The sequence below is a fragment of the Mus musculus genome, chromosome 5, assembly GCF_000001635.26.
Source record: "Mus musculus strain C57BL/6J chromosome 5, GRCm38.p6 C57BL/6J".
In the NCBI taxonomy this organism is placed as follows: Eukaryota; Metazoa; Chordata; class Mammalia; order Rodentia; family Muridae; genus Mus; species Mus musculus.
The window spans coordinates 111,416,819-111,560,233 of record NC_000071.6 but is presented as its reverse complement, the minus strand read 5'-3'; the positions used below and the strand labels follow the sequence as shown (position 1 = coordinate 111,560,233).

The window sequence follows — 143,415 nt, the reverse complement described above, 5'->3', positions numbered from 1 at the left end:
ATCACGAGGACCAATCTGAGCCTTTGTCCTCACCTCTGAACCCCAGGCAGGTCCTTATGACGTCCTAACTAATCAGGAACAGCAAAAGGTTCACCCTTCACAACACCCCGTGTTTCTGCCTTACTTCTGGGAAAACTCACTTACACTTACAACCTGGTCTCCTGCAGAGAAGAAAGATGCACGCCAGCCCAAGGCAGTGGTTAGCCCCAGCCATTGCTTAACCAGGGGGAGCTGCACCCCTGAGCCCTGTTCAAACAGTGGGTTCTTGGGGCGGGGGCTGCTGTTTTAAGTCAGGTTCTGGGAGTTTCTGGTACAGATAACTGTGTCAGTGAAATAATTATACCCAAGAAAGAAACGCAGAGCCTAGGCAGGAGAGGAAACCACAGTGGTGGTCAGGGAGGCCCAGGTGCACCCCACCCCACCCCAGTCCTGCCTACCCTATTGCTGGAGACATGGTCACTAAGCCTACAGACATGAATTTTACAGACAGCCCACTCTCAGAGTGCACTTTCCCAATACCCTCCCCACCTCCAGACCCAGACCCAGACCCCAGACCCCAGACCCCAGACCCAGACCCCAGACCCCAGACCCCAGACCCCAGACCCAGACCCCAGACCCAGACCCAGACCCAGACCCCAGATTCCCAGACCCAGACCCCAGACCCAGACCCCAGACCCCAGACCCAGACCTCAGACCCCAGACCCAGACCCAGACCCCAGACCCCAGACCCCAGACCCAGACCTCAGACCCCAGACCCAGACCCCAGATCCCAGATCCCCAGACCCCAGACCCAGACCTCAGACCCAGACCCAGACCCCAGACCCCAGACCCCAGACCCCAGACCCAGACCCCAGATACCAGATCCCAGATCCCCAGACCCAGACCCAGACCCCGACCCCAGATCCCCAGACCCAGACCCAGACCCCAGACCCCAGACCCAGACCCCAGATACCAGATCCCAGATCCCAGATCCCCAGACCCAGACCCAGACCTCGACCCCAGATCCCCAGACCCAGACCCCAGACCCCAGACCCCAGATCCAGGCCCCAGGCCCCAGGCCCCAGACCCAGACCCCAGACCCCAGACCCCAGACCCAGACCCCAGACCCCAGAGCCCAGACCCCAGACCCCAGACCCCAGAGCCCAGACCCCAGATTCCCAGACCCAGACCCCAGACCCAGACCTCAGACCCCAGACCCAGACCCCAGATCCCAGATCCCCAGACCCCAGACCCAGACTTCAGACCCAGACCCAGATCCCCAGACCCAGACCCAGACCCCAGACCCCAGATACCAGATCCCAGATCCCCAGACCCAGACCCGACCCCAGATCCCAGACCCAGACCCCAGACCTCAGACCCCAGGCCCCAGGCCCCAGACCCCAGACCCAGACCCAGACCCCAGACCCCAGAGCCCAGAGTCCAGAGCCCAGAGCCCAGAGCCCAGAGCCCGCTTCTGTTCCTTTGCCTCCTGGGATTGCATACTTTCTCCCTGCTGGGCAATTGACCTAGACTCATCAGGCTATGAGAACAAGTGCCAGGCTCTTAGAATAAGGGACAAGTGTCCACTCTCTTCCTGACCACCTCTAGTGTCTCCTCTGTTGTGGTGGTCCTCAGAGAAAGGCACCAGTCAGAGGAGCAGAGCTGAGGTGTGTCTCCATGTGGGAGCAGAGGGGACTGTGATGTTGACCCCAGAATGCATGCTGGAAGGAGCCTTCTGAGCCTGTCTCTGAAACCGAAAGGTAAATGGTGCCCACACATGCAGAATCTCTGAGGATGGACTCCAGCGGGAAGACCCCGACTTCTGTCTTCACAACCTGCAAATCTTACCCAGTTCTGGGGTGGTGAGGAAGCTCAGACTTGGAGTTTAGAAACCTTTATCTGGGTCTTGTCTCTCTCCTTCACTTGCTGTGTGACCTTGGGCAAGTTGTTGCAACAGCTTTTGTGTTAGGGATCATGGCTTTGTGTGCTGGCTTGGTTTCTCTCCCGCCCATACCTTTGAGTGTTCACCCCTCAATTAACATCATTTTAGAAACAAGTCACTGGGGAGGTGGAGACAGGGGGCTCCCAGTGCTAGCCAGTCTGGCTGAATTCAGGAACTTCAGGTCCAGTGAGACCTTGCCTCAAAAGAAAAGCAGAGAGCAACTGAGGTTGCTAATGTCTCTCTACCCCAGGCCTACACATAAGCATACAGGAGTTGTGGCTGATGTCCACCTCAGACTTGCACACAAGCATGCAGGAGTTGCCCAACAATGAGCCTTGTCACCACCACCCTGCCCAAATGTCTGAGAAGAAGCCAGTTGCCAGGGGCACCCTAAGACTCCCTGAGCTGTGCATCTGCAGCAGGCCAAGGAGGCCTCACCTCTGCCTGCCCCAGACAGTTCATAGGTATGCATATCTGATGCTGTGCACCTCCCAGCCCCCGCCCCCCCCCAGAAAGGAGCAAGCCTTGGGAAACACCAGAATTACTGCCTGCAGGGCCCCAGAGATGTGGGTGTTGGAAGCCTCCCCCCATCAGGTGCTCCTGCAGGGCCCTTTGAGGAGAAGATCTGCAGAACATTGCATACCTAAACCCTAACCCCTGGTGTCTGTTCCCCTGCAGCTGGCTTCTCAAGGACAATGGGAAGCTAATCTGAGGATGCCCGGTCCCTGAGGATATCATCTAATGGCAGGCAGCCCCAGGCCAACTTTGAGCTGCCAGGTGACCCTGGGCTTTTTGGGGGGACTCAGCACCCTGTCACACTGTGAGCCTTGTGGGCTTTAGCTCTTGTGTCCTTGAGGGGCCTGATCCCCCGGAACCTCAGCTTCCTCCTGGTGCCTCAGTTTCTCTCTGTACTAAGCTGACTCATCCCCTCTCAGAAGCCCCATTCTCTTAGGGGGTTAGAAACGATTCAATTTCCTTTGGAATCCAAAGGATTCTTTTCTAAAGCTTTTATTTTTATTTTGCACATACAGGTGTTGGGCATGCATGCATGGCTGTGCACCACATGTGTGCCTAGTACCTGTAGAGGTCAGAAGAGAGTGTTGGATCCCCTGGAACTGGAGTTGCAGATGGATGTGAGACACCATGTGGTTGCTGGGAATCAAACCCTGGTCCTCTGGAAGAGCAGCCAGTGCTCTTAACCACTGAACCATCTCTCCAGCCCAAGTAATATATTAAAACATGGTTAATTCATTTAGTGTGTATGTGTGTTTTTGCATGAGCATACCCACAGGAACACTCATTTCACGGGTCCGCCTGTGGAAATCAGGGGACAACTTTTGGGAGTTCTCTTAAGCCTGACCGCAGATGAACCATCTTGACAACCCCCCCCCTCCCCAAAGAACCTTTATCTTAAAAGTTTAAAATGTTATTTTTAGGTTCGTTTATTTTTATCTTGTGTGTATGAGCATTTTGCCTGCAAGTACATGTGTGTACCATGTGTGTGGCTGGTGCCTACGGAGGCCAGAAGAGGGCATCGGGTCCCTCGGAACTGGAATTATAGAGGGTTGTGAGCGGTCATGCAGATAGATGCTGGGGACAGGTATTCTACAAGCACTCTTAACTGCTGAGACATCTCTCCAGCCCCCCCCCAACAAACTTTTAGAAGAATTCCATAGACACATAAAATCCAGATTCCCACCTCGGTGCTGTGGGGTCAGACAAGAGCCCAGGAGAGCTGCCTGCACTGAAGACCTCCTTGAGTGCACAGGGAAGGTACTAGGTACATGGAGTTCCCACCCCACCATATCCAGCTAGTACTAGTTAGTGCTGAGCTTTTGGAGATGGGTGTGAGCTAGGCTCAGTTTCCTAAGGTGCCCCCCCACGCCTCCATTTTTTCCTGAAGTACGGTCTCTGGTCTCTTTGAGATCTGTAAGCCTAGCACCCCCAACAGAGAGAAGGCCCCTCTACTACTGAAGTCAGAGTTACAGGTTCAGACAATCACCCTCTCCCTCCCTCCCCAGTCTCTCTCTCTCTCTCTCTCTCTCTCTCTTTCTCTCTCTCGCTCACTCGCTCTCGCTTGCTCTCGCTCTCTTTCTCCCATGTTTATTTTTTTAATTCCAGGATGTTTGGTTTGGCCTGGCTCCAACTCACGGTGTTTTCACTAGGCCATCTCAGATTCCTCCAGCCTGGTCCCAGTTTTTCCTGTAGTGGGTGGGGTGGGGGGAGGAATGAGACCTCTGTCTTGGGGTTGAAGAAGAACCTGGGTCTTGGAGCCAGACTGCTCTGGGTGCAAATGCGGCTCCAACTCCAGGCTGCGCATTCTGTGCCTGGTGCTGTTCCAGCCTCTGAGAAGCTACATCTGAGAGCTTACTGGGCTCCTCACAGGGAATATAGAGCTGCTGAGACAGGACACAGGAGAAAACAGAGGAGGGGCCAGAAATCTCTAGAAAAGTAAGTTCTGCCGAGCCAGCAAGGTCCCCACAGGACTAGAACAGGACACAGTGCCTGTTTCACCAGGCTGAGGTCTCTGCATCCATCTCCAGCACTGCAAATGTTTCACTAAAACCCAGGCAAGGTACAGCCCTATGAAGGCTGAAGAAGCAAGATTACTGTGTGTTAGAGGATGCCTTCACCCTACATATGGGGAAACTGAGGCCCAGAGAGGCCATCAAGCTGCTAAGTAACCCTGATGTAACTTGAGCCCACCCTTGTTCCAGATCCTAGGCTGTACCCCCTCCTCCCTCTCCTCCCTTTTCCCCTACCTTCCTCTCCTTCCCTAGCTTCCAGGGAGGAGTGACCTACAATACCCAGGTCACCTGCTGAGCTTCATCACGTGTGTAAAAGTAGCAGCCAGCATGTCAAACTGCTTTCAGAGCTGGGGCTGCCCCCATAATGGCTTTCTGCAAGGAGGACGGGGGGGGGGGGGGGCTGGGGGGGCTGGGGGGGCGGCTCGGGCCTCAGGACCCAGGGGGAAAAAATGAGGCTCTTTGCCCAAGGTTGCCCAGACCAGGGAGAGACGCTACAGAGGCTGAGCCCCAGCAGCCCTGTCTGGGGCTGGACCCCTCTGCAGCCCCATTCTGGGCCCCAACCCTGCCCGCTCTTCCTCTGGACAATGTAGCCTTTCAGGGCCAGACAAAGGCGAGTTTAAAAGGCGAGAATTGTGTTTCCATGGCTGAGGGGCGGGGGGGCCGCCGGCGGGGAGGGCCCAGCAGCGCAAACCGTGGTGTATTTATGCCCGTCTGACACAACACAATTTGATTTTCCACATAAAAGATCAAATAATATTTCGGTTACAGTTAATTACGCAGCCCAAAAGCCCATCAAAGGCCCCTCTGCATCCACCCAGCCCTTGCTCTGTGGCTCCGCGTGCGCCCAGATTTCACGGATTGCTTCTCAGAGTCTGCACCCCTGCAGCTCCCCGTTCACAGGGGCCAAGGGGGCCGCTCCAGAGACTACCCAGAGAGTCCCCATCTCTGCACACGAGGCCTGATCTCCCCACCAAAATAACAGCCAAAACATCTTACAAGGCAGCAAGCCTTCCCGTGCCCCACAAGCCCCATCTCCCTGTGCTATTAGAGGAAATGGGGTCCAAGGAGGACAAGGGAGCTTATGGAGCCTGCTGCTGTGGCACAGCTACTGAAACTAGGCTGACATGCCACGTCTTAGTTGACCGACTTCTCTGTTTGAAGTGGAACTGCAAACTCCCAACCGTGTTTGTTGAGTGAACAAATAACTTGATGAAGGACTGACCAAGGGAGAGGATGACTATGAGGGAGGAAGGGAGAGAAACCGGAAGGGAGGGCGTGGGGTGGGGGAGGGGAGGGGGAGCTAGGCTCTACCCTGGTGATGGCAGCAGTGCTGAGGGCCTGCACCAGCGTAGCATCTTTTATCTTTTTCTCATGGACTTCCCTCAAGCTGACAGGAAACAGTGTTCATACCCGAGAGCCCTGAGGGCCCGGTTTAAGCAAAGGGTCCCCTCAGAACCTCAGCTCATTCTGTGCGGCATCGTGAACAATTCTCTCAGTGAACACTTGAGAAAACTCTAGAAAGACAGGAACTGAGGCGGACAGACTCTTAATCGGGATCTTCACAAGATAAATTCACCAACCCAGACAACAATGGACTCTCAGAATCAACCCAGAGCAAGAATTCGTGCTGGCATCTTGCCCAGATCTCCCAAAAAGCCCAGAGAGGGTATGCATTCGGCCAAAGATCACACAGCAGCTGGGCAGACTGGCTTTCCTGAGGTTGGATGCCCTCTGGTGTCCATCCCAGGGTAGCATCGTTCTGCCTTTTACAGGTTCTGTGTGGGGGGGCTGGGGAGCACTTAAGTTCCAAAGGTTTGTTAGAGCTGAAGACTCAGCTGGTATGTGCCCACACTCACCTTGCATCAGCCTGCGGATCCCCACACACACAGCCTACCTTGGAGATTCTCCAAGCACCCTAAGAAGGGTGCTCCTCCTGCAACAAGAAAAAGGAGTACTTAGAAACTTGGAAACTCCCCAAGAGGAAGCAACCTGCTCATACCCCAGTCTGCAGATGGAGGAAGGGTCATACAGAACAGGCCACTTCCTCTCCTGTGCAAAGCCCCCTTCATTCTCCAAGCTCAGGAGCCTACAGAGCCAAAGAAAGCTCAGACCACAAGCTAGCAGCCCGGGCCCAGCAGCTATTCTGGGCACGGAGGTTGTGTGGTGGAGACCAGCCTGAGCAGCAGCAGCAAAGGTGTTTCCTGTGTAGCTACAGCCGCTGAACCTGCCCTGCGCCCACCGCAGTCCTTCCCAAAGTCTTCACTCAGCGTCACCTGGAACACTGTCACACACACTTCAGCCCTGGTATCTGGTATTCTACACCCCAGGACTGAGATAGCTGAGGCAGCCCACCCAGAAAAGCCCACAGGGAGGTTCCAGATGGAGGTTCTTGTGGTGATGCTCTTTCTGCCACCTGTGGAACCCCAGAGAAAAGGAAACATGGAGATGATGATGTTGATGATGATGACAGTGATGACGATGACGATGATGATGATGGTGATGATGATGGCTGTGTGCTCCCATCCACAGACCCACTTCACTGGCTCTGTGAGGGTCAAGGGACACACACTCTGCTTTCCCATAACACCATCAACATATCTCTTACTGTGGGAACTGTGTGTCACTACCTTCTGCAGGATCTTTGCAAATGATCATCAAATGGGTAGATGAGTGAGATGTTGGGTGGATGGATGGATGGACAAATGGACAGTTGGGTGGTTGGATGGACAGATAGATGGATAGATGGATAATAGATGGATGGATGGGTGGGAGGATGAGTGGATGGATGGGCAGATGGACAGACAGATGGATGGACAGATGGTAGATGGATGGATGGATGGATGGATGGATGGATGGACAGATGGACAGGTGGATGAGTGGATGAGTGGATGGATGGATGGATGGATGGATAGTGGATGGGTGGGTGAATGAGTTGATGCATGGTGGGTGGGTGGAAGGACATGATAAATGAATGAATGTGATGGATAGGTAGGTGGGTAGACAGATAAGTGGATGGATGGAGTGGATGAGTAGAGAGATGGATATATGAATGGGTGGGTAAATGGGATAAATAGTGTAGATGAATGTGATGATGGATGAATCAATGAGTGGATAGGATGAGTGAGTAAGTAGATTGATGAATGGATGATAGATGGTTAAGTGAATATGATGGATGAATGGATAGGTGGATCAGTGGATGGGTGCATGTGATGAATAGATAGACAGATTGGATGGATGGATGGATGGATGGATGGATGGATGGATGGATGGATGGGTGGATGGATGGATGGATGGATGGATGGATGGATGGATGGATGGATGGGCGGGCGGATGGATGAGTGGATGAGTAGGTGGGTGGGTGGGTGGACAGATGGACAGGTGGATGGATGGATGGATGGATGGATGGATGGATGGATGGATGGATGGAAAGACGGATGGATGGACAAACAGGTGGGCAGGTGGATGGATGGATGGATAGATGGATGGATGGACAGATGGATGGGTGGATGGATGGATGGATGGACGGATGGACGGGTGGATGGGTGGGTGGGTAGATGTATGGATGGACAGATGGACAGGTGGACGAATGGATGGATGGGTGAAGGGATGCATGGGTAGATGGATGAGTTGATAGATGGAAAGATGGATGAACAGGTGGGTGGATAGAACTTGAATGGAAGAGGAATAGAAGAGAGGAAGGGTGACAGATGGGTGGATGAATGGGTTGGTGGGTGAGCAGGTAGGTAGGTAGGTGAAGGAAGTAAGTATTGATAGGTAGTAGAGGATTGATGGGTGAACTGATGGATGGACTGGTTAACAGTTGGAAGAATGAGCATCCAAGTAGATGTGAGTGGGTGGATAGATGAACACTCACATGGGAAGACAGACTGACACACAGATGCATTCACAAGTGAATGGATGGACAAACTAATAGACAGACAAATGGAGTAGACAGACAGACCTCTTTAAGAAGAATGAAAGGCTGTTTTCTATAGTACTCAAGAGACTCAGTTCCAACCTCTCTGCTTTTTGGCCTCACCCAGTGGGTCACCCTCCCTGACCTTGATTTTTCATTCACCAAATGAGCACAGTAACTGGATCCTACTGGTTTCTTGGGAAATCCAAGATATTCCAAGGCCAGCGGGAAATCCTTCCTAAGATATCCAAGGTTCTTCTCTTGGATATGGGAAATACAATTTTCAGTGACCTGGAGAGGCCAACAAAGCAGGGTGGACCCTCTGTTAGGTTGTGAAGACACAAAAGACAACCACCTGACTGCATGTTCCTCCTGCTGTCTCCAGTAGACAGCGCTTCTCACACTGTAGTCCACACTGGCCTCTCAGCAAGAGCAAGGGTGGCTTCTACTAAGATCTATAGGTGCCCTCCCTTACCCCAACCATGCCAGGCATAGCCACAGAGACCTGCCCTCACCGATGGGACATGGAATGGCTAGCTGAATTAGAGGCGCTCCATTGGAGCCTTCCTAGCCAAAGTCAGAGACCAGAAGACCCAGATGGAGTGAGTGTGTGCCTGTAAATTTCACAAGAAACTGACTGATACTGTGATGGGTGGATAGGTTAGAGTCCCTGTGGAAAACTAGGGGACAACACTGGAGTATCTCCCAGACTGTCCTTTAGCCCAAGCATTCCTGTGCCCCCTCCCACCCCAGGACCTTGGCATGTGCTGGATCCTCTGGAAGATGCAGGTTTGCATGGCTGACTAGATGGAGGTATTGACCTGATGATGATTGACTGGGGGTATGGATCAGATGAGGAGGGGGAGAAGGAGGAAGAGGAAGAGGAGGAAGGAGAAGAAGAAGAAGAAGAAGAAGAAGAAGAAGAAGAAGAAGAAGAAGAAGAAGAAGAAGAAGAAGAAGAAGAAGAAGAAGAAGAAGAAGAAGAAGAAGAAGAAGAAGCTTGGCATGTAAGTGTGTGTTCCTGGCTGGCATGGGATGGTCACATGAAGACCACAAATACAACTTCTGTCCTGGTTTGCTTCTTGTCATGATAAACACCAAAAGCAATTTAGGGACAGATGGGTTTATTTCAGCTTACACTTCCATGCCATAGCCCATCATTAAGGAAAGTCAGATTAGGAACCCAGGGCAGGAACCTGGAGGAGCTGATGTGGAGCCCATGGAGGGATGCTGCTTACTGGCTTGCTTCCCATGGCTTGCTCAGCATGCTTTGTCTATCATCCAGGACCACCTGCCCAGGGGTGGCCCCACCCATAGTGAACTGGATCTTCCAGATGCAGTCATTAATAAGTACGACTTCCCCATAGAGTTGCCCACAGGCTAATCTGATGGAGGCAACTCCTCGTTTGAGATTCTCTGATCCCAGGTTACATCTCTGTTTTTGTCAGTTTGACAAAGGCAAGCCAGCATAGCATGTAAAAGTGGAAGAGGGGAGCCAACCCCACATGCTGAACTCTACACATAAGCCCAGCACATATACATACCACACACAATAATAACAGTAAATAAATACTAATAGAATAATGGAAAATACACTGTAGTCATGTCCACAGGTCAATCTGATGGAGGCATTTTCTCAACTGAGATTCCTTTCTTCTCAGTTGTCTCTAGTTTATTTCCAGTTGGGGGGAAAGAAAGTCAACCAGCAAACCCCTTCTGTAAGATCCCAGACACTTCCTTGGGTGTGGGATGCGGAAGGAGTGTGCTTTTCTGATACCTGAGAGCTAGATGACAGGAGGAAGAGATATCAGGCTGGAGCAGTGAGGGACAGAAGTGGGACAGGCCTCATCAGCCTGCCTCCGTGTTTCCCAGCCTGTGACTGTGGGAAGCTCTTTCTTGGTCAGTGCCCGTCAAACTGATTTACGGGGCCTCGCTGTCCGCCGTGTGCCGGCCATCAGCCGCTGCCACCAGTTCTATTATTGATGAACTTTCCAGGACCTGCTAATTAACTGTGCGCCCATGGCGGTTGTTGGGGCAAGTGGCGGCAGAAATGGAGGCAGGAGGCCCCAGCCAGTGTCGTGGCCACAACACCCTGAGAGGAACAAAGACTGATTCTGCCTCCTGGGTGGCAGTGAGCCCAGGTACCTGGGCTATGGGCACCCACGTCTGTGCTGGGACAGCACAGACCGGGATCCCTCTGGAGCAGGAGTTTAGGCTAAACGGAGACTCAATCTCTACAAGCCTTGGTTTCCTTGGACAAATGGAAATAAAAGCAGCCCAAGGGAGGACCTTAGAACTCAGATTCCCCGGTAGACAGACATACAAAACACAAAGAAGCAGGTGTCCCCGGGATTGAATGACCTCATGGGCCACACAAGGAACTGACTTCCTCCTCTGCAATGGATCCTAGTGACACACCTGGGTCTGAACAGAGTCGGGTACAGGCTAAGGCATCTGGGCTGTTTGTTTAGCCGCTAAGGTGATACCACCAGCCTCCACTATCACATGCAGAACCAAGCAGGGACTGAGGAACTAGCTTCAGAAGGGGCATGAAGAGGAATCTCTGCAGGTCTCTGGTAGAGAATCTGGAAGCATCCATTCAGGAGAACGTGGGAGGGTGCCAGGCAATAAGAACTGCTGGAGCAAAGGTCCTGTGGTAGGAAAGCAGACGCCAACCTGTACAAATAGGACCAGGACAAATGAAACCAGGGAGGGAGGAGGGGTTAAGTAAAAATGCCCGGAGCTGCCAGGGTGTGAATATGAACCCAGAGCTTGGAGAAATATGCCCAGAGTTACCCATCAGAAACTCCTAGTCTGATGCTAATGCAGCAACCACCTGATTCCCCCCCAACCCCAAACATCACTATATAGTTAGTTTCTATGAAGTTACCACCTCCCATTTCAGTCACGTTCCAGGACATGAGGGAGACACACCCAACGACAAGCCAGGATCCCCCAGTGGATTCTCATTTTACAAATGAGAAACCTAAGGCTCAGAGACTGTGAGCAACTTGTCTGAAGCCACACAGCTCAAACCACCCCAGGAGCACCCCATGGGGGGGGGGGAAGGCGGTTGCAGGTGCCAGGAAAGTCTTCACCCCATTTTATCTTTGTACCTCCAAGAGGTGGGGGAGTCTCTTTGCATTCCTTAGATGGCTCAGGGGAGCCAAGGGGAGAGCTGAACCTGTTTGAACTGGAAGAGAAAACTGAATGGGCAAAGTGCTTGCCGAGGGTTTCTGTTGTCCCAGACAGTGAGTGGCCTTTTCTGTCTGGATTTACATCATCTTTATTGTATTGGTTAGGGTTGTCCCCTTTGGTCTTCCCACCACCCCCAAGCAGGCACTGGGTTATTTCTGCAGTTACAGCAGGTTCCTGGCCAGCTATGCATTCCTTCTGTCTTTGAAGTCAGCATACCTGAGTGAGAGTAGGGAGCCTTACAAAGCCAAAGCCAGATGGAGAGAGCTGAGGGGCAGAGGAGAGGAAGGGCCCTGGCTGGAGTGTATCTAAGGGAAGCTGGGCTTTGGGGTCGCCAGATCACCTCCTATGAGGACTCTATGAACCCACACAAATGGGTCTCAGATGGCAGGTCAGAGGCTGTTTCTCTGTCAAATGCTACCTCTTTGACATGGGGTTCAGGATATGTGACTCCCAGGTCACAGAGATGAGGCCCTAAGGTCACACACCTTCCTCTTTCCCTCACCCCCTGAAGGAAACAGGCTATCCCTGGATGAGGTGTGTGCACCCAGCAACAAAAGACCCTCAGCCCTGAGGCCACAAGAAAACCTGCCAGGCAGACCAAGTCCCCAGTGAGTCCCAGGTCTGGGGCCAGCCATAGTCCTCTGGTTGACCCTTAGCTCACTGAGCCCTAGACTGTAGGAGCAGGTACCCTGCCTTTTGGATTTCCCTTCTGCTGGCTGTCACAGAAGGTGTTAAATAAATCCACTATGTGGCTTGTTGCAGGGACCCTAGGCAGGAACTTTCTAATACACGGGGGGCGGGGGGGAATGACAAAAACCTCCCTCACAGCAATGGGAGATAGAACAGAACTGTCCCCAAGGATCACCAGGCCCCCTGCCATACATAGCTCAGGCAGGGGCTTGGAAACTGTCTTCAGAGTAAATGGGAGCTGACAAATTACCTCACCCCAGCTGGTACCAGACTAGGATACAATGATACAATTATCTGCTACAGTACCATGGGGCCCAGAAATACTATGCAACCCTGAAAGGTCACCTTTACTCCATGAGCACTCCAGATGAGCCTCAGACTCCTGTTTACCAGTGCTGTCCTCATCTGAAAAGATGGCTAAGGACACAGGTCACCATCACAGTCCCAATCTGGAGTTCTGCAGACCCCGTTCAAATGCCCCTTCTGCTGGCTCCCCAACCTGTCATGCCTCAGGCTCTCCTGTCCTGATGACCATTCCCCATCTGAAAACATGGTGGCCAGGAGGTCAGCTGGTTACATACACTGTGTGACTGCTGGCTACAGTAAGCACATAGTAGGCACACAGTCTTGGTTACATCCTTCCATGCTATCCCACAAAGCAGGATGACCGGATCTCCTGCCCCATCTCCTGCCCCCCATCCCCACTAATCATCTATATCCACAGAAGCCAACCTTTGTCCTTAAGGGCACTAACAGGAAAGAATTAAAGCTCTAGACTGTCTCATGAGGCCACTCTTCCATGGTACCTGCCCTCCAGCTGGGTGGGTATACAGTAGGTATTTCATAACTGTTCCCAGCCCTGCCTTGGTACCCTTTGCTTCAGTACAACTTCACTTCTCAAGCTGACCACTGCTCAGCTCCCAGTTTCAACAGCTCCAAGCAAGGCCACTGTCACCTTCACCTTCCCAAAGCATCCATCCCCCACTCTGGCCCTTTTTAAAGGTAGGAGCAGATAAGTTTCTGCTGAAAACTAAATTTAGACAAAACCACCTCCCTGGGCCCAGAATAAAGCTGGGGGCTGTGGCGCTTCTCACGCCCCTCCTGCATTCCCCTTCAGCCCTTCCCAGGGGAGGCTTTCTTTCCTAGCTGTCTGTCTACTCTCCCTTCTTCCCCAGGGCCCAGCATGAACTCACCTCCTTGGGAGTCCTGTGTTATCCACACTGCCCACCTCCTTCCCCAAAGCCACTCTCTGAAGTTTTCTCCAGCACAACCTTGGGGTCTGTGGGACATGTGTCACAGCCCACAGTCATCGCCTGACTCCGTTCCTCTGCCCTATCAGGAGATCCGTAGGGCAAGGCCTTTTCTGGACCATTGCTGTGTCCCAGGAGCCAGGCTCAGCATTGAGCACACAGCAGGAATCTACTAAATGTCAGAAGATGGATGAGAAAGACACACATGCCCTCCTCCTGAGGCAGGTGAGGCCTGAAGACCACCAATGCATTGCGCCTGGGCAAAGGGAGAACAGGCTTCTCCAGGAGCCGTCCTTTCTCCCCGTGGCCCTTGTATGGCTTCAATTGCCCTGAGTTATGCTCCCTGTATCTTTAAAGGAGCCGGTCTGAAATCTTAATAAGAAACTTCCTATTAGTGTTTTGAATTGCAATTCATTATAAGCAAAAATAGGTAGCTGCTGAATTATGAAATCAACCATCATAATTGTCTGTCTGTCCCAGGATCCTGTTCTATGAGGCCTCCCCAGCAGGGCACCTGCCACAGGGTCTGGAGAGTGACATTTGTCTCCCTATGTGTAAATGGCCTCATCCCAGCTCCTGCCAGAACCATTCAGCCCATGAAAGGAGCAAAGATAAATCGGCAAATAGCCCCTCCTGGTCTCCCACCTTGGGCCAGGGGTTTGGGCTGGCACTGTCTGCTTTTCTGGATCTCCCAGCTCCCAGCTGTTGGACCATGGGCTTCCTGTCTTTCTGGCTGTGGGATGCTAGAGAATGAATCCATCACAGAGCACAGGGAGCTGGGGTCATGGACAAAGGGAAGGTCCTTGTCCTGATGGGGCTGACCATCAGGGAACAAAAAGGAACATACTATGCTATCAGTTTAAATATGTAATACACACACACATAGACTTACACACATACATATATATATATATGTACATACATGCACACATACACGTGTGTGTGTGTGTGTGTGTGTGTGTGTGTGTGTGTGTGTGTGTGTGTGTGTGTGCATATGCTCAGGCACCTATATAGTTTCTTATCAACTATCCACCAACTTAATTTATTGAAATGATCTTTCTTCCTGAGGTTCCCAGACTCCCTAGTGATTCTTTGAGAAGCCTTCTGACCCTCCAACTCCAAGATGGCCAAGCAAGAGCTAAGGATGTGTCTTTGTATTGTATCAAGACATTTGCGTTTGTTTTCCTACCCATCATGCACAGGGAGCTAGGAGACTGAGTAGTTATTATGCATCTGACTTTATACAATGTAACAAAGATAGACCACAGCCACTGCTGTGCAAGGCTTGAGGCTGTGAGACCCGTGGAGACAAAACATAGAGCCCTGTTCTGCACCAGGGCCCAGGTTAGCTGGCCACTGAGTGAACAAGGGTATTTAAGCCAGTCTTTCAGTAACTGCTCCTGGAGTCAGAAGCACAGGCTGGGTGGGGCTCCTCTTAGGGGTCAGTTGGGCCCTCTTGGTTGGAGTAGGAGGCTGCCTCTGACCCAGGCCTCCTTACTCCAGAACTCTAGAATGTATCTAGTGCTCTGATCCTGTGTAGATGAGACTAGAATGTATCTAGCTCTGATCATGTGTAGATGAGGCTAGAATGTATCTAGCTCTGATCATGTGTAGATGAGGCTAGAATGTATCTAGCACTCTGATAGTGTGTAGATGAGGCTAGGATGTATCTAGCACTCTGATAGTGTGTAGCTGAGGCTAGGATGTATCCAGCGCTCTGACAGGGTATGGACGAGGCTTACCTTTCACTCCTTCATTCTGGGAACCCGTGGGAGGGGACATCTGCCTCCTGTTCCAGGGGCTGGTAGGGGATGATGAGGACCGAGACCATGTGAGCTGACACCACACCAATGACCGGTGTGGATGTGCAGTGACTCACTTCCCTGCAAGGTCTCTGCCTCTCTGAGGTCCTGTATCCCTGTCTTCCCAGCCTAGCCAGGTTCCTGGGAACGTTCAGCATGCCCTCTCTCATAAGAACAGGATTCATTTCAGCTCTAATATGGCAGGTGCTTGTGATGGGGCATTCTGAGCCTAGCACGCAAGAGGCAACTAATGTAGAGGTGCAGGTACTGAAACTTGGAAGGAAACCCACCTGCCACCACCACTCTTTCTTGCCCCAGAAGGAAGAAGCACCACTCGCCTCCAGCCTTCCTATCTGACTCCTCTGAGGTCCTCAGATTGCTCAGCACAACATTGCCATGGAGCAAAATGAGAAAGCTGGGGGTGTAGCTCACCCAAGGAGCACTGGCCCAGTATGGGTGACATCCCCAGTTCATTCCCCAGTATCGACAGAGAATGGTTTCTTCCTCCAGGGGACAGGAAACTCCATTCTGCTAAGAGGTTCCCTGGGGCTCCAGACACGGGCATGGCCTCCTAGCCTCACTTGGGGCTTGGCTTGCTGGGTGAGGTCACAGAGTCCCTTATCTTTGGCCATCACCCAAGGTTTCCTATGGTATCAGGTGGTAACAGAGAATGAAGAAGCCACCATGGACAGGAGTGCCATAGCATGCATCACTCCTAGAGCACACAGAAAGCACGTTGGTAGCCAGGCACGGTGGCGCCAAATCAAGACAATTTGGAGTCTGAGGCCATCAGGCAATCATCGATCATTGATCAATCATCAATACAAGAAAAAGGATCCAGGTATCTGGAGCCTGTGTGGGAAGTGATCGCACATGTCTCAAAGACAAATGGGTTCTTCAAAACACTGAACAGAGGAGGCATTGTCCCAGACATGCATTTGAGTCAGGAACTGAATCCATTCCTCGAATTCCAGAATCTGCTAAAAGATTCCAGAGACTAGATGAGCAGGTGTTCCGACCACAGATGCTTGGGAGGAGCCTGGCTTCTTGGGTGCAAACCACTTTCCTCAAGGATGTGTCACCCCAGCCTCTTACATCATATGAGGGTTCATCCAGAAACATGGTTATTGTATGGACAAGGTGAGGCAGGAGGCTTCCAGGGACCTTGTCTTCAATGTGTCCTCCAAATGGGCCTGGGTGTTTGCTGGGCAGGCCCTGAAGTAGAACACACTTGTAGCATGTTCAGACATGAGTCTAAGAGCCTTCTTTGAACATCAAGTGTCAAGGTAGAAGAAACAGAAACAGAGGAAAGAAGGCAGCCCTGTTGAGATTAGTACGCTTTACCTATGAATGACGGAAATACCTTTACACTGTGTAGGACTGAGGCACGTCCAGTGTCCTCTGTCCCCAACACACAGCTACTCACTGTCCCCTTCTTGTTTCCTGGCTGAAATCCCTTTAAGAGGCAGCTAGCTTTGTTTGTTTATCAGGTTTACGACCACCCCCAGGATGTCTTCTCATTGTGTGCACAGCAAACATCATGGACAGCTGAAGCCTTCTGTGTATGGTCATCTGTGTCCTACGGGACATGGAAGACCCTCGAAGACTTCAGGGGTCTTTGTTCCCACCTCTGCTGCTGGAGGGTATTCGGCAGACTGTGGTCAGGAAGGTACTCCATCAGCATGGGATGGAGGAGAAGGGGTCGTCACTGAAAAAGTGGAGCCTATTTCTTGCTTGCTCATGGGTTTAAAATCCCAGGTTGACATCTTGGTTCTACAGCTTTGCTGTGGCTGTCAGAATGCCAAATCTCGGGGCCTTTGTGTGGCCCCTCAGAATCTAAACCGTGTGTGCCCGGGGAGGCTGCTGAGAGCGGGATGTTTGCAAGTTCACAGTAGAGGAGTGGGCACCACAAGGGCTTGCAGGGTCTTACGGTTGCTGTCCCCCACACGATGTCATGGGCTCCCAAATAAACCCTGCATAGTTTTCTTATTTATTTCAAACACAATCTATTTATTGAATAAATGTTATAAAAGACCAATGACTGAAGAGCCAGAAAGAAAATCACCTGAGGTCAGCAACTCCAGACCTCATCAACCTCTCCATTTTAACTTTTAACTCTTTCTTTAATTATATTATGTGTATATAGGAAAGAATTAGGTATCGCTTCTCCGCCTTTTGGCTAAGATCAAGTGTAGAGTTAGGTGATGTGGGTAATTTTGCAATCACACGTACACACAAAAAGACTTTGCCATGTTTCTAAGCACGAATCATCCCCTGACTTAGCAATAAATTTGTACTGACCGTTCACAGTGTCCCAGAAACTGTCATAGATCGAGGGAAAGCAGTAAGCAGTCACATGGCAGGCAGCACCCACAGAGGCTGTCAGCACCCTCACCCTGACAGCTAACACTGATTGCATCTTGTGCACAAATCCTATGCCAGTCTACTGTGGGGATCGACGTTATCCTGTTCCTGTGTCTGGGCAGGTTTGAAACCCTTTAGATCCTCCAGGCTGTCAATGACAGGGAGATAGCCATCAGCAGGAGCAGGAGGATCCACAGCAGGAAACCATGGGCAGCCCAGGGCTGTTTGGCCCAGGGAGTGGCACTAGTAGTAGAATGTGTGACTTTGTTGGAGTAGGTGTGGCCTTGTTAGAGGAGGTATGGCCTTGTTGGAGGAGGTGTGGCCTTGTTGGTGGAGGTGTGGCCTGTTCGAGAGGGTGTGACCCTGTAGGAGGAGGTGTGGCCCTGTTGGAGGAGGTGTGGCCTTGTTGGAGTGGGTGTGGCCTTGTTGGAGTGGGTGTGTCACTGTGGGTGTGGGCTATAAGACCCTCACCCTAGCTACCTGAAAGTCAGTATTCTATTACCATCCTTCAGAAGATGTAGAACTCTCAGCTCCTCCTACACCATGCTTGCCTGGATGCTGCCATGTTCCCACCTTGATGATAATGGACTGAACCTCCAAACCTGTAAGCCAGCCCCAATTAAATGTTGTCCTCGTAAGAGTTGCCTTGGTCATGGTGTCTGTTCACATGCAGAGTGCCCCTGAGTTTATCCTACCAGACAGGGGCTTGCATCTCTGAAATGGAGGCACACTGCAGCCAAGAAAGCTATGTCTGCTGGCATTGCCTGTGCCCCTGCCTATGGGCCCTATAGCAGCACCCCAGAAGGGTACTGTTTAGGGTTTTATCAGGCTCACTAACACTCACTAACTACACACCTGCACGTCATAGCAGCTAAGAATGGGCTTCTAGAGCACTAAGGGGAGCTGCCTTGTCCATTTGGAGGAGGGTGACAAAATTGGGAGCTCTGTCCAGACACTGGTGACTCAGTCCCCTGGGCATGTAGGAGCTAGCCCCCCAGGAAAGACAGGGAGGCAAACTAGCCCTGGGCTCCCTGTGACACAGAAACAATGTATCTAATGGGAGTCATGTAACACAGGAACAATGTAATAGGAGTCATGTGACACAGGAACAATGTATCTATTGGGAGTCAAGCAATGAAGGAGGCGGGGCCTCTGAACCTAGTGAGGGTTTATGACAGCCATGTATCTGTTTCAACAATGCCAGGAAGACATGGTCACCCATCTCACAAATGGAGCACCCAGCCCAAGCCAGAGCCCCATGGCTACTGTAACAAACCACCAACAGTTTAGAGGGCTAAAACATCACATGTGGGTAAAATGCTTGCTGTACAATGTGGGGGCCTGAATTTTACACCCAGCACCCATATGAAAGCCGAAGTTATGGCACACACCTGGAACCCAAGTGCTGAGGTTGTCATGAAGACTGGGGGTGGGATTCATGGGGCCCTCTAGACTGCTTTCCTAAGCCGTGTCTTGGGTTCACTGAGAGATAATGTCTCAAAAAGAAGATGGCAAGCCATTGAGGAAGACACCCAGAGCCAACCTCTGGCCTCCATATACACGTGCACACTTGTGTACACACACACACACACACACACACACACACACACACACACACACAAGCAAAGAATTGCAGAGTTCTGGAGTGAGTTGGGGGTGGGGTGGGGAGGCAATGCTCCTCCTGGGGTTCCAGAGGCCCATTCTTTGCTGCTGTGGTTTGGAGGTGGCATGGGGTGACCCTCAGTTACTCATGGAGTGAGAGCTTGGTCCTTGGTGTGGTGGTGGTGGCAGCTAGAGAAGTGTACAGGTCATGGGACGACTCCTCTAGGAGGGATAAAGGCAGTTAATTCTGACAAGACGGTTTAGGGGCAACTCTGGCTGCTTGCCACATTCTGGTTTAGTCTGGCCGTGTGATCTCTCCCTCCCTCTCCCCCCTTTCTCTGTCTCTCTCCCTCTCTCCCTCCTCTCTCTCCCCTCTGTCTCCCCCTTTCCTCTTCCCTCTCCCCCTCTTTCTCTGCCTCTCTCTGTTTCTCTCCCTCTTTCCATTTCTGTCTCTGTCTCTTCCCTTTCTCCCTGTTTCTCTCTCCCCTGTCTCTCTCTCCCTCTCTGTCTCTCTCTCTCTGTCTCTCTCCCTCTCTCCCCCTTTCTCTCCCTCATTCTTTCCTTCTCCCTCTCACTCTCTCTCTGTCTCTCTCTTTGTAGCCCAGGCTCACTTGTAACTCACAGGCAGCCAAGAATGACCTTGAACTTCTGATCCTCCATGCTGGAGTTACAAACTCGAGCCACCATACCCAGGCTCTGAACGGTGCTAGAGATTATACTTGGGCATTGCGCACTGAGCAAGCACTGGGTTAATGGAGCCTTACTTCCAGCCCTCTCTGATCTCTTCTTCTGCCCTCCAGTGACACTTACTGGAGCAAACATCTCCACGTATATGTATATGGTGTATGCATAAGTGTATGTGTGTGTCTGTGTATATGATGTATATGTATATGTATATGGTGTATGTATAAATGTATGTGTGTATGTGTGCATGATGTATATGTGTATGTGTATATATATGGTGTATTATAAGTATATGTGTATATGATGTATATGTGTATGTATTCGTATATATGTATATGATGTATACGTGTATGTGTATGTGTGTGTATATATATATATGCATATGTATATGATGTATATGTGTATGTGTGTGTGTATGTGTATGTGTATGTGTATGTGTATGTGTATGTGTATGTGTATGTGTATGTGTATGTGTATGTGTATGTGTATGTGTATATGTATGTAGCCTCAGAAGTTATGTTTAACAGGCTACTGTACCCGGCCAGCTCCCAGAAGTACTCACTGCAAGCCCTATTTAGCGTAGCTCTTCTGCACAGAGATCCCACCCCCTCTCAAGGCCTCTTTCAGGGATGTGGGCCACCTAGGCCACCCCCAGTGCCCTTCCTATCTCAGGGTTCTTGACTTCAGTGTCCTCTGCCAGGTCAGATCACTTTAAGGCCCACAGTATTTAGTTGTGACCTCTGTGGAAGGAACAGGTTTCTGTCGTCCATAAGACACCCAAAGGAACCAGATTTAATCTAAGACCGACTGGCTCCAAATTCCATTTTTCTCTACTGCAGCCTTCCAAGCTGCTTCACAAGTATCCATGAATAAAACCCTGAATAAACCACCTTAGTGTAAGCTTATCCCATATTCTGCATGGGACATATTCACACAATTTTATTCACTGGTAACTGGAAACTTGAATGTACTGGATCAGTCGGTTTGTCGGTTTCCACGGCAACTCTTAACATCCAAACCAAAGAAACCTTCCGCTGAAGGGCAGCAGGCTATAAGAAATCTCTCAGGTAAACAGCTTCATTGCCTTTGTGGACCTCAGTTTACCCATCTGCAGAATGGGGGTAGAAATGCTATCCTTCTCCAAACCCAGGCTCTGCTGGTGGCACTGAGGGGGACTGCTGGTACACTGTAGCACCCGCTAGCCCACAGAGGGACCAGTTTGTGCTCCCCACCTCCCCCGTGCCCAGCACTGGGACTATAGAAGTACTACTTCCCAGGCTGGACAGATGGGACTTCAGCCTACTCAGACTAGAGCCAATTTCCCCAGCTCATTGTCCCAAACCAAATTAGGGGCTCTCAGACTATGCCACTCGGGCCTTAATTGGGACTCACAGATGCCCCGCCCGGCACTGCCTTTCTTCCCCGTTCCCCTGTCCCCAGCCAGGCCATGCCTTAGGGGAGCCAGAGGCAGCCTGGGCTCTGCCACCTGGGCCCTCACAGACGCTTCAGTGTAAGCAATTAGGGCTAGGCCAGGCCTGCTGGTAATAAGGAGGTGCTGGGCAGCTGGGCCCGCATCGATCCCAGCCTCTGGTGACCCCAGGGAACAGAGACAGCCAACAGGCAGGCAGATGGTGGTCTCCAGGGCCCAGCCCCACCCCCAGTGTAAGAACAGTCACCAATGGATGCAGGCCAGTCAGGAAGGAGGCCTGATTCCTGGAGGCCCCATGTGAGCCTGGAAGTTGGGTTTGGGTGTTCAGTCCTTGCGTGGTAGACCTATTCAGGAATAAGGCCTATTGAGTCTCCACTCTCCCTCTAAGCACCTGATGCCCCCTGCCCTGTTCTGCTCCAGTCTGGCTTCCTGAGGCAGAGGTACTATGGCCTTCCCTGAAGAGCATCGCTGCCCAGGACTCCCTGTGCCTTGCCTCGATCAAGGTTGTACAAGCTGGTAGGGGATGGGAGTGGCTTCTGGCAGCCTCAGGATGGCCATCTGGGGATCTCAAGGAAGGCTGAGGCAAGGGAAGGACCCACTATCCTTGCTGTCCGAACCCTACCTGCCCAAGCCCAGGAGTAGAGATAGGGGCACTGAAAACAGGAAGCAGGAGTGGCTCTAAAGGGGGTCCCCTGAAACTGCACCTCTGTGGCTGCTCTGAGAGGGGGTCCCCTGAAACCACAACTCTGTTGATCTGAGGGGGGTCTCTTGAAACTGCATTTCTGTGGTTGATCTGACAGGGGGAGGGGGTCACCTAAAACTGCAGCTCTGTGGCTGCTCTGCGGAGGGTCCCTGAAACTGCAGCTCTGTGGCGTTCAGAGACACAGGTGCTGCAGAGGCAGGGGTCCTTCAGTGTCTGAATTGCACAGGACAGGTGCTCTGAACTATGTGTGGAATGACAGGATGTTGTAGGCCTGTGTCTGAACTCCTTCCAGCTGGCTGAAAAGAACGGTACACGTGACAATGTACATGTGTGTATCTGTGCCTGCATGTGTTCATAGCATGTGCAGTGGATGTGCATGTGAATTCACACATATGGAATGGAGGGTGTTGAGTGTGTATGTGTGTGTGTTGTCTGTATGAATGTGTGTGTGTGGTGTGTGTATGTGTATGAGGGTTTACATACAGAGTGTACATGTGTGGGGGTGTATATACAGTATGTGTGTATAATATGTGTGTGTGTCCAGTGTGTGTATGAGGGTATATACAAAGTGTGGGGTGTGTGTGCATGTGTTCTATTGTCTATATGTGGATGTACAGAGTACGTATGGTGCATGTGTGTATACATGCTTGTGTTGTCTACATGAATGTATGTTTGTGGCATGTGTGTATATGAGGGTGTAGTATATACAGAGTGTAAGGTGTGTGTGCATGTGATGGGGGTATACACACAGAACATGTATGCATGTAGATGTGAGTGTCCATATGGAGTATGTATGTGGGGGCATGTAAGTGTACATATGGAGTGTGTATGTGTGTACATATGAGGTGTGTATGTGGAAGTCATGTGAGTGTACATATAGACTGTTCATATGTTTCCATGTTTGTATTGTGTGAATGTGTGTGTGGTGTGTATATACAAGGGTACATAGAGACTGTTCGTGTGTAGGGGGTGTGTGGGGGGTGTACATAGGGAGTATGGAGTATGCACATATCTTGTGTTCTGCCTTGAGTGTGCACTTGAGTGAGTCAGACCAGGGGAGATATTTTGAGGTGAGGGAACACTGAGGGACCTTTGGGCTTTAGGCCTCCTTTCCATGTCTATTGTTAAGCGTGAAAATGTGCATGGAGCCTGCTAATGCCAGGCTTGGGAGACTGCAGAGGCATGTGCCAACTTCACAGAGTTTTATCCCTTGCTGGTCCTGGTTTCTCTGCTTACATCACTGCGACAAATAGCTTAGCCTGCAATCAGGCCCCTCCCACTGTGTCCAGAGCCAGGACTCACCTGTGGTCCAATATGTAGGAGGGACAGGGACTGGACTAGCTGCTGCTAACCAGGTAGGACCACTCCCTCTGCCCAAAGCTCAGGTCGCACAATCACACCATCTGTGTCTCTAAGCTAATGATACCTCAGTTTCTCTACCTGTAAAATGGAGAGAAGACCAAGAAGTTCGTTCTCCCACTCAGAGATGGTTGTGTGTCCAGGAGCAGTGTGGGGGACTTTACAGACCGGAACATAGAAATACCAAGAGCATCCACACATGTACCATGTGACCACCCTCGTAGTCTCATGGATAGCACAGACTGTACCCTTAGGATGAGTTCTTCCCTGTGTTACCTCAGGAGAATTGGTGTGTCTGCTGTGTGCAAGATGACACAGGTCCCGAGAAGACCTGTCCCAGCGCTGGACTCTGTAGTGAGCCTGGGGTCTGGAACAGAATGCTCCTTCCATCTGTCTCCAAAGAACAGTGGCTGGGGACAGAAAAGAGAGAGAGCCAAGCCCCCTGCAGCCCTGCCAGGCCACAGGGCTGGGGAGCAGGCTGCCGTCCAGCCACCCAGCACAGGCTGGCTAATTGCCACCGTGAGGCCACTGCCCTGGACCGTGACACGGGCCCCTGACAGATGTGATTTATGAAGGCCCTCGGCAAAGCGGAACCCACTCAATGGCCTATTACCTCACTTAGCAGACACCTTGTCACCGCCCGAGAGCCGGGTGTTAAAAATACAAGCCAGGCAGCCGCTGGCCGGGTGCAGTCTCCACCTGCTGTGCGCCAGATAACGGCCCAGGGCCACCACAGTCCTGCCCAGCTGGGCTCTGAAGATGCCCAGGTCCTCACAGATGTCATCAGCCTGGGTTCCAGCAGCAGAGAATGGGAGCAGAGACGAAGTTCCTGAGTCTGATTATCCCAGCCATGACTGGCATCGCTATGGAGACTAGGCAGCTGAGGCCTATCCAGTGGACCAGAACCAGGCTTCCACACCCAGAGTTCAGCTGACCCTGGCAGGCCTTGTCTCACCTCTGCTTCTGTGAAGCTACAAGATGTCCCTGCGACCACTGTGAAACCCTCTGTGTTCACAGTTCATAGTTTTACAGGTCTACCCCTCCCTGCCCCAAGGGTCTTGGTTCCAGGGATCCGAACCTCTGTAAGCCAGGCTGCAGTTCTGAGGTTGGCAGTTCCCAGGAGTTTACACCCTGTCCCATGGACTTCAAAGGCTCAATTCAAACCTAAACCTCATCCCAAAATAGCAAGCGTCAAGTCATGCTCCACACTGGGCTTAATACAGCCTTGGGAAAGATCTGTCTGCCTCCTGTTTCAGAACCCAAGTGCACATATGTATCTATGTGTTGATGCCTGCGTGCACATCCACACATCCATGCATCCACAAAGGTTTGCCAACAGTTGAGGATCAATGTGGCTAAGCATTGATTGAGGCCCAGCCCTATCCTCAGCCAATAGTGTTCTGTCTCAGTACTGCTGACATTGGTCTTGTGTCCCAGCCGCACCTTCTGGGAGGAGCAGGAGGGATCAGCCTGCAGGTCCATGGGCACCAGGATGGGCAACCTTCACCCCGAGCATGGAGGTCAGCAGGCTCACTCACACCTCCATCCATCACTCACTGACAGGGTCACAATAGTATCCATGGATGACTGTGCTCCAGGGAGCTCATAGTCTTCTAGGCAAATCAGGAAGGAGGTGGCAAAAACTGTGGGGACCCAGAGGAGGTTGCTACCCATCCTCCAGACTTGGCTGGCCTCCCAAAAATGACTCATCAGTGGGAATCAAGAGTAGGTGGGAGTCACCCAGGACAGAGGGGTGTCAGACTTGGAGGAGCCAGGTCACCTGGCTCATGGACCGCCTGGCCCTGGAATACCTTTCCCGATGTGTCTGCTGGCTTCTCTGCCCTCTGCACTTCCTGTGAGTCCTTCGGGCCTCAGTTTAAAACCCGCCCTGACTTCACACATGCACACACACTGAGACATAGGCTCCCGGGGGTCTTTCGTCCCTGCACATGCTCTCTCTTGTCTGCAGCAATATTGTATTACCCAACCCCAGCCCCAAGAAAGGACTGAGTAAATGTTTGTGGGCTGACTAAGCGTGAGTGACACAAAGACCCACCCATTTGGAAAGAGAAAGCCCTCCCGAACCCAGGGTGACCGGCCCTCCGTGGAGGACCATGGCTAACCCTGACACCATGTGTCTCTGTGGGCCACAGCAGAGGGGCCTGAAACCCTCTCACCTCTGCCCCTTCCTCGGCCATCTGTACAGTGGGATCTCCTGAAGGGTTAAACGCTGAGGTACAGTGAGGAGGCATCATTTGGGGGCTCCGTCACCCTAGTGTGGGGGATGTTGCCTCTCTACTCCTCAGAATATTGCCTCCTGGGCTGGGGTCAGAGGGTAACCTAGCAATCATCATCACCACGCAGGGAGGAGTTGGTCAGCGAGAAGCATTGATTGTGTGGTGACTGTGTAGCCACTAACAGTTCTGAGCTATTGAGGGAATCTGTGCTGGAGTTTAGTATGTCTGAGAGGTCATGGGACAGACTTGGGGCCCTTCCTCCACCCCTCCACCTCACCTCGGGACCTAGGATGCTTCATTCCCTCCCTGAGTGAGCTGGGTGGGTAGCTGGGTGTCTCTGCCCTTGCAATGTAGCCTATGTCTAGAGACAGCTGCTGCACAGTAAACAGAGCCTGTGGCCCTGCCTGAGGAGTCAACCTTCCTAGGCCTGCAGAATCCCATAAGAGGCCCTGTTTCAGACATGACCCTGAAGTTCGGGGTGAAGGGACTCACCCACGTCCATGGAGCCTCTCCCTGAGTTCTGGAGCTACAGTAGAGCTCAGAATCGACACTCAAAGAAGGCTCAACTGAGATTGCTCAGCAAGGTCATACATTCATTCAGCAAACATTCCCAGCTTTCTTAGAGGCATGAGGAGAGTCATGTGACCATCACCTCCTGGGTCCCATACTTCAAGTTCATTTAGTAGGACTTAAAAGGTTCTGGGGTAGACAACTGGGGACACCCACAGACAAAGCAGTGGTGCTCAGAAGAGGAGGAGGAGAAAGAAGAGGAAGAAGAGGAGGAGGAGGAAAAGGAGGAGGAAGAGGAGGGGGAGGAGGAGGAGCAAGAGGAGGAGAAGGAAGAGGAGGAGGAGGAGGAGGAGGGAGCTTAGGGATGGGAGAGAAGGAGGAACCATATATGCAGAAATCTAGGGGCCAGGAATTCCCAGGAACAGAGCACCACAAGAGGCCCAAATTACAGACAGGTGTGCAGCACACACACCATGCAGACAGCTTTGCCGTCACGGTCACACAGGTGCTCAGCTGATCCATCACCTGGTCATTCGGCAGCTCCTGGTGTGCTATGGAGGTAGATCCCTGAGAAGACATGAGGCAGAAACAGCTCTGAGCCTCTGGAAGGTACCATGGTGTGGCTCAACTGAGGTAATCCAGCCTCTGTCCCAGTCAAGAGGAAAGAAAGTCCAGGGTTTTCTATGCAGCTGGGCAGACACTGTCCATCTGTTTGTCTGCCCACCTATCCGTACAATTCATATGCCTATCTGTCCATCCATCTATTCAATTCATGATTTTACCAGCCTTCATAACACAACTAAACAGCTTAGCCCAGCCCCCCAGGTTCATAGGCCAGAGTGGAATAAATTGCTTCAGATGTGTGTTTGAGGGTTTCTAAGCTGGTGACAGAAGCCCCCATTGCTTTCTGACTTCTGACCTGAGTCCCCAGAAACAGCTTAGGCCACTACCTAACCGGGATGGAAAATGGGCCCACCTGATAGCCATCTTTAGAACTTTGTGCAGAGCTGCAGAGGAGCCGGCCAAGTCAGGTGGGTACCGGAGTCAGGGTACAGCTGATCTCAACTCTATTTTAGTTTCTGGTATGTCCCTGGAAGGCCTGGGGTGGGAGGCTGGGGTTTTACGAGAGGGATTTGCAAGGCTATTTTCAGTAAGGATGGAGGACCAGTGAGGCCCTCTCCAGTCCAGCAGGCATAGAGGCTCAGAAACCTAATCTTGGCCATCACCCACCCAGGAGCAGAGCTGAGCTGGCATCTGCTCCTGAACAGTTTGCAGGCAGAGCTCCAACTGATGAGGACAGGGCCTGACCCATCCCACAGACAGGGACATCGAGGCTTGGAGAGGCTGGCACCATAGCCCTGCTCTTCCCCAGGTCCCAGGACAATAAGCTATTTCTGTTCCAAAAGCTGTCCCAGGCCTGGCCGGTGCCGCGCCAAGCCACCATTAATCAGAAATGGCGATACATCATGCTGCCAACAGGCAGGATGGTGGTAGGCGCCTGTGTGTGCCAGGCTCCACTCCAAGCACAGCACAGATTTCACCATCAACCTGTTTTTGCCCTCCAGAACACACAGAGAACAGGGCTGTGCCCATTAGACAGAAGAGATTTGGTCATCACGCTCCTGGGAGACAGACAGAAGACTTGAAGTTCAGCAATCCCCCTGCCTCTGCAAGCCCCATCTATCCTAACACTGTACCCCGTGGCTGTGATCTGAGGATGACAAGATCCGAGACATCCTTGGGCAGCTTCACACTGAGATAGAAATAAACCCAAATGAACTATGAAATGGGGCCATAAATAAAGCCTGGAATTGAATTCTACCCTGAGTTGGCTTGGCTGTAGCCTCCCCTGGGGTCATTGGCCTTCCTGAACCTCAGTTTACCCTTCTGAGAAATTGGAGCCCATCTTCTCACCCTATATGCTCCCCCAAACAACATCATCATCATCAACAACAACAAAACGATTCTCTCTGTGGTCAGATTTGGAATCTGGAGCCCAGAAGACAGGCAAGGCTGGGGTTGAATGAGCACTTAGAAACTGTCCCAGTTCAAAGGACAGTTAAAAGGGCAGAGGGCTCTCTGCCTCCCACACAACTTTTCTCAAGAACGGAAATCAGGAGAGCATGAATCCAGGGTGTGACCTGTAACAGCTGTGCAGCCTTGAGCTAGTAACCAAACCTCTCTGAACCTGCCTCTTCTCAGCCTCAGAGTAGGAGGACAGCCACAACCAGGGTTGTGAGAAGCCAGTAGAGGGTTCCTGTAGGGTTCCTTTGTAAGAAGGCACCAGCAGCTCAGGTGACAGCAAGGACCAAATAAGCATGATCCCCACCGCCCACACCACTTCCTTGCTCACTTGCACAATGGTTGAGCAGAAGCAATCCCACTGTTCCATGTCACCCATAAGTCTGAGAAAGAGCCAATATGGGGGTCGAAGTAGGGTCCCCCGGGACGTGAGGCAAGGGAAAGTGCAGGGCTGATGCTGGCGGACCAATGGAAAGAGGACTAGTGAGCACACACTGAGAAGAAAGGCCAAGTGAAGGAGCCACGCAAGGGAGCGCATGCAGCTGCAGCCCATGTGGGAAGGGAAGCTCTTCCCTGCAAGGCTTGCAGGAGTGAGTGAGCGTTTTTCTCTGCCCGTCCCATTAATCTGTTTGCTGTGTCCTGTTCCCGCCCTCCCACCTCCTGTGCCTGTTCATCCCGGGCTCACTCCCTCTCCTGAGGGCTCCACGGGTCATTAAAACCGAAACAAGTCCGGCTCTGATGGTTAAACCAGATGCCAGGCGCGTCCTGCCGGCCCCTCTCGGGGTCAGACCGTGGGGGGCCTAGGTTCCCAAGGGGGACGGGCCAGACGAGGGGAAACCCAACCCGAGACACATGGAGATCATTTGCCAGAAGAATGGGATCCGTGACCAGCTCCAGCAGAGGGCAAGGAGGGAGAGAGGGGGTAAGGGCATTGGGGCCAGGCCAAACTGGGCGCCACCCTGTGCTGAGACTGGCTCAGCCCAGTGCAGACTCCTTCCCTCCCCCATCTCACCAAACTCGGCCAGGCCTCCAGGCCCTCCGGCCCCCCTGTGTCCTCTCCAGTGTGCCAAGGACTGAAAGAAAGCATTCGCAGCCTCTGACCCCCTGAGCAGCTCGGGCCCTCAACAGATAGCTGATACATAGAAGATGAAAACCAAGGCTCAGAGAGGTCATGTGATTTTCCAAAAGACACACAGCAAATCAGTCAGGATTTTCCCAGAAGGCTCTGGGTAGCGTGTTCACTAAGAAGGGATGGAGTGACCTGGTCACTATTTGACAAACCTTTCACACTGTACCTTCATGCCCCCTGAGATACGTCTCCCGCCCATGGCTGGCCCCCATTTGCTTGTCCATTTCTTTAATAACAGTTGTGTTCAATACAACTCAGGTCCCATACGTTTACCTGCACAAGCTGGATGGTGGTTCTGATACATTGTATCATTTGTTTTAACTTTTGGTAAATTATAACATTTGTCATTTGAAATTCCCCTCACTGTTTAGCCCAGCCTGACCTTAGACTCTCAGCAATCCTCCTGACTCAGCCTTTACATCTGATAGTTTTGAGCTTATTTGGTGACATCTGAGTGGCACCAATTCATTCCTGACAGCACCCAGCTCTCACCTTCAAGTGTCTCACACTAGTCTCCTGCCTCCCATGTACCAAGTTCTGATTCTCTTTTTCCCTCTGTGGTTGCTTCAGGCTCCACTTTCTTGTCCATGAACCTGCAGCCGATGGGTACCAAGTAACTGAACCTTCCAACTGTCACGACCATTTGCAACCTTGTTACCCCTCTGGAGGGAAACCATGAGGTCATAGGATGAATCTATAATGGGTGTCCTCACCATCCCTGAACCATAGCTCAGCCTGCACAAGGTGGTGGGGAACCAGCCCCCATCATCTCTTGCTTGGACACCTCACTGCCCCACTGCCTCTGCCTCAGCTCTTCCACTGGCTCATCCCAGCCACCAGTGACCCCTGCCTAGACCCACATTGCTCTCTGAAGACATTTGTTAGGAGCCATATTCACAGTGGAACTGCTTATGTCCCGTGTCTGCCTCTATCCACCAAGCACAACTCATCCCTCACATGCTATCTGCTGACTTATCTGATCCTGTGGGTGCTTTGGGACTGGAGATTGTATCTGATGTGTATCTCCCCAGGGTCCTGAGAGCACAAGAGGTCCTCTATAAGTAAATATCGCTTGTTGAAAAAAAGAAATTGAGGCTCAAAGAACCGGCCTGTCTGAGGAGGCACAGTCAGATGCAGAGTGACCAGAAATGGCTCTGTCTGCAGAGACAAGTCAGCCAGGTGCCCAACAGGTGCTCACCGCACAGCACCATCGGACTGCCTTGGAGTCAGCTCAAACCCTGCCTCTAGCTTGTTGGACCTCTCAAGACTGTTGCCCTCTCTGTGCCTTGATTACCACAGTCTTAAAAGGCGTGATCCCTAGTCCCTGCTTGGTGGAATTTGGTGGTTATTTGCCCCCATTTCCCCTTCCTAAGATCCCTTGTCCCAGCTGGCCCCTCCTGCCCGCAGGTTAGATGGACACAGTGGGGGTTGCAGGCAGGGAAAGCCACCGCTGGCAGCTCTTTCCCCTGAAAGGGGCCCCTCAGCCCCTCAGGCCTAGCTTCATATCAGGAACAAAGACCTTGTGGACATTCAAAGCAAAGCTCTGGGCTGGAGGCCAGAGTGGGCGGCCACAGAGATGGCCACGGGGCTCGTGGCGGGATGGCCAGTGACTGGAAGCTGTCCCTATCCATCAGTCAGCGGTGACAGCTCCTGGGGCCTTGCAGCCCCCCTATGGTCCAGCCAGCTGACCCTCCTCCTTCCCTGCCTCGTGGCCCCAGCCAGTGACCTGAATAGCAGATCCTTGTGAGCAGTGACAAGCCTTTGCTCCAGGCTTCTGCTCCTTCCCGCTACATCCCAAACACAGAGAGAAATGAGACAGACACCCATACCACACTTACCCTGCTGGGGAACTGAGTCCTAGGAGTCCAGCAGATGGAAAGAACTTGGCTTGGCCTGCAGACAGCCCACTGAGTGCCCTGGGCATGCCTTGCTTCCTATCTGGGCCTCAGCCCCAACACACACACACCACACATGCACATACACATATACACACAGCACACACATTCACATGCACATACACACAACACACATACACATATACACAACACATACAGATACACACAGCACACACATGCACATACATACAACACACATGCACACACACATGCACACAATACACATATATACACAACACACACATGCACACACACATATACATACACACATCCATATCCACACACACGTGCACACTTTGTGGTTGGATTGTCATCTCCAAGCCTTTGTGGATCTGGTGATGCTGGAGTAGTTGGTGTGTACCACAGAGACATGGTGCTGCTGATGGGCTCAGGGGACTCTGCTTACTCTTGCTGTGGTCCCCAGACAAGTTATTGAATGTCTCTGCGCTGTGTCCCCCTGCTAGACTGTAAAAGCAAAGGGGGAAATAGGGTTGGTGTAGGGAAAGGCTTCTGGGCAAAGGAAACAGCTGGGGTGGATGCTCAGAGTCCAGACCACATTGAGAGCATTTCAGGCATGTGGTGGAAGCCACTCTACCTATAGCAGGGCAGGGAGGGAACTGGACCATGGCCGTGAGCTCACATTGGCTCTTTCTTCACAGAGTGGCCAGAGACTTGAGACGCGAGAGCGATGCCATAGTCTGTCTCTTAGAGGGAAAGAAGGGCTGAGCTGTAAACCTAGAGTGTCCCTGGGAGGAAGGACACCCGGACCTGGGCACTGTGTCACCACTGTCACTGTGGGGCCATGCGGGTGTCGTCCGGCAGCTGTTGTTGATTCCTGTCAGCAGGTGCTTTTCCTTTAGAAGCATGGGAAGCCAGGGGTGTCAACTGGTCCAGGAGTTCCTACAGCCTGGGTGGTAAAGGGGGAAAAAACCCAGCTACACACCCGTCACTGGGAGGATGACCCAATGTGTAGTGACATATCCGTGCTGTGGAATAGCCCATCGCCGTGGCCTTGTGTCAACTGGAGCATCACGTATCAACAAGGATCAGGCTCAAAATAGGACTTTGAGCCAAAAACGTACCCACAGGACATGCATCCGGGAGGAGCATGCTTACAGAACGCTTTAATACAGTCTAGTCACGCCCCATATCCTGAGCGCAGAGGAGACAAGCAATGTGGGAAGGATGAAGCCAAGGCAGGATGGTGGACATCCTACTGGCCACCAGAACACTTGCTTGCTTTCCCTTTATTCCTACTGTGGTCCTCACACTCCCAGGACTGCTCCCTTCTTACCCCTCTTGGCTCCTTTGCCTTTTCTAGGTCATTCCTGAGGTCAGATGTGGGGGGTTGCCTGTAGCTGTGTGCCAGCTCCCTGGGCCTAGGATGTATGTAGTAGGTGCTCAAAAAGCTGATGGTGTTGGTGGGAGGGATAAGGAAGGCTCCCCAGAGGGAGGCATCGACCGTGTGAATAGCACAGGAGCCTGGGTAAAGGCAAAGACTGGGACAGAGGCAGAAGATCGCTGGTTCCTACCCTTGGCCTCCATGCCCCACCACGCTGAACACGTTTCTGGGTTCCCAGACCCACTCTGGAGCAGGAAGGGACCCTGTGCCATCAGGGAAGATGGAAGGTCTGAGCATGGCCACCCAGACACAGGAGGCACCTGGCTGCTGTCAAAACCAGTTTTTGCCTCTGAGGCAGAGAGCTCAGAGACTGATCCTTGCACAGCTGTGCCTCCTGCCCACCATGGCTTCCCCTTGGAGTCCAAGGTCAAGGTATGCCCTCAGCACCAGCATGCCTCCCAGGAGTTCCAGACACTGCCAACTCTATATCTCCTGTTACCTCCAGTGCCACACTGAGCCCTCCTCTTAGGGGCAATACCTTCCCTCCTGAGTGTTCTTCTCTGTCCCCCACTGACCCCAGGCCCCAGTGCCACTGCTCCAGCTGTGACCTCCAGCATTTCCACTATTCAAATTCATGGATTTTGAATATGCCAACCCCTTCCTGCTGCCTTCTCCCCTCCTCCAGCACAAGCATCAGTCCTGACTGCTCCCTTTTGTAGGTGTTCCTCTGACAGGCTCACAACCCCACCATAGCTTCGGGGTGCCTGGCACTGGCCCCCAAGAAACCAGCTCCAGGACAGCAGGGGTTTTTCTCAAAAGGTTCAACAATAGACCCAGGGCATATACAGGCTCAGCTCCTGTGAATGAACAACCAAGTGGGCAAATGAATAAATGAATGGGTTAGTGTGTGAGCAAACTAGTGGATCTGAGTGAATGGACAAATGGGTGAATAGGTGAATGGATGAGCGAATAACTGAGCAAAAGAATGTGTGGATGAGTGAGTGAATGAATAGTTGAATGAGTAAATGAATGAGTGGATGGATGAATTAATGAATGAGTGAGTGAATGGATGAATTAATGAATGGGTGAGTGAATGAGTGGGTGGGTGAGTTAATGAATGGGTGAATGAATAAGTGGGTGGATGAATTAATGAATGAGTAAATGAATGGATGAATTAATGAATGAGTGAGTGAATGGATGAATTAATGAATGGGTGAGTGAATGAGTGGGTGGGTGAGTTAATGAATGGGTGAATGAATAAGTGGGTGGATGAATTAATGAATGAGTAAATGAATGGGTGAGTGAATGAGTGGGTGGATGAATCAATGAATAAGTTTGTGAGCAAGCAAATGCATAAATTTGTGAATGACTGAGCACTTGGAGTGAGTGAGTGAGTGAGTGAGTGAGTGAGTGAGTGAGTGAGTAAGTGAGTGAGCAAGCGAAAAAATGGATGGTTGTTCAAGTTAATGAATTAATGGGTAAATGAGTGAACAGGCCCTGTTTGCATCCTCCAGGTCACTCTGGACATCCTTGAGGGAGCCTAGATGCAAAGGGAGATCTGCATCTGAACTCAAGTCTCTTTCATGGAGACAGAAGATGTCTGTCTGTAGAGCGGACTTCCCTGTGTGCCAGCCTCCCTGCATTGATCTGGGAGGTAGAAAGAGCCCAGGCCAATTTCCCTGCCTGACAGTCCAGGATTGAAGGTCATTAATCCCTGTTGGGCATTAAACCCTTGCCTGGGGAGTGGGCAAGATCCAGAATAGCAGAAGGGAGGATCGGCAGCACCTTGGATGCCCCAGGGGTTCTTCTTGGGCTCCCACTATCAAGCAACCAAGGACACGAGAAGAACAAGAAGCATGAGACATGGCCAAGGAGGGTCTGGGCCTGGGCACTCTCGTTCACACTGGAGAGTGTCGAAGGACCAGCTCTGCCAACTTCCACTCACTCTGGGCATCTACACATGAACTTCAACTCGTGCCTTCATTGTCCCTGTTTTCAAAGGAAGAAGCTGAGGCTTAGAGCAGCCAGGTGACTGACTGGCCTCCCAGTACCTCAGAGCTGACAAAAACCTCAGTGATGACTGAGGCCAGGGCAGCAGGTGGGCATCATGGAGAAGGCACTAATTGAAATCTTTCTATCCTCCTCATTTGATTACATCTTTACCCACCTTACATTTCCAACTCCCCTTCCCAAGAAACGCAGGTTGGGGTGCAGGTCTCAAGTTCCCCAAAAGCCATGGCACTCCTCTGTCAGTGTCCCATTCCCTCTGGCTCCCCCAACAGAAAGTTTCTCTTCCACAATCATTTGCTTAAAAGGATGAAGCTCTTGTCACTAGCCTGGGACCTGCCATGGCAGGTCTGTGTATTTAGGCTTCCCTAGTAGGGGTCATGGAGCAATGGGTTCCATTTGTACAACTCACAAAACTTGGGGGGGGGGCAGGTAGAATGGTTGTTAAGTTCAACAAAAATCTTATTGGGTGAAGGGGGCAGCAAAGAAAACTCAGGGTTGGGACAACTTGGAGAGGCAGTCTCACCAGCTTCACTATCCCAGTCTAGGCCAGGGATTGACTCCATACAAGGTACTCACCACAGGTGCTCTGACTCAGGGGCAACAGGCCCCTCCTGAGACCCAAAGATTGCTACTGTTGCCATACAGGCCCTGGGAGTAGCCAGGAGCAAGCCTATTCAGGAAGATCTTCAACCTGATGCTGAGTGAGCCCAGCCAGACCCAGAGAGGGAGGAGGGACAAGAAGAAGAGGACAAGGAATATGGAAATGAGGAGGAGGAAGAGGAGGGCATCAGAGAAACAGAGAGGACAAAAGAGGAAGAAAGAGGAAAACCAAGATGAGAAATGGAGTAAAGTGGCCAGATTGAGAGGAAAGGAAAGAAAGAGAAGAAATGAGGTGGAGACAGGAAAGAAGAGGAGAGGGGAAAGGAAGGGAGGGGGAGGGGAGAGGAAGTGAGGAAGGAAGAGAAGAAGAGAGGGGGAGGAAACAGGAAAGGGTACAGAGGGGAGAGGGACAGAGAGGAAGGGGAGAGGGAGAGGAAAAAGGAGGGGAGAGAAGAGGGAGGAGAGAGGAAGGGGGACAGGAAGAGAGAGGAAAGAAAGAGAGGGGAAAGAGGGGACAGAGGAGAGAAGAAGGAAGAGTGAGGAGAAAGGGGAGAGAGAGAGAAGAGGGAGAGGAAAGGAGAGATAGAGGGGGAAACATGGAGGAAGAGGGAGGGAGGGAGGGATAGAGGAAGGGAGGGAGGGAGGGAGAGAGGGAGAGGGGAGGTCATCCCATCCACACACAGGCTGGCCATCAGGAGCATCTTCTCTATCCTGCCCCAGGACAGGGGACATTCTGGTGACAATGTGGGCAGGTGCATCTTTGATTGGCAGCTGGGTGGGTAGACGGGTGAATGGAAGGAGGAATGAGTAGCTGAGTGGCTGGATGAGTAGGTGGATGGGTAGATCGGCGGAAACGTAACTGTGTGGATGGGTGGATGGATGAATTGGTGGGTAGATAAATGGAAGGACTGATGCATGGATTATTAAGTGAGGGGATGAATAGCTGAGTGGTTGGATGAACGGATAGATGGCAGGCAGATGAATGAGCAGGTTGATGGATGGGTGAATGGGGCAGGTAGACAAATATGTAGATGGTTGGAAAGAATGGTGATGGATGACTAAACTGATGGATGGATGGGTGGAAAGAAGGTGGATAGAGAAATGGACAGGAGGATGGATGAGTGGTGGAGAGGTGCGTGGATACATACATACATGTATATACATATATGCACACATACATATATATGCATATGTACATCTGAACATGCACGTGTACATACATGTATGTGTACTTGTATACATGCACATATACATGAATATGTACATCTATACATGCATGTGTACATGTATGTGTGTATGTACAGATGTACATACATACAAACATATGAAAACACTGATAGATAGATAGATAGATAGATAGATAGATAGATAGATAGATAGATGTTCAGGTGAATGGATGGGTGATGGGCACGCGTCAGGGAACATTGATGGAGAGATGATTGATGGATGTATGGATGGGTGTGGGGATGATAGATGCTTGGTCTCAGGTCATGCTAGCTATCCCCCAGCCTCTGCAACAGGGTCCAGACCAACAGGCTCTCTCATTCAGCCATCCATGGTAAGGACTAGAAGATTCACCAGGGACACGAACAAAGTCAGAACTGAGGATTGTGAAGCACTTTGGAGCACAAACAGGTCAGGTCCAGACCCAGAGCAGAGATGGCTACCCTAGGCAAGTCCAAGAAGACAGAATGGGTCCATGACCTTACCAGCAAATAGGGTGGGTTAAACTACTAAGAACCAGCACGCCCCCCCCTGAGCTCTGGTAAGCTCACTTGGTGGGAAAGGTGACGGTGGCATCAGATGGGGATACAGTGGAGTCCCGATGCGTTTGGGAGCTGGGCTTGGGTCTTGGCTGGCGGTGGTGTGAGATCGTATGGGTCACCAGGATTCCTGGTTCAGGTCTGACATCACAGAGTCAGTGTTGATCTGTGGAAGATTGGCTGCCGTCTTTTTAATGGGAGAGTTGGGAGCACCTTTGTTTATACACACAGAGATATCCACAGAGTGTCCCTGTGCTCTCTGTCCTCCCGTCGTGCCAAGTCTAGAGACAATGTACCAAGCCCTCTGTCTCCAAGGCACCAGCACAGCTTGTACCCAACCAACCTACCCGCAGCTCACCAAATCCCCCCACGAGTGACAAGACCAAGTGTCCGAAGGTGTCGGGTTCTCCCGTCCCTCCCCAGAGCTAGCTAGCCCAATGGCAGCCAGGCCTGGTCCCCCAGGGAGCAAGGAGTCTCCTCCAGTGGTCATGTGTTAGGGTAGTGCTAATCTCTCATCTCCCGTGGCTGGACAGGGATATACAGGGCTTGTCCAATAGCAGTCCAGGTCCACGACCTCATCTCAGAGTGCAGCCAACAGCTGGTCCTCCCTGCCTGCATGACCTTGGGTGGGCTGCATTCCAAAGATGATGGCCCAGGAAGGGGTCATGCTTGGATTTTTCTCAGCTCCTGCTGGCTCTAAGGCTCTCCTGAACACCTCCTCAGTGACAAACTTAACAGACCAAGTCTAAGAGCAAGGGTTTCTGGGAGATGTAAGATAGGCCTAAGTTGACCACAGATTACAGACACGCTGCATCCAGCTAATCTTTGCAACCCTCATGGACAGCAGGGAATGAACTGAAAGACCCATTGTGAAAGTGGGATAACTGAGCCCCCAGAGCTGGGGTCTTGCTGAAGACCACATCAAAATCGGTCTAAACCAGATCCTAGCTTCCAGTTCCCACAAGTCCTAGCTTCCAAGTAAGTGCCTTGTCTTAGCCCCAAGTGCCTTCCAGCTGGGTAAGGTTGTGAGGCAGCTTGAGACAGACAGAAGAGGAATGAAGACACAGAACTTGGTCACCCACCCCTCCCCCACTTCCAGATCACTCAGATCATACTCCTCCCAGAAAGGCTCTGAGAGGTCCTTACATGGCCCCCAGGGGCCAGGTCACGCAAGGCTTTACAAGAGGCTAAATTTAAAACTGCAACCCAGACCTCAGGACAGGGGAAAAACACTTGGAGGAGGGGGACCATGGGTGAGGCCAGAGCTTCAGGCATCTGCCCAGGCCCTCAGAGTCACCCAAGGGACACGGTTCTAATGTGCCCAGGGAGTGTTTCTGTAACAACCACAAGTCTTGGCCAGACCACCTGGCTGTCACCTGGAGCTCTCTGGTCCCTGCCTGGAGTCATTGTTGAGGAGGAAAGAGACCTCCAGAGGGCCAGGACTAATGTTCCTGCAGAGGAACAAAGCATGCTGCTGTAAAGCACTCACTCACAGATTAAGGTAGGACTCAATCCCATGAACACAGACAGGAAATGTCCAGAGCAGGCATACACATGCACCTCGTAGGTGTCTCTGGTCTTCTGAGTTATTGCACAGGAATCTTTCACATGCAGCACACATGGTACAGAAAAAGCAAGCCAGTCCATCCCAGCTACATATGTGTACATGCATGTGTGGAAGAGAACAGCACATGGCTGCTCACATAGGACAAGAGACCTCACTTGCAACACACACATATACCACATACATTCACACATGTATGCACAAATATAAACAGATACACACATGCAGACACACATACACTCACACATACTTCCACATATATAGACATGCACTTGCATACATATATACATTCACACACATATACATACATATAGTCACATACACTACACTCACACACTCACTTACACATAAATACATACACACTCATGTATACACATATGCATATATATGCTCACACACATACAAATACGCACATACACTTACACACATATATATGCCTACACAAACATATACATACATACACTCATGTACACACATACACACATATACATATACACATATACTTACATAGACACATACTAACCCATGTATACACATACACTTATGTACATACATATACATATATACATACAAACATTTATACATACCAACATATATACACACAAATATATACATATATACATTCACACACATATACTTACACACATATATATATACAAACACACACTCACACTTATAGTACACACTCATGCACACACATATGCATACATATATGTATATACTCACACAAATATATACTTAAACATACATGCACATACACTCATGCACACACATATACATATATACATACACACACATATACACAGACATACATGCACATACACTCACACATACATAGTTACACATACATACACATGCACTCATGCACACACATACACATATATACATACACACATATACACATATATACTCAAACATACACTCATGCACACACATACACATGCACTCATGCATACACATATATACATACAGAAACACATATACACATACATGCATATGAACACACACACACATACTTCTTGTACCATGCTGTCATCTAGAACCTAGAAGAGGAAAGAGTTTTGGTGTGTACTGAAGAGCCAAGATAGAATTCTGAGTGGATCAGAACAGAGACCAAAGAGAGTCATGTAGTCAGAAACAGGGTGCAGGTTTTAATGTGACCACCCCAAGTGACCTCAACAATCTTGCTTACAGAAGGTCTGCTGGAACAGGAATGGTGCCAGGGGCTCCTCAGTGAGCAGTAGTGTGGAAGGAGAGGACAACAAAGCATGGGCCGAAGACTGTCCTTGGGCCTCCATGTCCTCATCTGTAAAATGGGCATAGATGCAAGGCACAAAGGACATCAGGGCTGGGCCAGGTGCTAGACTCATTCCATACAGTGAAATCAGACCAGAGCAAATGGAACCAGCTTCTGGTGGTAGAGTCTACCACCCTGGGAAAACTGAGGCCCAGAGACAGAGGTTAGATGGATACAAGCTGATCTCACAAAGGAGGGAATGGCAGGCAAGCCTTCTGCTTATATTTGACAGCTGTGTCACCCCCACCAGGGGCCCCAACAGACACAAGAAGGGAGCAAGAGGTGAGGGCCACCAATGGGCCTGCAGCATCCACACCCTTAAGCTCCCCACAAGCTCAGGATGCTACTGAGAAATAGCCATGTCCCAGAGGGGGAAACAGAGGCACACATCTCAGTCACCTGCAGAGATCCCAGAGCCAAGTGTGTGACAAGGCTGGGCCTGCAGCCAGTGCTGACACTTCTGGGATCCCTCTGCAGCCGGCCCGGCCCTCTGTCACTAGCTTCCCTAGTGTCCAACTCCAGACAGTGGTGTTTCCTCCCTTCCTGCCCAGATGGTGACTGTCGCTTTGTCCTGAGGGTGTCCTCCTTTTGCTCTGCTTTCTCTGGCTTTCTTTCTTTCTTTCTCTCCCCCAGCCGCAATTGGAAGGACAGAGAAGCAATTCCCTGGATGGCAGGAGCAAACAAAAGGGGCGGCTGTCAGCTAGTCCCAGGGCCCTGCCACCCAGAGCTGGGGATATGGAAATGAGCTGGTGCATATGCAAATGAGACTCCTGGTGATTTGCATGGGGCTGCAGAATAAAGTGGAAGAAGGCGGTGGGAGGCTGTCAAGTTCTGCCAGCCCCTCCGTGGGGCCTCTTCTTGGTACTTGGCCTCTGCAGATAACCTCCCTAGGGACAGCCTCTCTGAATGCTGGTCCTTTACAGTACGAAGGATCTGGGCAGCTGTAGGGCTTCCTCCTTCCTATCTGGGTAAATAAATCGAATTTTCTGTTTATTGCCTCGTTGTGCCAACATGCTGCTGGTTGGGTGTTTTATGAAATGCAGAGAGAAGTCTGAGATGGTGCTTAGTGAAATGGTGGACCATGAGGGACACTCAGAGCAGGTGCTATAGACAGCAAATATACAGAGGAGCCTCCTCCTGCCCAGGCTGAGAATCCAAGGCAGCTTTGATGTGCTCTGGATGATGTGTGTGCAGAGTACTGGGGCAGGGGTGGGGGGAGTCAGGCTCCAAGGGCCCTCTCAGCAGGGCCTGGCTGGGTGGAGGATGGGTAAGGGGATGAAAGAGAAAAATAAATAAGGAAAAGAGCTTGAAGGATGGCTGGATGCATGGGTGCAGAGATGCTCGGATGATCAAACACCATGGCCAAAGCAACATGGGGAGCCAAGGTTTATTTGGCTTAGGCTTCCACATCACTGTTCATCCCCAAAAGCAATAACAGCAGGAACCTGGAGGCAGGAGCTGATGCAGAGGCCATGGAAGGGTGCTGCTTACTGACTTGCTCCTCATGGCTTGCTTATCCTACTTTCTGATAGAACCCAGGACTGCCAGGCCAGGACAATACTGCCCACAAGGCTGAACTCCCAGGGTTTGTCCCAGGCTCTTGACTTGAAAATGGGTCTGGCAATCCCAATCCCAAGGACCTCTCTGCTAGTAGCTCAGCGGAGACAAAGAGGAGCACAGGCTTCCTCAGCACCCTACACAAAGAGCATAAATGCCTAAGTGTGTAAGCTGGCCTTTTCTGTCAGTGAGCCAAGATCATCAGTGAGATGCCCGGAGGCTCACAGGAAAGCATGGATACTTTCTCCTTAGTGAGATAAAATACTTGACAAAGGCAACGTAAAAGAGAAAGGATGTATTTCAACTCACAGGTCCAGAGGGATACAGTGTATTGTCGCAAGGAAGGCCTGGTGGCTGGAACAGGAGGCTGGTTGGTCACATGACATCCACAGTCCAAATACACAGAGAGGAATATTGCTGCTCAACTCCCTCTCTCCATTCCTGTAGTCCAGGACTCCAATCAGGCAAAGGTGGCACCCACAGCGAGTAGATCTTCCCACCTCAGTTAATGTAATTGAGATAATCCCTATAGGCATACCCAGAGGCCCACCTCCCAGGTGATTCTAGATTCTGTTAAACTGGCAACTAGCACTGGCCATCACAGTGGGTGTATAACCCTGGCACAAGATGAAGTTATTATCCACACTGTGTCTACATAGAATATAACATCAGGACACAGCTGCTGCTCCAGCCATGTGCTGAACAGTTTTGTATCAACTTGACATAAAGCTAAAGTGATCTGAGAGGAGAAAGCCTGGAGTAAGAAAATGCATCCGTGAGCCAGCACTTGGGAGGCAGAGACGGTGTACCTCTGTGAGTTCAAGGCCAGCTTGGTCTACAGAGAGAGTTCCAGGAGAGCCAGGGCTACAGGGAGAAACTCTAGGGGAAGGAGAGTGTAGACACAAAACAAAACAAAACAAAACAAAACAAAACAAAACAAAACAAAACCAAACACAAAACCAAACAAACAAAAAATGCCTCCATTAAGATTAGCCTGTAGGCAAGCCTATAGGGAATTTTCTTAATTATTGATTGATGGGGGAGGGCCCAGCCCATTGTGGGTGGAGCCAACCCTGGGCTGGTGGTCCTGGGTTCTATAAGAAAGCAGGCTGAGCAAGCCATGGGGAGCAAGCCAGTAAGCAGCACCCCTCCATGGCCTCTGCATCAGCTCCTGCCTCCAGGTTCCTGCCCTGCTTGAGTTTCCACCCTGACTTCCTTCAGTGATGGACTATGATGTGGAAGTACAAGCTAAACAAACCCTTTCTCCCTAAGTTGCTTTGGTCATGGTATTCACCACGACAATAGTAACCCTAAGACACTTCTGCAGCAGCCCCTCCCCTCACACGGATACTGACAGGTACCTACTGAGACACTGTCTGTGAAGCCCAAGCTAACAGAATCTCAGGACCTGTCTTCAATACCACAGGGTAGTGAAGACACCACACACACGGCTCCCCACCCCTACCCTGCCTCCTACCTGGGAATCAGAGAGCCTGTCTGTAGACTTGTGCTGGGAAATCTCACCATCCTCAGAAAAGTATTTATGTTCAAACAGACTCCACTCTGTCACATACATCCTGTTTCCTCTCTTCAGAGACCCCACCATGCTGTCTGTTCCCAATATTAGGGGCATGAATGCCCCTCACAGCTGCTGGCATACTTTTGCCTCTCTGTATGTATGTTCACGTCATTAATAATCCTATTCCTTACCCCGTTCGAACTGTCATAGCAGCTGTGTGGGTCTTAGACCTGGTCCCCTCTGGCTTCCTCCTGCTGGAAAAATTCTGCAAGGTCCCTATCTACAAATTGTGTGGGTGACAGACAGCATCAGCAGACAGGAGATCCAGCGCCATCTGGTATACCTAGAATCTTGGCTGCTCTTCTTTCGCTGTGTCTATATTACCTATATAGATAATCTTGGGAAAGGGGGATTCTTTTTAATTTGAAAATTCAGTTGATTATAGCGGGTATGTTGGGAGAGGAAATGCCTGCTAGGAAGAGCAAGAGACACAGGAAGTGGCCATGGTAACACAGCCTCAAGGAACTCCACACTGACCCCAGTTACCTACCTCTTCCAAAGAGGTTCTTCAGTCTTCTTAGCCACACAGCACAGTGCCACCCCCTGGGGTCCAGTCAAATTATAGACCCAAAACTCCCCTGTGATGTCCAGGGAGGGGGTGATGCTAAAAGGACCTGAGAATTACTTCTCTTCTGTGAACCTCACTTTTTGCATCCATGAAATGGACCTTAGATAACTACCAATGACAAGCTGTGTTGAGCAACCTCAGAGGTTTGGCTCTGCTTCCCTGATTCCCACTCCCGAGAGGAGGGGCCTGCGTGATAAGACAGAGATTGACATTTCCGGAGTTAACACACTGAAAAGTGGGCATTCAGACCCAGGCCTTCCGATTCCCAAGACCACCCACTTGGTTTCCCCCTGGAGCCCAGAAAGATACAACACAAGTTAAGAGGATGGACACCTGTACTGTATTGGGTGGCCTTGGGAAGGTTCCCCTACAGAACAGAACAACCTTTGCACCATGCTGGCTGGGTATGAGAGTTGTTTTTCAGGCTCTGTAGAAGTGCCCATCTCATACCTGGCAGAGAGTAGGCCTCCCTTCAGCTCTCTTCCCTGCCCACCGCCTAACCTCCCTCCATTGTCCCCCACTGGACCTACTCACAAAAAATGCAGCTTTTAGAAGGGAGCCATCCACTAGCAACAGCAATCCCATTGACCTGGGCAGAGTCCAGATACAGATCCCTAGAAATGCCCAGAGTCCTGAAGACACTTAGAGCCCTCCAGGTGCATTTAGCCCTGAAGTTCCTGGTGACCTTGGGACAACTTATTCCTTCTTGGCTGCTGCATCGGCCAATAGCATCACTTCACAACATCAGCAGCCCTGGGATGTGGCCCATGCCACATGACCCTTGGAGCCACCAGGTGCTGGCATTTAAGTGGCCTGTAGGCATCAAATGCACACACTTGGAGCAAAGGTAAGAAGGAGCTGGCTGACGCAGATTATTCCAGGGTGAGGCCATTTTTATGGCTTTTGAATATGAATCCCCAAGACGAGTTTTTAAGGGGGAACTCCCAAGAGGTCAAAAGGGTCAGATGTGGGAAGCCTGATTATCAAGGAGGAAATCAAGGCAGACCAGGAGTCAGAAGCGCACACCACTACGGCCCCTGGTATGGATAACTGTGTTCTTATCCCTACCGCCCCTGATGTGGACAGATGTGGTCTTGTTTCTACCTCCTTTGTCTCTGCCTCAGTCTTCACCATCACTTACATCAGTGAGGGACAGCAGGCCCGCTGGGCTCAGGACCTACTCCAATTCCTCTGTTACTGCTGCCTCCCCAGTGGCTTCCCTGGGGTTTGAAACCTCCCCGGAACTCCATCAGTAAATGAAGTTCTCAAGCCTATGTATTCTATCTATATATTCTAGCAAACGGTCTGGAGCTTTGGGAAAGCAGGGGGTGGGGGTGGTAAAAATAAAACAGTTCATCTCTGGAGCATAGCATCTTGTCGGTTAGGATTCTCGACTTAAATTTCTCTCCCCTTCGCTGCACTTAAATATTAAATGTAGTATTAATAGCTCACTCTTAATTACCCATCAGTAATGTACTAAGGCTCAGAAATTAATGAAGGGAAGGACCCAACCCAGAACATTTCCTATTCCTCTGGGTGCTGAGGGCAGACGGGAGGGGGAGATTTGCATATGATTTGCATGTGGTGTTTGGTGGCCCTGGTTGGGAAGGTGGAAGAAAGACATATAGGCTCAAATGTGAAGCCAGCTTCTGGCCCTTTTCAGGGAGAGAACGTCTTCCTGTCTCCCTGGTGTGATACTTTTAAAACTGTGCTGGCACTGGTGCCCTTGTGTGCTGGGATTTGAATACTCTCCCCCAAACTCACCTTCAGATTAAATTTCCAGTGTAACGGCTTTAAGAAGTGTCAATTTAAGGGATCCTTGGGTTTTGAGGCCTATGGGCAAGGTCATTCTTGCTCACCTAGCATGAACAGAGCCCTGAGTTCAATCGGGGGTGGGGGGTGGGGGTGGAGAAGGAAGTTGGGCCAGTGGTGATATCAGCATTCTAGAGATTGGGATCCACAGTCTATGGTTATCCTTGCTATTGAAGCCTGCTATGATATAGGAGACCCTGTTTCAAAACACAGAAACAAAAGATTAATTCAAATCAGGCATAGAGGTACACACCTGTCACCACAACACTCCAGAGGCTGAGGCAGGAGGATTGTGAGTCTGAAGCCAGCCTGAGCTACTTTATCTCTAAGTGGAACTTCAACAGGCAGGGCTCTGGTTCAGCGGAGGAGCCCCCGGCCGCTGCGTGCATGTGTTCAGCCTCCAGAAAACAAAATAAAAGGACCCTTTGGGAAACAGTCTGGTATCTCCCCACCAGCCGCACAATGGCCACCAACCCCAGAAGCTCACTCACGGGACTACCGTGAGAAAAGAAAACTTGGTTCCATGGAAGCATAAACCATAGTGGCTAGGAAAAGAAAGAGCAAAAGTCGCTGCCAAGGGAGGAGAATGAGCTCTGTCTATAGAGTGGGATAGCGAGTGGCCATGGAGCCAAGCGCTGGACAGGCAGCAATGCCGACAGACTTACAGACACTGCTGTAAGTGAGAGGTGCCTCTGTGTATTCTATGATGTTTTTAGATGAAATTCCAAAAATAGATCTCTAGAGACAGCAGATTCCTGGTTGCCAGGATTGTGAGGGGGTGGAGGTGGAGAAGGAGGTTGGGCCAAGTGGGGAAAGATTTGAGGTTTCTTTCTGAGGTGGAAAAAAAAAACATTCTAAAATTATTGTGTTGGTGTTTGCACGGGTCTTGAATCTGCTACGCTCTCTGGGTCTGTGCTTCAAAGGGGTGAGCTGTTGTGGAGTGTGAGGCCATTAGAGAAAAATCTTGGCCTCTCCAACATAGCACTAGGTGGATGCTGTCCCTACCAGATGGAGCACCCTTCCCTGTGCAGTAGGAGCCTCCTGGGAATAGAGGAAGAGAGTCTGTGGTAAGACCATCAGGATCTGAGAAGACCTGATCAATCGATCCCCAGTGGCACCCCTGGTCACCTGTGTCAGCCTGGACATGTGGCTTCGTGACTGTAAGCACTCAGAGCCCCAGAGCATGGCGTGAAGGAGGAGTACAAACCTCCATGGTCTCTGGCCTGACTCAGATGGTCCTGACCAACTGGCTCCTCTCCTGTGATGACAGTGAAGCCAGCCTGGCCCCCATTGTCCCTGCACAAGGTGACATGATGCAAGGATGGTTTGCAGGGCTCAACTGAGCTGGTCCTATTCTCTGTGGCAAGAGAGGCATCCCTAACCCTTCCTTAAGGTCAATCCTTAGGGCTGGGGCTAGCTACTCATGAGCACCAGTGTTGTGTGGGCACTGGGCATCCAGCTGAGTGCAGAGAAGGTAGCTCAGATCCTCCCAGAGGAGGCAGCCTGTGTCCTTCCAACTGATCTGTGGCCACTGCCTGATAGTCAAAGCCTGAGCACAGATGGGGTTGTGACTGTCACCATCTGCTGCAGTTTTGCTTTAAGGGTTTGCATGTTGATACTTGGTCCCCTTGTCATAGTAGTAAGAAGTGACCAATGTCAGGGTAGTGGAAATCATTGGTAATCCCAGTACTTGGGAGGCTGAGGCAGGAGGATCACATGTTTGATCCTCCTAGGATCACATGGTGAGTTCTGAGACAACCTGGGCAATATATCCAGACAGATACTGTTGAAGAAGAAACGAGGAGGAGGGGGAGGAAGAGGAGGGGAGGAGGAAGAAAAGGAGGAGGGGAGAATGAAGAAGAAGTAGAGATGGGAAGGGGAGAGAGGGAGGAGGAAAGGGAAGAGAAGAGGGGAAAGAGAAGAGAGAAGAGGAGGAGGGAGAGAAGGGGAGGAAAAGAAAGAAGAGGGGAAGGAAGAGCAAGAGAAAGGAGGGAGAGGGGGAAGGGGACGGGGAGGAGTTGAAAGAAGAGGAGGAGGAAGAGAAGGAGGGAAGGTGTGTGGGATGTGGAGAGGGAAGAAGGGAAGGGGTGTGGAGAGAACAGGAAAGGTGGGAAGAGGAGCAAAGGGGAGGAACTTTAGGGACAGGTCCAGCTGGAGGTCGCTAGGTCTGGTGCTCCACTCTGAATGAACTGTAAGAGTACTTGCCTGGCCTTGGAACCTACCCTGGGTTTGTTTACCCCCAGCCCCCTCCCCTCAGAGAGGCTCCAGTCTCTGCCCTCTGCCAGGATATCTCACACATGCAGGGGCAGAGCCTCCCCTGAGTGCAACACCCGGACTTACGACATCCCGTGCACCTTTCTTTCTTGACCACTTACCACTCACCCTGGCTGCAGTGCTCTTGGAAGTCCCGTCTGAAAGAAGCTGCCTAGAATTTGCTGGCACCACATGGCATCTCCTGTGACCATCGCTGTAAATAGTGGTTACAAGAGTGTGCCTACCTCTCACAGCCCCCTCTCCCCAGAGGCCGGCCCCACAAGGACTTTATTAATCTCTGCCATCCTCTATGGCTGACGCCTCAGGCCAGCCAGAGCGGGAGGGAACGGTGCCCACACAGCTCACTGAAGCCCTTAATGATCACGTCAAGTGGCTGGCCATTTATTAGTCTCCTTAGTGGAAAAGAAAAAAAGCAGAGGATCTTGAGCAGTTCAGGGGACAGTGGTTTGATTTTTTTTTATGCCTGCGCCAAGCCACAGACATTGAGGGGGTGTGTCAGAGTAGCACTCCCAGTCGGGGAAGCACGGAGGCTCTGAGCAAAGCCCTATGCAGCAGGCAGCACATGTGTAGACGCTGCTAGTCCTTGCCCAGGGCCGTGAAGCTTCCCCTTTGCATGTTTATTAGCAGATCCACAGGATTCCTTCAGATGGTCTCAGACTCTTCTATGGAGACAAATGAGAGAGCACAAGAAGCGGGTGGACACAGTTCAGGAGACGAGATAGGTGTCTAGGTCGGAAGTGGCGATGCCAGTGTGGGTCACTCCCCCAGACTCTCTTTTCTCATCCACAAAATGGACTGGATCAGAGCCATCCTTGGGGATAAAGGACCCTGTGGCCATCACTGCCTTGCAAATACTTATTTTTATCCTTGAAGTTATGTGTTGTGAGAGCCAAGAGGACATGGCAGATATACCCAAGACAAAGAAGGACAAACAGAAAAGTTTCGCTTGCTCTCTCTCTCTCTCTCTTCTCTCTCTCACACACACATACACACTCACAGTGCACACATACTCATACATACACATACTCACACTACACACACATACTCACACATTCACATGCATACACATTCACACACAACCACACACTCACATACACACATAAACTCAAACATATACAACACACTCACACAATACACACACACACTCACATACATATACACACACATACACACATTCACATACATATACACACATATACATACATACTCACACACAGCCACACATACACTCACACACATACACACATTCACATACATACACATATACACACATAATCAAACACAACCACATATACACTCACACACATTCTTATACAAACATATACATATATACATCCACATATGCACACATACATACACACATACACACACATATATACACATACACACATACATACACACATTCACACACATATTCAGACACACACTCACACACATTCACACACACTCACATACACACACACACACACTTTCTGGCACTGAAATCGCAGGCACGTACCATGACATCAGCTTCAGTTCATTTTCTGGTTGCTGTTTTGCCCTAAATTTACTTCCCACGAGGCCCGGAAATCTGCAGCCACCAGAGTGTGCAACACTCTTCCTTAGGCCTTGGGAGACTTCTGACACTTCTAACCTTTCCTTTCAGGGTTCTGGCCCCCTGCAGATTGTGCACGGGCTGTGGTCATGGTCATCCCTCCCCCATCCCGTTCCAGCCCTGTCACAGGGCCTTTTCTCCTACCTGGCTCTAGCTCTGGGCAGAACCTCACCACTACCTGTGGATTACCTGCATCTCCAGCCTCTCTCTTGTCACAGGTGCGAGGGGTGGCTCCCCAGGGTGCCACTGGGGCCACACCCCAGCCTTGGGCTCTCCATGCTCCCTAAGTACCACTGGCAGATGGTTTCCTTCTGCCACATGGTATCACAGGTGTGTGCACCCCCTCCATGTTCTTCAGTGAGCACAGAGTGTGCCGCAGTGCAGCTACTTCATTCTGTTCTCACCAGAACCCTTGGACATAAGCGTTGTGAAGATCTGCATCCTGTGTGTAGGGGAAACAAACACAGAGCAGTTTGTTCTCTTTCTCAAGGTCACACAGCATGCAGCAGAGCTAAAGTAAGACACCCCCTCCCCCCAACAGACTGGCCACAGCCAAGACCTAGAACATATTCAAGCCTTCCCCTGGGAAACCTTCCCCAGAAGGACTCACCTACCCTTCTACCCCATTCACAGCTGCCAAGTCAAAGCCTGGGGGGTGGGGGTGGGGTCATGAAGTGGGTCTCTTGTTAGCTGTGTGGCTCCTGATTAGTCATGTCCCTCTCTGGGCTTGTATTTCCTGTGGAGGCTATCTCGGGGTAACGCAGGGGACAACTAGGCTTCAGACTGACTTGGTGGCTGCTGCTGCTGCTGCTTAGGGAAAATCTAGGGAGTCTTCCATGGGTCCATGACTAAGCCCATCTGTTTCACATCCATCACTGTAGGGACAGGGACAAGGGTCCAGGTCCCTGAGCTCCAGACCAGTGTGACAGCTCCTTCACAAAGGATAGTGCCCAGCAGGGCAGAGCAGCTCACTCGCTGCCTCCTGCCCACAAGACCTCCTCACCCCAGGACCACAGCCCTCTACCCACACCCTTCCTTCCTCCACAGGAATGCCTGGAGGGGCTGGGCTAGTCCCAGCTCACCCAAGCTGTGACCTTGAACAAAGTCTTTTGTGTGGCCAGAAGCAGATACCATTGTCCCAGTGACCCTTGGGGGTGGCCAATGATAGAAGCTGCCCTCTAAAACCACGAGGTGGTGCTCACATCAGATCTACACCTGGGAAACGAGGCACAGAGCAGACGGGGACCTGCGTGGCAGCTACCTCGTGTCTAGTGCATGTGGGCAGCAGGTACCCACAGTTCTCCCTCACAGGTTCCAGTGAACAGTGAACTCTCAAACGGCCACGTGTTTCTCTCTGCCAAAAGCCTGCCCAGGGCTCCAGCCACCTGCAAACAAAGACTACAACTAAGGGGCTGCCACCCGCCCTCACCCTCAGGCACGCATGAGAGAGATATAGCTGTATCACATCGCCGTGGCCAAGCTGTGCGACTCTGACCGAGAGCACCTTGCCTCTGGGGACTGCTTTCCCCTCATCCATCCTTAAGGCCAGCACAGTGGACCACACAGCCTCTGTGGCTCAACCCGGGACCCATCCACAGAGCTGACAGATGACTCCCTCCAGATGAGGAAACCGAAGCTCAAAGAAACGGGAAGCTGCGCACCCCGAGTCAGGAAGCCCATCCAGGGCTCGGCAGAGGATGTGGGTGTTCGTGGGGCATAGGTGTTTCCTGCCCAGAGCCCGAGGTGGGGGCGGGGCCAGCCAGAGGGGAGGGGTAACTCTTTCCTGCCCGGGGGCCTCCCCTTCCACTCTCTCCCTTCCCCCGCCGAGGCTGCCAGACAAAGCGTCCTTTATCAAGATTGTGGCTGCGTGCGTTCTTCGGTGACACATGGGGACAAAGGAGGGGACCAGGAGTGACAGCAAAGCCTTGCTATCCCACAGCAGTCTGAAGTCTTCCCACGCCCCACCCGCCTCACAGGCCTCCCCAGGGCCTTCCAGCTTCCCTCCCCCAGGGCTCCGGAGGGTCTCCCGGGGCAGAGCACAGTCTCCTGCAACAGGAGCATGATAAGGCTATCTGCCTCCCAGCTCCAAGAACCTCAGTCTTTCTGCCTGTAAACCAGATGGGTGTTTGAAAGACCCCCTAAGCAAACACACTGAGAGGGGAGCGGGGGGGGGGGGCAGTTGGTACTGCTGTGTTTCATTTCCCGCCCTTCCTGCATTTCTCCTGTCCCCAGAGCTTTGCCCATACTGTCTCACTGGCCAGGACCCTTCCTCCCCTTTAACCTCTCCATATCTCTCTACAACAAGGTCCTCACCATCCCTCACTCCTCCAGGAAGCCCACCCTGACTGCAGTGTAGCCGCAGTACTGGGTGATTTGTTGACACATGGACATTCTTGCCCTCTGTCCTTCCTCAAGACCCACAGTCCCTTAACTGTCCCTATCCAATGACACAGTAACACACTGTCAGATCCCCCTTAAGGGCAAAACCAGGGCTTGCTTGTTTTTCCTCCTCAGACCTGGGACAATGCCTAGCCAAACTCAGACCATGCTTTTGATGACTAGATGGGTGAAGAGGTAACAAATGGATGGAAGGATGGATATTAGGTAGGTGGATGGATGGGTGGATAGTTAAACAATGGATTAGTGGATGACTGGATAGGTAGATAGGTGGATTATGAGTGGATGGATGGATGGATGGATGGGCGGGTGAATGCATGGATGGATTAATGGATGGATGGTGGATTAATGAATGGATGGATTGGCTATATAATATATATATATATATAGAGAGAGAGAGAGAGAGAGAGAGAGAGAGGATGAATTGATGGGTAGATAGGTGGATGGGTGGATGGATGGGTGGGTGGGTGGATGGGTGAGTGGATGAGTGAATGGGTAGATGGAAGTCTAGTTGGATGGATGGGGGCATGGGGGATGAGTGGGTGGGTAGGTGGATGGATGGATGGATGGATGGATGGGTTGGTTGGTGACTGGGTAGTAGCTAAGTGGATGGATAAACATGAGTAAATGAAGAAATGGGTTGGTGGAGGGATGGAGGATGCGTGAATGGGTGGATAAATGGATGAGGGGTGGAAGGATGGGTGACGGACTGATGAAGGATGGTTGGACAGATAAACAGGTAGGTGAATGAACGGATAGGTATATGGGCAGACGGGTGAGTGATGGAGAGATGATCATCTAATGGATAAATGGAATAGCCAGATGGGTGTGTGGGACTGTTTCCATATTTACTAGGCAAATAAAGGAAGGGAAAGAGGAAAGGGAAGGAGATGCTGGGAAGGGAGAGCAGGTGTCTTCCTAGGGCACAGGATAGCCAGCAGGAGAGGGGCTGATCAGTCCACAAAGCCATGGCTGCACCACTGACCCTCTCTTCCCATTTGTGCTCCCCTCAGAGGCTGGACTATGGAGACAGTAGAAAGCCTCAGAGTTTCCACAGTAAAAAAAAAAAAAAAAAAATGCTGGCGGTTGAAAAGATAGCTCAACAGTTATGAGCACAGGTTGCTCTTATAGAGGACCTGTGCATCCCACAGTCTCTCCCCTCCCAGGCTCCCTGGTCCAGATCTCTCAGCAGACAAAGGCCACACAGGTTCTATCAAAGCCGCAACAAAATCTGGACCAAGAAGTTTTCACTACTCCCCTTGTATCATTTATACAGTCACCTCTGTCTACCAGGCATGTGGGAAGCACACAGAAAAGAGAAACTGAGTCTAGTTCCCATGGGAGTTCATAACTTGACCAAAGCTTGAGAAACCCAAGTGCAGGTGGTTCTAGACCAGAGAAGGTCTCTCAGGCCACCGCTGTCCTCTCCATAGGACACATCCAGATGGGGCAGAAGCGAGGTGGCAGTGATTAAGAAAAGGAGACGGTAAATGTCTCTTCATTCACGGGGTGGGAATGCTCCTGGTTTACCTCCAAGGCTGGCTTTGTCTATTCCACGCCCCTGGCTAGATAAGGAAGCTGGAGCAAGCAAGGCTGGCCAAGACTGGAGTTGAGCCAGGACTGTTCAACTGCAGAGCCTGCTGTTGAGTTAGATAGAGCCAGGGCACAGGGAGTGGCAACAGCTGACTCTTAATTCAGAAAGAAGAGACGGGTGGGGGCAGGGAAGCATCCCCACTGTGTGGAAATCTTATCCACAGACCATGCAAAGGCCACCTCAGCCGGAGAGCCCACCACTCCTTCCTGAGCTCCAACTGACCCATGTCTACACCTGAGCAACCAGGCCCTTGGCCAGCCTCCGATCAGAGGGTCTTTGTTGCTTTAGCCGGGATGGCTGGTCCCAGGGAGGCCTGCAGTAGTAGCCTTCCAAGCTGGACAGAAGAGGCTGTCTCTCAAAACAAACAAACGACTTCCGGGGCAGAGGGCAGCAACAAGGTTCCAGCCGGGCCTTTGGGCTGCACGCGGCCCATTCAGCCAGCCCCGCCCGGCTGTGTGAAGAACTCAGAGAATCAATCACAAGCTCTGTGTGTTTGCAGAAGGGCGCAAGTGGCTGGGAGGTGCCTGGGGACACGTGTCTACAGCTTGGGCTCCCAAGCCTGCTGGACCCTGAGGGCTTTGATACGGAAGGAGAGTTCCAGGCCATAACATGAAGGGTGGCATCTGTGGCTTCCATGTCGTCTAAGGTTGGATTCAAAACTCCAGGCTCATTTGTGGGTCTTCTAAATAATTATAGGGAGCAGGTGGGCCTGAAGGCCCTTGGGTAGTGAGGGGGAAGTTGAGGAATTCACAGATCAAAGGAAGCTCCTTCCAGCTGGGCATTCACGTTTCTGGAAGGTTCTGCTCAGCCACATAAGGCCCAGTGTGCTCACTCTCCTAGCCATGCACCTGCAGATCTACGACACCTGGGGCCTAGTGAATACCCTGTAAAATATGAGCAAACATCTTTCGATGCTGACCGGAAAGCCTGCCTGTGGCTTGCACATCATCTGCTCTCTAGGCCTCTGGTCTGCCTCCAGAGGATGCAAGGCCCACCCCACAGCTTCTCCACCTGTGCTCTCTGGAAGCCAACTTGCTGGGGAAGTTGTCTCCTGCCTGTCCCCATTCAGACGTAGCAACCCTGCTGCCTGTATGCACTTCCGGCTCCTCCTGCTAACAGCCACCTTCAATAAAGTGGCTTTCCTGGCCACGATTCAGTCTTTTCCTCAACTTCCTGTTTTCTTTTACTGTTGTTGTTGTTGTTATTTAGTTACTATGTCAGAGTTTTGCTATGTAGCCAAGACTGGCTCCTGCCTTGGGCTCATGGGTCCAGAGATGAAGGTATGGTGGGTCATATCCCCTTCTATAGCCTGGGGTGTTGAGCTGACTTCCTGGTCTCTATCTCTATCCAATGCCTGCCAAAAGAGAGCCTCAACTCTGCCCACCACCACATCATGGTACAGATGGGGTGACCAGCCAGGTGACACTGGTCTGAGGTCATCCAGAAAGCCTCTGGTAGCTTTTGCTACCTTCTCCATAAGGTGTTTTGATCTCATAAAGTAACACAGAATATCCATGTTGACCAAATCGCCTTCCCAGTTTAGCAAAGACATTGGGCCAGCAAGATGGCAAAAGAGGTCAAGGCTCTTGGCTCCAAACCTGGCCACTGGACGTTTCACCACACGGCAGGAGGACAGAACTGGCACTCAGTTCTCCTCTGTCTTCCAAACGTGCAGTGCAGTACACATGTACATGCACACAAGTGCACATGCACACACACACACACTAAGTTAAAAATGAAGCCGCCGAGACTTGGAGAGAGGCACAGTTGGTTTGAACATGGCTGGAGGGTTGGTAGGCTCACAGCAAGCAAGCACCAGTTAAGACCTAAATACACCATTTTCCCACTGTTCTTGAATCTGCACTAATTGAGTTCATTTAGTCAGGGTCAACTTAACTAACTAAACACATTTGTCTCTTCCCCACAGGGTGAGAGGATATTAGAGAAAATGCCCCACTCAACTCCCCAGCATAGGCCTCCCCTCGGGGCCCTCAAGTCCCTGTGGTGTCTCACTCTGTGTGTATAGGGTTCCTCTTTACTGTAACTCGCACTTCCAGGTTACAGCCCATTCTTGTGGGGAAGTCGAGGCCGCAGCTGCTCACACTGCGATTGTGGTCAAGAAACAGAGCCATCAATGTGTGTGCACGTGCCCCAGTCAATAATGTCTACATGCTAGGCTCCCTTTCTCTACAGTTCAGGACCCTCTGACTAGGGAATGGTGCCTCTCACGTTCACAGTGGGTCTTCCTGTATCCATCAACCCAATTAAGAAAATCCCTTTCGGGCTTGCTGACAGATCGGTCTAATCTAGACAACTCCTTATTGGTGCGCCCCTCCCAGGTGACTTTACACTGTGTCGAGTCGACAGCCAAATCTAATTATCCCATCCTGCAACCTCTAAACACACCGTGCGACTCTTTCACAACTCGGTTTAACAGGAAGGTCAGCGATCTGCCAATGTGGGACATGCTGGACTGCTAGGTTCCCGAAGAGGCGCCACTTCAAGGGTTTTCCATTTGGACATTCTATGACTTTGTCCTATATATCTGTCCTCCATGTGAGGACCCATCCCAGGACTATCCAGTAATACAATAAAGAAGTGAGACCAGGCCTGTTCAAGACCTTTTTCGGGGTTGGGGAGATAGCTCAACGCTTGCCTTGCAATCCTGGTGACCTGGGTGTGGACCCCAGAAGTTCAGGTGCAGAACTGAGGTGCCTGTCATCCTGCTGGCTGACCTCCAGAAGCTGAGGGACCAGCACAATTAAGGATGCATGTGCTGCAGGTGGGAGCTTGAAGGGTGGGCTTACCCAAGTGCACGGAAGCCCAGGGGATAATGCCCCGATCTGCAGATGCTGGCTATGGAGCTGCAGAGTTCAGTCTGACCTTTCCTCCCCTTCCTTTCCTCCTTTTTGGGAGTGGAAGTAGATACTCCACACCACCGTATGTCGGAGGCATGTAAAATTTGTAATTCTTATAATACACGCTGCTGTTTGACGAACAGCTTTTTGCACGAACAGCTGCCATCTTTATTATATCAGTTCGTGTTTGTGGGAGACCGTCATTACTGATGTTAGGTTCCCTTAGAGGAAGATCTGGGATTGTCATTGGCTCATCGCCTGAGAGTCCATCCAACACTGTGTGCAATTCTTCTGTGATTCCTAGTGGTTTAATCACACTTGGCTCTGGGTCCCTGAAGCTGCTATAGTTCACAGACTAAGAAGACGGATAAAGAGAGCACCATATATGGGCTATGAAGAAGCCATTGTGAAACTGCTTTGGGGGTCACACATGCGCCTTTAAGCAACACCTAACCCTTGCTCTCTGTAAGGAAACCCAATAAATTGATGAGTTCCCTGGGAAGAACTTTAATAGACTTGTACTTTGGTTTGTCCCTGGGACCTTGCTGCATCTCCCCAGGAAAGAAATTTAAACTCAAAGGCTCACCTTGAAAAGATTTCTTTGAGACTCTCAGAACAAACTTTTGATTCAGGACTTTTTAATATATGAGATCTGTTCATTTTGCAGCAGGGGGTGGGGGGTGGGAGGTGGAGACTCTCAGAGTGAACCTAAAATGGTTTGCACTAAGAGATGTCCATTGGCCTTTGAAGACCAAGGGTGGAATTTTGTGATTTAAAAGTGATGTTTTGGTGTCAAGTCTTGACAAGGGGGTGGATTTGTGATGAGTCATCTTTCCTGTCAACCTGACAGGGTTTGGAATCCTGTGGAAACAGATCTCTAACCATGTCTGAGAGGGACTCCAGGATGGATTAATTGAGGTGGGAACCCTGAATGTAGGCGTCACATCCCGCAGGCTGGGTTTGGGTCTGAATAAAGAGAAATCAGTTGAGCAACAGAGTTCATTTCTCCATGGTTCCTAGCTGTATGCCATGTGACACCCACCTCACCATACTCCTGCTATGAGTTTTCCACTATGGCAGACAGAATAAATCCTTTCTTCCTTCCTCCTGTCACCTTCATCGGGTGTGTTGTCACAGCAACAGGAGTCTCCCACATGATGAGCAGATTTCTTAAAAAGCAGAGCGAAGCACTTGAGACCTTTTGTGGTTTCATTGTCTCTCACTGACCACAGAGAATCATGTGGCCAGCACAGATTGCAGGGAGAAGATGTAGCCTCAACTTCTTAATGGGTCAGTACGTAGGTCTTTGGCCACTTTTGCACTGAGTGGCTTCCAGTTTTCTAGCTAAGACAACTAAATATGCTATGATCAACATTATAAAGAAATGAGATTCATTTGACTCACAGTTCCAGAGACTTGAGGACATAGGACTGGCATCTGCTCAGCTCCAATGAAGGTCTCACAAAAAAATAAAATCAGAATAGCAAGAGTGCATTAGGTGGGGAAAGATGAGTGAATGGATGGGTGGATGGGTGTGTGGGTGAGTGAATGGGTGGGTGAATAGGTGGATAAGTAAATGGATGCATGGATTGGGGCAATGACAAGCAATGTGTGGAGCTCTGCGCCAAAGGAAACCCATGGACAAGAAAGTACGAACCCAGGGACCTCTCATTGAGTCCCTCCTCTTCAAGGGCATTCCAAACCTTTAGCCCCCGTTTAGCTTTTCAGGATAAACCAAACCACACTCTCTCCATTCACTCTGTTTCCACGAAGGATGTTTGTTGCCACAAGCCAACATTGCTGTGAGATTTGTTCTTTACAGAAACCACCTAAAGGCCCCATGTACACTCTCAGTTCCTCCCACCTCCAGGACCCACCCCTCCACTTTCTGTACCTCCCTCACACTGACATTCGCTGTCAGACCGTGACTGTGCAAACCAGTCTGTGCAAGAGTAGCCACGTTCAGATAAGGTAGAGTAAGGGCATCACATCCGCTGAAGGAGGCGAATTGACGTGGCAGCCCATGATTGTGAGCCCAACATTCAAGAGGCCAAAGCACAAGGCTACATCCCAGGGACACCTCCTTCCCAGGCCACTGTGCTCCGGAGTAGTAAAGAGATACACGCATGTCTGTGGCCCTGCAGCCCCTCTTACAGCATCCCGGGAGAGCAACCCTCCCACCAGCAGTCACCAGACTCACCTCCAGCCCAGATCGGGGCAGAGGGCAAGTTCCCTGTTGTCCCTGTACTTGACCTATTACACTGTCTGGTCCCCAGGGTCACATAGTGTGTGTGTCCAAGAGAAGATTTATCCCACAGTGGTGTACAGTGCTGGCTAGTTTCCAGTGATTTAGTCCCAGAGCTCCATCTGACAGAGGGGGCACCAGCGGAGGAGGAGCTTCTGCCGTATATCATAGATCAAAAAGCAAACTGTGAAGAGATCCCTGTAAACACAGCAGGGGGGGGGGGAGAACCTGCCATAGCCATAAACTCAGCAATGTGGCTGCATCGTAGTAGTCGCATGAGCCATCTGCCGAGCTTCCCATCCAGATGCACAGCGCTGCCTGAGAGACTCCACTCTTTTGGAGTTCTGGGCACACCCCTTGTGCCTCTCTTCTTGTTGACCAGAAGAGCAAGGGAACCCAGGTAAGAGCATGGAGCCTCATCTCCTACCTCCTCCAGGAGCTTGAGGTAAATCGGAGTTACTACAGAGCAAATCCAGGCCACGCCCTGCTAAGCCTAAAAACCTGGATGTACTTTCAAATGCGTGCCAGCCAACGCGCGCGCACGCGCGCGCGCGCGCGCGCGTGTGTGTGTGTGTGTGTGTGTGTGTGTGTGTGTGTGTGTGTGTGTAATGAGAGTGCCCCTTAACTCTCCTACACTGCAGGGAACCTGAAGATCAGAGCCAATCAATCTGTATCATGCATGCCTTCACTCTCCCAACCCCAGGTGGTTTTACAGAATGTCAAGTCTTGCAAGGGAGGGGAACCCCAAGTAGTGGTTTAAGAAACTGATGAATTTCACACACATGAAAATTACTGAAGAGACCACCTCAAGCATGGCTGGATCCAGGGTCTAGTCCGACGCGGCCCGTGTCTTTCAAGTCAGTTTTCCTCTTGGTTGCCTTTCTGCTCAGGGAGGTCAAAAGTGGTTTTTGCAACTGACTTTCTGTGTTTAGCCAATCCAGCAAGAGACATGGTACTCGCAGAGTGCCCTGAGCTTACAGAAGAAAACTTGTTTTATGTTTTGTTTTGTTTTGTTTTGTTTGGTTTTGTTTTGTTTTTTGAGACAGGGTTTCTCTGTGTAGCCCTGGCTGTCCTGGAACTCACTCTGTAGACCAGGCTGGCCTCGAACTCAGAAATCTGCCTGCCTCTGCCTCCCGAGTGCTGGGATTAAAGGCCACCACACCCAATTTAGGAGAAAACTCTTAACTAGCAGATGTGTTCCCAGCTGCCTCATTAGCTAGTGAGTTCCCTGGTCCAGGATGCATACAGGCAGCCTGGTAGAGGCACAAGAGGATCAAGGTTTCTAGCAAGACTCCCTTACTAGAATCTGGGCTTCGGGAGATCCATGGTACCCAGTTTTCTGACTGTGTGTCTTAATGTTTAGCACAATGCATGCACCAACAACTCAAAACAAGCCCGGCAGGCACTTCAGTCCATTTTATGCAGCTGTCACCAGAAACAGTACACATCGTACCTGCAATGGGGAGGTTTATCTGACTCGAGGACATCTTGGAGCCAGATGCTGGGATCCTCTCAGCTCCTGGCAGGAGCCTGATTCTGTGTCAAGTCAAAGCTGGAAGCTCCACAAAGCTGGGCATGTTCAGAAGTGAGGAAAGGGCTGGATTCCCAGGATGGCAAACCCCTCAGAAGAAAGGCATGGATTCAAACCTGAGTTCTACCCCATAACTTGCATGCCCCCCCCCCGGGCTCTGCTCCCCACACTGCTGTGCTGTGAAGCTGGGGCTCGCACCTGTGAGCTTCCCATGTCCCAGTTTCTTTCTTTGATCTCTGCAGCCTTCCCTCCCCAACTCCAGCTGCCCACTCTCCTCTGGTTACACCTCAGTGCCTTTGTCTGGGCTGTGAGTGAATCTAGGAGGGCTACTACTACCACTCCTGGCGTGTCCAGCTTCTTCTCAACCCTCAATATCATGAGAAATGTTATGGTCTCTTCTTGGGCCAATCTCCCCTAACCTCCCCTTGGGAAGTCCTCTCCACTTCCAGCCCTTGATCTTGCTTCTTTTTCTGTTTCTATACTTACAAAACCTATGGGAAAAAAATGCTATTTACCCTGTCTTTCCATCTAGTGGAATGAACTTTACTGTGTCCTGTTCTGGGTTAGCTCAATAAATAGCTGTCCAGTGTACCTCCTCACCGAGGATGGTACTAGACTCCGTAGTGTCTGCAGCGGCGTTTTCTCCTCTCCCCACAGTTACCTGACTATACCCATGTATGCACCTCCCACTGATAGCCCAGCCCACTATAAAAGGGGCTGCTTGGCCCCTCCTCTCTTTAAGCAGTCACCTTTCTTACTCTCTAGCCCTCCTTCTCTCTTTCCCTTCCCTCCTCTCTCCACGTGACCATGACCTGTCTCTCTCTCTTTCCACCTTCTCTCTTTCTCCCTGCCTTTCTACAATAAAGCCCTAAAACCATAGACTGTCTCTGCTCCATCAAGGCCCGCCATGCCTGAACGATGGAATAGGCTTTCTCCTAACGAGCCACGTCTAACCACCCACCAGAAGGTCTTCCTGTGATCCAGCCAGGGACCAGACCAAGGACTCTCACCCACGTGGAAACCATCTAGCATCCCCCTATCCCCCTCCCCCCTCCTCCCTTTGGGCCCCGGGGCTGATGAGCCGCCCCCAGGGCCCTCATTCTGTTCTCAGCTCTTCTGAGGTGTCCATCGGTGTATGGAATGCCCAAAGCTGGGAACCTGGTGCCTAGGACTGCTCCTTGTCCACCACTCACTGAGCTGGGATCAGTGGCTTCACACAATCAGACACCCACCCGGGGTCACCTGGAAAGCATGTGGCAATCTTTCGCGTCCGCCCACCCAGAGCACTGGAACTCTGGCAGGACACGGGTTTTTTCCCACTCCCTTTTTCCCCCACAGATGGGTGGATGGATGGATGGATGAGTAGGGTAGGTGAGTGGATGTATGGATGGGTGAATGGGTGGATGGATGGATGGATGGGTGGGTGAATGGAAGGGTAGGTGAGTGGATGTATGGATGGGTGAATGGGTGGATGGATGGATGGGTGGGTGAATGGAAGGGTAGGTGGATGGATGGGTGAATGAGTGGATGGATGAATGAGTGGGTAAGTGGGTGGATGGATGGGTGGGTGGATGGATGGATGGTGGATTAAAGGGGATGTAAGTGAATATGTGGGTGGATAGATTATGGATATAGGTGGATGACTAGAAGATACATGGATGATAAGTAGGTGTGTGGGTGGCAGATGGGTGTGTAGATGGGTAGATGAATTGGTGGATAGATGGGTGGATGGGTAGATAGATGGGTAGGAGATTAGTTGATGGATAGATGGGTGGTAGGTGATGGGTAAAGGGTGGGTAGATGGATAGTAGGTGAGTGAATATAGAGTAGAAAGAGGATGAGTAGGTGGTGAAGGGAGGTATGTAGGGCTAGGTGGGCAGAAGGACAGATGCAGTGCTTTCCAGTGCCTGCCAACTTATAATCTTTTTTATTTTACTTTTTACTCATTCACTTTACATCCCCGCTCACTAACCCCTCACAGTCACTCCCTCCCACAATCCTTCCCCCATGCCACCTTCTCCTCTGAGCAGGTGGGGACCCCTGTGGATATTCCCCAAGCCTGGCTTTTTAAGTCTCTGTAAAGCCAGGTGCTTCCTCTCCCAGTGAGGCCAGACACGGCAGCTCAGCTAGAAGCATAATGTTCTATGTACAGGCAACAGCTTTTGGGACAGCCCTTGTCCAGTTCTTCAGAACCCACATGAAGACCAAGCTGTGTGTGTTCTTTGGTTGGTGGGTCAGACTCTGAGAGCCTCAAGGGTCTAGATTGTAGTTGACTCCATTGGTCTTCTATGGAGTTCCTATCCCCTTCGGGGCCTGCAATCCTTCCTCCATTATGAGAAACCATAAGAGTCCCCAAGCTCCATCCACTGTTTGGTTCTGAGTGTCTGTATCTGTCAGCAGTTTATGATCTTACGAAGCTCCAAGTCTGCCGTAAGAACTAGCATGTCAACTGCTGCCTGTCTTGTTCCTTCCGTAGTTCTGGAAGCATAGAGACAGGGGTGAGATGCACTTCACTGCGAGGCATCTGGGTTTCCTGTGTTGCACTGTTTTCCCCACCACCACAATTCAGAGAATCCTTTGGCAAGGGATAACCTCACACTGGACTACCCCTGGATCCCACCAAGCCTGGCTTGAGCAAGTAGCCATCTCGTGCCTTTCCTGAGCTATCTACTGTCTGGGGCTTCAGGGGTGCTTCAGGGGTGTCTGCCATGTCAGCACTGAGTGCTCATCACACACACACACACACACACACACACTCACACACTAGCACCACCTTTCACCTTTATGGTGTCTCCGTGTGTTGTTTGATTCACTAAACTATGCACCAGGTTCTGAGAATTCAGCAACAGATGAAGGGCCTCAGTTAGCCAGATGATAGGGGTAACTAACACCATTGTGACCCTAGCTAATTGTCCCTTCTAGGGAGACAGAGACATTCCCCAGCCATGGCATCAATAAATGTGATGCTCTGGAGCTCACAGGGAAATCAGGACCAGGGAAGGCTTAGAAGGACAGTCCATGCCTCTGGATTTCTGAGATTCTGCACTCATGGTTACCATCTGCCCAGAGTCCATGCAATTGGATGCCCCCCTCCTCTGTGTGGACACAGTTTCTTAACAGTGCCCAGAACCAGCCAGAAGTCAGGGTGTAGTGGCATCTGCAAGCACAGTTTGGCTGTCTCCACCTGCAGCTTGCAGCCTCTGGGCAGGGAGGGCACCCCTAGGGAGCTGTAGCAGCAGCAGAGTGGGCACACCACATTCTGGAATCTGGACCCCAAGCTGGTGCTGTCCTACCCAGGATGCACAGGAGGAAGTATCCTGTGGGCTCCCCATCTGTGGCATCAAGAGATGCAAGCCTCCCTTTTGGCTTTTTCTGGGAAGATGGTTGAAAGCCAGGTTCCCATTCACTCCTAAAGATGTGGATGCCAGAACACGGCTGGGTCTTGGGAATCAGTGTCTTGAGGCAGAAAAGGAAAAGCAGACCCAGCTCAGACCCTCTACCTCAGCCAGCATTCCATGGCATTCCAGTCAAAAGCCAGGCAGGCAGCTGTTCTCAATGAAGGAAAGAAACATAGAATTCTAGAGAAGTATCGACTGTGCATAACCGCAATCTGCTCAGAGATTTGATTGTCTCAGATTGCTCTCCAGAGATAGAGTGCATTCATCCCTCCTCCCCCCATCTCTCTCAAATGCTAGCCTCATGCTCAACTGTCAGCCATTTGAGTTTGGAATCATGATCACAGATCCGTCATGCATGAAGTAGGGGCAGGGCTTGGAGCCCTCAGAAGTAAGGGCCTCAGAGCTCAGGAGCTAGCTTCCCAAAACTCAGGGACTCCAGAGGCCAGCAATGAACCCCAGGAACTAGTGTCAGACCAGCAGCCCCTGGAGAGGATCCCAAGGCAAGAGCACGGCTCTGTGGCATAGTGTCCTGGCCCAAGTCACCTCAGAACTAAGGCAGCAGATCTCCCCTCTTGCTCATCCCTACCCACTATAGCAGGTAAGGGTGACGATCACTCCCAGATCAGGACGGGTGGGGGTGGGCCATCAGATGGAGTGTGGCAGAGGGACCCCTCATATCCTCCTCAGGAGGCCAAGGGCACCCAGGACGTGGAAATTAAAAAGGGGGGAGGCCCAGCATATTAACCTCCTTAATCTTTCATTTCTGACATAGATTGTGGGCCTTCATTTCAAAGAATTTCCAGCTAATGTCTGGAGGGCAGAAAAATCTATTTCCCAATACACTGCTGCAGCCTTTGCCCCAAATGACCGCCCTTCCTGCTACAATCAGCTGCTCATTGATTTCCTCTCTCTCTCTCTCTTCCTCTCTCTCTCTCTCTCTCTCTCTCTCTCACACACACACACACACACACACACACACACACAAACGGTACTAACACATCATCCCCCCAACTATATCAATACAAACAACATCTTTGAAGGAAATGTCAGCATCTCAGGCTGCCTCTTTGTTAACCCTGAAACTGCTGGCTAGAAATAGTTGAGAGGGAGGCTTTCCTAGAGACCCCACCTGAGATATTCACCTCTGTCCCTTCTCCAAATGGCAGGCTCTCAATATGGCCAATGCTGGAATCTTCAGCCTCCATATGTTAGAATACCTTAGGGTGAGGGCCCACGGAGTTATTTAAATGTGAATTAATTAACTTGAGACAAGATGAAAAATTCTATCCTTCAATCAAAAAAAGCCACACATCAATATTTGACGGCTGTGTGTGATTTGTGGTGAGTCTGTGGTCAGTAAAGCCTTAGAGCATCCTTGTGGTTACAGAATGTTCTAGCGGACAGGGCTCCATTAGAATGAGGTTGGGCAAATGTTTTAATTAAAAAGTCAAATTGACGGAGGAAAAAAAAAGAGAGAGTCAAATTGAACCCCCTAGTCCTACACAAGAAGAAGATGGTTTTTGCTTCTTAGACCATTCTCTACCAAACTACCTATCTATTGCCATCATAAAAGAAAGCAGCTATGTGCTATATACAAAATGAACCAGTCCTGTCTCAATAAAACTTTATTGACAAAAGCAGACAATGGATCAGATTTGGTTCCCCCCACTTTGGAAATCCCTTGTACTGGCTAGTTTTGTGTCAACTTGACACAGCTGGAGTTATCACAGAGAAAGGAGCTTCAGTTGAGGAAATGCCTCCATGAGATCCAACTGTAAGGCATTTTCTTAATTAGTGATCAAGGGGGAAAGGCCCCTGGTGGGTGGGACCACCTCTGGGCTGGTAGTCTTGGTTCTATAAGAGAGCAGGCTGAGCAAGCCAGGGGAAGCAAGCCAGTGAAGAACATCCCTCCATGGCTTCTGCATCAGCTCCTGATTTCTGACCTGCTTTAGTTCCAGTCCTGACTTCCTTTGGTGATCAACAGCAGTATGGAAGTGTAAGCCGAATAAACCCTTTCCTTCCCAACTGCTTCTTGGTCATGATGTTTGTGCAGGAATAGAAACCCTGACTAAGACATCCCCTAAAAAGATCTCATCAGGTTCAAGCTGGTTAGGGTGCTTAGCCTCCCAAAGGAGTTGTCTGGGATAGAGGCTGTTTTTACTTAGAGACAGGGCATCACTATGTAGGCATGGCTGTTCTGGAGCTCTCTGCCAACCATGTTGGCCTCAAACACAGAAATCCACCTGCCTCTTGTCCTCTAAGTGCTGACGTTAAAGGCGTGTGTCACTAAGCCTGCAAGGAGATAGTTCTTTCTCAAGGTAGGGTGTCACTTCTTAACATTGTGTGTTTTAAAATGTTTAAATGTTTCGTCCCCCAAAAGAAGGTTCTTTAGAATGTGAGACCAGCTCAGAAGAGGCTGTGGAAGGCCAAGGTCCTATGTGGTGGCTCAGAACATCCTTATCCTGTGAGAGCACAGTGAATGAATGAGTGAGTGAATGAATGAGTGAATGAAATCTCAGACCAACAGGTGAAGAACCAGGGCTCAGAGGCATGTTTTCTTCCCTGGGGAATGTGGTTGGAGAGATAGAATTTGAGAAGATGCTGAGGTCAGCTTGATTGGATTAAGAACAGTTGGGGGGGGGTTAGTGATGCTCACACCCCAGAGGGTGCCTGGGAGGTGAGATCTGCCCTGAGTGTGTGTGGCACCATCTGGAAGGAGGGGTGGCCCTGGACCCTAGACTGGGAAAGGGGAGGAGAGCACAGCTGGGCTTTGGAGCCCGGGGTAGGGGTGGAAGGGACCATGACTGCTAGGGTCTGGGTCTCTCACTTTGATCTCTCCATCAGATAAGAGGCTGGTGGGCTCCCAACCAACCTGCTTCTCCGGGTCTTGATTTATTTGTAATTTCTGGGGTTAAAAGTGTAACAGCAGCAGTAGCAATTGATTCTGTCCGTTCCTAACTTTAGGGAATATGTTGGGGTCTGGATCAACAGCTCAGTTGGTAAAGACCTTGGTGCACAAGCGTGAGCACCTGTTTCAATACCCATCACCCACATACAAATGTCAGGCAGGATAGTGCACACTTGTAGCCCCTGCACTGGGGAGACAGAGACAGGAGGATGCCTAGTGGTTGCTGGCCAGTCAGCCTGGCCTCATTGGTGATCAACAGGTCCCAGGGAGAAAGTCTATCTCAAAACACAAGATGCACAGCTCCTAAGGGAAAGTATCGAAGGTTGACTTCTGGCCTCCACATTTGTGTTTGAACACACACACACACACACACACACGAGCACACACTTGCACACACCTGTAATACACACATGCATGAACACGTGCACACACATGTATATACACATGCATGAGCACATGCACACATGTACATGAGCACACACATGCATGCACACATGTATGTATACACATGCACACACAAATACATGTACATACACACATGCACACACATGTATACACACATGCATGAACACATGCTGTAGTGACTATTCCTGGTTGTCAACTTGATTATATTTGGAATGAACTACAATCCAGAATTGGAAGGCTCACCAGTGATCCTTATCTGGAGGCTTGGAGATAGAAGTTTCTGATCTGGATCTTGGTATGGAGATCTTGAGGTATAGTGGCTATGGATTGCAGAAGATTAAATCTCCGAGTTCAAGGTCATCCAGGATTAAAGGTGTGGTGGAACACACCTTTAATCTGGGCTACACCTTCTGCTGGAGACAATATAAGGACATTGGAAGAAGAGAGTCTTGCTCTTGCTCCTTCGCCTGCTTGCTGTGTGAGACTGAGTAACTGCTAGATCCTTGGACTTCCATTCACACACATGTATATATACACATGCACACACATACACATGCACATAAGCACATGCACACACATGTATACACATGCACACAGTACACATGCATGCACACATACATTAATGCACACACATGCATGCACACACATACGCATGCATATACTCACACGCACACACACACACATGTATACATATACACGCGCACACAGGAGAATCTGAGACAACTAGACAGGAGAATCTGAGACAACTAGACAGGAGGTGAGATGGATAGGGAAAGCCTGGGGAAAGGGACTAATGGGGTGAGGGACACAGGACCAGGCAGGGAGGTCTCCACACACCATGGGTCTCCAGCTTTCTGAGAGCGTTTGATGGAGTTTCCAGAGCAGAAATCGGCAATCAGAAGCCCAGCTGCTGAAGCTAGCACACTGCATCTGCCAAATCAGTCTTACTGGGGCACCAGCTGAGCCCAGTAGGTGCACACACTCCTGGGACCATGGAAGGAGAGGGGTAGTTTTGTTCTTCCTTCCCACAGGTTGTAACCTCTGCCTCTTCTGCCTCTTTGTCCTAGAGTAAGGAGGCACAGTAGGGAGAGGTGGTGGCCGAGATGGGCTCTGGGAACAGTGGGCCAGGTTCAAAGCTCTGGCTGTGTGACCCTAACAAAGTGGCTCCACTTGTGTGTGCCTCAGTAATGAGTTCTATAAAATGGGTACAATGATTGGGCCCAACACTTGTATGTGCCTCAGTGATGAGTTCTGTAAAATGGGTGGGACGGTAGGACCCAACGCATGGATTGTTTCAAGAATAGGAAGCATGACTACATCCAAACGCTTTATTTTTGTTTTTTGTTTCATGTGTGTGGCATGTGTGCTTGTGGGTATGCATGCTTGCATGGGGGCCCGCATGTGTACATGGTATGCATACATTCTGGCAGAGCTTGTGTGTTCATGCATGTAGAGCCTTGAGGTTGCTGTCTGGAATCATCCTGACACTCTTCTGCCTTATTCTTTGAGGCGGAGTCTCAGTCCAACCCAGAGCTGCTGACATGTCTTCCTGTCCAGTCTGTTCTGCTGGGTTCTGTCTCCATCTTCCATGGCTGGGGTGCCGGGTAAGCTACCAGGCCCACTAGCACTAAAGGAGATTTAGGGGGGATCTGAACTTGGTCCTTACACTTATCAGGCAAGCATTTTAACCTCTGAGTTCATCCTCAGCCCTCAGATGCCTTTGAAGCTTGCTAGGCATCTTGATAAAGAGAAGAACCTGAGGTCTACCAGCGCTCCCCTTCATCCCTTCTAAACGAGCCGATAAACACACCTGGCATCAGGGAGATGGCAACCTGCCAACCATGGCAAGTGCCCTTTTCCCAGCTCAGACCCCAGTAGGTCATCACCATACATCTACTGCATCACCAGGGCCTGGTTGTCCATCATGCAAGTCCCTGAATCTGGACCAAACCTATCAGCTTGTCCTAATTTCCAGGCCACAAGCCAGAAACTAACTAACTCCCACCCAGCAGTCAACCCAGTGTCCAAGTCCTGAGTCACAGAGAGGCCACACTGTCCTCGTCCTCATCATGGCCTGACTCCTCCACAGCTTGGCTTCTATCCTTATGAATCCCACCCCCTAGCTTGAAGAGACCCCACTCTGGGGCATGCAGGCTACCATCAGACATTGCCCTCACCTCCCCCCACCCTGATCCAGAAGCCCTAATCCTCAGTCATCCCTTCAAAACCTATTTATAGAACACCTACTACGTGCCCAGCTTGGTCCTCAAGACCAGAGTCTACACAGGATAAGAGATCTGTGGTTTGTACTCACGAGATCACATCACCCAGGGATGAGACACTGGTGGCTTTTCCAGAACTCAGCCCAAAGAAGGGAAGAGCAGGGAAGGCTCGACTGATGAAGCAATACCTGTGGAGTAGGCTGACAACCATGAAAAGCATTCTTGAAGGAGGGGCATGCGGGCAGCAAGATGGAGGAAGGGAAGGAGGAACTGAAGATGTCAGAAGAATGGCCCCAGCTCTCTGCACAAGCCTCTTTTCCTGTCACATCTGGTGACTCCTCGACCTGGAGATGTGGGGACACCATGGACCGCTGACACACATAGTTACCAAAGCTTCAGGAGTCAGGGTTTAAATCAAGCCTCAGCTCCCTCCTACCTGACTGACTCCAACAGAGACTGACCCTCCTGGGGTCTCGGCTTCCCCAGTGGAAGATCAGTGAGGACGCCTTTCCTCTGGATATTGCAAGAGCCAAAGAGTCGACAAAGGGCTCTGTTCAGTGCCAGACTTGGTTATCTCAGCCAAGCTAGAGAATCTGTTGGCCTGGCGGCAGGCAAGGCCTAATTATAGAAGCCTGGAGACCATTCTGAGCCTCTTGTGACTCGGGACAGGGGCCAAAGAAGCTGAGCTACCCAGGGAAGGAAGGGTCTTTAAGGGTCACATGGTCTTCACTCAAAGGCAGCCAGCCTGTTGTCTCCTCCCAGCTCAGAAGGACCCAGACAGGTCATGGGGCAGTGACACAGAGCAGACACAGTGAGGGGACCAAGAGTTAGGTTGGCTGAACACTGAGGAGCCATGCAACATCTTGGTTTCTCTGTTGAAGTGGAGGTGTTCATGGGACCTTCTTTCCAGGCCTATGAAACTTCTAGATTAGGGTCTGGTACCTGCACATCCCCAGATAGACTGTTGGATGGGATGGATGGATGGATGGATGAATGGATGGATAGATACATAGATAGATAGATAGATAGATAGATAGATACATACATACATACATACATACATAGAGAGATACATACATAGAGAGATACATACATAGAGAGATACATACATAGAGAGATACAGAATACAGAGGAGGGCAATGTGTGTACAATGTACACTGTACACCATCTCTTGGTGCTTCTTAACCTTGGCTCAACAAATTCCTGCCTAGTTCTTTGTATGCCTAACTGTGTTAAACTGGACACACCCAGTGATGATGCACAAATATACCTGAGCACAGAGCCTACTCAGACCACTAGCAGGGCCTCAGAAGGCTTTGTGATATGCAGGAAGCAGCTAGAGGCTCCACAAAGTTGCCACTCATGGCTCCTTAGCCAGAGGCTTGCTGATTGCATGCCCAGCCCAGTGGGCCATCTTGTCTGTAGTTTTTCTGGGAGAGGGTGGAGGGTCCTTCCCCACCTGTCTGTGCCCTGCCCCCCCCCCATGGTAGGGATCTTTCCTCTAAGATGATCATTCACCTTGCAAACTGAGTACGCACCCTGAGTCTTCCCCTGTCCTGCTGTGAAACTTTGTGTAAGGCACACAGCCACATTAAGTCACTGCCTGGACTGTGACCTGGGCAAAAGTAATAGAAAGAAAATTCTCTGACCTGGATGTGGCCCCAGCTTGTCACCCCAGCAACTCACCAGGCTGAGGCAGGAAGATTACAAGTTTGGGGCTGGCCTGAGTGAGTTCAAGATCAACCTGAGCAAGTTAGTTGGTTCAAAATATAAATGGGATTCGTAATTCCGTGGCTGAGTGCTCCTTGGGATGCACAAAGCCTTGGATTCAATCCCCAGAAGAGAGGGCATTCTGATGAGGCTATTTGGGGGTTCACTGTAGCCATAGGTGGCATGTACTGGATCCCAGGGACTCCCCTGGAGAAAACTGTTCTTGTCGCATCCTGTCTAAGGATGTCATGGGTTCCAGCTCCAACATCATTCCTGAATGCAGAAGACGCACACTCTATATACACCCTCAGCTGGGATGAGCCCAGGATGACCCCTGCCAGGGATGCCCCAGCTCTGACTCCCTGGACGATCCCAGGACGTGCCCCTGGCAGGCCTATGCCATTCTTTTCATCCCTGAGTCTTCACCTAAAATTGAGGGAGCCCTGTGCTGAGCAGAAGAGACCACCAAGGATGTCCGCTTTCTCTAGGAGAGAGAACTCCTTGCACCCAAACTACATATCCCAGGTGGCTTTGCAGCTAGGTGGAGGTCATGTGGTTTTCTCTGGCCAATAGACTGAGAGAAGATGATGTGGATTACTTCCTGTCATGGTTGATAAACAGGTGTAACACTTTCTTTCTCCTTCCTCCCTCCAGGTGAAGACACCCTCGGGCTGGAGAATACAGAGGTCAAGAATGGAAGCATCCTAAGTGCCTCGGGGGTTTCAGGGAGGAGCACAGGCCAGCCAGAGGCTGCCTCATTAGTGGAAAGCCCATTTTTTATGGGGAAAACACTGACTAATCTTGTTGCAGCAGCCAGCGCCTAGTTACAGATCCAGCGTGGACTTGTCCCAAGTCCAGTCATGATTTTCCTCCTTGTATTACAATGGTGCAAACGGGAGGCCCGTTCAGTAGAACGTACACATTAGAATCCGCATCCTTCGCCGTTGATGCCGGACCCCAGCCCCCCCTCCCCCCAATCTGTACTCTACAGTGTGCTGGGTGCCCAGCATCTTAATAAAGGCTGTTCCAAGAACTGCATGAGCTTTCCAATGCTTCAACTGAAAATTGGATTTTTGCAAGCCTTCTGTAGGATGAAGTGAGCATCCTACACCTGTATCAGCTGGGCTGGACCTTTCGTGTTTTACGTCATTTCGACCGAGACTACTTTGAACATTTTAACAGGTGCAAACCCACCGTAAACCCGAATGTTTTTCCAGCTGTGTGTACATTACCTCATTTAACACTCCTAAGGCCAGTCAGACAGACAGCTGCTCCCTATGGACACCCAGTATGTGGCAAGCCCTGAGATGAATTGTGTGTATAAGTGTGCACAGCCACAGTCCCATCTACTGAGCTCCTGGGTGACAGTAAAGCCCAAAGTTCAGAAGCCATGGACGTTGGAGCAGCCAGGGTTGAGGGTGCAGGATCCTGTCAGGTCACCAGGTAGTGAGGGGACTCAGATTCTTATGTTTTTGCAGTCTTGAGCCTGAGTCTCACTATGTAGTCCTGACTGGCTTCAAACTTGAAATTCTCCTGCTTCAACCTCCTGAGCGGTGGAATTACAGGCATGTGCTGCCGTCTCCGGAGGCTCTGAGAAGCCCCACATTATGGCCATCGCTCTGAACATCACTAGTTCAGTAAGCAGCAATGGCTGGCCTGGGGTTTAGAGTGCCCAGAGCCTGGCATGCTGCCCCAGTTTCTCTGAACTGGCTTCTGTCCCCAGAAATATAAACAAGCTTGGTATCCCCAGGCCTGAAATGATGCTAAATACATTTTCTTCTTGGCAATCTTGTATCCTATTTCCTAAAGGGTGCCTTGTGCTTCCTGCTATCCGAAACACTTGGCAATCTTGTATCCTATTACCTGGAGGGTGCTTTGTGCTTCCTGCCATCTGAAACACTCTTGCTTTCTAGTAAAGATATCTTTCCCTTGAGGTGAGACAACGGAGAAGAGTGAACAGATTCACCTGTCTACACAGAGCACCTACAATGTGCAGTCAGTCCCTCAGACACCATAGCTGCTGAGGCCTCAGGGACAGTGTAGAGGGACATTGGGGAGCTGAATTCTCTCGGGAAATGGTCTCTGTGGGCTGGAATGAGTGCTGAGGGTGAGCAGACAAGCGGATGTAAGTCGTAAGGGAACTGGGACAGTATGAAACACCGGCCCATAGGGCACTGGTTAAATAAACTGCAGTGTCTCCCTATGAAGGAATATGACACAGCCATTAAACAATATGACACAGCCATTTAAAAAAATACCATGGATCCAGATGTGGTAGTGCATGCCCTTAGTCCCTTAGTCCCAGCAGAGGCAAGCAGATGTCTGTGAGTTCCAGGCCAACTAAAGTTATATAGTGAGACCCTGTCTCAAAAGGGAACATGGGAAGGAAGGAAGGAAGGAAGGAAGGAAGGAAGGAAGGAAGGAAGGAAGGAAGGCTAGTTCCAATGTCCAGAGTGTCTCTTAGTTGATCCCAGACCCAACCAAACTGACAACCAAGATCAATTCTCATATCCACTAAGGTAATCAGGGTATATATATGTGTGTGTGTGTGTGTGTGTGTGTGTGTGTGTGTGTGTGTATGTGTGTGTGTGTATACACATATACATATGTTATTAGAATGTCTTATAGGCTGTGGTCCAGCTAGTCCAATAGCAGCTGTCTCCCAGTGGAAAGACCCAGTATCCAGCAGTTGTTCAGCACACAAGGCAAGGTGTCTTGGCTGGTCTTCAGTATACACTGGGATCCTGAAGAAGTATGCTCTAATGCCAGTGAAGGGACACAGCATCAGGGTGGATGAACTTGCCAGTGAGAGTGGGGGCAAGCAGGCAAAGAGCAAAAACTTCCTTCTTCCATGTCCTGTATAGTCTGCCTTCAGATGGGGTGGCCCAGGTTTAGGGTAGATTTTCCACTTTAAAGGATCTATTAAAGAGAAATTCCTCACAGGTGTGCCCAGCTGATTGGGTTTTAGTTAATCCAGATGTGATCAACCAAGGTTAGCCATCCAGGAAGTCTGAAAGCCACAGCTGCCCACAGATACCAGCATTCTAATGGATAGGTTTCAAGCTCTTGGAAACAGGTGATGTGTATTGTGGGAAACCAGGAACTGTCTTGGAGTCCAGAGGATCAGGGCTTAACAGACTAACAGGAACAGGAGAGTGTTAGGCACAAGCCCCTGCTTAAACTACACTCAGAGGAAGCATTCTGAAAGGCAGATAATAAACAGGGCAATGTAGACAGTGTGGTGACCCATGGGAGAACCAGTTCAAGGTCATCCTTAACCACGTAGTAGGCTTGAGGCCAACCTGTGTCAAGGATTATTTTTAAAGAAGGAAGAAAGGAAAGAAAGAAAATAAGAGGTAGCAACTAGAATTGTGTGTGTCATGACAGGGGCTTGGTATAGAAAACTCGCCCTAAAACTGTAGGCCTTTTTTCACAGAGGTTTGATGTTTTAGTTTGTACTGTAGACCCATTTTCACAGAGATCTGATGTTTTAGTTTATACTATTTGAATACAATGAGGTGCTAAACTAATAAAAACATAAGCCCAGAGCAGCGATCCTCAATCTCTGCAAACCAAATGCCAACTCTCCTGCCAAAGTCAGCACACGCCGACCAAGGCACCAGTTTCTCTGGAGATATGGCCACTTATCAGAAGACACGTGGGCAATCAAGCTGCCATAAAAAAGCCTGGAAGATCTTAGGAAAGACCATGTGTGCTAAGGAGGAGGCAGCTGGAGTAGGGTAGAACAGTATCTACTCATATTAAAAGAAAAACTTTCATTGATTTTTTATATATGCATGTATAGGATATGCATATATACATATATGCATACATAAACACAATACATATGCACATATATGATTATATACATATTTACATAAACTAATATAGATATATACATATATGCATGGATACAAGTATGCATACACCTATACATACATATATGCATACACATATCCACACACATACACACATATACATGCATATATACATAAATATACATACAACATATATACATACATATACACACATATATACAAATATGCACATACATGCATGCATACATGTGTGCATATATACACATATGCACATATACACATACATATATACATAAATATATACACATATGCATATATACATATATACACACATACATATATACATACATATATGCATATATATACATACACATATACATATATACATGCATACATACATACATTGGGGTGTTTTGCCTGTAAGTATGTTTGTGTGCCACATGGGTGCAGTGCACTCAGAAGCTAGAAAGGTGGAACTGGAGTTATTGGTGGTTATGATCTGCCATATGGGTGCTGAGAATAGATCCCAGGTCTTCTACACAATCAGCCAGTGCAGTTTCTCACAGAGCCATCTCTCCAACCATACTTGTATTTTCTTACATTGCTGAGGTGGTTTAGGCAAATCCATGTTCCTTCTTCAGTAGTAAAATAAGAAATCACTGCTTGGAAAGGAAAAATAAAACAGAACGAGGAGAGGGGTCGAAGAGGGAAGTGAGAGGGAGAACAGCTCACTCTGCATCCCTGGTGGCCTCCAGAGCCGCCCCACCCAGCCCTACCACAGGCTACGGGGTACTTCATGAACAGGACTGGACTCTCGTGACAGCCCTGCCTTTCACATAGAGACTGATCTGTGTACTACTTACTGTGAACAACAGGAAGAGGCCACAAGCAAAGGAACGTGGACCTCCAGGAACTGATCGGAAAACCAAGGAAAGGATCCCCCTGCCACCTGTGCTAGCAACCAGATTTTAGGGCTCCACAGTTTCTACAGGTGTCCCCAGACAGAGGATCCCGGCCAGAATGAACCAGAACCTGGGCCCAAGGGTTCTCTCACCCTGCCTCCCTCACCCTGCCTCCCTTCCTCACCCCTACCTCCCTCCCTCACCCCTGCCTCCTTCACTGCTGCCTCCCTCATCCCTGCCTTCCTCATCCCTGCCTCCCTTACCCTGTCTCCCTCATCACTGTCTCCCTCAACCTTGCCTTCCTCCAACATGCAGGGAGCCACCCTGTTTGTCAGCATCTCCAGAGTGGCAGGATTTAGGGAGAATAGGGTGGTTCTCTGAGTTGCTGAGTGAGTAGATAAAGATGAAGAGCCTGGGTTCTAGATTGAGGAGGAAGGTCAGAGCCTCAGACAAATCTGGTGAGCAGGACGTGATGGGAAGAGATGGACAGTCATATACAACTTCTCCTCTGCCTCTTCACCACTGCAGAACCACATCCCACTTAGCCTTCCAGACAGCATGTATCTGAGGCCCTAAGGAGCTCTCACTGTGTGCAAGGGCCATGAGCACCTACTGTGTGCCAGACCCCTCGATACCTGGTGCCTGATATAGAGAAAGGAGAAACAAACCACAGCTGTAGGTTGGCAGAGCAGAACTCCAGAGCCTGGCACACAGCAGAGAAGCTTTCATTTAATAGAGAAAGCTGTGTGCAGTCTTCCAGAGGACCCCCAGGAAGTCTGGATCCTCTGGCCTCCACCAGTATTCTATTTTTGCTGCATCATCCCTGCCTTCACATCAGTGATGTCAACATTAGAATACTCTGGTACACTTGAAAACCCCCAGGAACACACGCACGCACACACACACACACACACACACACACACACACACCTTCCCTGGGAAGGGCTGATTCACTCAAAACACTGAAGTCAAGTGTCAAGGCAACAGCCCTTACCTCCAGCTGCCGTGCTATGAACTGAGGGCTGCCCCGCCAGAGATGAGCCCACTCACTCCATCATCTTCTGCTTCCACTCATCTTAACCCTGAGTTCCTGACATGACCATTGGAAGATGGGGAGCCAGCAGGGACAGGAACCTAATCAAAGGTTAAAGACTCGTCAGTATGCTGATGTGCACCTGTCATCTCAGCACTCGGGAGGCTGGGGCAGGAGGATCAAGCCAAACTAGGTTACATGGTAAAACTCTGTCTCAAAACAAAACAAAATTTGAGGTCCCCTCCTCTACACACACACACACACACACACATTGTCATGAGTTGTGGGCATGCGAGCAGCTGCCATATCTTCGTAACAAAGAGAAGAGTTGTTCCATGCTCTGATCTGGGTGAGCAAGCTTGTTCTGGAGTGTTCTTATCAGATGTTCTGACTCTGACACATGGTGTCTACACCAGACTTCTCCTACACAAACTCCTGGGTTTGCTATGGGGGCTTCCCTCTGCTGTGTGCCTGTTGATCTTGGCCTCTCTCCTCCTCTGTGTGGGTGTCCATACTGTGCATCATAGCAGCCTGCATTCCCCTTTCACCCTCTTCACCTCTGCACACAGGAATCCATCACTTGATTCCCGGCATCTCCTGTAGAAATACCCAGCTAAAATATCCTTGGCTCCCTGTATCTCCTGTAGGAATACCCAGCTAAAATATCCTCTCCCTCCTGAGACCTCTTCCAGCCCCATGTGCATCTCTGACTCTGTTCTGTCATCCTGAGCCTTCCCACACTGGACTGGAAGGTTCCTGTGAGTGAGGATTGGATGTCTTCTACTAACCAGTGTGCTAGCCATCAGTAACAGGCAGCCGTCTGGAGCTTGGGCTGGCTGGATAACAGGATCACCATGCCGAACTCCCAGGCCTGTGGAGAGACACTTGGAGAACTGTGGGAAGATCCATGGGATGAGAGCAATGCCCAGCTCTCCCTTGCAGCTGATCTGGAGGCACCACAGTGTCAGCCCCTTCCAGAGCATCACAGGAAAAAGCAGAAAGTTGAAGGGAAACCGATAGACATTTATTCCCTGCAGCTCAAAGTCCCCTTCTCCTCCTGTTTCCAACCCCGTCCTGTGAAGGGAGCTGACCCTGCTAGGTTATCACTCTAGCTGGTCAATAGACTAAAAGAACCTGTTCCCTAGCCAAAGAAGATGTCTGTGTAGAAGCCACAAGGCTCCATCCATAGGAAAGGGCTTTTGTTACCTCTCAGGACCCTGTGGTCTCACATGCAGGCCGGTCCCCAACTCAGCAGCCATTAATGGAGCTGCTAGTAAGTCCAGTGCAGAAGAAAGCAGAACACACCCAGCTGTGCCCAGTGCAGGGAACAGCTGCTGGGTTTTGGTGGATTCTGTGGAATAGCCGGTACATCCATACATCAGCCTGGAGGACCTCCTGCAGGTGACCCTGAGCTCAGAGCAGGAGAGGAGCCAGGGACAAAGAAAGGTACAGAGAAGCATAGGAAGGGAGCTGAGTAAAGAGCAACTGGCTCTCTCTGTGTCCTTCTTTTGTTTGGTTTTAAATCAGGTCCTCACTATGTGGCCCTGGCCAGCCTCAAACTTCCGATCCTTCTGCCTCTGTGCATGAGTGCTGGGACTTTCACGCCAAGCCAGACATGGGTGGATATATCTGGATTAGGGTGTGGGTTCCTCTGTCCTTCTTCTTCCATATTCCCTGGCTCATACCTGGTTCGGCAACGGGTGCAGCTGAGCACATTCTTTCTCCCCACATCTGCCTCCAGGTTCAAGAACAAGCAGGCCGAAGCTCAGAAAAGCTTAGAGAGGAAAAGGTCATCCAAGGTCACGCAGGCAGCCCAAGTTCTCTGCCTCCCCAGGAGTCCTTTGCTTCCCCTCCCAGGTCCACGGACCAACGCCTCATGGGAAGGAGGGTAGGCAGCCTCGCTCTGTACTGGCCCATATATAACCCTTCTTGCGCACCTTCCTCACATTAATAAATGGGGAACCGAGGGCTCATAAATCCCGGGGCTGCCAATGTCCCCGAGACCGGCTCTTTCTCCGGCCACGCACTAGTACTTTTTACAACCCATTAATTAGTCCCTCTAATAAAGTTTGACAAAATGATAACTTGCCCATGAAAAGCGTAATAAATACATTTTCCCTAACTTTCGACCATTCGAGCATGGCCACCTCATAAACCCTCTGCTACGGTTCACTGCCTGATTGTCTCTGTATTTCTCCATCAGTGCAGAAGTTGGGGGCCTGGGGTGTATCGGACCCAAGATAGCCCTGAAGGAGGATACCCAGGACCTCCAGGAAAACAGCCAAGGTCAGCACCTCCCTGCTCACGGACTGTCAATGGCTCCCCCAAATTCCAATCTACCTCCTGGCATTTGACTTTAGTCTCGAGCTTTAGCCACAAGGAGCCTGAAGGATCCATTTCTGGGCATCATGATGTCTTTAGATCTATCCCCTTAAAGAGTATTTTTATGAGGAAGTGTAATATCATTGAAGAAAAATAGAGCGGGCACACAACACGCCCAAATAAAGGGGGTCGTGGGCCATGGCGGCGTGAACCATGGGGGCCAGTGTCTGTAGGGCGTGGCTTGGCGGCGCATGGCCCAGTGGGGGCGTGGCTCTGTGGGGCACAGCCCCAATGGGGACGTAGCTTGTGGGGGTGTAGGCCAGTGGGTAGAACTCTTGCCTGTATGCCTGCAACCCTGAGTTCAATCTCCAGTAATGCATAAACCTGGCACAGTGGTACATGGAAAGGCGGAAGCAGGAGGATCGGAAGTGCAAGATCATTCTGGACTACACAGTGAGTTAAAGGTCAGCCCGGGCTACATGAACCCCTATCCCCAAAAAAAGAACAAAAGGAAGGAGAAGCGGAGACCTTACAAAAGATGGGAGAAGCAGGTGCACTGCCCCGACCCGCGCACTGTCCTGCTGAGCGGAGCCTAATGCTACCCCCTCTCCTTGTCCTGTCAGAAGCTGTTAAAGATAGCAGCGCCAAGCTGACCTTGTAGACCAGCATCTGGAACCGGGTCCTAGGAGGGATTTCTTGTGAGTGGCCTGTGTGGGTCTGGGGTGGGATGTGGTTGTAGGAGGGGCATAGGGTCAGCCTACTGCACTTCACTGTAGACCAGATGGACCCAATCCCCTCCTACTTTACATAGATACCTGAAAACGAAAGCTCTTCAGTGGATGGAAAGAGAGTACTACAGGTGAATTCAAATGGAAGTCTTGCTTATCTCCCTGCACACAGGAACACCCAGAACCCACTCCCTGCCCCATGAAGGGACCGAGATGCCAGCCAACAGAAGCAGGGCTCTGGGAACAAGCTAGCTTGCTGTCCCTGTTATTTTCAGCAGAAGTGTGAGCTCCCTTCAGCAACACTGGCATCAACCCCCCACGGGCCTGGGGACCCATCTCTTTGAAGGAATTTATGGCCATAATTTAGGAGTGAATTATGCCGGCTGGCACGGGGTGGGGGTGGGGGGCAATGAGAATTGCCGGTTAAACCCACCCCAGACACCCTTCAGCGCTGGAGCTGCCCTTTCAGAGCCTGTAAATAGAATAGCATGAAGCAGGACCGAGGCTGTAGCCCATGAGAAGGCCACTCTTTGAGGAGTTGGGAAAAATCTGAGGTCTATCCTGGTGCCAGCAGCTCCACAGACACAGGTAGAAAGAAAGGAAGGAAAAAAAAAAAAAAAAAACCCAAGTCCAACCTAGACCCACACATTTGCAGCCAGAGATGTGTGGCCACAGGCAGGTTAGGGTCACTCAGACTGCAGTGATGAAGACCCAGAGTGGGGATTGGAAAATCAAGGGAAGATTGTGGTGCACACTGGTGTCCCAGACATCGGCTGAGAACCCCTCTCCTTGGCCACAGAGCGCGCACCCACCCACCGGGTCTGACAGAGGGCAGGAGTGCCCCTCCCCCAGGAGCCTCTGGAATGATGCTGATGTGTGCTGTCTCCTGACCTGCCCACTTCCCAAAGGCTCTGCCTCTGAATGTCAGTGCTGGGTTTCTCCTGAGGACTTGGGGTTCGTATTCAAACTATAGCCTGACGAAATCCATGCAAGCCAACCCTGTCACCCCTCACCCACTCTGCCCCCACCACGGGTACACAGACTCCCATTTCCTGACTCCTAGAAATGTGCTTCCCAGGTCTCTACATGATGTCACGAATCCACACACATGCATGTGTGCACACACACATACATACACATGCATGCATGCACACACTCATTCATGTGCACACTCCCATGAATACATATACATATGCCTGCACACACAAACTCACACATGTACACACACACAGGCCACACACACTCACATACACACATGAGCACAAACACATGCACATACTCGCATTATGCACACAGACTCATACTCACAGTCACACACATGTGCACACACCCATACATGCATAAACATGTACACCCACATGCACACACAGTAACATGCACACATACATAGGCTCATAATAATGTACACACATGTGTGTGCACTTGCACAAACTCACATATATACGCACACACTTGCATACACATTCACACACACACATGTACACACAACCTCATGCACAGCCCTGCCCTGGTCTTTCTTGTCTCACTATTGATTAAGTTTCTGTCACTTGAGAAAGTTTCCTCTTGCATATTCATTCAGAGAACATATGCCAACCAAGGTGGGGCCGGTACCAGGAGCGCTACAGGTGCGAGGGTTTGGAGGCAGGAGCTGACGCAGAGGCCATGGAGGGGTGCTGCTTACTGACTTGCTCGCGATGGCTTGCTCAGCCTGCTTTCTTATAGAACCCAGGACCACCAGCCCAAGGATGGCCCTGCCCACAAAGGGCTGGCCACACCCACAATGGGCTGGACTCAAATTCATCCATCATTAAGTAAGAAAAGCACCGTGGTTGGTTTTTATTTTTTCCTCAGTTGAAGTTTCCTTTTCCCAAAGTTTCCTTGTGTTGAGATGACATAAAACTAGCCAGGATAGGTGTCTCTGGCTGGGAGCTGGACAGCCTGACTCCGGCTGTGTCTCAGAACCATCCACCATGAATGGGAGCTGAAGAGCCACAGACAAGCATCAGTAACAGCTCTGTAGGCTGCCAAGTCCAAGGTCTAAGACCCAGCAGTCCCAGGTGCTGCCAGTTCCTCAAAGCTGCTGGCCTAGTGTCCCTGCATGTCAGAAGGGTCAAAGGTACGCTCAGACACCAGTTCCCCTCAGAGGCTGGCCATCCCAACCTTGTCACCTCCAAAGGCCCCATCTCTTGATGCTGTCACTGTCCACTGTGTCCACATTTAGCAGCATTTATCTATAGCCTGCTGAAGTGGATGTGGGTGCCTGTAAGGGTAGGGGTATAGCTCTCAGCAGAACTGTGTAGCCATGAGGGTCCTGCTAGAGGACAGTTGGGTCTCTATGCACGTAGATACAGATGTTCTATGCATCCTTACAGAAGGGCCACCCCTCAACATCCACCATGGTCAGTGTCGCCAATCAATGTGAAAGGACATGGGTGGTTTCCCTGCAGAGCTTACAGAGCCTGTGTGCAGAAGATGAAAGGGAACACATGCATCCAGAGCGGGCAGGAACAAGCCCCAGTGGCTGAGCTATGCTGAGCCTGGGGCTGCTTGTTACTGAGGCACAGCACATCCTTCACTGACTAATACAGAGATTGTGAGTCCAGAGAGTGAGGAGAAGAGGAAGCAGGAGGAAGAGAATAAATCCGAGCCTGAGCGAAATGTCCTGTACCGTGCTGTGTGGGGATGTTTGTTACTGAGCACATCCCAGCCTGTGCTAACTGATGTAGGAGTGTGAGTCCGTGTGACTGAGGGAGGTGTGAAGGTAAGTATTAGTGCACATGTGCGTGAGAGTGTGTGTGAGGATGTGAGTGGAGGTAAGAGGGGTCTGAGGAAGGGATTGGGAGCTTCAAGTGGACCCTTGTCCCAAGCCTGATGTTTCCAGGGCCCTGGATGGTGATTGTGCTGGGCAAATACACACACATGCAGATGCATACACACTGGAGACACATATGCACACGCACACAGAAGACACATACAACTGGAGACACACAGCACACTGGAGATACACACTGGAGACACACATACACTGGAGACACACACTAGAGGCACATACGCACATGCACACACACACACATGTACACACATGAATGTGCACACACACCAGAGACACACACATAGGAGACACATATGCACATGCACACATGTGCACACATGCACACTGGAGATACATACTGGAGACACACACACACTGGAGACACACACACTGAAGACACACACCAGAGGCACATACGCACATGCACACACACACATACACACCAGAGACACAAACATAGGAGACACATATGCACATGTGCACACACACTGGGGACACATGCACTGGAGACACATATGCATGCATGTACATACACACATTCACACACACATACCACACACATGTTCACACACACTAAACAACTCTGGCAAGCCTCTCCTCACATCTCTTGGCCTCCCCCCCCCCTGCCTACACCACCTCCCTATCTACCACATGATCTCCACCTGGCTGGTCAGCTGCAATACCTGTAACCCACCATACCCATCACACACACACACACACACCCAGACTTCTCTCTCTGGTGACCAGAATGTTCTTCCTAAACCTCAATAGAGCCCTGTAGGAGAATCCCCCTGGGGATGACAGGCCAGCACCCTGGGGACTGGGATTTGTGTAAGGATTTGAAAGACAGAGCCAGCAGCTTTTGTTGCTGATCTCTGTTGAGAATTCTCCTGTCCACCTGTCCATCCTCCTTTGGAAGGGGGCTTGACTGTCACTGCCAAACTCAGAGGGTCACCATGGAAACCAAGGGAGGTGAGGCTAGGAAAACACATGAAACCAGATGAAGAAGGGACCAACAGAACTCGGTTGGAGGCAAGGCGCCCAGGCACTGGGTTAGGGGCCCTGTGCTCTCTGTCGCTCAGGGTTCTAAGCTCTGCCAGGGTGGGCACGCTGGGCAGAGTTGTGACAGTAATACTTTGTTTGGTTCTGTGTTTGTCTGTTCAGGTTTTGAGATAGGATCTCACTGTGTAGCCCAGGCTGGCCTCCAACTAGAGCTCTGGGTTCCAGAATAACAAGGGCCACCTTAGTGAGCATTTCATAATTGCATTTATGAAGCTAGATTTATCAGCCCCTGGGTGGCTGTGGCTTGAGAAATGTCAAGGCTCGATTACCACCCCTGGTACAATTCTCACTTGACCCAGGAGTCTTCCTACTTTACCTCAAAATTCACAGCACAGGAAGAAGGAAAACAGCCAGCCCCTCCACAGTTCCTGACCCGGGACTGAAAGGGTTGATCTCCAAAGGCCTGTGCGCTGAGGTATAGACTGGTTTTCTTTTACTCCCTGATCCTGCAACACATTTCCTGGATGCTAGGTGTGGGTAGTCATCTAGAGCCGGTTGAAATATTGGGAGACTGCGCATTGCTCTCAGGCCCACACACACGCTCTACATAAGAAGCATGAAGACCTCCTTCAGATTTGGGTGTCCACAGGAGTCCTGCATTCAACCCCATGCAGGCAAGGTAACGCTCCAATCCCTTGATAGTTCCCTTGCCCCACATGCCTGACCCTGCACTCACGTCAGACATTGCTAATCGATCCCTGCATGCTTTTCCAGGAAGCACTGGTTCCAGGCCCAAATTCTCAGGCCAACATTCCAGAGAACCACTCTCTTGGCACTCTGCACCCACAGAGGAAACAGAGGTGACTTTGGTCTGTTTTATAGAAGAGAATGGTAGGATGCTCAGTCCTGGGGAGCCCATGAGGCCTGACGTGCCTGACAGCTCCGGGAGAGTCCTGATGCAGCAGGTGGACTGGGGTGCCATGGGGCGCAGCTAGGCAGCTGGCACAGAACACCCCGTGTCCCCTGCCCTTGCCGACTGGGCTCTGCCCACTGGCTTCCCACAGCTGCTCTTTTGAAAGCCTTGTATGGGAAGCTGTGGATGCGGCTCCCCGTTCCCTCTTCAGGCCATTGTCCCTCCCTGGCGCCAGCCATGCCCCCCCCTCTTAGTTGCTTAATTAACAGTATTACTAATGCCAAGAGGGAAGTCACAGATCCTCTATGGGACAGCTCCAGATCTGAGGATGAGCCGAGCCACAGGCCTCCAGGAAGCAGGGCTGGTGCCAGATGATGTACCCTCCCCATCTCAAGAGCCCTGGTCTTTGCCAGCACTCAGCTGGTTTTCTTGGCCCCTCCTCCTAGGCTGCCAATGAGGCCAAGAAGACTTATCTGGCAGATCTGGCTGGAGGCACCAGTGTGGAGGTTGGCCCATCCATACCTGTCTGAGGAATAGAGACAGGTTAAATGTTATAAAGAGGAATGACAGGACCAGCCCTTGGTGGACTCAGAACCCAATGATCCCACGCTACAGCCACATGGGAGCAGCAGGACCTGGGCTGTGTGTCCAGCGCTCTGTGGGCGTGGAACAACCCACTGCTGTCTCTGTGTTTTAGAGTCTCCTGGGAGCGGGGATGTTGTCTGTTCCCTGCTCTGATACAGCACAAGCCATGCCCAGTCTAAGCAGCCTAAAACCTACAGTCTGCAGTCACACAGGACTCTACACCCCAGGGTCAAAGTAAAGGGACATGGGCTCATGGGGGAGCCTTGATGTTCTATGAGGCAGTGAGGATGGTTTATACTGATGAGGGAATATTCAGAAAACACAATTTACTGTATTCATCAAAACAATGGCGAGGGGAGTCAATTATCACTCCCATTTGATCAATGTTGCTTAGAGAGGTTAGGACATTTACCCAAAGTCACAGAGTGAAGTGCCTGAAAACAAAACACAGGAGTCTGGCTTCATTACTCCATTGTCTTCAGACTTATTCTGTAGCCATAACATCTCCTCCACTAACATAACATTAGTCTCCACTGTGGACTAAGATCAGGGTCCACTGCAGACTGAGCTAACACAGTCTCCACTCCAACCCCAGGCAACAAGGAATAGCAAAGTGACGGGTCCTGCTCTTCCAAGAAGTGATTGAAAGTCCAGTGAAAGACTTCCCTGAGTCCATCCATCCCTGTGAGAAGGGAGATTGGTCCCTCACCCAGTGGGTCAGCATTTTTCTCTCAGGTCCTAGGATCTGTTGTCTTGTTTCCTGGTGGCATCAACCCCACCCTAGCCCCAGGTCTGGCTGGAGATGTTTAAGACAATAACAGACGGTGAGGAGAGTGGTGGGTCTAAGCCAAGTGTCCATCAGACAGGGCCATGAACAGGAACGGCAGGGCCAGCAAGAAGAGCAGAGCTGGGGAGAGGGAAGGGGGCTCATTCTGAGGAGGAAGGAGGGTATCAACTTCGAAAATACTGTGGTCAGGTTTTGTCTGTGTGTGCACACGCATGTGTGCATGTGTGTATATAAGTGTGTACCTGCATGTGTGTGTGAGAGTGCATGCATATATGTGTGTGTGTGCACATGTATATGTATGTATGTGTGTATATGTGTGTATATATGTATGTATGTGTGTGTGTGTATATATATATATATATGTATATATATATATATATATATAGAGAGAGAGAGAGAGAGAGAGAGAGAGAGAGAGAGAAGGGGGGCAATCTCCTCTTTCCCCTCTTCCTCCTCTTCCTCATTCCCTTTTCCTCTTCCTCTTCCTCCTCCTCTTCATCCTCTTTTCCCTCTTCTTCCTCTTCCTCTTCCTCCTTCTCTTCTTCCTCCTCCTTCTCCTCTTCTTCCTTCTCTTCTTCCTCCTCCTTCTCCTCTTGCTCCTCTTCCTCCTCCTCCTCTTTCTCTTCCTTCTCTTCCTTCTCTTCCTCCTTCTTCTTTTTGAGGAAGGTTCTCTCACTGGCTAGGCTGACTGGCCAACAAGGCCCAAGGGCCCTCCTCTCTGGTGCTGGGATTACAGCTCACACAAACAGCTTTTAAAATGTGTGTTCCAGGGATCAAAGTCATGCCCTCTCTCTTGCAGCAGATCTCCCCAGCAGATCTGACCTTTTAAACAGAGGCACCTCAGCCAGGGTGTGACAGCAGGCTTGGGGACAGGCAGGATTATGAGGTTCAGTCACTAAAGCAGAGGGAGATGTCTGTGCAAGCGCTCTGAGGACAATGTCCCCAAGGCTCTGGCTGGGCCACTAAGAGGTCAGTCGGTTCTTGCTGGAACCCAGGGTTCCTGTCCTGAAGAAATCCCCACCAAGGAACTCAGAGGAACTCCAGGGAAGGTGGGTGACTTGGGGGAGGGAGGCGACATCACTCTGCCTGATCGTCATTCCTGAGCCTGCCATGCTCCTTCTTGGTGACTATGACATGAGCATGCTTTAACTATAAAAAGCAGAGTTAAAAATAGCTGGCTTGACGTGAGGCCCAGGGAAGAGAGAGACTCCCCCGCTCCACGCGCAGGAGTGACGTGGAGTCACCCAAGCTTCCAGAACTGTCACTGCTGCCTCCTCCTCCTAGCTGCAAGGACCTCAGCTTCATGGGTTTACTGACACTCTGCTCAGAAGCCTTTCTACCACTTCATCATCTCCGAGAGACAGCATGGCCGCAGTGTCTCCCAGCTGCCATCTCCCTTCCCGCATGGCTTCTCCAGACTACTGAAAGCATGCCCGAGAGTCAGGGTGGCAGCCCAGGGGACACTTGTTCAAATTCTATATCTATGTTCAAATTCTATCCCTCTTTCTTTCTTGCTGTGTGATCTTGAATGACCTCTTCGTGGTGTCTCCATTTCTACATTGATGAAAAGCAGGGTCTAGAATACAGGAAAGATGAACGGCTTGCTCCGGAACATCACCTGCCAGCCTGGTTCTGGAACAGCTCTGTACCTGCCAGGTAGGTCCAGTGAGCACCCACTGCCCACAGCGAGATGCTCAGCAGAGAGGGGAGTCAATGAGGAACAGCCAAGTGCCTTCAGGCTTGTTGATTAATGATCCATTTAGTACGATAAAACACATGACTCAATTCCTGTACACCTCACGGTGAGGGGCTGTGGGGGGTGGGCCCTGGGACAGCATCCCTCAATGGTACAGAAGAGTGACCTAGAACATTGGGATGACAAACACCCCTGCCAGAAGCAGGCATGGGGACAAAGATGGTCTCGCAGGTCCTTCACTGTGACTTCTGCAAATACCACACAGGGGCATATGGCTGAGGCTGACTCTCTCTCTCTCTCTCTCTCTCTCTCTCTCTCTCTCTCTCCTTGTCATAACAGATCTGAATGCAAAGTGATACCACATCCTCAGGGTGCCCAGGGCTAGGCACACTTTGTAGCTGAGCTGGGCATCAGTCAGGAAGTCCTGCAGAGCAGAACCAGGCTCCATCTCCTACCCAGGGTGATGCTGTTGCTAGGTGACCTGAGCAGAGTGGCTGTAGCACTAGGGACCATGATCCTGTCCCATCTGCCTCCACCCCCAGAAAGTCCTTGCTTGGAGATGGCAGAGGGTCTGGCATGCAGTGTGTCACCTCACTGCACACAAATCGCATGGCTGAGCCAGTCAGAAGAGTACCCAGAATGTCACGCCCCGGGGGGGGGTGGCATGTGACTATTTACAAGGGTTCTCGTGGTGAAACCATCCCAGGTTGAAATATTGGAAGGAATGCAGCCATTGCGGGAAGCCCTGGACCGTCCCTCTTTATGGTCTGTCTGAAGAGACTAGACTGGCACACAGAGCCAATGACATGATCCTTGTGAGCTGAGACCTGCAAACAACCTTGGTGTCTGTCAACTGAAGATTGCAAAATGACAACGTGATGCCGTACAGCTGGAATACTCCTCAGCCATTACAGAGGAAAAAAAAATGACATCCTGTCATCAGAAAGCAGCACAGGTGGAGGTGGATCCCGTGTTAGATGGAGTAAGTCAGGCCCAGAGAGAGACACATCATGTGGCCTCACTCATGTGTGCAAGGTCAAGGACGTTGATCTCCCAGAAGCTGGGGATAAAACTGTGACCACCAAAGATGAAAGAGCAAGGAGAGGTGGAGACACACAGCTTGTTTGGAGGGGTGATTCCAGGCCTTACTAATCTCCATGTATGTTCAGTCTCCATGTGTGTGTACATCAGCTAAAAATATAATCCCAGCTCTGATGGTAGCACACATGTAATCCCAGCTCTGATGGTAGCACACAGGTAACCCCAGCTCTGATGGTAGCACACATGTGCCACTCATCTCGTCTCAAAGCACAAAGTAAAAAAAAAAAACATCTTCAATCAAGCTCTGATCATTTGAGGGTCATCTTCTCCAAGCCACAGCAAGCAGAAGGGACACTATTGGAGTAGACTCTGAGCCCCTCCCCCAATGACTTCTGGTCCTACATGCTACCCTAGGGAAGGAGAGTGAGTGTCCCCAGCCCCCAGAAAGAAGTGACTGACAACCCAAAACCCAGGACAAGCAAAAGAGAGGAACATAGGTTTGGTCCCCCGCCCACTCACCCAACAGTACTGAGATTTCCATCCAAGGATCCCAGGCAGTTGGAAACCAACATTATATCAGGACACTGTCATCTGAACCCCTCTTCTGGAATACCGAGGCTCACACTGCTATGTACAATCTGTGGAGGAGCCACACCTCTAATAGCATGTGAGTAACCAGAGAGGTCAGGGCCTGGGACCCAGAAAATCGAGACTCCAGTTACCCTATGCAAGGACTCCAGGGCAAAGAGGAGCTTCCTGAATCCACAACAGACTCTTAAGTGCTGCTTCTGTGCCCTCGAAGGACTTGAGGCCACGGTGGCAGCTGGATCCAGTGCTCAGGAGGGTGGATGCTGGGGGTTCCCCAGGATGCCTGGGCCTCCCCACTAAGCAGATGAATAGAAACACAGGTATGGAGCTCTGTGCCCTGCAGGGCCTGACCCCCCCCCCCCATACACACACACACACACACTGTCCTCACTGCCATCTTTACCTGAAGCGCTCAGCCAGGCGCAGAGCTATAGTCATGAGATATCAGGTGACTGCAGTGCTTTGCAAACATGGACTGTGCTCTATGAGGAAAGTCTGTCAGGACACCACTGGATCACTACTCCACTGGCCACTGGGAGGGATACCTGTGTTTGGCTCACACTCTGTGGATATGGTTCCTTAAGGCAGGGCAGCATCTTCGTGAGGAAGCTAAGAGACGAATGCTGGCCCTCACTTTCCCCTTTGTATGTCCTGTACTGAAGATTTGTTTTCTTTAAAAAAAAAAAAAACAGTTATGTTATGTATGTTTTTCCTTTAATCCCAGGTGCTGCTTCAGACTGTTCACAGACACTAACTGATTTGTCCTGTGCTCCAGGAGGGGTGTGATTCTGCCAGCTAAAGATAGTTTACATGTTGGAATTCTGAAGACTCTCCAGAGGGTATAATGCCAGAGCTGAGAGACTGAGGGGGCTGCTGCTGCTGCTGCTGCTGCTGCTGCTGCTGCTGCTGCTGCCTCTGCTGGTGGTGGTGGTGATGGTGGTTCCTGCTTCTGTGTTTGCTGTTTGCCGGATTGCGTGTGTTGTTGCTGGTTGCAGGAATCTGATGCAGGAAGTAGTCAATTGTATGACTACAGAGTTCAGCCCTGGACCACAGCCCTTGGGCTGCTGCTCTCTACCTTCTGGGTGTGCTTCCCAGTTAACCCAATCTAGAAACTTCCTCGAAGACATACCCAGAGGCTTGTGGCTCTGACGAATCTAGATCCCGACAAATTGAGGATTTATAGTGACATCCCAATCACTACATAGTTCAGGCCTCCAGCTGTCTGTCCTGCCTCTGCTGTCTGTCCTGCCTCTGCTGTCTGTCCTGCCTCTGCTGTCTGTCCTGCCTCCAGCTGTCTGTCCTGCCTCTGCTGTCTGTCCTGCCTCTGCTGTCTGTCCTGCCTCTGCTGTCTGACCTGCCTCTGCTGTCTGTCCTGCCTCCAGCTGTCTGTCCTGCCTCCAGCTGTCTGTCCTGCCTCCAGCTGCCTGTCCTGCCTCTGCTGTCTATCCTGCCTCCAGCTGTCTGTCCTGCCTCCAGTTGTCTGACCTGCCTCTGCTGTCTGTCCTGCTTCCAGCTGTCTGTCCTGCCTCCAACTGTCTATCTTGCCTCTGCTGTCTGTCCTAGCTCTGTTGTCTGTCCTACCTCCAACTATCTATCCTGCCTCTGCTGTCTGCCCTGCCTCTGCTACCTGAGTGCTGAGATTACAGGTGTGAGCTATCAGTCACAATCATTTATTTGATTTGTGGGCTAAAAGTTCATGTCACAGTGGCTGTGCGTACTCAGCCACCATCTCCCATGGGCCTGACCCCCACTTCCTCACCTCTTAGAAACAACCCCAGTTAAACTTTTCCCAAGAAAATCAATGCAATCTTGCTGGACACCGACCATCCCCAAACAAAATGTGTTGATTTAGCTCACGGTTCTCCTCCCCTGCCGTAGGTCTGGTGACTCAAACGTGTGTGGTAGATGTTGACCTTTGGCAGTGAAGGGTTCTGAATATGAGCAGAGACTACAGGCCCTCAGAGGTCCTGCTTGGAACTGGAACAAGCCCACTTCTGCCACATGTGTTTGGCTAACACACAACCAAGCCAGCACAACAGACTTGCCCCCCACCCCCACCCTTTATCTCCTAACCCCCTCTCGCCAGATATCACACTGGAACTTAACCTTAAGTGTTGTTAACTGGGACTTAATCTTAAGCCCCAGTGGGATATCTGGAGAGAGGGGGTTAGGAGATAAAGGTGATGGAGTCATAACCGGTGGGCCCTGATAAAATTTGGCTGTGGCCTTAAGAAAAAGATCCCTCTCCACCCCCCCCCCAATTTCATCTCTCCTTTCTTCCCTCCTCCCTTCCTCCTCCTCCCCTCCTCCCCCTTCTTCCCTTTCCATTTTCATCTCTTCAGTGTTCAAGAACCACAGTAAAAAAATGGCTTCCTGCCAGATGGTGATGGCTCACACCTTTAATCCCAGCACTCGGGAGGCAGAGGCAGTCAGATCTCTGTGAGTTCAAGGCCAGCTTGGACTATATAGTAAGTTCCAGGACAGCCAGGGCTACACAGAGAAACCCTGTCTCGAAAAGCAAAGAAAGAAAGAGGAGGAGGAGGAGGAGGAGGAGGGGGAGGAGGAGGAGGAGGAGGAGGAGGAGGAGGAGGAGGGAGGAGGAGGAGGGAGGAGGAGGAGGAGGAGGAGGGAGGGTGAGGAAGATGAGGAGGAAGGGGAGGAAAAGGAGGAAGGGGAGGAGGAGGAAGAGGAAGGGGAGGAGGAGGAGGAAGGGGAGGAGGAGGAAGAGGAAGGGGAGGAGGAGGAGGAGGAGGAGGAGGAGGAGGAGGAAGGCGGTGGAGGTGGCTGCTGAAAGCTGGAAGGGAGTCCTCATCAGAAGTCCACTCATGAGTAGCTATCCTCCAAGCAACACTGTCTTGGGGAATTCATCTCGGGGAATTGCCCCCTAACTAAGAGTCATCCCAGGTGGGCTGCTTGATGGTTTATGCCCATCTTAGCATAGGGAATGATGTCCTCACCTGGGTATCCAGCTGCTCTGCCACTGGCCAATGCTTGGCAGGAAAGACTGTGGGTTGGAGGGGCTCCTTCTTGTGCTACCAGGGGAAGCCCTCTCTGTTGAGTAAACACTTTCCAGTGTAGCCGGTATGAGGAGTTTCTCCTGCATTCCTGTAGGTAACCCCTCACCTTTGGTCTGTGGGGAAGTCCAATAAACTCATTGGTTACCCAGAGGGAACTTTGGCGGACTCCATTTGTCACTGAACCCTGGGAGGAGGGGTAGATGTTTTACTTCTCCCTCAAGGAAGGAATTTTAGCAACACCCACTGTGTGACTTTTAGCAACACCTACTGTGTGACATCTTTGTTGTTCTCGGGTTTTCTGTGGTTTGGGGGTTATTTTGTTTGGGGTTTTGTTTTGTTTGTTTGTTTGTTTTCTGGTTGGTTTTCTTTTTTGTTTTTTGTTTTGCTTTGTTTTATGATCCAATGAGTTCCACTGGGGTTGCTAAAAGAAGCCCGGACAGCTTGCTGGTGGCTCCCCACTGAAGAAAATGCCTCTCTTCAGCTTCTGTTAGCCTCAGCAAGGGCAGGGCTTCCCCTTGATCTTGGGGGTGCAGCCCTCCACCCCCAGTCAAAGGAGATGCTTTTGTGTTGTCTACACCTCCTTGCAGGTGTCATGACTGATTGTGCCTTGGTTTGAGGAACAGAAAGTCAACCCTGTGCCGCACAGAGGAGCCAAAAGCCAAAGCGTAAAGAGGCGGGACAGTGGCCTTTCAGTCCACCTACGTTGCAGAAGTCACACACACCAGCTATGAGAGATAACACCTGAGGGTAGGCTCTGTGTCTTCTAGCCATTTGGCCTTTGGCAAGTCACTCAGCTCTCAAGCCAAATGGGGATTAAAAAGAGTGTCTGCTTCAGGAAGCCACAAGGAGCTACAAGAAACTGAAGTGGCCAATGTTCCTGAGGTGAGGATCCCATTAATATTTGGGTACTACCAGGGACCCCAGAAAACTCACGGCAGAAGTGGCTTTGGTATAAATGACTGCCAGAAGACCTGGAGTGAATGTCCAACAGCAGTGCACCTCTGTATGTTTGTGAGACAGAAGGTGACAAATACCCTCTCCAGAGTTACTGGGGGGGGGGGGGTGTAAAAGACCCCAGAGCAGTGGTTCTCAACCTGTGGGTCGCAACCTCTCATGGGGGGAGGGTGGCTGTACTGTGAGGCACTGTAGTAAAGGGTCAAGGCGTGAGGAAAGTTGAGAACCACTGCCCCAGAGGCTCAGCTACTGTTGTGTCATTGTGTCATATGGAGTGCAGCCAGACAGGTGGTTCTGATGAGCAGCAGGTACTGATGTTGACTCTGGCTTCCAGAGGCAAGAAGCAAGAGCCACCAAGGTGCCATGGGTCCATCATCCATACCATCACCACCATCAGCACGGCCACCATCATAATCACAATCACCATCATAATCGTCACCACCATAATCACCATCACCACCATCATCTCCATCAGTATCACCATCGTCATCACCATCACCAGCACCAGCATCACCAATGGCCATACACAGAGCCTAGTTGGCAGACTGACACTGGTCACTTTATCTCAAAGCCACCCTTCCTTAGGCAGGGACACTGGTGGACTCTTTCCTGACTCTGTCACTATTCCCTCTGTCTGCCAAACCGTTGCTCCTGCTCACCGAGTCCCTGCCACCAATACGGTGGATTCCCATACATCATGTGATGCTAAGACTCCCCTGGGGGTCTCCTCTGACTTCTCACCCTACACAAGGACTTCCTTCTCAGACACACCCACTCCCCCGGGTCTCCAGGATGAGATTCCACTGTGGTCTTCCAGTCCCCGTAGGTGCTGGCTGTCTGCAGAAGGGAACCTGGCTGGCTTCTTCACCCATAGCTGTGCCCCGCCCCGGCAGGCCTGCAGTGGCTTGGGTGTGTTCACATAAGGGAGCCGAGCAAAAGAGACCTTAGCACAGGCTGGAGGTGCCTTCCCAGTGCCACAGGAAGAACCAGATGGCCGCAGGTTCCCTTGGGAATTAGGAAATAATTATCACAGAGGCTGGGGTGTGGCAATCTCCCGTGGGAGAGCCATTGTTGGCCACACGCAAGGCCCTGGGTTCCATCCCCAGCGCCACAAAAAGCAAGGCTACACACAAAATCCCTCCTGTCCGTCCCACGAGGCAGCGGGGGGGGGGGGGGACGACGGGGGGGCGACCTCCTTTTCAGGACCCGCTTCCCCAGGGGCCACATGACAGGGACAGGCCTCTTGGAAGAGACTCCTGCCCCCACCGAGCAAGGAAGCCTGCACTTTCAGGGCCTTTGCCTTTTATGGCTGCCGTGACATCATTTCTCCTTCTCCAGCAGACATTCCCATGCGGATCCGCCCCCACCCCTTCCTGTCGGTTGGGAGGACCGATTTCCTGGACCAGACAATGGCTGCTTGTGTGCACAGACCTTTAGCTGAGGAACAGCAGCCTGCACAGCCGGACCTGTGGGGACCAGAGCAGCCCTGCTCAGGGACACGCTGCTCCCCCCAGCCCCACCCATGCAAGGCTCTTGGGAAGACAGAAGCAGACTTTCCAAGCACGCCACATGCAGGAAGTCCTGGGGCCTGCAGTCAGTGCCCGCACAACCTCCTTCCACTCCTCCCTTCGTGGGAGCCCAGGCCTGGAGCGCCTGGTGTGGGGAGTTACAGTTAAGAGACTGGAGTCTCAGAAGAGACTTTGGACTTTTAAACAGTGTTGAGGTTGTGAAAGACTATGGGGACTTTTGAAGTCAAATGCATTTTGCATTATGTTATGGCTGCAAACCCACAGAGCAGCCAGGGAGAGAAGCGTGGTGTTTCTGAAGAATTGCTCCCAAGGGCTCGTGGATTTGAATGTTTGGTCCCCAGCCGGCAGAGCTGTTTGAGAAGGATTAGGAGGTGTGGTCTTGCTGGAGGAGGTGTGTTATTGGGAGCTGACTTTGAGCTTTCAGAAGCCCATACCACCAGGCTTCGAGTCTCTATGTCTGTCTCTCTCTCTGTCTCTCTGCCAGTCTCTGTCTCTCTGTCTTTCTGTCTCTGTGTGTCTCTGTGTCTGTCTGTCTCTCCCTCTCCCCCTCCCCCTTTCCCTCTTTCTTTGTCGTTCCCTTTCCCTCTCCCTCCCTCCTCGGCCTCCCTCCCTCCCTACTCATGGATCTGATCTAAGCTCCCAGCTATACTGCTCCAGCAACATGTTTACCTGCCTCCTGCCATGCTCCCCACCACCATGACAGTCACCCTCTGAAACTATAAGCAGGACTTCAATTAAATGCTTTCTTTTATAAGCTGCCCTGGTCATGGTGCCTCTTTACAGCATTAGAACAGTAACTACTATTATCGAGAGTAGTAGTATTTGTCCCAGATAACTACACATTAAAAACATGGATCAACAGTGACTAGGTAAACAGACTGTGGTATGTCCATACAGTGAAATACTACTCAGCAATAAAAAGGCAGCAATTATTGTGGATAGGACAACTTAAAGCATTATACAGAGGAGAAGGCATAGTTGGGTGTTCCTGTCAATGTCCATGCCATTAAAGGTCCCAGAGTAGATGCAGCTGCTCTGCATTGCACAGTGTTGGAGGGGATCTATCCAGGGATGGTTGGGAAAGAATTTTGTAGAGAGCTCATCCCCATGGAGGTCTGTTTGTGAAAGTAGCAAATTACACACTTAGGGTCTGTGTGCTCTGTTTTGTGTAAGTCATACTCCAGCTTTTAACTCTGGCTTTTCTTCTCAGTGCTGGGATTGAACTCAAGCATGTACTCTCCTGAGGAGCTATGTGCCCAGTCAAGACTCAGATCTAAAATGTGACAAGGGTCACCACTGGGATTAACAACAAACAAAGGCTAATAATCAGACTCAGGGTGAAGGTGATTACCATGCGAGCCTGGACAACCTAACTGATCTCCAGGACCCATGTAAAGGTGGAAGGAGAGAAATGACTTCTTAGGGTTTTCCTCTGAGTGTCACATGTATACCACATGTACACCACATGTGTATCACATGTGCATCACATGTGTACTGGCGAGTTTTGTGTCAACTTGACACAGCTGTAGTTATCACAGAGAAAGGAGCTTCAGTTGAGGAAATGCCTCCATGAGATCCAACTGTAAGGCATTTTCTTAATTAGTGATCAAGGGGGAAAGGCCCCTTGTGGGTGGTGCCATCTCTGGGCTGGTAGTCTTGGGTTCTATAAGAGAGCAGGCTGAGCAAGCCAGGGGAGGCAAGCCAGTAAAGAACATCCCTCCATGGCCTCTGCATCAGCTCCTGCTTCCTGATCTGCTTGAGTTCCAGTCCTGACTTCCTTTGGTGATGAACAGCAGTGTGGAAGTGTAAGCTGAATAAACCCTTTCCTCCCCAACTTGCTTCTTGGTCATGATGTTTGTGCAGGAATAGAAACCCTGACTAAAACAAATTGGTACCAGCAGAGTGGGGTATTCCTGTGACAACCTGACCATATTTTGGGGAGGACTATGGAAGGACTTTGGAACTTTGGGCTTGAAGATCCATTCATTGTTAAGAGCTCTGTCAGATGTTGTGTAGGAGCTTGGAAGATAATGTTGACAACAGTGCAGAAGATGGAGGTCTGGTTTGTGAAATTTCAGAGGGAAAATTAAAGACTCTTTTCAGGGCCATTGCTGTTTTGATTGTGAAGATTTTGTAGTTCTGGTTAGCTGGGGCTGAAGAATCAGCTGTGGTTAACAAGATACCAGAACTACTAAAGCAAAATCTTTGCATTACTAGGATTATTGATGCTGGTTAGCTGGAGCTAAGAAATTAGCGGTGATTACGAAGAGACCAGCATCATTGAGGTGACATCTTCTGGGAAGTGTTTTCTGAAAGCACAAAGAGGCTGTGTTCCAGAGACAGCCAAGGTTGTACTCCTGCTGCAGCGGAACTTGGTAATATGTAAGGGTCACCCAGGTGGTATTGGTTTTGAAGGCATGAAGGGGTCACGCAGAGCAGCTGAGGCTCGGCACTGTGAGAGGCCGTGGAGGGCCATTGGTGAAGGTGCAGCCTCAGTTGCAATTGAAGGCCCAGGACTGAAGGGGTCACGCAGTGTTTTGGAGATGCCAGTACCATGAGATGACCACCAAGAGCAGCAGCAGCAGTGGAGTACAGGCATCTGGAGCCCATAGGACAACGCGTGTGCTACAAAGGGCATGGCTGGAGAAGTGACCCAAGCACTTGGAGGAGCCCAGAAGATCGTGAGTTGGATCCCAGACATTGGACAGTTGGAGATTGATTTTTGCTTTGATTGTGACTGTGCCCTGATATTTTCCCTCTTGAAGGAAGAAACTGTTTTAGTGGAGCCCACAGTTAAGAGACTTTTAATTGTAAAAAGACTTTAGATTTTAAAAGAGATGGATATTTTAAAGAGATTGTAATTTTAAGAATATGTAAAGACTGTGGGACTTTTAAAGTTATTTAGATCTTGGGGATGAATAAGAATGTAAGGGTTGAGGCTTACTAGTGATGTGTTTGTGTGTCAAGTTAACAAGGGGTCAATTGTACTGGCTAGTTTTGTGTCATCTTGACACAGCTGTAGTTATCACAGAGAAAGGAGCTTCAGTTGAGGAAATGCCTCCATGAGATCCAACTGTAAGGCATTTTCTTAATTAGTGATCAAGGGGGAAAGGCCCCTTGTGGGTGGTGCCATCTCTGGGCTGGTAGTCTTGGGTTCTATAAGAGAGCAGGCTGAGCAAGCCAGGGGAGGCAAGCCAGTAAAGAACATCCCTCCATGGCCTCTGCATCAGCTCCTGCTTCCTGATCTGCTTGAGTTCCAGTCCTGACTTCCTTTGGTGATGAACAGCAGTATGGAAGTGTAAGCCAAATAAACCCTTTCCTCCCCAACTTGCTTCTTGGTCATGATGTTTGTGCAGGAATAGAAACTCTGACTAAAACAACATGTATAGGTGGAAGGGGATAAACACCTCCTTAGAGTTTTCCTGTGACTGTCACATGCACGTTGCATGTACATCACATTGTACATCACATGTACATCCCATGTACATCACATGTACATCACATGTAAAGGTGGAAGGAGAGAAATGACTCCTTACTATTCTCCTCTGACCCCCACATGGGCACATCCCAAGTACATCACGTGTATATCACACACACACACATCACTTGCACACTACATGCACATGTACATCACAGCACTCTCAACATCCCTATACACAGCACACTCACAAACAACAACAACTATACAAACACACACATATATATTTTTTTTCCATGCCTATAATCCCAGCTCTCAGGAGTTGAGGCAGGAGGACTGTGAGTTCAAAAACATCCTGGACTATACAGAACTAATAACCAGACAACTCCTTCCAAGACTCAGATGACACAGCACCACAGAGAAGTTAGCTCTTTATCAGAAATATATTGGCTAATATGTACACTTTTTTTATTGGAAGCATATACCAAGATGAAAACTTGTTCGCAAATAGTTGTTACAGACTTCCTCACGGTCCGAAGGGTAAAACAGCTCCAAGTTTTGTGAACAGATGAGTGGATAAACACACTGTGGTATAGCTATGCAATGGAATAGCATTTAACCATGCAAGGAGAAAATATTGCCCCACTCGCTCCAAGGGACACATCATGTTGAATGAAGTCAGACAGGCACAAAAGGCCATGCGGCACATGGTTCTCTGGGACTAGAGCAGGGATGTCCACAGGGACAGAAAGATTAGTTGGGGCATGTAGGGGTGGTTGCTAAGGGGCCCCTGGTCTTTGGTGGTGAATCATTTCTCCAAGGAACAGCACTGCGAATGCCCTGGGGCCCCTGCCTCTTCTCCTCACAACCAGCAAACTGCTAATTTTATATCATACAGCAGATGTTCTCTCAACAAGAAAATACTGTCCTGAGATTCTCAGGACAGCTCTGAGGCCATTGTAGCTGCAAACTTATCTAGTCCTGCTCGTGATTCGATCCTGAATCTCTGGCCTTCCTAGGCTCCGTGTGTTGCTGGAGCTGCAGGTGAAATCATGTTACCCAGGATCATGAGGTGGGACCCCCACAGTTGCACTAGTGGCTTTTTAGAAAGAGGAAAACCCAGCCTGACACTTTGCAGTGACCCCCTGCCTTGCGCACTACCCGTGGGCATAACCCCCTGACATTGAACTTCCAGCTTTTTAGTAAGAGATAACGGACGGAGACACACAGGACTACAGCTGAAAATCAAGAACCACCACCTTTGTACTCTCTGCTTCATAGATGGGGGGTGGGGGTGGGGGTGGGGGTGGGGGAGGGGGTGTGGAATTCCTCTCCTGCACAGCAGCAAAGGGAACTAAACCTCACATCAATCCTCCAGCCTTCCCTGTGCAGGGTGAAAACCCACTGTGTGATAGTCAGAAGGCTTCTTGTTTAGTGAACACCTACTAAGTGCAGAGCACACGTGGTTAAGGAGCACTGGAGAAGCATACCTTCCCCAAGGCTGAAGCTAAAGGAAGTGAAGTTCAGAGAGGTGAGGTGATTTGCCCAGGAGCGCTCAGCTGAGCCCATCGAGAAGGCCAAGTATCCTGAGAGCCCACCAAGCTATTTTCTCTAAGAGGACTGTCCCCAGAGACCATGAGCTCAGCGGCAGGCCCTGTTCTGAGCCTGTGTGGGTTGCGGTTTATCCAACCCCCACGTGTTTCCTTCTCTGATGCGTGACACTGTGCATAGGTGAGAATTTAAGAGGCATTTGGTGTCCCGAGGAAGTCAGCCCGGGGAATGGACTTTCTCTTTCTGCAGCCTGTGTTGGGTGTTCCAAGAACGGATGGATTTCGGAGGCTGGGCTAATCCCACAGCAAAGCAAGTTCAGCTTTTCCCCTCTCTTGTTCTTCCTCTCCCTCCTCATTCCTCCTTTCCTCCCTCCTTCTTTCCCTCTTCCCTCCCCAATTCTCCCCCTCCCTCCATCACCTCCTCCCCATCCTCCCCTCCCCCACTCCCATCACTCTTCCCCTTCCCACGGCCCTTCCCCATCCCCCCTCCCTCTCGCCCTCTCTCCACCCCAACTTCCCTCTCCTGTACACTCTCCTTTCCCAACCATTGTATGCAGCGTCCACACCTTGACAGCAGATGCAACTGAACCCTCTTGGACTTCCAGCTTTGCTTTAGAAAATTCAAAGGTTTGACTATGTTGTTATAACCATTAGAAGCAGACAGACACGGCAGTGAAAGAAACCACCCTACCACAATTTAATTGAGGAAAAAAGATGAAATTATTTTATTATGTTATTTCAACTTTATTGGTTTAAAAAAAAAAAACCTCAATTTTAATTAGCGAGATACTTAATATCTTTTCTTTTTCCTGGCCTTTTCCTTTCTGTTCCTGAAAGCTAAGCACATTTTAAACTTAGAGAAGATCTCAGCTTGAACAGGAACGTCTCAGCATCCAGAGCCAACACTGGGATGGGCATGCAGCAGCCTCCCACCACCCACCCCCACCCCACGCTGCACACTCCTGCCTCAGTCCCAGCACAGAACGGGGACTGACAGGAACTTGTGAGTCCTGGTGCCGCTCAGGCTGAGCATTTCCTGTCCCAGAGGGCAGTCAGCTTTTTGTCTGTGTCCCCTTCTGTTGCCATGATAAGATAGTCTAACCAAAAGCAACTTAGAGGAGAAAAGGGTTTGCTTGGCTTACAGACAGGTCACGGTCCCGCTGTCTTAGTTACTTTTCTATTGCTGGAATAGAACACAATAACCAATAACTCACAAAGCATTTAATTTGGGGCTCATGGTCCCAGAGGGTGTGTACATGACCACCATGGAAGGAAGTATGGCAGCAGGCAGGCAAGGCACTGAAGAAGTAGTGAGAGCTTTCATCTGAATCATTGGCAGAGGGCAAGGCAGAGAGAGAGACAGAGATAGACAGAGACAGACAGAGAAACAGAGACAGACAGAGAGACTGAGAGACAGAGAAACAGAGAGATAGAGAGAGAGAAGCAAGAGAAAGACAGACAGAGAAAAAGAGAGAGAGAGAGAGAGAGAGAGAGAGAGAAAGGGAGAATGACTGGGCTTTTGAAGCCTCAAAGCCCACTTCCAGTGACACATTTCCTCCAACAAGGCCACACCTCCCAATCCTCACCAGATAGTTCCACCAACTTAGGACCAAGCATTTCAAATATAGGAGCCACGATTGCCCCAACCACCACACCATCTTTAAAGGAAGTCAGGACAGGAACTCAGAGGAGCCATGAAGAAGGCTGTGGACCGACTTGTGTCCAGCTTTCTCATTGGCTCCTGCTCAGCTTGCTTAGGTATACACCTAAGACCCACCGCCTAGGGTGGCACCACCCACAGTGACTGGGTGCTCCCCCATCAATCACCAATCTAGAAAACACCCCACAGGCCTGCCTCCAAACCAACCTAATGAAGGCGATTTTTCAGTTGCTCCTCCCTCTTCTCCGGTGACTCTAGGTTGTCACGTTGAACTACCCAGAACCCAGAGTTCCTCTTCCCCTCATAAAAGACAAGCAAACAGAAGCACAGAGGGCAGGCGTTGGGCTGTGACATACCTACTCGTCCTGGACTCTGCATCTCTCTCCCCTGCTACTGCAGAGTCTCCTCAAGCCCTGACTGGAGTGGGGCAGGACCCCTGGACACCATCTGCCCGTCGCCCCCAGGCTGTCAGGGTGGGGTGGAGGAGGGAGTCAGTCTGAGGCAGTGTGGGTTGGGGGCTCCCCTGCCAGAATGGGAAGGCTAGGCTATGAGTGGTACCCCTGCCTGCAGCCAAGTCCCTGAGCCGGCACTCTCCAGAGCAGCCCCTCTCTGTGTTGTCTGTGTCTGGGGTTCCCACCCTGGCGATGTGCTTCCCAGGCCATTGGCAGAATTATTCCCAGAAGACTACTCAGGCTGGACACAAGCACTCTCCACATCTGTGCCCTTCCCCAGGTCCTGACCATGATCGTCAAACAGTGACACTCTGGAACGGGCCTTTTAAAGGTTAAAGGATCTTTAAGCTGAAGACAGTGGGTCTGTCCTTGAACTACTGAGGCAAGATGCTATGATCTTGATAAAGATAACATCATGCCCCTCCCCCACCCAAATCTGAACCATCAAGGTCAATTTATATGGTGAGAAAAGTAGGATGAACTCCTACTCATCCTTCAAAACCCTATCTGGACATGCCCAACTAGAGGAAGACGCTTATACCAGTACTGTGGCTTGACTCGCCACTTTAAACTCTCAGTTAACTTCCCACATTCCCTTCCTAGACCTGGATAATTTATGGACAGGGAGGCCATGGTATCTGTTGTAACAGGACTCGACGCAGCTTTGTAAGCTGAACCCTTGGTCCCATCTGGCACAAGTGGCCATGGAAACTCAAGGAGACAACATTGGTCTGGGGCATGCCTCCTAGGACCCCACCTCTGGCTTGTGGGTACTTGATAGTCACCTGGTCACAGCAGGAGAAATAAACTGGCTGGGTTCAAATACAACCCTGATTTCCTCATGCTCCTGGTATCCTCTGTAAGGGGGTTTGGGTCTCCCATCTGCCCTTACCCTGCATCTGGCTCTGTGCCCACAGACCAGCTTTGTGGGGTCAGTAGTGAATGCTCTGGGTGCACTTTACCACTGAGAAGAGTGGGGCTCAGAGAGAACCAGGTGAGGCCCAAAGCATTGTGGGAAACAGCATTCTTTGCCCCTGAGAGAGCAGCATGGAAGGCCATGCCTATCTGGGGATCAGTTAGGTAGAATAACCAGGTGGGGGGAGGGGCAGTAGAGTTACATGTGGTGGGGAGCATGCCTCTGAGCTCCCCATGAAGTATCCAGTGTCACTGCTGACTATAGCAGGCTAAGAGACAAGTACAAACACGTGACTGTGTGGAGTTCAAGGTCAGGGTCTGACTCCAGCCAGCAAGCTGACATCAGCAAGCCCTTCTGGGTTTCTACTGGCACATTTCATGGCCCACATTATAGGGGACATGTCACTAAAGATGCAAAGGGGAGAAGGGTCGTCTCTGTCACACCACAGAGCTGTACCTGAAATTCTGGGACACAGAAGATGGCAGGAAACCCTCAAATTGGATAGTATCTGCAACCCTGGAACATGGGGGGGGGGTGGATTTCAGGGTCTCCACTCCAACATTCCATGGAGCATAAAAGACCCATGGGGGAATGGGACATGGCTCAGTGAATTCAGTGTATCTTGCACAAGGGTGAGGATTAGAGTCAGGTGTGATGACCATCTGTAAGTCCTGTGCTCAGAAGATGAGGCAGCATCCTCAGAGCAACCTGGCTAGCCAGACTAGCTAAACTGGTGAGAGCAGGTGTGAACACGCATGTGCACACACATATGAACATGCATGTATACACACATGTGTACATGCATGTGAACACACAGGCACATGTGAACACATATGCACACATGTGAACACACATGTGCACAGGTGTGTGAACACACAAAACACACAGGCCCATTTACACACATGTGAACACATACATAAACACGCATGTGCACACGCAGGCACACCACACATAACACATATACACAAATGAAGAATCCTATGGAAAGAAACAAGCCCCACCCACAAACATGCCCCAGACACCGTTAACGTTGTATTTATTGTTATTTAAGCTGCTCAGCAAAACATATACACGTATATACAGTATGCGTGAATACGGAAGACTCAACTTTACATATTTAAAAAAAAGAAAGAAAGAAAAATACCACTCAGTTTCATGAGCTATTGTCAGTCACTGTCTTCCAACCAAGCATTCAGAAATGGTTTTAAGAGTCAAAAAAAGCTTACAGGTTCGCGCACCGCACCGCAGGGTTAAGGGTTCATATTATACATGTGCAATAGCGATTTCCTTCTCTCTACTGGAGTTGGCTGCGGACTGATTACAGTGTTCCCAGGCTCCTGCGCTTCGGGCATGGTTTTCTTCTACTTTTATTCTTCCTGCTAAACCAAATTTAATGACACGATGATGTCCTTTTGCTTAAGGCTATTTTAAAAGCTGCTCCACCCCAGGGTCGTGGGGAGTGAGCACAGATAACACTGGACTGAGTTGATACCGGGAAGTTTGCTGACAGCCATTAGCACACTCATCCCCAGCCTTAAGCACTGAAAACTGTCATTCTTGTTTGGGGACTGAAAGGCTGGCACTCTCAGACAGCTAGCTACATGTCACCAACTCTGAGAGACCGAAGCCTGGAGGATGCTCCTGTGGCCCATGGAGGAGAGAAGCCATCCCTTCACTGCTTTGGGCACAAAACAGAGGGCCCTTCCTGCTCCACCAGCCCATACCACCTGTGTCTGCCCTCTGAGCCCCATCACAACGCCCAGGCAACAAGTGCAGATCCTGGGGGCTCAGGACTTAGCCACGAGGAGGAGGAGAGGACTTGAGGGAGATAGCCAGCTTTTGGCAAGGGGCTCCCACAGTTGAAAGTCCCTTGACACAAACAATACGGGTATCTGGAGAGAGCCAAGCCTTCGGACCTCTTACTAAGAAAGGGAAGGGTGTCTGTCGAGTTCAGGTGGGGCTCAGAAAGGAGTAATTGAAGAGACACACTAACAACAAAAACTGAACTGGCTCTGGCCTGACTGACCCTCCCAGGGATGCAGGGCCCCACAGCATAGCCATAGTGGGCCACATAGGTTGGCGGGGTACAGAGCACACCCTAAGCTGTAGATTTATCTACATCAGCTCAGCAATCTCTGCTCCCCTCCACTTAGGCAGAAGCGTCTCTCCCAGGGGGACACACTGGGCAGGGCTCTGCTTGTAAATCAGAATGAAACCAAATCCAAAGGGCAGGAGACATCCCACAAAGGGAACGTGAGTCTCGGGAACAGGCATCACAAAGCCACTCAATTTACTCTCCTCCCCTCTAGGATCTGTGCAGGACCGAAGAGTGTCTCAGCCTGAATTTGGCTGCCTCAATCCCTCCTCCCAGGGATGGATTCACTTAGGGATGCTATGCGAGGTGGAACTGAGGCACCCTGGCTGCCATCTGGGAGAACAGGGCCAGTAAGTCCCTTAGACAACTGGCAGACCCTCCCTTGTGCCCTTTGAGGGTCACAAGGCCACAGAGAAGGCAGAGGGCGCAACGGTAGCCTCAGTGAAGGAGAGGGTGCCCATGACACCAGCATCCAACTCACAACCCAGAAGGGACCAGAGGGACTGCTCCCAATGAGAGGAATGGAAGCTTAGTGAATGCTAAGGGCCAATCAGGAAAAGACCTCTCTCTGCAAGTTCTCAGGGAGCACAGAAAACTCCCCCGGTGTGTGAAGGCGCCTCCAGCTGCTCCATGTCACCAGTCGACACTGGCATGACCCTGCTACATCCACCCGGGGAGTGCTCCAGGACACAATCTTCCAAGATCTCCATAGGGATGGACAAATAGAAAAGAGGGAGGGAAAAGAATTTAAAGGGGGGGGGGGGGTTTCCAGGTACCCCTGTCCAGGCTTAAACAAAGCAAGAGCCTTCTAGAACACACGCCGAGTACAGGAAATGGGGGTTCTCTAGCAGGAAAAAGGTTTGCGCCCACCAGCACAGCATTTGCTGCGGAGGATGACACAGGTGTGTCACGGTGTGGCACACATGGTTTCCTTCAGATAACTTTTTTGAGGTTCCTTTGATCACCTTCCCCGGCCCCTTTCAATGAACCCTTTCCATTCTGAGTGCCACTAAGAAAGTACCAACCTAGACCCAAAAAGAAAAAAAAAAAAAAAAAAAAAAAAGAAAGAAAGAAAGAAAGAAAAAAAATATTGTAAAGAGTCTGCTCAGCCACGGAGGCCCCTCGTGGTGATGGTTAGGGCATCGGCTCCCGTGGGCTCAAGTCAGGGCGGCCACAAATGTCCCAAATCGGTTGGAGATATCAGAGTGCAGAGACCGCCAGGTGGGTACGGAGGTGCGGGCCTTGGGGTCACCATCTGTGCAGTGGACAGTCAGGCACTGCAGGTGGCTGCCGGGCTGGGTGGCTGAGGCCTTGTTGGTGGGGTGGTCATGGGCTGTGGAGAAAGAAGACACACGTTAGTGGCCACTGGAAGACCATGCAGGGGTGACAGCAGGGAGGGAGGGGTTGATGAGAGGTAGCCTTCTCCCATGGCTGGAGAGGTCCTCAGAAGTTTGGGCTGCGAAGATGATGTAAGAAAATGATGATGCAACCGCAATACACGGCACAGCATCCAGGTCTGTCACCCTCTGGGAAGCAGGGGATGATGGGATGACATCATGGTTTGTCCATCTCTGGTGGATAAAGACTAACCAGACACCAGGAGAGTGAGAAGTCCATCTAAAAAGCATACCGGAGGGCACACAGGGCTTTATAGAGACTCTGAAGAAGTGAGGTGTGTCTACTCCTTTAGACAGACACCTGCTGTGGGCCTACTACGCGCTTGTAACTTCCTTAGTTGATGACCTCCTAGCACACCCCAGGAGCTAAGAGTGGTCACCTCACTTTATATAGCTAAGAAAACTAAGATCCAGAGAGGGGAATGGTCTGCCTCGGGGGACATGGCTGACAGAACGGAGGAGGGGGTCAGAAGGGACAAGTGATGCAGAGGCCAGACTTCTCTGTGGCCACATCTCTGTAGCTTCTTTTCATCCAGAGGTTTCTGTCTCTCCTTAGGGTACAGGGAGTGGGCTCAGAAGGCATGACTTGGGGAGTGGGCTGGCAAGGAGAAGCCTATGGGGCACCCATCAATTTCTTTCACCCTCCCAGTCCTGCACTTCACAGACGAGGCATCTGTGGCCCAGAAAGGAACAGAAACTTTCCTGAACACATACAGCTCTAACTGAGACCCCGGTTCTAGCCCTACAAAGGAGCATAAATTGAGTTCTCTGAAAATGGATGATCCAGACACGCAGGCCTCAGGGGCCTCAGCTATCAAGGCTATGACTGTCCTCTGGGATTCGTATAAACTGTAAAGTGCCTCGAAGTGCTCTAGGTAGCAGACAGGGTTCAGCTCCCAGACTGTGTCCACCATCACTATGGAAAGGCCAGTGGTTGAGGTGGTTCATGGGATCTCACTCAGCTGGGTCACACAGAACCAGAACTACCACAGGTCACAGCTGTCTCTGGGTAGATATGGCCCCCAAGGAACGGGCATTGAATAGCCACTACCTTGCTAGTAGGAGTTAGGCCAAAGCCCTTCTCCTCTGCTTGAAGTAGAGATTGGAAACTTTCTGAGCACACTGACAAGCAACTCTGGGCCCTGCTCTACTATGTTTGAATGACAGTTTCCCAATCTCCTTTTCCAGAGGCTCAACGTACCCTACCCGAGGCTACCCTTCTGCCAGGAAGGCTCAGAGAGCTAGGTTTGAATACGGATTAATGGTGAATTCCGTAGACAGGCAGAAGGATGACATTTGGGTGGGGGCCCAACTCAGATTAAGGGTGCACACCCAGATACTGAACTCCATGACACGCTCACCCTCATCAATACGGCAGATGCTGCCCACCCACCCCACCCAGTACCTAGGATTAAGAGCCTAGCCCTAACGTGCAGAGTAAAAAAGTCTCTGAGTGCTAAGCTCCATCCCCTGGGCCAGGCAAGCCTCTGTGACTTAGGGCCCCACTCTAGGACATCCGGACCTGCAATGTGGGAAGAGTAATGGAATCTGCCCTCACTCATTCAGTCAAGAAGCACTTATCTGAGACCTGATCCTCCCAAGTGACACTAAGCAGCACCACCCTGTGATCCCCTAAGGTGGCTCAGAAGCGGCATTTCCACTACTCTGTGACAGCTCTACGGCTTCCTCTCCTGGGTTCCTGTGATGGCCTGCTATAGAGAGGTCCCACGGAGGGTTGCTTGGCATGACCTTGGGAAGATCAGAAGGGAGCCACCCAGCAAGAAGCCTGTGAAATCCCTCGTTTCCTAAATCTTTGTCAGGTGGTCTGCCCACCACCTGAGTCTTCACTCCTCTCGGAAAAGAAAATGAGGTTTCAGGAGTAGGTTACGGGTTGGTTTTTTGCTGGTGGACCCATATCCAGTACACCTCAAGATGGCAGAGACAGAGGCTCAGCCCTTAGCACGTGCAGGCCCCAGCTTGTCCTGCAGTCCTTAACTCTGCTTGAGCCCATGCAGGCCCTGCTCCCAGAAGAATCCTTGCTTCCTGCCCCATGTTGGATTATTCCAGAGTGGACTATCCCACAAGGGGACAGGTCATCTGCTCAGAAGACTCATGCAGTCATGCCTGCATCCATGATGCACACACACACACACAGAGAGAGAGAGAGAGAGAGAGAGAGAGAGAGAGAGAGAGAGAACCTCTCATCAAAGCAGGGATGCGCCACGGGGGCTCAGGGCAGAAAGACCCCCGCCCAGCTCTGACTGCAAGCCCCAGGATGATGATAGTAAATAGGGGTGTCTCCCCCCCCCCATTTCTTAAGCATGTGTGACTAGCAGGCTCAAAGAAATCCACTCCCTGGTCACTCTCTGCTTTTGTCCCCCCCGCCTGACACTTGTTAAAGCTGTGTCTGGATCTCAAAGTCAGGCCTTTGCTGCACCTGAGGTAGAATCCAGGACCGGCTAATCCCATCTCTCAACAAGCCAGCAAAGCAATGTTCTTCCTCCATTTTGGCGAGAAGCACCTGTGGCTCAGAGAGGGTGAGGGTCTGGCCTGATGGCACACAGCGTGGGTACAGAACTCCCCAGTCTCAGCAGGGACCTTATGAGGCAGTCAACCCCAGCCTAGTGTCTACACTCGGTCCTGTCAGGAGAGAATGTTGTCCTTCAGCTCTTGACTATGCAAGCACAACTGCAGTCATCCTATCTACAGAGTCTTTACCGTGGGGATACCCATCATGCCTTAGGAATGGTGGCCCTTCAGGCTGTCAACTCACAAATGAAAAAAATTTATCCCAAAGAAGCTGTTCAAGTCTCAGCTTGTCCCAGCCAGGAAGACCCTGAGTCCCTAAGCCTCAGGAGGTGGGCACACCCAGGCCACCATTTCCACAATCCAGAGGTAACACAGTCCCCTCACCAAGTCCCCAGGGTAGAGGGGGACCTGGGATCCCTGGGTACACACTGCTGGCAGATGCCACAGGTTGGCTTTCTCTTTTTAGGCTGGAGTTTGTGATAGGTGAGGAACCCTCACACCTAGGCTGCTGGACTATCTGCAGTACCTGTTTCTCCATTTGCTACTGGAGGGGCCATGCTAGGAGAGCCAGATTCCCACAGCAGAAGGGTAGGCCTCGTGCGTGTGTATAGGTGAGGTCTGACAGGGTCCACCCAGAGGGGAGGGGCACCATTGTCTCTAAATATCCTGTGCATGAACCTCACTGACTGTGACATCCCAGGGGCAGAAGCCAGGACCCAAAGCTGACTGGCCAGTAGAGTTTGAACAGCTCCCATGAGAAATGAGATAGATTTCTCATGCCTACAGCCAGGATCGAGGCTGGCTCTGGGTGGCCCCTGTAAGACCTCCAAGGCCCTTCCTCCTCACAAGATTGCCACAGACCCCACACACGGTCATCATTCCCGATGGCTTTGCCTCACAGCACTGGGGTCAGAGCTAGTCTCACTCACCCACTGTAGCCACAAGACCCCTGTGGGCTTCTGTTTGCCAGGCTTCTGGCCACAGAAACAGAGGAAGCAGTGCAGCCTGGCCAGTGGGCAGATGCCTGCTGTCGCCTTGCTTCTCCTGTGGGTCCAACAGCAATGGCAGCCAGCACCTGTGCACTGGGGTATTTGTGCATGTCTCACCTTTGGGCTTTCAGACCCTGGAGTCAAGTAAATGGGAGGGAGCAGAGAAACCAGGACTGGGAAGGGTCTGACTTGGCTTGAGCGGCTACTGGAGCAAACTGCCCACTGGTTGCCTGTCTCCTTCTCCTTCCTCTACTATCCCTTCCTCCCTCTTCCTCCCTTCCTCCCTCCTCCTCTATCCCTTCCTCCCTCCTCCTCTATCCCTTCCTCCCTCTTCTTCCCTCCTCCTCTATCCCTTCCTCCCTCCTCCTCTATCCCTTCCTCTGTCTTCCTCCCTTCTCCTTTATCCCTTCCTCCCTCTTCCTCCCTCCTCCTCTATCCCTTCCTCCCTCTTCCTCTATCCCTCCCTCCTCCTCTATCCCTTCCTCCCTCTCCTCCTCTATCCCTTCCTCCGTCTTCCTCCCTCCTCCTCTATCCCTTCTTCCCTCTTCCTCCCTCCTCCTCTATCCCTTCCTCCCTCTCCTCCTCTATTCATCCCTCCTCTATCCTTTTCTCCCTCCTCCTCCCTTCCTCTATCTCCTCCTCCCTCCCCATTCCTTCCTCTCCCCCTTCCTTCCTCTTCCCCCCGCCCCCATGACTCATTCTCTCCTTTGCTTTGGGTGCTTCTTCCCTGTCCTTTCCTTCTTCCTCTAGGCTGGCACAGCTGTCCTGACTGTCCCTGTTGTGCACAGAATCTCCAGCCAGGATCCCACCTGGGGCCCATGTTCAGGCACCAGCAACCTTGTTGGCAGCCTCCTGCCTCGGTGGCTCTCCAGAAACCATTCTGAGTCCTGGGATGAGGATTCTGGTCTGGCCTTCTGTTCTTTGCCTATCAGAGGGATAGCCAAGATGGGATCCAGCTAGTGTGCAGATCGAGAGTGGGCACAGAGGGGAGGGGAGTGATCCCATCTCTGGATGCATTCACCAATCCTCCAAAGGGCCCAGGGCCTGCACGTGCTACTCAACAGCCCAGGATTTGGGGGTACCAGGCCCAGAATAGCGGTGCTTTCATCTCTGTGGGGGCTCCCTACGGCCAGCTTGAGGCTGAGCTGGTATTTTTATCTCGTGGCTTACGTAAGAGGGAGTGTGGGCCTGAAAACCAGCTAATGCCGCCCCCAACATCCACCTCACCCGATTCCCACAAAGGGAAGCATGTTTTGAACTTCCTTTATTTGGACCCAGGAGGGGTAGAGGAAAAGATGCTGTCTCCTGTGACTTCTGGCCTTTGCTGGGGCAGAGCTGCTGGGTTTTAGGGCTGTGTGACCGACCTCCTTTCCTTGGGACTGCCTACACCAGCTCCAGCCTGCAGCCACTTTGCTCTTTCTGCATCTACTGTGCAGAGGCCTGGATAGACCTCTCTCCTACTCAAACCTTCCATAGCTCCCCAGTCCCCAGGACTGAGCCCTGACTTTACAGCCTCCTGGTCACACTTGCTGCTTGGCCTCCGGAGTGGGTCATCTTTCTGTGTTTCTCCTTCGGTGTGCAGTCCCTACACAAAGCCTTGTCCCAGCCACATCCATACTGCCTGGAGCACCCTCCCTCTGCACCCCTGCTGACTCCTACCATCCTGTTCAGCTGTCAGATCCACAGGGGGGTCACCAACCCAAGGTGCATGACCCCAGGCCCTGCTGGCACACACAAAGGGAGGCAGTTGTATGTCCAGGCTCCTCCCCACAGGCTGCCAAGATCAAACACCTGGAAACACAGGCTCAGGTGGATGAATTCCTGACAGCAGGGCCTGACAGGGATGATGTCACCCAGCTCCATAGGCAATAACACCGGCCTCTCAGGCTTGCTGAAGAGCAGGAAAGGCTACACTGTTCAAGGCTTTAAGTCCTATGGAAGGGCCATCAAATGTGTGTGTGTGTGTGTGTGCATGTTGCTAGGTGTACAAGTATGTGCATACATATGTGCACATGTGCCTGTGTGTATCTGTGTATACATATGTGTGTATGTGTAGACGTGTGCTTCTGTGTGTGTGTACATGTGTGCACTTGTGTGAGAGCGCATATGTACACACATATCCCTGTGTGTGCATGGGAGGGTGCCTATGTGTACACATATGCATTTGTGTGTGTGCATGCATGTGTGCACATGTGCCTGTGTGTGCATGTGTTTATGTGTGTACATGTGTATGTGTGCATGTGTGTATGCCTACCCATGCGCCTATGTGTCTGAGTGCCTGAGTATAAGTTTGTTTGTGTGGGTGGGTGGGTGTATGTGTGTGCATGTATGTATACATGTGTGTATCATGTAGAAGCCAGAGTCCACAAAAGTGTTTTCCTCTGTAATTCTTAGGTTTTGAGACAGGACTCCTCATTGAGACTGAAGCTCACAGGTTTGGCTATCCTGACTGTCCAGCCCCAAGGACCCTCCTATCTTTACTCCCCGAGTGCGGTGATTATAAGTACACACTACCATGTCTGAGTTTAACATGGGTGCTGGGGATACAAGCCCAAGTCCCCATCCCTGCATTCCACTCTACCGACTGAACCGTCTCCTCTGCCCTCAACTCTCTTTACCACAGTGCTAAGGTTTTTCTCCATGAACTTGCTTTTGGACAGGGTGGGGCATGGCTGTCAACACTCAGAGGCTGAGCCACGAGGACCACCTGTGCATGGAAGACCCCATCTCCACAGTCTGTGTGGAGTTTCAGGAGACAGCCCACAGCTCACCCCTCTTGCTCCTAGCACACAAGCAAATACCTCTTAGGTATCTATCTGCTCAATGTCTTCATGCTACCCTGCCCATTGTGTGGCCTTGTGTGGCAGGTGGGTGTCCAGCCTTCCTTTTTATAGGAGAGAGTGCTACACAGTCCTTCTGTGTAGCCCAGGCTATCCTAAACTTACAGTTCTGCCTCAACATCCTGAGTGGGGGCCATGGCATGCACCCCATGCCAGCTGTGGTAGGTGCCGTTACTTTCACAGGCTCTGGAGCCACCTAGGACCCAAGCCTCCAGGACGCCTGTGAGGATGGCCTGGACTGAGCTGATTACATAAGAAAGACCTGTCATAAATACAGGTAGCTCCATCACATGGGCTGTGCTCCGGGACCAAACAAAAGGGAGAACGTGAGCTAAGTACCATGTCTCCCTCTCCCTCTCCCTGGCCGTGGTGTGATGTGATCAGCCAACACCATGTCTCCCCACCATGAAAGACTGCATCCCTGGGCTGTGAGCCTGAACAAAACCCCCTTCCTTAAACCTCTTCTGCCCAGGTTTCTTACCCCAGCACCAGGACAGCTAGCTAGGGTACTGGCCGACCCACAGTCCTTCAGTTCCTTGGGAGTGAGTCCATCTTACAGGCAAAGGTTGGGTTAGGACTGAGGCCCCCAAAGCAAGAGACAGAGGCTTATGTGGCATCTAACATGGACCAAGACAGGCAGCACCTGACCTCAGCTACCTGCCCACTGCCATGTTGTGGCCTCAGCTCTCTCCCTATGATGTCCAATTCCAGTGTCATATGACAGAGAAAAAGGAGGGACATTAACCACATCTCTGTACCGCCTGCCACAGGTGGTAAGAGCCACAGGCTCCGCTGACCTTGGATCACCGAAACAGCCAGGGCACAGGGGCCAAATATACAGCCTATTTCACAGCATTGGAAACTGAGTCCAGGGAGACTAAACTCACAGTACTACAGCCACAGAGCTGATGAACAGTACAGCCAGCCACACCTACACTGTCTGGTATGCAGTTATTTGCAGAGATAAAATGTCCGAGTAGGTGTGGGTGATAGGGATTATGGCCCCAGTACCTCCCTCATGGGTCTCTCCTGATTCTCTATTTCCACCACCTTCCTCTGGTCAATATCCTCCTTGCTCTCTAGGAAGGATGCTCAGATTCACCCAGTGAGCTAAGAATTACCCAAGGTAGACGGACACAGGGCCCCTTGGAAGCTGTCTCACGAACACCGCTCCATGCAGCTACGCCCTTTGTCACGGTCCCAAAAGAAAATCCTGCAAGCCCTTCAGTCCCAGCACAGGGCCGGGCTAGATAAAAGCCTCGCTGAAGATCAGGAGTCCATGAGCCCAGCTTTCAGGGCCCAGAAAAGTGAGGGAGGCCATTGTGGGGACTCTGGGCAAACAATTCACATTGCCTTGAGACAATGGTAGCTGTCAGTCAGATGGGCCCTTAGGGGAGGAAAGGGCAAAGCTGGGAGGGAAGGCTGTGGGAGAGGGAACATGGGGACACAAGGGACACTGTCCACAGGCTGGGCATCCTCTCTCCAGGCTGGAGCAACTCTGATGACCCTCCTCTGGAAGACCCTGGCCTGAAACACGCCCAGTGGTCTCTTGGCTGACCTGACTCTTGGGGACTTAGCTCCTCCAGCCACAAGTTCCCACCAAGCCTCCAGTCCTCACCCAGGATGCAGGACAGAAAGAGCATGGTCCCAAAGGCCAGCCTCATGAGTCTTGGGTGAGCTGTCACCCGTGACCGCTCCTGCTGCCTGCTGCCTGGAGATGAATGGCCCTGACTTTATTTGTACTTTTGTACAGTGAATAGAGACTGAATGCTGGGTCACCTCACACATGACGCTAAACCTTTCTGAGCTCTAAAGGCCTCACGTACTCTGCTGATGTATGTGTGTATGTGTGTGTGTGTGTGCATGCTATGTGATATGTGTGTATATGGTGTGTATGTGTGTGTGCATGGTGTGTGTGTGGTGTATGTGTGGTATGTGATGTGTGTGTGTGTACATGTGAGTATGTGGTATGTATTGTGTGTATGTGTGAGTGTGTGGTATATGATATGTGTGTTGTGCACGTTTGAGTATGTGGTATGTAATATGTGTGTGTTATGTGATGTGTATATTGTGCATGAATATGTGCATGCTATATGATATGTGTATATATGGTGTGTATGTGTGTTGCATGGTGTGTGTGTGTGAGAGAGAGAGCTGTGTGTTGTATGTGTGGTATGTGATGTGTGTGTGTGGTATATGATGTGTGTGTGCATGTGTGTGTGTGTGCGCGTGTGTGTGTGTATATGATGTGTGTGTGCGTGTGTGTGTGGTATGTGGTGTGTGTGCATGTGTGAGTATGTGGTATGAAATGTGTGTGTGTGTGTTATGTATGTATGTGTTATGTATGTGGGGGGGTTATATCTGGTGGGGGCGGGGGAGTGGCCATGTGTTGAGTGTACGTGTCAGGAGTACCTGCAGGTGTGTGCTCCTGTAAGCATACTTATGGAACCAGAGGACAATGTCCACGTCCTGGACCATGGCTCTCTGCTTTATTCCCTTAAGGCAGGGTCTCTTACTGGACTTGGAGCTAAAGCGGCCAGCAGCAAGCCACATCCATCCCCCTGCCTCCACTCTGCATGTTGCTAGAGTTGCGATCTTGCTCTCCAGCTGGTGCTGAGCCTTGAACTTGGGTCCTCACGTTTCACACATCAGGTTTCTGTATTCACTGAGGGTCTCCCTGGCCCAACAATATTCTGTCCATTAGGACAAACAAGCCTTTTTCTCCAAGTGACTCTCACAGTGGTCCTGTGGAGATCCTCATAGGACAGAGAGACATGTACAACACAGTGTGCTGGAGTCTAGACTCTGAGGTCACTCCAACCCATGCCCTGTCCTCAGAGCTTGCAGCCAGAGAAGAGATTTTGTCACATGCCAGTAAATAGTGAAAGGCTGTGCTGTGGGCTGTACCGTGGGCTGTGGCATGAACTATGCTGTGGGCTATGCCATGGGCCGTGCCATGGGCTTATCCCGTGGGCTTTGCCATGGGCTGTGCCATGAGCTATGCTATGGGCTGGGCTGTGAGCTGTGCTGTGAGCTGTGCTGTGGGCTGTGCTCTGGGTTATGCTGTGGGCTGTGCTGTGGGTTATTCCATGGGCTATGACATGGGCTGTGCCATGGGCTATGCTGTGGGCTGTGCTCTGGGCTGTGCTCTGGGCTGTGCTGTGGGTTATTCCATGAGCTATGCTGTGGGCTGTGCTGTGGGCTGTGGCCTTGGCAAGAGCCAGGTCTCAGTGAGGACTCAGAGTTGGGGGAGGTATATGGGCAGATTTAAGGGCAAGCACAGAATTTTTCAGGAGAGGAAGAGATCCTTCTGACGCCATGTGGGGGAGGGGGGCTCTTTTTGAACAACAAAGAGCCTCATACAGCCCTGGACATCTAGAACCCTGCCTGGACTCTTATTTAGGCTGGGGGCTGTGGGGTAAGGAGAGCAAGCTGCAAGGCCCAGTGGGCTCAGTCTTGGGGTATCCAGGAAGGAGTTTGGTCCTCCTGAAAGCAATGGGGAGCCCGGGAGGAATCAGTGTAAGGGCAGGGTGTTGCGAATGTGTCAAGGTGGGTAAGAGCTTGCACCTTCCTTACCCAGGTCTTGGCACAGGACTCCTGACTTGGAAGAACACACAGTTCCCGGTGTCTTTCAACCCTGAGCAAGCTGGAGATCAAAGCCACTGTCACAACACCTGAATGGCACTCTGAAAATCTCTTGCCTAACTAGGATAACTAGGAACCCTGGATGGCATCCAAGTCACACCTGCAGCTTGGGTCCCCAGACCCAGGTGGCCTCACCTCATCCTGCCACACACCCCCTGCACCTATGCCTCCCCTCTGTACAACGGACAGACAGACAGACGCAGTGATCATAGCCTGCATCTCACATCAAGGAGTCCTCACTGAAGTTATAAGGTCCTGGAAGGGAAATACTAAGATTTTCCCCACGGTGCATGGGTAGGGTCAGGTGGGTCCTGCTGCTAAGTCTCAGTTTCCCTGTGTGTTCTGTGAGATCAGAGACACAGGCACAGGGCTGCTACGAGACCACTCATGAGGATATTTCATGACAGGCAGCAACTGCGGCTAGCAGCACCCCAGTCTAGACCTCAACACCACTGAGGGCCCTGTCTTGTCTCCTGATCTAGTAACAGAGGCATTTACTCCAGGCTAGCCATAGAGAAGTTTACCCCAAGTAAGACTTAAAGATGCTTACCCCAGGCTAGTCACAGAGATGCTTACCCCCAAGCTAGCTAACCTTGGCTCACTCCTACAAGTAATGTTTTACTAGCACGTGGGCTTCCTTGCGGCTATTTTCAAGTCATTATGACCTGAGTCTGGGCTTTGCAGACAAGCAATAGCTAACCAAAATTCTGGGCACACCATTACCCAGGTCAAACAAACCACTGTGTTGTATAATTCACAAATATTAACTGGCCCCTGGGCAGAGAAAGTTTGCCAACCTTCAAACCTGAGGCTCAAGTTTATATAAGGAGGAAGGCATCAATACATGCTCTAGACACATAAGGATATCACACCATAAGGCGTAGGAGGTCTCTGTAACTTTTGCTCTTAGCTGACCGGACACCTTCTTACCTCCAACTGAAAAAATAAAACCAATGAACTAGAGTTGCTCTAAAAATGATTTTGAATTAAAAACAAAAGCAAAAACAAGACAAAATATCAGCCCAGTCATCTCCACGGAAGGAAGATAAATTTTCTGAGATGGAGCAAGCCAGGCACATCAGGCCAGAGAAGCATCCTGGAAACTGAGCCTCAAACTACAAAGACAGAGATAGGATAGCCTGGGAGTGGATGTCCAGACTAGCTGCAAGTCTCCTGATACAAGGCTGAGTGGTTGCCCAGGCTAGCTGCAAGTCTCTCAAGGCTGACTGATGTCTTTTTGAAACAGGGTCTCACACAGCCCTGGCTATCCTTGAACTCATGTCCACCTCCCCAGGGCTGGGACTACATCTGTGAATGGCCAGGCTGCTTCTGCTGTATTAAGACTCAAACCCAGGGTTTCGCGCACGCTACGCTGGCACTCTTCTGACTGAGCCACATGCGCAGCCCCCAGCTGATCCTCCTGGCAGCCTGTGGGAACCAAGGCCGCATGACTGAGAGTGACAGGCTAGATTCAAACACAGGACTGTATGTGTCCAGAGTCCACATCATGTTAACCAGCCGCTAGACTTAGAAGGAACCACTGCTTACATCCATCCCAGCAGTGGAGACAGACATCTCTGGGGCTATGTTGGGAGATCACCCCCCAGGTCCCACCTCCCAAGGCTTCCGTGAGAGCCCACCTCTGAGTCTCTGGAAAGAGGAGTGCCCAGTCTGATGCCCCTCTCACCAGGCTCTCCTCTCCCATTACAGAAAACCAGGTGCCAAGTCTGCCAGAACCTGGCTGTGTGACCTCAGAGGCTTGCCTGTTTCTTGCTGCTATCCCTTCGGTGATTGGAAGGCGGAGAGTCAGCTGACAGAAGCATGACCTGCAGAAGCCCCTGGTGGGTGTTTCCCACCCCCAACCGCCCTGTGGACTGCTGGGAAATGTTCCTTAATCTCTCCCTTGAGGGTGGGAGAAGGCTTTGAAGGATTGAGCTGCTGGTGACTGGCTTAGCTCTGAGAGTTCCCACTGGGCTTGTAACACCCAAGTACAGCTTCTGGTATAACCCGGGAAGGTAGTGTGTGGACTCCTGGAGCAGCAGAGGCCTCCAAGGGAAGAGGCAGGTGCAGGGGTGGAGGCCAGTGACTGAGCCAGCGTGGCCTCACCTCCTGTCAGATTCCCCCAACTAGGCGCATTTGGTAACACCCATACTCCACCTCGGGAGCAGTTTTCTCTGTTTGGCTTATGTCTCTAGGACACATGAGCTGGACTGGAGCCCAGAGCTTCTTCTCCTCCCAGGGCAGAGGTCAAAGCTCCTTGTCCCTGTGACCTTCCAAAGAAGACAGAAAAAGACCCTAGAAGACAGGGCTGGTAGGGGCTGTATAGCATAGAAGCCAAGGCCAGGCCTTTTAGGTCATGGCGCAAGCGTGACGGGCTCCATCAAAGGACACTCTACGGGCGTGGTCATGGCCTTCACAGTTCTCTGTCACTGAGGAGCACAGCAGTGTAAGCTTGTGCTCTCTCTCGCTCTCTCCCTTCCTCTCCCTCTCCCTCCAGCTTTAGCAAGACTGCTCTATGCCCCTTGTGGTACCCGGTGCCCCCCCGTACTATAACAGGGCTCCCCAATTTCTCATACTGGTCCATATAACCCAACGGTGGGATTTCTACATACCAAGGGCCTGTCTTCTGCTGGCTGGACTGGCTCAGGTATTGCACACAGTAGGTCTTGTAATTTGCCAGGTCCTATCAAAGCCCCACAGTCAGGAAGCCTTGCCATCGCTCTGAGCCTCCAGGACAATAGGACTAGGAACCTGCAGAAGACTGATGATGGCTGAAGACACAGAACTTCCTGAGGGCCTACTGTGCTCCCCCAGGCTCACAGATGGGGTGCTCTCTCACGCTCACAGTCAGGGTGCTCCCCCCCAGGCTTACAGTCAGGTGCTCCCCCAGGCTCACAGTCGGGGACACCCACACCCTTCCCAGAACCCGCACACATCAACAGCCCTGCCTCAGAGCCTGAATCCTAGAACATTCTCCTGGGCTTTAGATCCAGAGAGGGAGAAGAGAGAGCGCAGGCTAGACCTGGCCATGGCTGGCAGGTGGTAGCCATGTCCTCTGCTCTGGGAAGGCCCCCCTGCCCACCCTGCCTGGCTACAGCATGGATCTCGGAGAAGATATCTGAGTTCTGAGTGATATTTAAATTGACCTCAGACAGGCGCATGGGTCCCCAGCTCTGGGGGAGAGGTCGGCATGGGAGGTCAACGGGGGAGGGGTGTGGGAAGGTTGGCAGTGCATCAGTAGAGCTAACTTTCCCAGCAATGGGTGCCGTGTTCACTCCCACGTGCCTTGTGTAGACTGAAGGGTCAGCGAGAACTCAGCACACACAGTGTTTACACAGTGTCTGCACATACAGCATCCACACACACAGTGTCTGCACACACAGTGTCTACACATACAGTATCTACACACACAGTGTCTGCACACACAGTGTACACACACACACAGTGTCTGCACACACAGTGTCTGCACAGTGTCCACACACACAGTGTCTGCACACACAGTGTCTACACATACAGTATCTACACACACAGTGTCTGCACACACAGTGTACACACACACACAGTGTCTGCACATACAGTGTCTGCACACACAGTGTCTACACATGCAGTGTCTGCACACACAGTGTCTACACATGCAGTGTCTGCAGCAAACTGTCTAGAGGCCAGAGTCGGGGTGTCCCGATGTTACCCACCTCTCATCCCCGAACGTACACCATCGTCCCTGGCTTCTCTAAATTAAATGAGATTTAGAAACGAGACTCCACCCAGTCAGTCCTTTACAACCGACCAGGCTAGGCCAGGCTGTCCCATGGAAGCCACAGCCATGAGGCCGGGATAAACTGCTATAAACCAGTCAGCCGAGGGCTAGCTTGTGACAAGTGTCTCTCCTGACAAGAAGTCTCCACCCCATGGTGGAGTATCAGGGTCACAGGACACCCTTAGGGTCAAAGGACATCTTTGGAGTCACTGGACCTGGCTCAGGGTTCAGCCCCACATGGGTACCGGCCACCATGACAGTCCATCTCAGTTAATACTCGGTGCTGAATGTGTGACCTCACCGATCCCCAGAACCACAAGCCACAAAGCCAAAGTAGGCTCACAGGAAGTGTGCACATCACATGCTGAACCACGGCTGAGGCAGGAGGAGGAAGACCAGCCTGGGCTACATATTGGCCTAAAGTCAGTCCAGGTTATCCCTCTGAAAACAATGAACCTCACAGCCCCCTCCCCAGTGAAAGCCCTGGGTGGTAAAATCACTCAGTGGAATCTTGGAGATGCAGGGGCTGAAGGGTGGTGATGGCGGTGGAGACGGTGGCGATGATGATGACGGTGACTGTGATGATGATGATAGTAATGTTTATGGTGATGTCAGAAATAATAATAGCAGATATCTCGCTAGCTCTCACCCTCATCACCATCATCACTATCATCATCATTGTCACCAGGCCTGTAGCTCGTAGGCTAGGGCTTCCCAACTACTCTGGGCCCAGTTCAGGGCCGGACTAGAAATCATGAGACCGAGGAAGGTCTGGCTTTCCCAGCCTGCCCCAAGAGGCCTCACACAACGGTGGAGCCCAAACAAACGAGACCCCAAACAGGCTGCCCTGCCCAAGCTGCAGACCCCTTCCGGCCCTGCCAGAGCTCCATAGAGAAGCAGAAGGAAAAGGGAACCCTTGGAAACCTTGGTCCCAGGGCTGCTTCCCGAGGCCAGGGACACTCATCCCAGGGAATCGCTGAGCAACTGAAGAGGGAGGGAGAAGGGACAGGAAACCATGTCCAGCAGTGGGTGGAGGACCAGAAACCACGTGGGAGGGACCGGAAACCACATTGGGGGTGGGAGGCTGGGGTCTGATTCTGCCAATGCAAATCTTCCCAGGCTGCACTGGGCTATGGATTGTGTCCTGGAAGAGCTCAGGCTAGCCTTGTTCATGCCATGCTTTACCCAGCTCAGTGGGGAAAAAGTGGTTTACATGGGGCTCCATAGGATTCGAACCCAGGCTCCCAGACACCATTCTGGCTCTTCCTATGCCTCAGTGCAGGCCTTGAATGAATGGGGAAACTGAGGCTAAGCGTGTACGGTAGCAACTACCCGTAGCCCAGGATGGATAACCCTACCAGGTCCTTCTTCCCCTAAGACCTGACACTACCATCTTCCCAGTGCTCAGATGGGGAAACTGAGGTCTGGAGACAGCACGCACCCATAATTACAGACAGACCAGTCGCCCTGGCAGCTCTCCATCCGGAAACCCCACCCACCTCTGATTTGGTGACCTCTGCAGGCCAGAGCTTTGTGTTACCCTAGGCTAGCCTAGGTCAGTCTGTTTGTCTGTAAAATGGGTCTCGGTTATGAGGACACTGATAGTAACTATATGCCTGCAGCCCCCCACTGTGTGCTCACAGCCCCACTAGGTGACTACAGAATAGCTAGGTCCCTCTTATGGAATTTGGTGGTGTGAGTGGCAGGGCGTGGGGGGGGAGGCGAGGCATGTGAGGTATTAGTGTGTGGGCGTGGCTATGAGCGGGGTGTTGCTGTGGGGAGGGGCCTGCTGGGTGGGCTTGTTTGCGGGCATGGTGTGTGGGCAGAGCGTGCAGAGAGATTTGAGGACTGAGACCTGGGGAAGCCGCACCCAACTCCACCCAACCTACCTATCTGATGCTGGGAGGCTGAGCCCAGTACTGCCTGCCAGACCTCAGTTTCCCTACTGGGATAGCCTGCAGAGAGGACTGACCTCCGTCACCTGAGCCTGGCCAGCCTGCCAGTTTGAAACAGTGAATGAGGCCTAGCCTGTGCTACAAAATCATGTCTGAGTGGTGGCCACCATCAGTGCCTGCAGGAAGGGAAAACCTTCCACTAAGGCAAACCGCCATTTCCACAATTCAGGTTTGGCTCAGTGTCCAAGGATAAGGAGGGTGGGAGGGGATCCCGCATCCCAGAGTCCCTGGCAGGGGCAGGGCTGAGCTCTCTTCCAGCACACCCAGAGCAGCCAAGGCTTACCCCCACCCCTACCCCTCAGCTCCACCCCAGGGGTGCTAGCGGTCCATTTGAAAGTGAAGAGAAAGCATCACAAAGGAGACAGGACCTTCTGGAGAAGGGAAGAGGCACACAGAATGAAGACAGACCAGCTCTAGCTTTCCTCCTGGAGAGCTCCACCCAAGCAAACCCAAGACAGATCTGGGCTCAGGCATCCCCAGGATCAGCTGGGGCTGGCATGCTTTGGGCCAATTACCGGGCAGGGGTGGTGGCTACTCTGAGGTTGAACATGAGCTGCCCCATGCTGGGGGGTGCTCAGGTCAGTTGAGGCCACCTTTATTTGGAGATAGAGATGATGATATATTTAATGTGATTTCTGCCAGGACCCCCTCCCCGATTAAAAACTGTGGGTACTTGCTTGTCTTCAAATGCAGCCAGGCAAGCCTGGTCACATAGATTTCTAACCCGACCCTGTTAAATGATAATAAAAACCAAGAGAATGCACGGGGAAGCCTAACAAGGTGGGAGGCTACCTAGCAGGACCAGGGCAGGCAGGGGACAGTGCCTAAAGCAATGTTGTGACCTTTTAACACGGTTCCTCGTGTTGGGGTCACCCCCAGCCATAAAATTATTTCCCTTGCTACTTCATAACTGTGAGTTTGCTACTGTTATGAATCGTAACGTAAATATCTGAGAGGCAGGATATCTGATATGTGACCCCTGTGGAAAAAGGTCACTTGGTCCCCCGAAGGGCTCTCAACCCACAGGTTGAGAACAGCTGGCCTAGAGGAAGGTGTGGGGGAACCTCAGTCCCTGGGTTGTGCATCACTGTGCTCGGGCTGTTCTTTCTTGACACTGCACGGCTCCAGGCTCCTCAATAGCCTTGATCTCTCCAAGCCACCCTGGCAGTCAAAATGACACAAGCCTGGCTGTCTGGAGTACATATTCATGGGGACAGGGGGAGGGTGAAAGAACATGCTGGTGTGGCTTCTAAAGAAGGGAGAGCATCCATCCCTGGTCAGCTCAGCCCCAGCCTTGAGAGTGTGAGTTTGAGGCAAGCCTGGGCTATGTCTCAGAAGAGGGAAGACCTACACGGTGCCTCTCCCATCACGTCCTGGTGACTGGGGTGGGTGACAAGCAGCAAGGATGGGCTTGTGACTAAGAGCTGTCTGGCTTGTGTCTTCACTGCCCACACCCGCACACCGCCAGCAATGCCTGTGAGATGTTCTTAGCAACCTCCAGGGGATCTTCTACAGCAGTTCCCTCACATTAGCAAGGGGCAGGTTCTCCAAAGCCCACACAAGCAGAGATCGAAGAAGCAGCTGCACGGAGCAGGGGGTTTAAAAACAAATGGATTTGGGCCGGCAAAATGGCTCAGCGGGTGAAGCCACTGGCCTTGATGCCTGACGGCCTAAGTTCAACCCCCAGGACACATAGTTGAGGGGGAGAACTGACCTCGACGAGTTGTCCTCCGACCTCCAGGTATACACTGTGAAATGTGCACACATATTTACACAAGTAATAAGTGAACAAAAACTAATAACTCACACCTCAACAAATGCACTTTTGTACTGGCTTGCACTGGAAAACACACAGCCAACCTCGGAAGCCCCATACCCCAGCCCCTGAGATTATCACAACCCCAACTACAGACCAATCTCTCCCTTGGTCCTGCCCAAGGTCACTGTGCAGGATCTCTGGCTCCCCTGTCTCTCTGCAACATTCCTCAATGCCTACAGGTCCCCGATTCTACCTATCAATGATGTAAACCACGCCTCCATCAAAGCCTGTAACAGCTATGTGGGAAATCCCACCATAGTCATTGTGGTCCTGAAGCCAGTAAGAAGCTGAAGGTGAGACATGGTGTATCACAGGAGATGGGGGTGGGGGTGGGCAAGGGTAAGTGGATGGGCTGAAATGGAGATTCCCTTCCAGGCAAAGGTGGATGGATGATCTTGGAGAGCGTCTAAGCTTCAGGGGCCAAAGGCAACGGGGTGCTGTCTCAGGGTGCTGCTATGTTCAGTATTATCTGTGACAGGCACTGGGCCCACCTGAAATCAACAGGAAGCAGCTGTTCCCGGGTGGCCCTGTGCCCCTGTACACACAAAAAGCTCCCCGATCATCAGGAGAGGCCAGGATCCGTGTCTTGGATACCCGAGGCCCAGTGAGGAGATAAGGCTGGCTTCGCCCCAGCCACACTCCATTGGCACTGATACCTAGGGCTCTAGGTCCAGCCCTGTTGCCTATAGGGAACACTGGGCAAAAACTGTACTCTTAAAAGGCAGGGAGTGTGGGAGAGCACTTCTGTGCCCTCCCCTAAGCATGGCTCAGAAGAGCCGGTGTGAGTCTGCCTACCATCCCTCCTAGATGAATGCTCTTGGGCAGCGCATGATCTACTGCTGAGCCCCGATTTCCCTATCTGTAGACTGAGGTTTAGGCCTCAGGTTCACAGTCCTTTGCCAGACACAGAGAGAGAAGCTTCTAGAAGGTGGAAGCCAAGGGCAGCCACCTGGGTGGAGCCTGTGCCTTCCTGCTGGTGACCTCCTTGGGTCTCAGGAACAATGGCTGAGGGACGGAACAGAAGAGGCCAGCACCCAGACCAGCACATAAATCCTACCTTCCCCTGAGCAGAGGACAACAGACTTCCCGGGTGAGGCATGCTAGACTGCCTTGGTGCCCCAGCTCCCCTTCCCTCTCCCTAACCAATATCCTAGCTTGGAACGAAGAAAATGTTCTGGATACCTTGGATTCAAATAAGCCCCAGTTAACTGGAAATCTACGGTGACACGGCAGGCTCTCACCTTCCAGAGTCCAAAACCTCCCGGCTCCCATCACACCCACAATGAAATACTGCCGCCCCAGCCATCTCTGAACTCTCTGAGCTGTACTACTTTGAGCCTGCACTGTTGGACTTGGCTGACTTCGAGACTCGGGAAGCCGTGTTACAGATCCAGAAAGTCTGCGGCTGAAGCATCAGCTCCAGTGCTTACACCATGGGTATCAGCAGCTTTGATCTGATATCCCAGAATGCCACAGTCCACTCCTTCTCACCATCCAGAACTCAGCATGTGTCTCCATCTACAGCAGACCTCCCTGTAATATACACTGTGCCTATCCCTCCTCATTTCCAGGCTGGTTCATCCCGAGACTCTGTCTGGTTTTGCTGTCAGTGGCCTATCTCCTTCCCTAAAAGGCAGACTGCACCGGATCGAGGCTGTCCCTGTGGCCCCACTGCTTGGTGAGGGCTTGGTGTGCACCTGTTGAATGATCTGAGGTTTATCCTGTACCCAGGCCTCTCTTTGCTGTCCGGGGGTATTTCAGCTTCTTGGGCACTACTGATGTGTATTGCTGGATGAGTTTTGGTTGTTGTCGTTGTTGTTGTTGTAGAAAGGGGTCACACCACACGCACAGTGGAACGTTTAACAGCCTGCCAGTCCTCTATCCAGTAGACTCCAGGAGGAGCTGGACTCAGGGTGACAACCAGAGATGTATCTAGATGCTGCCAAAATTCCCCTGGGGGACGTCTCCCTGAGGCCACCACAGCCCAGATGGCAGCCATGAACGCTGGGGTTCATAACTGTGTTGAGGGTAGAGAACCATCCCTTCCCTCCAAATTCAGTACCCCAAACTCTCTGCCACCTCTCCGCTGCTCAGCCAATACCCACCCTTGAGAAGATCACAGGAGTCCACCTGTCTACAGGGGAAGGAACCAGTGATCAGGGAGGTGGAGCTCCTGCCCAAGGTCACACAGCACAGGGGATCCAACGCAGGCCTCCCCGTTCCTTACACCCATCAGCAGCAGCAGAGAGAGACCTCAGTCTGTCAACACTCTGCCTCCCCCCTCTCCCTGATCACTCTCCCTGTTCAGCCCCGTTCTGCAGGTTGCTGAGGCCCCACCTGAGGTGCTAGACACTGGAGTTTTGCGGGTGTAGTGTCAGCTCCCAGACTGTTTATGGCTGGCTCTGGCTCCTTGCCCAGAACTGGGAGGCTAGGGTCGGGGGTAACTCATGAATTCCTCCATCTCGAGGGGTGGGGGGGGGGGGAATGTGTGACCATTACGCACACCAGGGACCGCTTCCCAGCCGGGTATTGCTGTCAGGAGGAAGAAAAACACCTCCGTGCATCCAGCTGCTGGCGACCAGCAGTGCTTGACAGTGCCTGACAGCGCCGCCGCCAGCCCGCCGATGCCTGCATGAGGTCTGTCCAACAGGCTCAAACAAGAGGGTCTGTACACAGCTTGTCTCCCCACCCTCCAGCCTGATGGCGAGGCAGAATCCTTATTGCAGGGATGGCATGACACTGCGACGTGCCTCGGTTTCCCCGACCCCTCAGATCGGACAGTGAAAACACTGCTTTGAGTATGCCTTACATCTCTGAAGGTCTCATACGAAAGGCGATCGGCAGAGCAGGCCGTCAATAAAGGCTGGAGCTGTGCGCGGGGCTCCCGAAGGCCAGCTCACTGAGGTAGAACTATTATTAGCCTCAATAGAAGCACAGAGAGACTAAGTAAAGTACCCAAGGGCACACAGTAGGAAGAAGAGCTGATAGGGTCTGAACCCAGGTCTGGCTTCAGAGCTTATGCTTCCGCATCGTTACCTAACACTATGCAGTCTTCACAGGACTTCTATGGGGAAAACATTCCACGTCAGAGAGTGAGGAAGAGGATGTCAGACGCCACACAGCTCAGAAAAAGCCCGAGAGCTGGGCCTGAAACACAGTCTCTCCTCTGGAGGGATGAGCGCCATCAAGGCCTCCCCAGAATCCAGACCAATCTTTGAGTGTGAGCACAGCATGGGTTGAAAGGTCCTGGGGGGGGGCGGGGTAGTGCGTCCTAGGGCACTCTAGAAAGGTTTGGAAATTTCTGGTTTGAAACCTGGCTTTGGTCCATACAAAACTCAGCTGGATGAGATTCTGTCCCCCATTCCCCACCCCGAACCCCCGTGAAAAAAGAAAAGGCCTCAGGCAGGCTCACTGGAAGCTATGCTGTGTGATCTTATCTGAGTTGCCTGACCTCTCTGGGCAGTTCTCTCAGCTGGGAGATGTCTTAGAACAGGACCATTAAAGACAAGCATTAAGTTTCTCCCATCTTAGAGCATTCGCTTTAACCCTGTTTCATGAATGGAGACAACACAGAGCTGTGTTCTGGGGTTCTGTCGTGTTCTTCAGTGGCAGCGATGCCTCCCACCCTGATCACCTGAGTAAGGCAAACCCACCAGCCAATCCCAGGGAAGCCGAGACAAGCACAAAACACTTTCGCTGTGTGCTGTTGTCTCTCCTATACCTGATCCCCTGCCCAGAACAGTCATTCAGGCAGACACTGCTGGACCTGGCCCCCTAGTGCAGCCCCTTGCTGTGAACCCAGGACAAAGCAGGTCCTTCCCCAGCTGTCACCTCTAAAGGAGCTGGCCTGCAGGCAGGCAGACACAATCAGAGAGAATCATGGAAACTCCCCACGCTGGAGAGGTGAGGCCACTTTCAAGGGAAGAGCCAGGGCCCAGGGGCTAATTGCTCAATGCATCAAAAACACCCCAAGCCTACAGCAAGAAAAAAGGAAGGAAACCCACCCGGGGCAGATGCAGCCCTCTGCCTGTCTCGGCCTACACGTGCATGGTCAGTCCCTGGGTTCCCCTGCAGCCACGGGGAGCTGGGGTGCTGGCTGCATCTGCCTGCTCCCAAACACACTCATCCATCCTACCCCCAAGTTCAAATGAAACTTGCTCCTGTTTGGGAGAAGAATTTCATTAGGGGGAAAAAAATATAATATGAAAATACCCATTTAGAAGGAATATGCTATTAATTCTTAGTACTACATGCAGAAGGGGAAAATTGCATTTTTATCTAAATGGTTTTTCTGCATAAGCCATTTACAATGTACTTTGCTTCTTGTAATAGGCCCTGCTAACCATTAGTGCCGGGACACCCAGGCTGAGAGCTGAGATCGCCCTCAAATTACTGTAACCCCTCAAATGCTATTCAGAGGGGGGACTCAGCAAAAGGGTTGGGATCCTCTTTTTTTTTTTTTAAGGAAGAAACAAAATATTGCTGAGCAGGAGAGAAATCAGAGGAAGACAGGAGGCCATAGTTAAAACCAAAAACAAATGCCCCTCTCACCAGCTGCCACACCAAATCCCTGTTGAGTTTTGGTTGTGTGGTTCCAACCATCCAACCAACCCTGCCCGTGCAGGATCCACGCAGTACAGCACGACGGTGCGCATGTCCTCGTCAAACAAGCAAATAAGGGTAAGACGGAATTCAGAACATCAAAACAAACTATTTTTAAACACGGAGCAAAAACAGCGATGTGAGGTGGCAAGACGGCTGTTTCCCACTAAACCTCGTTTCTCTAGCTGTGGAAGCCTACAGCATGCAGACAGCAGCACCTAATGCCACACAGAGGTTCCTCCTGGCAGTTCTGAACCCTGCTACTCGGAACAACAACAACGGAAAGCTCACCACGAGAGAAGTGGGGTCGGCAGCGGGGCCACCTCTGGCTTCATGTTCGTCCCCCATGGCATCTTGTGTCAAGTCGGCTCAAACTTCAAAAACAGCACTTTTTTCTTTTTCTCAAAGTGTCTTTTTTTTTTTTTTAATCTCCAGTTTTCTCCTTTGGATTCCCAAAATAACTACTGAATACCAAGTATGGGAAGCTAAATTAATTCATTAAAAAGAAGCAAGGCTATGGCAGAGGCAGGGCGTGGGGCTCCCTCACTATCGTGCCTCTGGCTGCCGTCTTCTGGCATGTCCTGGCCCATAAATTCTTATTACCAACCAGGAGCTCAAAATGTCATAGTCACAGTTAAGAAAGGTAGCCGGTGTGCCCCCACCCTGCCAAAGTACCCCAAACAAGGGAGATGGGGCGCTGTAATTACAGGAAATAACTCCGGTTTTAAGGGTTAGATAAAGACCCTCTCCAAATTTAAAGCCAGACACCGATGTCCATTAGAGTTTAACAGACCCACATAAAAAAAGAAATCGTGTCCTCATCCTTCCAAAAGCCCGCTTCCTCAGAGCCTCAAGTTCACTGAAGGTTGGTGCAGTGCCAAAAACACCCAGGCTGGGTCTGGCTGTGCAAAGACGAGGCCTCGGAGGGAAACATGGGAGAGTCAAAGCAAGGGGGGTGGCCCAGGGGCATCTCAGGAAGATGTTTGCTCAAGAATTGTCATCACCTAATTGAGCTTTATGGTGGCAGTAGCTTCAGAAAGTGGAGTTTTCAAGCACCACCTCAGAGATAGGCACGGATGAGGAGCCCACAGACAAAGAGGGGCAGTGGTTGAAGCGCCCACCGTCAACGTGACACATGCACCCTGTGGAGACTGTGTTCAGAAAGACTCTGGGTCAGTCTGCCATCTCCTTCCTTCCTTCTGGCTTAAGAGGCCCTGGCATGGTTTCCCTTCCTTCTTTGGAAGTGCACCCACACATTTCTGAAGTTACACACACACACAGAGGCCCATATACCACCATTCCTACTGCTCATTACAGTGAGAGATGAGCAGGGGGCCCCAAACCACAGTGAGATGCCCCAGGCTTGGGGGTCATGACACTTGCCTCCCAGGCTTTTAGGAATTAATGCTCATGAACATCCCAGAGTCCCAGGATGGGGGCATCAGAAGAGGCTGTGTTCTATGCCTACCTCCAAGGCCCCAGGTAGTGGGTACAACGGAATAGCTACCATTTCTCTAAAAGTGTACAGCTAAAGGCCACTGTCCCCTCTTCCTGTGAAGGGACAGTGAAGGGATGGGGGCGTGGAGGTTCTCTTCTGTGACCAATGACTGGATTACTTCACTAATGCATGCATGTATGCATGTGCACATGTGTGCGCCCGTGCGTGTGCGCACAGACCCCTCTAACCTCACACGTGCTCACAAATGCATCTCACACTTCAAACACAAAATACATGCTCGATCACTAAACGAAGCCAAATAATACTGAAACACACGAGGAACTTCACGGGCCCTCTCCCAGAGGCCCAGCAGTATAGCCAGTTCAGCGAAACCTGATAATACCGAGATCAGTGAGCCTCCACCTCACACCGAATGAAGGCCAGAACTTTGTCTGAGCTTTGAGGAGTGAAAATTATCTTTCCATTTCCTAGTAAGAGTTCTCAGGCCTTAGCTCAGAAGGACATACATGCATGTACGTACACACATACACAGAGAGAGGGGGGAAGGGAGAGGGAGAGGGAGAGGGAGAGGGAGAGGGAGAGGGAGAGGGAGAGGGAGAGGGAGAGGGAGAGAGAGAGAGAGAGAGAGATCCCGAATCATTTAGATATATCTGGAGCATAAGGATCAGGCAATCACTCCCCCTTCAAAAAAAAAAAAAAAAAAGCCAAATCCTGGCCTTTCTCTCAGCCACTAGCAAGCTATGCAACAGTCAGCTGCAGAGATAAAATGATAACCAGTTTCAACCGGACAGGCCTTTCACTGGGGTGTGAGGGTTTCTGGTCCCTTTGCTATGGCCCCTTCCTATACCTGCTTACCCCAAGTCAGGAAATCTCCCTTCTGCTAAATCTGTCACTAACTCGAGTTCCCTCTCGCCTCACCATTCAGAAAAAAGGATAAAAATATCTCCTGAGTGGGAGGTCAGTGGGAGCTATGACGGGCCTGCGCCTGCCTCAGGGACTGAGGAAGAGAAGGCCAGCCCACAGGTCTCCAGGGGAAAAGCCACTCCCCATCCCATTGTCCCTGGCTACTGACCGACCACGGCACATCCTCTCATCTCACTGCATCTGTAGGACATCTCTGAGGGGGATATTTCTGTGGTGTGGCTCAAGCCACCGGAGGCTGAGAACCACACAAAAGTGATTCCTGACTGCAAACAGACCCTCCAAGCAAGACCTTCCATATCTGTGCCCCTCCACATCCACGGTCCTGTAGGGAAAGTTCAGCCCTGTCGTTCCTGATGGGTAGGTACTTCAGTCTCCGAGTGATTTCCATACCCTTGCCTCTGTCCGGGAGGTGGAAATGACTCCCGCTGTTAGAAATTATTTTCCACACCTAAATCTTGAGGCGCAGTAAATAACACTGTACTCTCAGGGTACACTTCAGCCTGACCATCCCTCTGTGGCACCCACTCCTCCCACTGTAAGAAAATATGCTATATCACAGTCTTTCAAACTGGGAAAAGCTTTCTCTCACCTCCGCCCATCTCTCTCTCTCTCTCTCTCTCTCTCTCTCTCTCTCTCTCTCTCTCTCTCTCTCTCTCAGCACCCCACAGCCTTAAAGCAGTTAAGAGTTTCAAACAGGAGAGGACCCACCAACTTCTAGCAGAATCTCAGCTCTGGCTAGCTTCCTCCCAAGGATGATCAGGGGTCTCTGCAGCCTCACCCACCCGCTCAGATCTAAGAGATCTTCGCAAGTATCTTATTCCTGGTGCCCACTGCCAATCATCTAACAATGCTGTGTCCCAAGATCCAAGGACGCCATGGTAACTGGGAAAGGTCCTAGGCCCTGTGTCCTGAATGACTAGAGAACTGTGTGTGTGTGTGTGTGTGTGTGTGTGTGTGTGTATTGGGGTGGGGGGAACCAAATGAGCACATGCATGGAGGAATTCATTAACTATCACCTCACGTTCCACGAACTCCCAAATCCAACCAGGAAAGCTAGACAAAGCATACTAGGGTTCCCAACTCCACGACAGACTCATGGTCCCATTCACTCCATGTGAAGCCCAAGGCATCAGAAAAAACAGAACATCCTGTCTGTCAGCCCCAGGAAAATGCTTTTCCCATGCCTCAGGGTCAAAAAAAGAAAAAACCTTTCAGCCCAAAGACTCCTTAAATACCTATCAGCACATTAGAAGAAAAAGTAATTTTAAATCTTGGAGCTCAAATACGGGGTGGCAGGGAGGAGGGAAAGGACAAGAGGCTTGGGACTTCCTCGGAGTCAGTTAACAGTTCCCCCAGGTCATCTGCTATCTGAGGGGGCTTGGGGCAGGTTCTGGAGCATAGCTCTCCACGTGTCTTTAAAGCAGCGAGCTTTACAGAGACCCTCAAAGGCAACTTGGCCCCAGCATGCTTTTCCGACCCAGTTTATCTCACCCAGAGCAAGCGTCAGCCCAGGTAGATGAGACCACAAACCCGAAACGGATGTCTGACAGCCATCTGAGTCCTAGGGGATGAGAGTTCTGCGAAGAGTCCAGAACTCTCCACAGAGAGGTTAAAGATGAAAAGAAAGATGGAGATTTCTAGCCACACAGCTCGTCCCCAAACTGGAGGGGACACGGCACAGTAGATGCACTGAACTTCCATGGTTTAAGGGTAAGACTGTCAGGAGACAGCTTCTGCTGCCCACGATGTGGTCTGCACTGGCCTAAACTGCCTGGGTGTTTTTAACCCTCCTCCTTCAGAGCAGTTCATTTCATATAAGATGTCTCTTCCGGGACACTCAGAAAGAGCCAGCGATCGAAAAGGAATGTGCTAAGACCTCCATTGCCTTCTGTTTAAAGTGCATTTGGGTCCCTTCGATGATGTATAAATCATGGAAGGATTCACAGGCAATCGCTATAAAGTTCTTTCTGATCTAGCTCCACAAGGGAACGGGGATAACACAGACCACCCAGCTTCCTCAGCCCTGAACGCTGTGGCTGGGTCCAAGCCCCACTTTGTATATAGGGTATTTACCAATAAGGCTGCTAGGTCCAAGCTGAAATGACTGAAGAACTGCAAGATCCGGGTGGTGCCTCCTGGACCTGGGACCCCTGTAGGGCAAACATTATGGCAGACTCTCTCTGCTGGCCTCCAAAACTTCAAGCCCACTGATTAAAATACAGTCAAGAAAACAGAGCAAGCCTCAGCTCCCTCTGGACACTTATACCCCAAGAAAATGATGGCTTTCAAACCTGTTCCTCACCCAAGAAAAGTAAACTCAATTCCCTACTTCTGGGCACATTTCTGTAGAGGCTTCGTTGCACTCACACTCAACAGAACAATCAGTTGTCCCCAAATTGGACTGCCATGCAGTTGCCCCCCACATGAGACTGGGTATTGTATGCAGGCCCTTGGAAGATGGCAGGAAATGCCTGCCACCTTGGACTGGCAACCCATCCAGACAGATGTGCCAGATCCCAGCAGTTGCTTGCGCTTAGAGCCCCATTCTGGGCTTTGTAGTCTCCCCAACAGCTGGATGTTGGGGATGTGAAGGGCTGCATTTGGATACAGAGGGTCCCAGAGGGCTGAACCATGACTAATTTGAAAGCCCGGCATCATCTCTACCACATCATTGGCACCAAAGAATTATAATAAAAGACTGGAATTTCCATAAACAACCAGCAGCATCCGATGCCCGCATTTAGGGGAGGGGGAATCACCAACTCAAAGGTTTCTCCCCTCAGAGGAAACCAGACCTGGCTGAACTTGGCTAGGAAGACATTTCCACACCACATGGTCACACACAAAACCCAGCTAACAGTGGCTGTGTCTACTGCTGAGACACTGCAGTCGAAAGCCACCACAAGCCAGCATAGCCCACAAGCCAGGGGCTTTGTCATCAAGACCCTCAAAACCGACGGTTCTGGCATTTGTGTCCGTTCCATCCCGTTACAGAATCAGAACCTGTCTGTGGCCTCTGAGATGTAGATTAGCTCACTTCTGGGACGGCAGACAAGAAGCCACAGACCTGGGGGTGGGAGTGGGGGGGACACTTGGCTACGCACACACATCTATATGTGGGGAGAAGCGGTCCAGGACTTTCCTTTGCTTTTCATCCTGAGACCAGACAGAGGACTTGAATACCACTTGGGCTACACGCTCTCCAACAAGCCCCTGGACTATTTATTCCAGCTGCAGCGTGTATGAGGAGGCCAGGGAACTCCAAATGCTGCTCCATCACACATGGAGGGAATCTATCAACATGTCTGCCATGAGCAATCAAATCCCACACTCAAATCTATCTACCAAAGATAACATCCTACCAAACCTACCCTCACCAGACAGACCCTGACTGAAGGTGAGGAAGCTGGGCCCTGCCAGCGCCTCCTGGGCAAAGAACAAACAGAGAATTAGCCAAATAGGCATGCTGGTTACAGGAAAACACGCTAGCTGAGGACCCTTGGGCAAGGGAGGAGTTGGCGGTTCCTCCTGTTGCCTGCTTGTCCCCAGACATTTGATCCCATTATACAAAGCTGCAGGCTTTTCATCTCTAAAATTAGCCAAACAGAGGTAAATACAGTATTCCTAACTGACAGTATTTATCTCCTAAATGGTTTTGGCAAGGCAGATTGCTCCCTGGGCAAGGAACACAATCCAATGTTATTGTCACTTGAGTGGAGAGAAACGGGCCACTAGTGATTTGCTGGATTCCACCGTGTTGAGGAGTCCCTGATCCCCTTCATCCACCCCTCCACCCAGAGGAGATTTTCAGCCTTCTCATTCACCTGGCCCTCTAGCACTGCGTATTAAAGACGCATATTTTATATCAGGAGAGGAGGATCGAGCAGCTTGTTGGCAAGGGCAGCTGTATTCTCAGGACCTATTAAGATTCTTTGTAGAAATTTAAATACCTCTGTCAGGCAAACAAAATCATATCAGGAATCATAGAATTTCATTGCTAGAAAGAGAAATGAGATTAAGCCACCCACGCGCCTTTCCTAGAGCCCTCAATAAAACAGGAGCGCATTTCAACAGCCTCTCACTTCCGGTCTGAAGGGGCCCCGCAAGAAATCTAAATGAATTTATATGAGAGAAAGCCATCATGAGGAAGGCTTTTCAATCAGCCTAGGTTGTGTGCAACTATAAGTAAATGGCGCCTACTGGAATGTACTGACCCTTAAAATAAAAATAATAAATAAATTATATATATATATACATATCAATATCAGAAACGTTCAGAAAGAGGGTCTATGGCAAGAAGTTCAACTCTACTGAGCGCTGGCCCCTTAAAAAGCCGTTGTCCTTTATTAATATTTAGTAGAAATGTATAATTGCAGATGTGTGCTACTTGGGGTTTTATGTCGGGAGGCGGGCAAGGAAGACAGGTTTATTACAGCCATGAAATATTAAACAAGCATAGAAGAACAGTAGTTATAGGCCCTCCACTAGCCAGGGAGTGGGCAGCCGGAGCACTGGCTGCACAAAGCGGGCCCCTATCAATTTACAGTACCCTTGATTAGCACCTGAGGAGCTCGGCGGGTTCATCTTCCTAAGGCTCAGAAGGCACATGAAGGCATCCAGACTGTGTTGGGTAACACAGGAAAGGCAACTCAATGCCGGCTGACTTTCCCAGGGAAGTTCCGAATGAGACTTCATATTTCTGTCTCTAGTACAGGAAGGTTAGACAAATGGTCCCCCCAAGCCAAGGCTTAGCCAGGGCAAACCTTCCCTCCTCAAGTCCACCCTACGTCCAACAAAATCTAGAGTTCCACTCCCGCCTGCCTGGTTATTTCTCAGCCCTGCTTGTGTTCCTAGGGGAACACAGAGGAGCATGAAATTCCAAAAATGTCTCCGGAGTCTCTGTAAAAACACTCAATTTCCAAAGGAGGGGGGAACCGGACAAGGTTTGGGTGCGAATGCATGCAGAGGCGGTTGCAACCTCACCGTGTGTAGAAGACCCTCTGACCGCAGGGTCTGACATTCAGAGCTGCCAGCAGAAAGAGGAAAGTTCAGTGGGAACAGACTCGGTATGGAGGGAGGATAATTCCCGTCTTGATAATCATGCAGAGCAAAGGGAGAGGGAAACGGATTTTTTTTTTCACGTCAGTACCCATGATCTATCTCCTATCGGTTTCCCTTCCTTTGAGTCTTGAAATACCCCATTTCTACAATATTCCACATAGGTAGAGGTCTGGCTAACTATCTAAAATCTGTTTTGTCTTTGCTGACATAACAGAAGCCTGAGTCACCTCAAAGTCAGGTTGGCTCACCCTGACCTTTCCTCTACTCCAACTCCGTGGAAGAAGCCTCACGCGTGGGCATGGAGTTTCCTTACGGAAAGTTATCTGTCCCGTTGGCAGAGAAGTAAGAGCCAAGTCATCTAGAGGAGCTTTGTTGGTCTCATCACCACATGACCTCTGGTCCAGACTTTTAAAGAACTGCAATGGACCAGTCAAGTTTGCTCTTCTCCCAAGGACCGTCTACAGCCCAAAGAACTAGCAGGACACATACATGGCTGCAGCTCCCTACTTGTGATGTGCCTGAGACTTCTCCAGCATGGATCACTTTGTAAAACAATGACTTAGTATTTTGTCATCTGAGCAGAGAATTTCAGAAACTGAGTTAATATTTAATCACATTAGTACTGGCGTGTTTTACAGCAAGACAAAATAAAATATCATTACAGAAATGGCCTTTGCCTCGGAGGGCAGTGGAGGGAAGTTCTTTCTGGGCTGTAAGGTGAAGGCCTGTCAGGCCTCTGGGTATCCCCACTCCAGCTAATGGGGCTACAGGACTTTTAAGGGAAAAAAAAGAACATTTTTCTCATACTTTTATTCCCCCTGACTTATTTCAAAGTGGTTCTCTTCACTGGTTTTCAGCTAGGGTTCTCAGAGGCTGACAGAAAGCCGTGTTTATTTATTTATACAGCCTGTATGGATGGAACTGTGGGGTGTTATCGTAATGAAAAGTTTAATCATCCTTATTTACTGCCAGTAAGGGAGACAGGGTCTGAGAGACCTTATGAAGCCCCAGCTTGCAGCCCATGCAGCTGCATTTTAAAAAACCTCACTTGCCAGAGCGATCTAGGGTTCTAGCCTTCCTACATCAGAATAGGGAACAAAGGAGATCCAGTGGGTGCCCCCTCCCCAGGCTTGGGAGGCAGCCAGCCCTTTGGACACCAAGAAAGTCTCTAACTCCTCACACCGGTGGGCTTTCCTCCAGTTTACAGGAAGAATCAACCCAAAAGCAGCTGGCACATGCATCCATAAATGTATGATCCTGGGACACTGAAACAAGCTAAAAAGCATTTCTATATCCACATTTCAGTGCTTGCAGGCTACGCCTCTCCCGTTGAGAATGAGGCATGAAACTACATTAAAAAAAAAAAAAAATCTCATTAAAACCTCCAACACTTCTCCACCTACTAAAGTCCTTCCAAAGACTGGAAGGAGAAATACTAACCAGTTTTCTTTATTAATTCTCTAATTTTTGAAAACTTTTCTCACCCCATTTTGGCCAATACGTTCTTAATTGCTGGAGGTAGCAGGCTGGGCCAGAAGTGAAAGGGCTGAGTTCTCTGCTAACTGACTATCGATTGTGCTAGATCGAGATGTTATATACAAGAAAATAAGGGGGTGGCGGGATACCCCGTCCAACTCCATTTTCAAAGCCAGAGTGGGGGGGGGAAGCTGGGGGTCCCAAACTAACCAATTTCTGCCCTTGCCTGGAAGTAGTCTGTAGAATGCTGATGCAGGGCTTGGTGTCTGCCGTGCATGCTAAACACCAGGCTTCAAATGAGAGCGCGCGTCTGGGCATCACAGGCTGGGCAGTAGGGAGGAACAAAGAGAAAAGCAGCCAGGCCACACTCAAGAACCAGAAACCTAAGGAAGACGACCCAGACAGAGTTCCAAATCACCCAAACTCTCACCTTCCTTTTCCTTAAAAGGGACTATCACATTTTCTTAAAACCGACCCTCCCTCCCGAGGATATACTTAAGACATAGTAGACTCTGGAAGGGTTCAACCCCGAGCAGAAAACTGAAGAGGAGAGCAGTGAGCAAGGGTACATTTTTGAAAGACGTGGGCACCCTGGTAATAGTCTACCGAGCAAAACCTGGAGAAGCTAACTAGGATTTAGAAACAAAGTAAGGACAGGAGAAAAAAGACAATGTTACCAATTTTTAAAAGCTACTAGCTATGTTTTTTTGTTGGTGGTGGTTTTGTTTTTTTGGGTTGTTTGTTTGTTTGTTTTGTAAAGAAAAAAAAGCCCCATTATAACAAAAACTTACTGCAGCCTATTCATCTCTGGATTTAAAAGCTGTTAGCCTACCCCTGTCCTTACCACCTTAAAGGCCTCCAGGCCTGGAGGAGAAGGGGTGCTCTGAATGCAAATGAGACCTGGGACTGGACATCTGTCACCAACGCCAAGTGAGATAGTGACAAACGAAGGTCCTTTGTGCCTTAGGAATACATAGTCACAACCCCAAACACAAATGATGTCTTGAAGGAGTGCTGTGGTTGCTGCCAAACAGAACCTAGCCCAACCTTCATACTCACTGTCAAATAGATACACCTGAGACTGTGGTGGTTGCCTAGAACCCTGGGCAGGTCCCCAGGTGTTTTGCTTTTCCCGGATGAAACTCTCCAACTTAAATGCCCAAAGAGCTATTCTCTAAAAACAAATGTCCAATGAGGCCTGGCCTCCGAGTGACGCTGCCCACACCAGGGCGGGGACTTTGCAAAAGTATTACCACCCAAGCCAACTCCAGCTGAAGGCTAAGGAGGACAGGGTGGCAGCCCCGCGGCATTCCAGATGTCCTGGCAGAGAGGGGTCCCAAACACTTAAGCAGAGGGGCAAGGGTCTTAGTGTGAAATAGGAGGGGCCCAGCTTCTCCAAGACCTGAACCCTGAAAAACTCAAAAAATCAGGAGGTAGAAAGCATAACTATAGATGATTCTCCAAAGGGGGGAAATCTAAGTTCTTGCCACCAGGAAAGCCAAAATCTACCTGACAGCCCAACAGTGTGCAACCAGAGAGTCTGAGTGGTGATGAAGAAGGCCAGCCTAGGCTAGTGATGACACCAGAAAACAAGGAAGGCGCATACATATACCTTCTTTGTTGTTGGGGTTCTGGGACTTGGCCTTCTCCCAGGGCGCCAGCGTCTTGTCCTCATCTCCACCATCCACCAGGGCCTTGTCAGGTGGCATGTACCAGGTAGTGCTGTGTTCTGCCATCAGGGAGTCCAGGTCGATAGTACTCATGGCGCTCTTGACTGCTTCGGAGCAGCAGCTACCCAACTCGCTGTCACCGTTCTGTGCTCCTGAGGCCCCTACAGCACACTCGGCTTTTTTGCTGCCCTTGAGCCCCAGGGGCTGGTCCTCCGAGATGCTAAATTGTTGTCTCTGCAGCTGGATCTGGGCTTGGAGGATCTCCAGGGGATGAATCTCGTCAGGAGGCTGCGCACCGCTGCTGCTCGTTGGGGTCCGGACCTGCTCCAGGCCTGGTGTGCCGGGATGTCCGGTGCCCACGCCCCCACCATAGCTGTCAGGGGTTGAGGTAGAGGTAGACAGGATGCCCAGGCCCAGGGCGGAAGCCTTCGGTGTGTGTTCCCCAGCGCCCACCCCTCGAGGAGGGAGTTTCGGTGAGCTGGTCACCAGGGGACTTCGGCTGGCTTTGGCCAGGGCTGTAGTGTTGTCAGAACTGGATGACACTTCGTCCTCGTTCGCATAACTTGTGCTCACCTCATCAGAGGCGAACTCACCCACGTGCGGGGAACTACCATCTGATTTGGCTGTGCTGTCCAGGGACGCCATGAGGTCCGGCTGGTCCCCAAGGAGAAGCTCGGCTCCTTTGCCCCACGATGGGGACGTAAGGGCCTTCTCATGGGGTGTGGGGCCTCGGGCCTCGTTCACTGAGCTTCCCCCAGCGGCTGAGCCAGGAGCCTGCTGCTGCCCCGGGCTCACCCCTGGTGCGCCCCCACTGTCTGGAGCTGTGGAATATTTGTCGAAGAAGGTCCCGGGGCTCACATGACCACTGTCCCGTTTTCTGCGTCCCCTTCCCCGGCCACTGCCCCCAGGGACAGGCTTGCCATCGTTACCCGACGTTGATTCCAGGGTATAATTGGGGGAGAGACTGGTGCTGTCCCCCTGGATGGGAGGGTTGGGCGGTCCTGAGGCTTTGGAGCCACCACCACTGGTCCCGGAAGGGCCTCCGGGTCCAGGGGCCCCAGGAGTAGTCCCTCCGGGGAAGTAATCCGAGCCCGGGTTACCGGCTGCAACCGCGCTGTCGGGCTCGTTCTGGCTCAGTTTCCTCTTCCCCTCGGGTGGGTTCTTCTTGTTGAAAGTCACGTTGAGGTTAGGAGCACCCAGGCTGGCAATCATGTTCTGGCAAGCAGTGGAGAGCGCAGCCAGGCAGCTCTGGCCGAACAGGTTGTCCTTAGAGCTGGGCTTGTTGAAAGACCCCAACGACAGTGCGCCCAGCTTACTGGCCGAGTTGCGCTGGCTGGGTTGGAAATCTGGCTGCGGCGGGTAAGCGCCCCCGCCAGCACCGGAGCTGCCGCTGCCCGCGCTCGGGGGCGAATTCACGCCTGGAGCGCTGTGCGGAGTGGCCTGCCGGCTGCCTGAACCGAATGGAAAGCCCGGCTGGCCCCCGAGAGCTGGCGCGGGGAAGTCCGGAGGCGGAGGCCGTCGCTCCGACGGAGCGTTTGGCAGTCCCACACCGGCACCGGGCGACTGCAACTGGCCTAGGCCAGCTAAGCTGCCCCCAAACTGCAGCCCGGGCGAGGCCAGTGCGGGCACGTGGCCTTCTCCTGGCATCCTCAGAGGCTCCTGCAAAGAGCCTCGGAAAAGCACCCCTGAGCCACCTGGAGCAGGGGGAGGCGCCAGAGCAGGGTCGTGCGGGCCGCAGTCAGTCGGCAACCCCGCGCCGCCCATCCTCCGGGGCAGCAGGTCGCCGGGAGGGTGTGGACCCGGGAACCACGCGCTCTCCTGCGCCAGGTGGGGCGCCTGCTGCTCAAAGCCACTCAGGCGCCCGGCACCTGCGCTGCCCCCTTCGCGCTCAAAGTTCGTCTGGGCCAAGCCGCCCACGGAACCTCCGTGGACCAGGCCGCCCTGGCCCACGTCCCCAGGATGGCCTAGCTGGGCCAGGTTGGGCTGTCGCAACCGCTGCTGCTGGTTCCGGGACGCCATCTGTTTAATCATGAGGGCCGCATTCTGGCGTTGCTGTTGCTGCTGCTGCTGTTGCTGCTGTTGTTGTTGCTGCTGCTGCTGCTGTTGTTGCTGCTGCTGCTGCTGCTGCAGGGACTGGTGGTCCGGCCCCGGGTGCTGCAAGGGTGGTCCCGAGGAAAAGCTGTCCGGCACAGGCGGTGTGAACTCGCCTGGGAGGCCTGGGTAGGCAGAGGGAGAGAGTTGGTTGTCTAGGGTACCGTTATGCATGCTGCCATTCCACGAGGCGCAGCGGTCCACGCCTGCGCTGCCCGGAAAGTCAAAACGCGGCCTCTTGGCCACGTTCATGTAAGGGGGCGCATCGAAATGCTGCAGCCTCTGGTTGGGCGCCTGCTGAGGAGGGGGATGCTGCATGCTGAAGACAGGCTCAGAATATGGGTGCATGCTCCGGTTCTCTAGCCGATGGATGGGATACTCGAACTGAGCATGTTGACTGGGCAGCATGGGGCCCCCGTCCTGCAGGCCGCCACTGGGTGTGCCAGCCTCACCCTGCTGGGGCCGCGGGAGCGCAGGAGGGCAAGAATTCTGTCGAACCAGAAGTCCCGGTGGCGGCGGCTGCTGCTGCGGGGGCGGCTGCTGCGGGGGTGGTGGGGCCTGCTGGGGAGGCTGCATTAGCGGGTGCCTGGAGCCCACTGCAGGCTCCAGACCCACAGGCATCTTTCGGGCCCCGCCAAACCTCTCGAAGAACACTCCGTGCTGCGGTTGCTGCTGTTGTGGAGGCGGCTGGGGTGGCTGGCTGTGCATTTTGGACAAACCCACCATGCCTGAGGCTCTAGGCATGGCAGAAGCACCCGGGAAAGCGCCCCCGGGAACCTGGCGACCCGCAGCATAATGTGGCAGCTGCCCTTCAGAGTCAGAGGGTGAAAACATGTCAAAATGTCCTGAGGGCGGCTCGCTCGGGTAATTGTATTCCAGGGAATCTACGGCTCCTTGGTTCGTCACCCTCCGGGGCTCCAGGCTGTGAGAATCCGAGCCGCTAGAGGCGGACAGGCCGTGAAAAGAGGCAGCCCGGTTAGGGCTCTGGTCCAGAGGCAGGCACGGGGCAGGCACGGCGTGGCCCGAGGTGCCCGAACTATGGAAGTCCGGGAGGTTTCCTGGCCGCTGCGGGCCGAAGCCCTCCGGCCCCTGGCTCTCCGCCATGTGCTCATAACTCTCTGCGAAGGGAGGCTGGCTGCCCAGGCCGCCCGCTGCACCTCCGTAGCCAAGCAGCCGGCCCCCGTGCAGACATGAGGCACCTGGATCCGGACCACCGAAGTTGCCCCCAAAGTGGGGGTGATGCTGGTGCGGGTGATGGCCTCCGGGATGGCTGTGGTGAGGCTGCTGACCGCCGAAGAAGCCATGCACAGGCTGCGCCTGCAGCCCCCCTGCGTGCAGCTCGGAGTGGCTGCGCGCATGAAAGCCGTAGGGCTCCATGTTCAAGCCCAAGATCGGGGGTTCGCCCAGAGCGCTTATTGCAGGGTCCACGGGGCCAGTAGGAGGCCCGGCGTGGAAGGCAGGAGCCTTAAAGTGGGCGTTCATGCTCAGTCCGGCTTCGTTAAAGTTCCCCTCGCCCTGACCAGCGTGCCGGCTGTTGATCTGGGGCTCGAATTGGTCCAGCCCAAACATACTTGGCGGGGGCGGGGGGGGCGGGGGGGGGGCGGGAGGGGATCAATAGGGCATGACAGCCTGCTCCGCCGCGCGCCTCCGGCCAGGTACTCGCCTCAGCCGAGGTTCCGGCGCTCCGGGACGTTCTGCACCGCGGGGCGCAGCGCTCACTGCCGCCCGGCCCAGCGCGCGGGCGCTGGCTAGGAGCTCTCTCCGCTGCTCTTCGGAACCTCGAAATCGACCCAAGCGGGCCTCTCACGTCTTGCGAGGCCGCGGCGCCTCCTGGAGCCTTGTCGGGGGGCCCATGCCCCGGGTCGATGGCACGGTCGCGGGTGGGTATGCGGAGAGGAGACCTGGAGGCCGACGAGCTGAGACAAAAAGTTAGATAGGGGGGAGGGAAGGGGACGGAAGAGCAGAATGATCACCTCTGGAGTCCGCGGCGCGGCGGCTGGGGCCGTAGCGGAGCCCCTTGGTCCTTCCCCTGCCCCGAGTCCCCGCTCCCGGGCCGCACCGGCTCCCGCACCTCCGGTCGGCCGCGGGCGATCGGCGGCGAAAGCCTCAGCGGCTCGGAAGACGGGCTGCTCCGCTCCTCATCGCCGGTGCTGGATTCACAGCAGTAGACGCGGGCGCCGGAGCGGGAACGCAGGCTGCGGGAGACGCGCGGCTCCGCGGCTCCGCGGCTCGGGCTCGATCGCCGGTCGCCGCGCGAGTTCGCGGGAGTCTCGGGCCGCGCGCGGGAGGGGAGGCGTGGGGCCGGCGGTTCCGAAGCTGTGGTTCCCGCCTCCGCACTCCACGGGTCCCCTCGGACCCGGGAATGGGCCGCGCGGGCGAGCAGGGCGCGCGGGGCGGGCGAGGCGCTGCGAGGTCCGGGATTCCGCTCCGCGTCTGCCTCTCGCCGGCGCCGGGAGAAGCAGCAACAAGTTTTGCGTTTCAGCAATCCATTCCAGCCATTACCTCTGCACCAATCAGCGCCGCCCGAGCGGGCTCGGGGGCGGGGCTCGCTCTTAAGGTGGTCCCGGGTCCCGGCTGCGCAGGCCCGGCCACCAACCCGCGCTACTCCGGGTCCGGCGCTACGGCGTTGGGGGTGCGCCCCAGGTGCCCCCGGCTGGGGAGGGCGCGAGCCTAGGACGACGGCGGGAGCCAGGCTTTGTCCGCCCCCTTCCCATTCACGCTGTTCTCAACTCCCCACCCCCAACCGGAGCCAGCGCGACCTGCGGGGTGGGCAGGGGGCGGGGAGGTGGGCGGTGAGCTGTGCGGGGCGCACAGACAATGGGGTAGCCTGGCAGAGTCCCCGGACGCGCCAGGGAAAGTCGCTAAGTGTCGCCTGTGCTGCAGCCCGGGGCAGCGCCCCAGGGAGCCGGCCCTGGC

At 51.5% G+C, this 143,415-nt stretch overlaps 1 protein-coding gene and 5 long non-coding RNA genes across 7 annotated transcripts in view, besides 1 other annotated feature; 2 read left to right on the top strand and 4 right to left on the bottom strand.

Annotated features, from left to right (window-relative positions):
- Positions 1–3,014, top strand: part of Gm36274 — a 4,793-nt gene extending 1,779 nt beyond the window's left edge. Inside the window, exons 1-3 of one of the 2 annotated variants that reach the window (XR_389523.2) lie at positions 1,484–2,385; positions 2,600–2,698; positions 2,953–3,014. This is a non-coding gene — a long non-coding RNA (predicted gene, 36274). Of the gene's footprint in view, positions 1–1,483; positions 2,386–2,599; positions 2,699–2,952 lie in introns of those variants that run through there. The other variant, XR_880576.2, reaches the window with a different exon arrangement.
- A 44,948-nt stretch (positions 3,015–47,962) lies between these two features.
- On the bottom strand, positions 47,963–50,956 carry Gm36223. Its single transcript, XR_880575.2, has 2 exons — positions 49,389–50,956; positions 47,963–48,267 (listed from the first exon to the last, which is right to left on the bottom strand). It is a non-coding gene; the product is annotated as a predicted gene, 36223 (long non-coding RNA).
- Positions 49,741–51,600: an enhancer, noted in NCBI's record as "VISTA enhancer mm594". NCBI's record gives its function as "enhancer in: hindbrain (rhombencephalon)[6/7] | midbrain (mesencephalon)[7/7] | forebrain[6/7] | blood vessels[6/7]" and the evidence as "EXISTENCE:transgenic organism evidence [ECO:0001131][PMID:17130149]".
- On the bottom strand, positions 66,107–69,354 carry Gm36149. The gene is made up of 3 exons (XR_389520.4): positions 69,194–69,354; positions 68,946–69,101; positions 66,107–68,162 (listed from the first exon to the last, which is right to left on the bottom strand). It is a non-coding gene; the product is annotated as a predicted gene, 36149 (long non-coding RNA).
- A 17,184-nt stretch (positions 69,355–86,538) lies between these two features.
- Positions 86,539–89,484, top strand: Gm42154. Its single transcript, XR_880573.2, has 3 exons — positions 86,539–87,025; positions 87,405–89,014; positions 89,419–89,484. It is a non-coding gene; the product is annotated as a predicted gene, 42154 (long non-coding RNA).
- On the bottom strand, positions 89,386–91,806 carry Gm42155. Its single transcript, XR_880574.3, has 2 exons — positions 91,652–91,806; positions 89,386–89,693 (listed from the first exon to the last, which is right to left on the bottom strand). It is a non-coding gene; the product is annotated as a predicted gene, 42155 (long non-coding RNA).
- An 11,397-nt stretch (positions 91,807–103,203) lies between these two features.
- Positions 103,204–142,934, bottom strand: Mn1 (meningioma 1). The gene is made up of 3 exons (NM_001081235.2): positions 142,571–142,934; positions 138,351–142,415; positions 103,204–105,618 (listed from the first exon to the last, which is right to left on the bottom strand). Exons 2-3 carry the CDS (start codon positions 142,066–142,068, stop codon positions 105,443–105,445), a joined length of 3,894 nt encoding a protein of 1,297 aa, NP_001074704.1. The 5' UTR covers positions 142,069–142,415; positions 142,571–142,934; the 3' UTR covers positions 103,204–105,442.
- Positions 142,935–143,415: the final 481 nt, after the last annotated feature.

Coding starts and splice junctions, on each gene's coding strand:
- Mn1 (NM_001081235.2), bottom strand. CDS start 142,068: ATGTTTGGGCTGGACCAATTCGAGCCCCAGATCAACAGCCGGCACGCT. Junction 105,619..138,350: donor GAACCCCAACAACAAAGAAG/GTATATGTATGC, acceptor CTTTCTCCACAG/CCCATGACCACCCCACCAAC.